Source organism: Chiloscyllium plagiosum, unplaced genomic scaffold, assembly GCF_037043375.1.
Source record: "Chiloscyllium plagiosum isolate Xiang-an unplaced genomic scaffold, Cpla_swu_hap1 HiC_scaffold_14, whole genome shotgun sequence".
Lineage (NCBI taxonomy): Eukaryota > Metazoa > Chordata > Chondrichthyes > Orectolobiformes > Hemiscylliidae > Chiloscyllium > Chiloscyllium plagiosum.
In genome coordinates, this window is record NW_028270152.1 from 60646959 (window position 1) to 60791137 (window position 144179).

The 144179-nt window shown below is 41.5% G+C and overlaps 2 long non-coding RNA genes across 3 annotated transcripts; both read right to left on the minus strand.

Annotated features, from left to right (window-relative positions):
- Positions 1-32426: 32426 nt before the first annotated feature.
- LOC122559216 (uncharacterized) lies at positions 32427-100305 on the minus strand. 2 transcript variants are annotated; one of them, XR_015759275.1, is made up of 5 exons: positions 99978-100305; positions 53546-53671; positions 49542-49684; positions 48267-48378; positions 32427-36893 (listed from the first exon to the last, which is right to left on the minus strand). It is a non-coding gene; the product is annotated as an uncharacterized LOC122559216 (long non-coding RNA). The 2 variants fall into 2 exon arrangements; XR_015759274.1 differs by having other exon boundaries at positions 53546-53754.
- Positions 100306-130696: 30391 nt separating this feature from the next.
- On the minus strand, positions 130697-135708 carry LOC148147973 (uncharacterized). The gene is made up of 3 exons (XR_015759276.1): positions 135479-135708; positions 134999-135374; positions 130697-131315 (listed from the first exon to the last, which is right to left on the minus strand). It is a non-coding gene; the product is annotated as an uncharacterized LOC148147973 (long non-coding RNA).
- Between the last annotated feature and the right edge of the window lie 8471 nt (positions 135709-144179).

Here is a 144179-nt window from a genome sequence, read left to right on the forward strand (position 1 = left end):
GTGCAACTTTTCGGAAGAGAAACTAGCAGAGTTTCATTAAGTTAGCTATGGCCACTAAACTAATTAAAGTCTTCAGAAATGATCTTCTGGGCCAGAAAAAGTGTCACACATGAATCATTATTTGAAGATGAACAGAAGTATATAGCTATTTTGACAGACCAACAATAATTATATGCCATAGATGCAGCCAATGTTATTGTTCTGGTTAGAGCTGAAAATGTGTTGCTGGAAAAGTGCAGCAGGTCAGGCAGCATCCAAGGAACAGGAGAATCGACGTTTCGGGCATGAGCCCTTCTTCAGGCATAATTATATGCCATAGGTGCAGCCAATGTTATTGTTCTGGTTAGCCAAGTGCACCAAGCCAAGAACACCATTATAACACAGATGTTACAGAGACCCAAACACCATCCAGCTTTTTGCAATATACACAAACAATACGGCACCAAGGGACATTGGGCAAAGAAATCTGATTCTAAAGGCCACATTAAATCCTAGAACAAGACACAGGTGATGAGCAGCACCAATATACTGGCAGCAAGGCAGTGTTAAGAAGGGACACAAGCACAAACACATTAATGTAGCTCAGAGTCAGTCAAATGAAAGAGAAATTTCAGAAGATAACCAGGCTTTGCAAAATATTAACCTCAAAATTCATAAGAAGAATGTAATGCGATCAGAAGCTTTTAGTGCCATATATTCTGAAGTATATTCCTCTTCTCAAAGTTCGGCCTGAGCCACTGTGCTGTGATCTCCCTCATGGGCATGGTGAAGAAGCAGGTACAAAATCCACCTCAGCTGGTACAGGGCTCAAACCTCATGATGTTGGCACCAGTCCGGGTCACGTCAATTTTCCAGTGAATCACTTTAATAACCATCAATTGTGCAACTTTTCTTTACTGACAGGACTTCCTCAAGACTGGAAGTTTCAAACTGGCTGCCCATTTTTCTTTGTTCAGTGAAACAAAAAAGTTAACCATCAAAGTCATGGATAAAACAGACGTGGAGCGGATGCTTCCTCTTGTGGGGCATTCTAGGATGAGAGGTCATAGTCTTAGGAAGAGGGTGTAGCAAATTTAAAACAGAGTTGAGGAGAAACTACTTCTCCCAATAGGGATGTGAATCTGTGGAATTCACTACCCCAACACACAGTGGGTGCTGGGACACTGAGTAAATTTAAGGAGGAGTTAGACAGATTTTTAATGGGTTGAAGGATTATGGGGAGAAGGCAGGAAAACGGGGGTGAGGAGCATATCAGCCATGATCAAATGGTGGAGCAGACCCGATGGGCCAAATGGTCAAAGTCTGCTCCTCTATCTTATGACCTATGAACTTATAAGAATGGCTCCTGTTGTATAACGAAATGAAATTGTGAATTTATTGTTGACTTCAAGAAAATTATTTTGCAAATTTAATGCATAACAACATCTGCTGATTGTAATAACTCATACCTAATGACATTACTAGCCTCAGGACAGCAAACACTTTACAATCTGGGAACAGCAGGAATGAGAGGACAGACAGCTATTGCTAATGGAACTCTGCTGGGCTGAGATTATTACCAATGATCACTGCATTACGTTATTGCTGTGTTGGGTATTTAAATTGGGGTTTAGGAGTACTGTTACATTTGTTTTGTATGTCAGATTGACCTGACATTTGGCAGCTGTATTAGTACAGCAGAAGTCTCCTAAGGCTAAGCAGCCTGCTGATCTGTGGAATCAGCCTTGCAGTGTGTAATCTTCTTATTTACTAAGGCAAATATTTACTACAACTTCAAGTTTTCAATCAAAAATATTTCTAGTCCAATATTGCTGATGACTTTTATTTAATAAAATACAAACACATTTAAGATGCAAGAGATATTGCTGCTTTGCAATATTGGGATTTGCTACTTTAATTTTAAAGTATTTGTGCTGATGACTCCAAAGTCTTTGTATATGCCACTGCTTGGAGCTAACAATATTCTAAAAAATACACTGGGGGAATTGCTAGGATTCTCAAGCTGGGGAACTAAAATATATGACAATTTGGCTGGAGCAGTACGTTCAAAACTGATGAAATGCATTGAACATCAAGTAACATCTTCAACTTTAGAATTTGACAAGTCAGCAATGTTATTAAAATGTTGCATTGTACGAACTTTGTGCACATTTACCTATTCGCAAGTTCTGTGCTTGTATTTTTTTAAAATCAACCAATTCAGACATATCATTACACAACTGCTGGAGCAGGTAAGAGAAACCCCTATCCCAGCCCAGAGATCGGCACACTTCCACTGTTGCACAAGAGGCTTGTTCTGTGCCTCTGTCCTGGACAACAACCATTGAATAAGGATCACAAGCGAGATTACTGATTGCTGTTTGTGGGACCTTGCTGTGAGTAGATTAGCTGCTATGTTACAACATTACCACAATGAGTACATTTCAAAAGTCTGACTGTAAATGTTTTGGAATGTACTGAAATTGTGCTATCTGAATGAAAGTCTTTATTTCTTTAGAGGCTATAGGATGACATGGTTGCTGTAAATTATATACTGGACTGCAATAAATATTGTCCAGAGTGACTGGATCTCCCCAATTAAATAGGAATGTTAAACAAACCTAACAAATAATGTACAAAATAATAGTTCTGAGTGAAATTTCGATCTCTAATATCTAAAATTGGGAATGTGAATGAGGTCTAATAGACCTATTTTCACCTTGACACTGATTACCTCACAGAAACCATCTGTAAACATCTGCATTTCTAAACACTGCAATCCTTAACACTTTGGAATTGGCATGTCAATCTCAGATGTCATGAAAGAAAAAATGTGCGGAGCAGGTTGACAATTTTGCCCATGACAGGTTTATCGTACTCACACACATACTTTCTCCACCTCTCTCTTTCACACACACATACACAGACACACATACAGACAGACAGATAGATACACACGCACACACACACACTCTCTCACACAAACAACCGCACACACACACCCCTTTGATTTTGCTCTGTCTGCCTAGATGGATCACAACAGAAGCAAAGGGATCTTGTGTCTGTTGTTTATTAACAGCCTTGTGATGCCAGCTCACATGCTAAGCTGTTCCCCATTTCTTTTCCTGATGTAGCTATGAGCATCTGTCTCAAAATTGGAAAACAGAATGGTTCTAGTTACTCTCTAGTTATGTATCAGATCCCTTGCTTTCATTAAGTATCCAAAATGTAATGATGCAGTCTTAAAGCCAATTCAGTTAGTTTATCAGTCACTTTACCATGACTCTCTGATGCAATCATGTTATCTTCCATTTGTATTCTCAAACCTGTTTGCTCATTGTTAAATCAAGTCATTTCAATGGCAAAATGAAAACAGCTAAAGTCACTCCTGGCCACCAGGTTCTTCTTGCTGCAGCTGACCTATAAACCTAAGGCATGCGTTCAATGTGCTACATGACCCTTCCACCACCCCATGTCCTGCCAATTGGCAAGGGTCAAATATACTTTCCCAGAGAAGGTTCTCAGTTCAGCAGACCTCTGCTTCAACTGGAAGATCTAGGTGATCACATTCATAAAGCTTTCTCCTTATTCAGTCAGGTCCATGAGTTTTCCACAGTGGTTGCAGTTCAGTTATCTCAGTTCCAGGTCATTTCTGCAGAAAATTCTTGTGGTCGTGTCCTAGGCCCAATCATATTCAACTACTTCATCAATTAGTTTCGTTTAATCATAAGGTCAGACGTGAGGACATTTGCTGATTATTGCACAATGCTCAGCACCATTCCCGACTCGTCCTGAAACAATCTATGTCTAATCTGCTCAACATCCAGAATTGGCCTGGTAAGTGGCTACATAGGTGTCAGGAAATGATTATTTCAAGCAAGAGAAAATCTAACCATTGTCCATTGACAATTAATGACATTAGCACCACTGAAAGCGTGCTATCAACGTCTTTAGATTAACGTTGACTAGAAACTGAATGTGACTTGATCAGCCATACAAAATACTGAAGTTACAAGAGTTAGTGAGGGGATAGGAATTCTGCAATGACAACTTACCTCCTCAGTCCCAAAGCCTGTCCAATACACGGCACAAATCATGACTGTAATGGAGTACTCTCAATTTGCCTGGATGACTGCAGCTTCAACAACACTCAAAACCATCAAGATAAAGCTGCCCACTTGATTGGCATCTGATATACGACCTTAACTATTCACTTATTCCATTAGCTACATACGATGGCAGCAGTATATACAAATTGCACTGGAGCCATGTGAGAAACTTCCTTTAATTTCCAAAGAAATAACATCTCCTTTAAATCCCCCTACAAGCTACATACCATCCTGACTTGTAGCTATGTTGCTTTACCTTCACTGCTGCTGGATCAAAATCTTGGAATTCTCTCACTAACAACATCGCGAGTGTATCTGTTGGATTTCAGTGGCTCAAGAAAGTAGCTCACCATCACCTTCTTAAGGGCAACAAATGTTGGGCTCACCAGCAATATCTACATTGCATGACAGAATGAAACAAATACCAAAAAGGCGGAAAATAAAGGGTTTGCATCTATATATGAACTTAGGACTTCTCAAACAGTTCACAGCCCTTGAAATACATTTGAAGGGAAGTCAGTGCATTAGTATAGGGAATAAAATTCATAAAAAGAGAAAACATATCTGCCTTACAGATATGGCTCGTTGGAAAAATACACCAATGGGAATTGTTTGTGGAATTTTGTATCTACAGAACAAATCAGAAAATAGGCACAGCACAAAAGGATGTAATTTATTTCATCATGTCCATGATGCCTGTCATGTGGAGAACCCAGTTTATCCAATTCCTCTACCCTTTTCCTCATAACCCTTTTAGCTTTTTTAATTAGGCCATTTCCTATTGAAAGCTAAATTCAATCTGCCTGCAGTTCTGAACCATTCGCTGGGTAAATATTTCTCCTTGTGCCACCTCTAGACTTTTTGCCAGTTTAGACATTTTAGAATCACCTTTAGTCATTGTCCTCTGGTTCCTGACCCTTCCACCAACAGGAAATGTTTATTTTTCTCTACTCAAACCTTCTTTCATCCCTCTCTTCTCCAAGGCATCTCCCTCATCCTTGGATCACTTTCTGCAGCTTTTCTGTACTCTGCACAATGTCCGTTTGGACACAACATCCAGCAACACATACATCCCACGCATGAATAAATAAAACTATCCTCCTCACAATTCTCAAAACTTTCAAGGCTTGAGTTATCAACATTTCACTTGACAAAGCTTGTGATTGTAAATAAACCTGTTGGACTATAAGCTGGTGTTGCATGACGTCTGAATAATTTTCTGGACCTACTTTCTGCTTCCTGTCACTGAGCCAACTTTGTATCCAAGTTACCAATTTTACATTAATTCCAGAGGAGTATGTTTATCCATTGCCTCCACTGGAGAATGTTCAATCTCTTGCTTCACAGAGAGGGTCGATATTCATTTTTGCTGGTGCTCAGTTAGAAAATAGTGCCTATTTGTGGGATGGTATTGATGATGAGAGGCGTTATGATTAGGCAACATTTATAGAAACCAAGAAACTCAGTTATAAAACTTGTGGAAGCCAGAATCTTATTTGTGGACATTCAACAACATCAACACCACCCAAAGCACGACAGCAACCCACCAGCCCACTTCAAATACTTCATGGCTTTTGAATAGCTTGAATATCTATCCATATGAGAACATCGTGATACTTAAGATATGTACCATTTGACAAACTAGAATAAAAAATCAACATTGACAGAAGATTGCAATGAAAACATGCAACAGATATCTTGAAGGTTAGGAAGGGAGATTACAACCATTTGAAACTGTGGATATTTTCTGACTACTCAGTTACATAGTAATAGAAACCAACTGTCTTCACTGAAAGTCTTTAGATGAGAAAGAAACTTGTGATCTTGAAATCAACAAGGGTGCAATTGAACAAGCTGAGGGGGAGCCATTGTAAGGAGTATGAAGTTTGATCTCTGGTATTTGCGTTGGGATGCATTGGGATGTTTTCAGTTTAAATCTTATTGATATGCTTCTATTCAGGATGTGGTTTCTTATGTTGAATGTTTGACTGCAAAACAAACAACATTTTTGAGTTTCTCCTTGTTTTTAGGAGGTTTTCATGATTCAGGTGGAATGTCACACAGACATTCCTGATGAAGAGCTTAGGTTCGAAATGTTGACTCACCTGCTCCTCGGATGCTGCCTGACCAGCTATGCTTTTCCAGTACCACCCTTTTGACTCTGATCTCCAGCATCTGTAGTCCTCACTTTCTCCATACATGCTTTAGGGAAGGGAATGGCTCAGACAGTAGTAAGTCATGAAGCTGCTGTCTCAGTGAGATTCCTTGCAAGCCTACCTGCAGCATTTCATCATGACATACTCGTGGATGAAACAAGTTGGTTGGCCCATCCAAATTCATCCATCCAGAAAAACCGTCAATCTCATTTGGTCATTCTGGCTGCAATGGGACTCAGCAAGAAGCTGAAAGTCATGTAAAGCACAGTTAGACATGCAGAAAGGGTCAGCAAAGAGGGAAAATAAAGGAGTTACATTTAACTCAGCGCTTTTCAAGGCCTCAGGACAAAACATTTTATAGCTACTTAAAAGTGTGGATATCGGTAACATGGAGAAAATGCAACAAGCAGTTTGTGCGCAGCAAAGTCATACAAGATAAATAGGATAGTGAAGAAGGCGTTTGGTATGCTTTCCTTTATTGGTCAGAGTATTGAGTACAGGAGTTGGGAGGTTATGTTGCAGCTGTACAGGACTTTGGTTAGGCCACTGTTGGAATATTGCGTGCAATTCTGGTCTCCTTCCTATTGGAAAGATATTGTGAAACCTGAAAGGGTTAAGAAAAGATTTACAAGCATGTTGCCAGGGTTGGAGGATTTGAGCTAAAGGAAGAGGTTAAATAGGCTGGGGCTATTTTCCCTGGAGCATCGAAGGCTGAGGGGTGACTTTATAGAGGTTTATAAAATCATGAGGGGCAAGGATAGGATAAATAGACAAAGTCTTTTCCCTGGGGTGTGGGAGCCCAGAACTAGAGCGCATAGGTTTAGGGTGAGAGGGGAAAGATATTAAAGAGTCCTAATGGGCAACATTTTCACACAGAGGGTGGTACATGTATATAATGAACTGCCAGAGGAAGTGGTGGAGGCTAGTTCAATTGCAATATTTAAAAGGCTGGGATGGGTATATGAATAGGAAGGGTTTGGAAGGATATGGGCCATTAGATCAGTGAAGCAAGATATTTCGCAGGAAATCAAACTATGGAAACAACCTGGATGAGGACAACAGACAGTGAAGCACATATTAGAGACAAACTGGAAAAGGGCACCAGTTGAGACATAGTGCTGGTAGAGATAATAGGAGGGAGGATGGAGGCTGTATGGATTCTCAAGTTGATTCAGTAGAGCACAAGGATCCCGTGAAGGTTGGTGCCAGATGGGGCAGCGAATGAGCTGCACTCTGTGTGTAATGGTTGCTTGCCTTGTGAAATTGGATGAATTGGGGTTTCTACTTGGATGTTGCTCAGGTGACCAGCAAGGCAATCCTGGGAGATGCTGGATGATAGAGTGATACAGCACAAAAGAGGCCCTTCAGCCCATTAAGTCTGTGCTGACCTATCTCCATTAACTCCACTTTCTATCGCTTGAACCATAGGCTTGAATATAAATGATAGTTTAATTGCTCACTCACACACATTTTAATGGTTGTGAGGTTTCCCACTGCAACTGCTTTCCCAGGCAGTGCATTCTAGATACCCACCTCCCTCTAGGTGAAACAAAAAATTCCTCAAATACCCTCTAAATCTCTTGGCCTTCACCTTAAAACTATGCCCTCTCTGTGCTTGACCCTTCAGCTTCTTATCCCTCTGTGCATGCCCCTCATAATCTTACACACCTCAATCAGGTTTTCACCCCTCAGCCTCTGATCCAGCCTCTTCACAGGCAAAATGCTGTACCCCAGGCAACATCCTGATGAATCACCTCTGCACCACCTCCAGTGGAATCTCACCGTTCCTATAATGGGGTAACCAGAACTGCACAAAGTACTCTAAATGTGGCTGAACCAAAGTTTATACAGCTTCAACATAAGCTCCCAGCTCCTACAATATATGCCATGACTGATAAAGGCAAGGGTACTGTATGGCATCATATCTACCCTATTAACCACCTTTAGGAACCTGTAGACAAGCACCCCAAGATCCTTTTCTTCCTCTGAGGTTTCTATTATCCTGCTATTCTTTGAGTAGTCCCTTGTCTTGTTATCTCTTGCAAAGTACATCACCTCACATTATTCAGGTCTAAGTTCCATCTGCCACTGATCTGCCCATCTGAACAACCAATCTCTAATTTCCCTGTAACCTATGAGCTTATTCCTCACTATTACCCACCCAGCCAATCTTCATGTCATCCGCATACATACTTATCAATCCCCCACATTCTCGTCTACATCATTTATATATATCACAAACAGTAAAGGGCCCAGCATGATCACTGTGGTATACCACTGCACACCAAGCTCCAGTCACAAAAATAGTCTTTTACCATCACTCTCTGTTTCCCTACCACTAAGCCAAACTCAGATCCAACTTGCCAAGTTACCCTGGATCCCATGTGCTTTCGCCTTCCTTATGAGTTTCCCATGTTGGGCCTTGTCAAAACCTTTGCTTAAATCCATATTAAATGCATCAACTGCACTTACTGAATATCTTGGGATTTTCCCTAAACCCACCAATGTTTTTCCATAACTTCTCTTTGCTCTACTAATTGTTTTCTGCAGATTTCCCCTGTACGTTCTATACACCATTTAGGCTTCAGCTGTTTTGCTCCCTTTATACCTACTGAAAAGCATTCTCTTCTTTCTTATGGAAACTTATATAGGATCTGATAGAAACATATAAAAGGATGAAGGGAATAGATGAGATAGACGCAGGGAGGTTGTTTCCACTGGTGAGTAAAACTAGAACAAGAGGGCACAGCCTCAAAATTAGAGGGGAGCAGATTTAGGAATAAATTGATAAGGAGCTTCTTCACCCACAGGGTTGTAAATCTATGGAATTCCCTGCCCAGTGAAGTAGTTGACACTAATTTGGTTAGTCTAATTTCTGATAAAACTGGTCCTTTTTTTCCAAAAGAATGTCTGTTGGTTTGTTTGAGTTGGCTTGGATAATGTTCTACCAGAATAATGTAATTTGGGTTTTGGCCACAGGATGATACCAAAGTTTGTTTTGTTGTACAAAGCTTGAGATCAGTAACTTGCCTCAAAATTTGCAGCAATTTTATATTAAAATAGAGCAGGCTTGTTCTATCCAGCACTATCTATGAACAAATGGCAAAGCAGCTTCAAGTTGAGGGGGAGACGCACAGTTAAACTCAAAACTCTGCTGGTTACTTTCTGATCTGTGCGGCTCCTGTCATTAATTTCAAGAATACAGTACCTTACAGTCTGACATTGCATTGAATAATTTGAAGTTACTATATTTGCATGATAGATTAAAAGTAATCTCACCACAGAAACCTGTTATTGTCTCTTATGGTCTAAATACCCTTTTAAAGATGTGCGAAATATACTTTCTAGCATTGAAAACAACATTTGTAAGTGTGGATTCACATCACTTCAGGTGTTAATTGTTGGCCAATTATTTAAAAAATTATGCATCTTTCTTCTTTCTCTTAAATCCAATCTTCCATTCTCTCTACAATTCCCATACTACACTTGCTTTGACATTGAATTCATCCACTCTAACATGTCCTTCTGAAACCTTGTGTGCTCATCTCAGGATCCCTTACCTGATGTACTGAAACCAGAAAGTGGTGGAGAAACACAACAGGTCTGGCAACACATAAGGAGCCAACTTCAGTACGTCTCTTTTGAACAGATTTGCTGAGGAACTACACGGTCGCTTGCCCTGTTCAAACAGAACCTAAGTATATTGTTTCCCTCACTGTATCACTATAACATGATCTCCACAGAATCTTGACACACAAAGAATTTAAAATCAAAACAGGCAAGATTAAATGCATTCTGTCCTTCGCATGAAGTCATCATGATTTTGGTCCATGATGGATTAATGCGTATCCTAAAGGGAAGATAAGCACATGACAGAAATGTAATATGTTGCCCACTAGCTCAACCCTGCTGATAGGTAAGTGTTGAAGCCTTGCAATAATTATATGAATCTGTTTTATCAATATTTTATCTGGAGTCCTGCCTCTTCAGACAGACAGGGCTGCTCAGCTAATGAAACACATGATTCTGTGGAACATGCACTCATTCAGGAAGTTTTCCTCATCCTGTGTCTAAATTGATAAGTGCCTGAGAAGGAAACATTTAGTTCTGAATTTCTCAGCGGGATATCAGCAGGGAACACTGCGGGTTAGACAAAGATGGAAAGCTATGACAGTGCTTACCTGGGAACATGAATAGAAGTCTGAAAGAACTGCATGGAATATACAATGACTTCCAGTTAATAACACAGACTGTATATTTTAAAATATACAGAGACGGATTTTACCAGCCTTTGGAAGTCTGAGATGCAGGCTGGATGTGTGAAAAAGTACATTGTAAAGGTATCAGGGAGTAGTGTGCCTCATACCTTCCCACTGGCATTCCATTTTGCTCACAGTCAAACAGGGCTGTGAAAACACTTCTCTGGTTAACTCATGGGATTGAGATTTTAGGTGGAACCAGATATGAAACCATGAGTTACACTATTGGAATCAGCAGAAATAGTGAAAATGCCATGGAGATTCAGAGGTTCAGACTCAGATTAGTGAGACATGCTTAGACAGAAGTCTATGTCGCAGGGAAGGTAAAAATTCCAGCTAACACGCCATCCACAGCGACAATAAAGCAGCCTGAAACAGAAGATTCAGTCCCAATTTTCCAAAGGAATAACAAATTCATTACTAGCTACAGTGATGAAGCTAAGAGCACGATATGCAGCTCAGAAAGTAGAACAGTGTGCACCAAAATCAGACAACTTTATCTAGACAACTTTCCTCATTCCTGAAGAAGGGCTCATGCCCGAAATGTCGATTCTCCTGCTCCTTGGATGCTGCCTGACCTGCTGCACTTTTCCAGCAACACATTTTCAACTTTATCTAGATGGTTGGTTCTGATACTATCCAAAGACTGGGTTCTAAGAAAACATCATGGGCAGAAATAGGATTTATCAGTAGGTAGATAACCTACTTGCATTTGGATGGATTGCTCTTCAGACTCAATGATCCAAATGGCCTCTTTCTGCACAGTAGAGATTCTATGATTCTAACAGATTTGGAGTTAGCGTTATTAAGTCAGAAGTCTTCAGCTTTAAGTAATGGACATTCACTGGAGAAGTTACTCATGCATAGTGTCATGACTACGCTGAAAATCCAGCCCATTATTTCTGAATTTGCTACAAGTGGGAAGATTTAATGAAACTGCCATACTGCCGCTGGCTGATTGACTAGGGTAAAAACAAACCACACCAGGTCTCCTTGCTAACAGTAAATGCTTATTCTACCACTCTTTTTTTTTAAATAGATATTTTTATTGAAAATTTAACATATTTTTACAAGTTTACAAATAAAAAACCCTAGTATATACAATTAAATCTTAAATAAATAATAACCAAAATCTATCAAACAGAAAAAAGAGATACCGAGAGAAAAAAACAAAACTCAACTAACTACTAATCTAACCTACAACTAACCAGAGTGTATAATTAAATCTCTTACATTATTTAGGAAAAAAAATGATGGATAACACAGAAATTGAATAGTGAAATACATGTTCGGAATTTGTTAACATCAAATCGTAACAAAACCCGTATTCGTGCGGGATTCCTCTCCCAAAGGAACCCCAGACCAGCCAGGTTCGCCATCTCAATTAAATAAAAACCCTTGTTAGAATAGCCCAAATATCTGTATTTGTGTAATTCAAGAGGGCTTCCATATTTTATGGAGTAACTCAGTTTTTTGGTGCACCATATTTGTAAGGAAGTCAAGGGGAATATATTCCATGATTATTCTGTGTCTATTCGAAAGTCCAGGGGGGCCCTCAGCCACCCAGTTTACCAAAATATTTTTTCCTTGCACAGAAAGAGAGAATGGAAAATAATCTCTTCCTTGTGCATATCCAAGGAGGGTAAGTTTGAAAAGCCCAAAAGGAGAGATACTGGATCCACTCTAATTTCCATTGCTGAGATTTCTGTCAGAGCACTTGCTACTTTACTCCAATATCTACGGATCTTATGACAGGTCCATAAGCAATGTACAAGAGCGCCCACCTCTATTTTACATTTGGGACACATTGGAGATACTCCTGCCTTAAATTTTGCCAATCGGTCCGGTGCTATATGGGCCCTATGAAGTATCTTCAACTGAATGGCCTGAGTTCTGTTGCAGATGGAGATTTTTCTGGCATTTTCCCAAATGTCATTCCACATTTCTATAGAGATTTCTAGTCCCAAATCCTGATCCCATGTTTTCAGCAGATTGTCCATATCTCCCGATACTTCATCATTTAGTAAATGATAAATTGTGCAGACGAAAGATACCCTCATTGGCCATAACACACTACATTCGCTGTCTGATTTATAAAGACTATCTAATAGCGTAGTCTTCTTCTGTATCTAATCTCGAATTTGGAAGTATCGAAAGAGATCACCATTAGGTTATCCAAATTTCTGGTGCAGCTGTTCAAAAGACATCAGAACCCCTTCTTTAAACAGATCCCCTAAACAGGAGATGCTCCTGGGTCTCCAGAGTTTGAAAGTGGCATCTGTAAGCCCCGGTTGAAATCCCCATGATCCCACTATCGGAGTATAGGGGGATGTTTTATGCGAGTTGCCTTCATTTTGTCGCATTATATTCCAAGCTTTAATTGTCTTTAGTATTATAGGGTTTTTACAGTGATCCATAATGATTTTTCTCTTGTCTAAAAATAAAAGGTTAATAAGTGGGCATTTTACTTGAGAAGCCTCGATGTCCAGCCAGATTGATTGTGGATCAGACAAGACCCAATCAGCTATGTAGCTTAATAGGGAACTTAACTGATATTTCCTAAAATCTGGAAAATCCAGTCCTCCCCTTGCCTGTGGCAGCTGTAGCTTCTTCAGCTTAATGAGGGGCCATCCATGATTCCAGATGAAGGAACCCAACCAGCCATATAATTTATGTAGTGCCAGCCTCGGCAGCATCACCGGAAGCATTCTCATAGGGTATAGGAGACGGGGCAGGACATTCATTTTAATTAGTGCTATTCTACCTAGCCAGGAAATTGGAAGGTCTCCCCATTGCAGGAGGTCCTGCCTTATCCTCTCCAGTGAATGCACAAAGTTAGCCTTGTATACCTGACCAAATGCTGGAGTAATAAAAATGCCTAAATATAAGAAACCCTCCAGGGACCACCGAAAGGGAAAGTGGGATCCATCCAATAGGTGGGATATACTAGCAAGGCCACCCATTGGCATAGCTTCCAATTTTGAAAAATTAATTTTATAGCCTGAAAATACACTGAATATATTAATAACTTGGATTAAGCGAGGCAGGGACATCAGGGGATTACTGAGAAATAGGAGAACATCATCTGCATAAAGGGTAGTTTTATGTTTACCTGTACCAATGCTTGGGGCCGTTATATTAGGGTCAGCCCGTATCGCTACTGCTAGCGGCTCAATTATTAGCGTAAATAGCAATGGCGAGAGAGGACATCCCTGTCGGCAGCCCCTATCCACACTGAAGCTATCCGAGCCTAATCCATTGGTAATCACAACTGCTTTGGGATCACTATACAATGTTGAGACCCATTTGGTAAACACCTTTCCAACGCCAAACCTTTCCAATGTGTAAAACAGGTATGACCATTCAACCCTGTCGAATGCCTTTTCTGGTATCTTTCCCTGATGGCAGGGTTTGAATCACATTCAAAACCCTTCTAACATTATTGGATGATCTACGGCCCTTAATAAACCCCGTCTGATCCTCCTTTATGATGTATGGCAATACCCTTTCTAGACTCAATGCTAACGTTTTAAAGAGGATTTTAAAATCTACATTTAGCAAGAATATTGGTCTGTATGATGCGCAATCTTCTGGGTCCTTTCTTTTTTAAGGATAAGAGAGATATTCGCCTCTTTCAGCGAAGGCGGGAGATAGCCCTGACTGTATGAGTAGTTATACATGTCCATAAGTGGGCCAGCCAATATTCCTGTAAATTCTTTATAGAATTCATCTTGAAAGCCATCTGGGCCAGGCGCCATACCACTCTGAAGTTGCCTGATTGCATCAAGTATTTCTTGGATTGTTAGGGGAATATTCAGGACCGATACCCATTCCAGAGTTAGGTCCAGAAAGGTCAAATCTTTAAAAAATGACTGCATCCTCCTAGTCCTGTCTTCACAATCCTGCAATTTATATAAATCAGAATAAAATTTTCCAAAGATTGTATTAATCCTTTTATGATCATGAGTCAGAGTACCCGCACTTTCCTTGATAGACGTGACCGTTTGAGGGGCCTTTTTTCCCTTTGCGAGAAGTGCTAAGTATCTACCGGGTATATCGCCAAATTCATATAACCTTTGTTTTGCAAATAATATTTCCCTCTTAGCCGTTTGGGTAAGCGTAGTGTTCAGAGCTGTCCTAAGGGTCGTAATCCTTTGCAATTTGATAATAAAAGGTCTGTCAGCGTATGTTGTTTCAGATGCTTTTAAGCGAGCCTCGAGCTGATGCTGTTGTTCTCCCTTTAATTTTTTCTGGGTCGCTGAGTATGAGATGATCAAACCTCGCGCATAAGCTTTGAGGGTCTCCCACATCATTGACGGGTTGCTAGCTGTACCTGAATTAATTTCTAAAAAAGTTTTAAATTCTTGAGAGAAGTACTTTACAAATTTACTATCTTTCATCAGGAAGGAATCTATACACCAATGCCAGGGGGATGTCCTCGCCTTGATTTCCATATATACAGCAGCGTGATCAGAAATTGCTATACTGCCTATTTTACAGGATGATATGGAATTTTAAAAAATCGAGGGGGCAAAAAGCATATCAGTTCTGGTGTGACATTTATATGGATTGGAGCAAAAAGAAAAACCTCTGCCCTGTGGATGAAGGCATCTCCATACATCTACTAGTCCTAATTCTTTGTCTGGATCTGGGAGATACTCCTGCAGTACTCTTGGGAATCCTATCTATTTCCAGATCCACAATACAATTAAAGTCTCCCCCTATAATTGTATGACGAGCACCGAGAGCCATCAATCTTGAGAAGGCTTCTGTTATAAATTTAAAAGGATGTGTCAGGGGACAATACAAATTTAAGATCCCACATTCCCTCCATTTATAAGGGCTTTAATCAGAATATATCATCCAGATTCGTCTTTTATCTGATTTAGGATTTTGAAAGGGAGATACTTCCGAATAAGGATAACAACCCCACTGCTTTTTGAGCTGAAGGAAGAAAAGAAGGCCTGATCAAATCCACCCTGTCATAATTTCAAGTGTTCTTTATCCAATAAGTGTGTCTCCTGTAGGAGAGCTATATCAACCCTTTCTTTCTTGAAGTTTGATAATATTTTCTTCCTTTTGATTGGTGAATTACTCCCCTTGACATTCCAGGTGCACCATTTAACCGACTGATTAACCATAATCGTCCGAGCAAATCCGAGACCCCTCGGGAGAAGAAACCCTAACCAAAACATCCCGAGCATAGAGCATATAAAATTCACAAAAATAAAGGCTCTTTAATACACTCACATTAATATATAAAAAACTATTTCTAAATAAAAAAAATAATGTATTTAAATGGAGATTTTCCCCCTTGCTCCCAGGGGGCATCACTTCCTTTCCAAAAGCCCATCACATCCTCTCCCAATCAGTGCCCCATCCTTGACCCAGGCACCCCACGATAGGATAAAGAAAATTCAAATATACTACAGAGCTCGAGTTAACAGTGAGTATCCTACCCCTCTCCCCCACCTACACCAACACCTGGATATAGTTGGCATTGTTAATACCATGTATGAACATATATAACTATAAAATTACAGTCTCAACAAATAATAATTAAATATAGTAATACAAAAAACAGGGGAAAACAAACCTGCTTCTAAAGACAAAGATAAAATAGGATAAGGTAACCACATCCCCCCACCTACATTAACTAGACCCCCCCGGCCTCTATATATATAAAAAGGGGGAGAGAAAATCGCTAAGTGATGAACAAATAAATAAACCGCTCTCCCCACCCCCCGGAGATAATATTAAACAGTAAGGTTATGAAAGGGAAAAAAAAGGGGGTAAACCGGGGTGGGGGGAGGGCAAAACAACATCAATTAACTCTTACAATTTATCTAAGAGAGTCCAAAAACTCCTTGGCCTTCTCCGGCGATCTGAAATTGTACACGGACCCTTCATGGGTAAAGCGTAGCGTTGCTGGGTAGCGCCAAGAGTACTGAATGTTTAAGTTCCTTAAACGCTTCTTCGCTTTGTCAAATGCCTTCCTCTTTCAGACCAAAGCTGGGGAAAAGTCCTGGAATAACATAATCTTGGATCCATTATAAATCATGGCTTGGGGATCTTTCCCAAGATTTCTAGAAGCTTCTAAGAGCATCTGCCTCTCCTTGTAGCTCTGCAGCTGGAACAGAACCGGGCGGGAGCGCTGGTTCGAGCCGGGTCCACGTATTGCAACCCGATTGGCCCATTCCACCCTTACCTGGCCTGATCCAGCCTCCAGATTTAAAAGCTGCAGAAGCCACTGTTCAAGGAACACTGTAAGCTGGCCTTCCTCTTCCTGTTCGGGAAGGCCCAGGAAACGAATATTTTGTCGACGACCTTGAGGTCATCGATGTGATTCTCTAAAGTCCGGACTCGCTGTTCGAGAGTCCGGACCCGATCCAAGGCCGATTCTGCTGTAGCCTTGGAGGTCGCGGCCTTTCGCTCCGCTCCTCCGACTCGGCGCTCGATTTCCTCGATCATACTTTTGTAGCGCGGCCGAGAGTGAATTCCATCTGCTCCAGGACTCTTCAATGAAGGCATCGATCTTCGCATCAAGTTTGGAAATTATTTCCACAAGGCTCGCTACCGTAGGTAAGTCCCCCGGGGTGGCTGCGGACACCTCTGCTGCAGCTGGGGAGGGTGGGGGTGGGGCTCCTGCCTGCTGAGAGCTTCGGGCTCCCTTCCCTTTAGTCATTTTTACAGGAGACTGGACTGTTTAAATTCAGTACTGAGCAACTAATTACATTAAGTAAAAACTATTTGAAATGATTTGGTGAGTGTGGTGGAGGCGGGTGGCCCACTTTGCCCAAGTTTTGGGAGGAGCACTATAGACTCAGACTTGCTGGGTCGCCACCATTTTGGATCCCCATTCTACCACTCTTAAATGTAACAATAGCAAAACAAAGACAGAATTTCTTATTGATATACCTTTAAATTTACCCCTTTAAAATATTCTACATATATATGGGGGGGGGGAAGGAAAGCAAATCTTATGAATGAAAGGCAAAACAAAAGTAAAAAACAATCCCACAAAACCCAACGGGCTGGATCCATAATCCCTTTGATTTTCTCATGAAACCTCAATGTTTTCTGCAGTGTCATGATCAGTCTGCATTTCAGTAGTTGCTTGGAAGAATCTGGAGTCTTTCTTGCTGACTTTGGGTCAAATGCAGTTTTCCTGCTCTTTTGGCAAAAATTGCAGGGTGAAACTTCACAGTGAAAGACGAAAGAGAGAGTTTGATGCATTAGGTGCTGGAGTTTGTGTTGCTTCAGTCTGTTCCAATCCCCTCATAGGATTTCTGTTAAACTGTAACCTGACCAATCAGCTGAGCTGTCCTGAACTCATGCAAGTGGTACCAATGGCTGTCTCCAAAAACTAGCATTGTTTCACATACATCAGTTAGTTTCACTTGTTTTTCCAAAATGCAAACCACTTCTTACACATTTGTACACATTCTCCCTGTGAGAAACAAAGCTCACTCACTTCAATAATTTCAGTCCGAGACAAAAATCTGAATCAGTAGTGTCATTTATTTTACACTTGCAAGTGGGTGTGATGTCACAAGGCAGGGACAAAACACACACCGAATTCGACAAACGCTCGATATTTATATAATTTGGCTTTTTTTGTTTTACATTGCTCTTCCCCATCTACATCCTCCAGTTCCCTAAGACTGGCCCCATTATTCCTGTTTATCCGGTCTTGTCTGTGACAAAATGCTTAGTTTGACCTCACAAGGCCGTTTGACCTCATCCCATCCTTTGCTTACCATTATCTACTCCCTTCATCTGCGCTGCCCCTCACAGCATCTTATCACTAAGCCCTTTTAATTGGGGTTTGTTCCTGTGTCTCTGTACAAGTGGGAAACCTACTGTTTATACAGGCCTCTCTTCACAGCATTTTATCTTGGGCCTGTATTTCTACCATTGTTTTGCAATCACGTTTCATGCTGGCATACCATTTTAACTGATTATATATTTCCTCCACATAGTTTCCATTCTTGTTGACTCAGCTCTTAGCTGAAACAATTACACACTGATGTGAGTTCATTTACTCTGTATCAAAACTTATAATTGCAGAAATAACATTAATTTATCTATATCCTACATCCCCTTTGAAATTCTTTTCACATTTTCAATCCACAGTTCAAATTAAAAGTGGTATCCGACAGCAGAAGATTAAACAGAAATTTGTTTATCAAAATCTCAGATCATATATAATTTCTCATGAAGAAGTCATAAGATTGAAAAAGCAATATGCAACAGAACTGGTGAAACTCCAGGACTTCAGAAGAATGGCTGATACTTAAGGCAGAAAGTTCAGATAAGGCTGAGAGGTGCACAACAGAACAATCACAGTCACACATCAGAGGGACCGCACATAACGACTAAGTTTGATTTCTAAAGAAAATGGAGCACAGACAAAGAATGACTTTACAGAGTGATGCATGAGTTCCAGAAGTGGCAATCATTTGAACAAGGTCTGAGCAAGCAAAAGAGTTTCACAAAGTCTTGCCTCTGACATTCAGATTTTGAGGAGTGTGGGTAGGGTAATGTAAATAGTTACAGCCAATTGTTGAAATTATGTGAATAAAGAAATTCGGTCTGTTCTTCTATAATGTGATAGCTGCGTTCTTGTGCGACTGCATGTTATAGAAAATTGCGCAGTGGAAATAACGAGGCCTATGGGAAAAACCAGGTTAGGGTGGACCACTAAAAATATCAGGAACAATTGAAACAAAAAAACAGTAAGTGGCACAGTGGTTAGCACTGCTGCTTCACAGCGCCAGAGACCCTGGTTCAATTCCCGACTCAGGCGACTGACTGTGTGGAGTTTGCACATTCTCCCCGTGTCTGCGTGGGTTTCCTCCGGGTACTTCGGTTTCCTCACACAGTCCAAAGATGTGCACGTCAGGTGAATTGGCCATGCTAAATTGCCCGTAGTGTTAGGAAAAGGGGTAAATGTAGGGGAATGGGTGGGTTACGCTTCGGCGGGTCAGTGTGGACTTGTTAAGGGCAGCACGGTGGCACAGTGGTTAGCACTGCTGCCTCACAGCACCAGAGACCCGGGTTCAATTCCCACCTCAGGCGACTGACTGTGTGGAGTTTGCACGTTCTCCCCGTGTCTGCGTGGGTTTCCTCCGGGTGCTCCGGTTTCCTCCCACAGTCCAAAGATGTGCAGGTCAGGTGAAATGGCCATGCTAAATTGTCCGTAGTGTTCGGTAAGGGGTAAATGTAGGGGTATGGGTGGTTTGCGCTTCGGTGGGTCGGTGTGGACTTGTTGGGCTGAAGGGCCTGTTTCCACAGTATAAAGTAATCTAATAGTTCTAGTTCTGAAGTTGAAGCGAATGTTAAAATCAGATAGTTTAATGAAATAATACAATAAATTTAAACTTTAACGTGAAAAACTGAAAAGTAACTTGAAGGGGTTTCTGAATTTGCTGAGTAACAGAAATGTACAATACTGAGTTACATTCTTGCAACTTTGTCCTTCCAAATTCATGGGAAACACAGTGTGATTTGCAAATAACAGGAACGAAAATGACTGCGTACAGCACTGTACCTTTTGGGAAGCACTTCACCACAAAGCACGTGAGCCGACTGGCCATGTGATGTCAACGCGAGTCCTGTCCTCAGTGCGCCGTGATACCTCATGCCGGGGATGGAATTGTGTAATAGCCAATGGGAGTTCACATTTTAAAAAAATCATTCCCCAATTCACCAATCACGTTACAGCCAAATTGCATTGACGAAATATGCATTATAGGAGAATGACATGTACAGATAAACTCAGGGGAGCTGAAGAATAATGGGGCATGAAAACGTTAATGATGATGGACCAGATGATATCAACTCTGACCTCAACAGTTACATGTTATTGAGATTCTAAGACAAGATTGGAAGCACTGTAATAGAGAGCTGTGACAATATTGTATATATAGGGACGTAAATAAAGCATTTACAGGACTTCTGAGTTTGAGGAAAATCTTTTTCATAGACATGTATGGAACCTAGTTAGGTAGAGGCAACTGAAGAGTCCAACACTGGCATCCAATTCCCAGACCCCAGGGTGGGCAGTATCTAAGAGATGTAATAACAGACTTGAGTCTACGGAAATAGCACAGCCTATAGATACAGTACTTTCAACACAACTACCATTAGTATAGGTGGAACTGCTAAATGTCAGAAAACATATATTAAAATCATTGCAATAAGAATACACTGTGTAATGAAATCCAACTGACAACAGATGGTGCTGCATACTAAGGCAATTCTATCAAGGACAGTAAGAACTCGCATTTCTAAAGTACCTTATCATATTTCCCAGAATATCCATCGGGATTCACTGCAGTAAATTAATTTGAAATACAGTCACTGTAATGTAAATAAACTTGGAGTACAGTTGCCTCACAACATAAACAGCAATGAGATAAATGACCAGTCAATCTGCTCTCACTGATGTGAGTTGAATGAGCAATCCTGGAGCAGAGTTCTCCAAGCACTTCAGGATGTCAACTTGGAATTAATTAAACCTATGTTGAGATTCGTTTTGGATCCTGGTTTAACACCTCATCCCAAAGTAGAGCACATCTGACAGCACAGCACCTTCTTGGGGATACTGCATGAAGTATTACCTATGGGTTGTATGAATGAATTTTCCCACTTTGAGTTAAGGTGTCTCTTCGAGTGAGATTCAAGGAGCCTGTTCTGCAATGGCATTTTGCACAAAACCTTCCTCTCTTCACCTCTTCAATTTTGCATCCAAACTCCACAGAGAGGGAGAAGTACTCGCAGCCGACGGTCCTTCCCTTTGTCTTACTGCGGGGGAGATTGCCTCACAACTAATGTGGGAGGGTCAAGACCAACAGGGGGTGAGGTTGGGTATGGAGTTGGTGGAGGTACACATCAGACTCCTCACACAATCTGAGGAGAAAACACATGAACTGGCTGGAGAGGATAGCAACTGTTCACGTGGGGACACATGAAGCCTCAAAGCTTCATTGTGCTGATCCCCCATTATCATCAACCCAAATTCAATCTCAACCTCCAGAAACATTCATTCCTTCACTTCTCTAATCAGATATTGTCAGCGCCCACACAACCTCGGCCCTGAAGATGCCAGAACCAATGACCCTTCAGCTCCATCTCCAACTCTAGAAAGGAAGGCACTGAACCTTCAAAGGTTTCACTAGTAAGGATTTCCCCTTAACTCTTGACCAGACTTTCAGCTCAGTGGGTTCTCTACCCATACTGAACCCGAGAGCACAATCTGGAGAGCACATCGCTGGCACACCTCCACATCTCCAGGTCACTGACACACAGAAGGTACTTGCTCAGCCTCAGGCAAAAGACAATCAGGTTTATCAGAGGCAGTCAGGAATCTGATATCAGTGCCGTGCTGCATCTGGCATGCATGTTTTTAGCTATCTCCACAGAAGGTTGACAACTGTCAAAGAGACCCAAGTATGGCACAGCCATTACTGTAACCATAGGTGCTCCGCATGACAGAGCTCACTCTCTGGACTGCTTCCTTTCAGGGAGACAGAGTGATGCCAGAGGAACCCATAGGGCGAACTCCAAGGCAAGAAGGATAAGCCTGTCTCTGTGAAGTTCACTCTCCCCAGGCCTGGGGCCTCCAAGCCCAAACACACATGGGAAGACTGCCTGAGTTTTCTAGGCCAACGGGACCAGCTACAGAGTAGGCCCCCTCCAGCCTAGCTTTGGAAGTCAGGACTGCACTTAGACATAGTGTAAAGGAGAGGAAGAAAAAAGGTAGGTGGCAATGAGTTTCAACATCATTGTAAAAACTGTATTGCATGTTGGTAAACATATTGTCACAATTGTGGCAGGAGAAATGGGGTGATAATCAAGACCTACTCCTCCACTGTCCACACCATTCACATAAACGTGTTGATTCAATGACCAGTTGCTTCTTTCGTTGTACAGCTCACCAGAATAATAGATGTTCACCAAGCAGGTTTGATGACCACAAAGCATTCTATTTATTAAAAACAAAACTTATAATTAAAATAAGCAGCAAATACTGGCTGATATGTACATTAAGTGAATCTATATCTCCTTGATCCCAAACACAGAGTGTGACTCTTACACAATGCAAAAAGGCAACGTCTCTACTGAGACAATAATCAATGGGAAAAAAAAATGCCCCATGCGGGCCAAGGATCTGAAAACAAAGGAGAGAATGCAATAAATTCTCACGGTCCTTTAGGTTTGCTGCTGATGAAAATCGAACTGCTGCCAGCCAAAGACTGGAGGTAGAACTTCAATTCTGAATGCAATCAACTTGGATTGAGTCTTAGGAAAGTGATCACAGTCCAGCTCTTCAGGTATTACAAGGCAGTCAGGATTAATGGCATTTGAAAACCATACCAGCTTCTTGACTGAGAAAAGAACTTCAAGAGAGAAACTTGCAGTTTCTGGACTGTCCTGCTCACTAATTACTTAGGCTTTTGAATAGAAAATAAAACCCATAAAAGGTGTTTGGTGACCAACAGTGTAGAGACACCCCTTAGTCTTTCTAAAACTGGATTTTCCAGTAACTAAGGGACATAAACCCTATCTCATTCCTTTCTTCACATTTTCTCAAGGTCACTTGATTTTTTTTCTGGAAATAGCCATGGTTTCCAGCACACTTTAAAATTTAATTTCTTGCTAAAACCAATCTAGCCAATCATTGTACGTATTCTGATTTATTCCACATAGACTTTAAAATATATATTCCCTGTGTGATGATGCTGCTCCTTTAACTAGGTTATTTTGCCCTTGAATTTTGAGAGGGATCGTAAAGGCAGAGGTTCTGATATGTCTGGAAATAACTATGTGTAAAGGTTTTAAAGTTTTTTTTAAAAACACATACTTGTACATTGAAAGGGGAATTGCCAGTTCTCCCAGTTCAGGGTTTATTTATCTGGTTTGGTTTTGAGCAAGCAGTCTGAAGCTGCTGGTCAAGTTTTAACTGGGGACCCAAAGACACAGCTCCATGCTGGCTGCAGCACAAAGTGCTGCACTTTAATGCGGAAACAGAGAGGCTAACATAATGTGCAAGGATTGTACCAGGTCCTCAACTTCCACACTACACTCACCGTGTGAGTGTGAGTAATCAGTGATAACTCCATATACCTCTGGAGGGAAACATTTGTCCTATCAGCTTTTCAAGTGAATATACTTCCATACGAGACTGGGACAAGTACAGTGGGCATCTCCACTGTCCCTCAGAGTACAGTGATCTGTTGAATAAAGCTGCACAAAGTGCTGCCTCTCTCAGGGTAATCATTCTCCGACAGGGTGTTCAGTCTATGTGTATGCTAAATTAGGAAAGGTTAATCAATGATGGAATGGTGGAAAAGGAGATTCCTCAGAATTCCTCTCAGCTACTGCTTATCACATGCTGACTGAAGTGTGAAGAGCTTCTAAACCATAGTACCATGTGATGTTGATGCATTGTCTGACTGACTGTTGTTTTTTTCCCATGAAGGCCATTTGGATACATAATGTGAACATGCTCAGAAGTAGGGGTACACAAAGATATAAAGCACACTATCAGATGGATAAAAACTCATTTATTCAGTGACAGAAAAGATTAAGGACTGGAAAAACACCCAGGACAACATGTCCTTTGCACTAAGCAGGTGATGTTTGCCATTTTACTGACACAAAGTTAAACAAGTAAAGAGAGTGCAAACATAGCCCATTCATTCTGAAAGCAGGTTTAAAGCAGGTTCTTATCCGATAACAGAGCGTGGTGTTGGTAAGCCTGGTCAGCCTTAATCTGTTAGGAGAAAGTGAGGACTGCAGATGCTGGAGATCAGAGCTGAAAATGTGTTGCTGGAAAAGTGCAGCAGGTCAGGCAGCATCCAAGGAGCAGGAGAATCGACGTTTCGGGCATGAGCCCTTCTTCAGGAATGAGTCATTCCTGAAGAAGGGCTCATGCCCGAAACGTCGATTCTCCTGCTCCTTGGATGCTGCCTGACCTGCTGCGCTTTTCCAGCAACACATTTTCAGCCTTAATCTGTGCCTGCAGAGTGTTTCTGAGACCTGGAAAAGACCAGCAAAGCCATAAGACGATGAGATTTGGAGCATAAGGAGGCTATTCAGCCCATGGAGGTGTGTTTTCACTTTCAATAATGTCATGGGCTTATTTGACAATCCACAACTCCACCTTCCTTATTTATTCCAATTCCCTTTGATTCCCTTAGTGATCAAAAATCTATCCCAGCCTTCAAAAAACATGACAACTCAGCCTTGACAGCCCTCAGTGGTAAAGAATTCTACTTATTTGCTACTGTCAGAGAGAAATAAATCTTCCTCATCTCTGACTTAAGTGAGTGATCCCATCCTCTGAGATTATGCCCTCTGGTTCAAACATCTCCCACAAGGGGAAACAGCGTCTCTGCAACTACCCTGCCATGCTGTCACAGATTGTCACGTTTCAGTAAAGTCTCGTCTCATTCTTCTAAACTCCAATGTGTATAAGCCCAACTGACTTAACCTCTCCTTATAAGACAATCCCTCCCTACCTAGAATCAGTCAATTGAATCATCTCTGGACTGTCTCCAATGCCATTATAACTTTCCTTAGGTAAGGTGACCAAAACTGTCCTCCACCATGAAGACAGATACAAATTCCTGAGTCCCCATTATTATTTCCTAAGACTCATTCTTAAAAGGCCCTGTTCATTATTCTTCTCTCCTTTTTTATATATTTAAAGATACTTTTTAAAAATCTTGCTTGCTTATCTTCACAGTTTATTTTCTCCCTTTATTATTCTTGTTTATCTTTTGTTGGTTATTAAAGCTCTCTCAATTCTTTCTTTTCACACATTTCTTTTTCATTCAATTTGACACCATTAGAATCCCTACAGTGTGGAAACAGGCCCTTCGGCCCAACAAGTCCACACTGACCCTCCAATGAGTAACTGACCTAGACCCATTCCCCCTACCATATATTTACCCCGGCATATGCACCTAACCTACATATCGCTAAACACAATAGGCAATTTAGCATGGCCAATTCACCCAACCTGAATAGATTTGGACTGAGGGAGGAAACCGGAGCACCCATAGGAAACCCACGCAGACACAGGAAGAATGTGCAAACTCCACACAGACAGTCACCCAGGGCTGGGGTCGAATCCAGGCCCCTGGTGCTGTGAGGCAGCAGTGCTAACCACTGAGCCACTGTGCCAACCAATTCTTAACTTGCTTGTTTAACCATGTGTATAGGATGGGCTGAAGGGCTGAAATTGTTGATGATATTCCATTGTTACATGATCTTGAATGACTCCTGTGAATATTCCTGTACACGCTGAAGATGGCACAATTACATCGTTTTCCTATACTTGATGTTTGTTACACTCTATAAGAGAGAGAGTTTCGTCGCTGGGCTTCACCTCAGTTCGGGATCATGAATGGTGCCAGAAACGAACGTAAGCCTCCAGATCGAGGGGGTCCCCAACAGCCAGAAGGGTGTGAGGTTAATTGATTCTTTTCCTTCTGTTTTTTTGTCTTTTTTCTCCACTTAATAAATATTCATAGTTTAGTTATTTATCCTTTCTTTTCCATTGTTTTATTATTACTTAATAAACATTTATATTTAAGTAAATTTATGTTATCGAGTCTTCTCTTAACTTCACTTAACCGAATCCGAAATAACCACTTGAATACATCCTGTGATCCAAGACACCATGGTTTGCTTAGATCTTCTTAGAATCCTCCTTCCTCACTGGGAAATATTTTTGCTATGAGTCATAAATTATTTTCATAAACTCATTTACCTGTCCACTCTTGACAACTCCTCCCCATCCCTATGTTATTACCTTTATTTAAGTTTCCACAGTGTTCACGCTCATGTTTCTCACTCTCAAATTGAATGCTCAGTTCCACCATATTATGGTCACTGCTCCCTGGAGGATCTTTTACTATTGAAATAATTGTATGAGACATGTCGTATTACACATTACCAAATCCAAAACAGCCTTGTTGCTGGTGGGATCCACAACAGATCGTTGCAGGAAACTATTCCCCTGCCTTTTTAGTCAGTTCACCTCAATACCTGCTCATGCTCTAGATTCCACATCTGTAATGACATGTATTTGTAGTCACTTCACGTTATTATTCTCCACACAAAGGTACAACTGCCTTGACCCCTTCTTTATAGTCATAGAGATGTACAGCATGGAAACAGACCCTTCAGTCCAACTCGTCCAAGCCCACTAGATATCCTATATAAATGTTGTCCCATTTCCCAGCATTTGGCCCATATCCCTCTAAACCCTTCCTATTCATAAATCCATCCAGATGCATTTTAAATGCTGTAATTGTACCAACCTCCATCACTTCCCAAAGCAGCTCATTCCATACACGCATTACCCTTTGCATTAAAGAGTTGCCCTTTAGATCCCTTTTAAATCTTTCCCCTCTCACCTTAAACCTATGCCATCTAAATCTGGGAAAAAGATCTTGTCTTTTTACCTTATCCATGCCCCTCATGATTTTGTAAATCTCTATAAGGTCACACCTCAGCCTCTGACGCTCCAGGGAAAACAGCCCCAGTCTATTCAGCCTCTCTCTGTAGCTCAAATCCTCCAATGCTGGAAACATCTTTGCAAATCTTTTCTAAACCCTTTCAAGTTTCACAGCATCCTTCCGATAAGAAGGAGACCAGAATTGCACACAATATTCCAAAAGTGGCCTAACCAATGTCCTGTACAGTTACAACATGACCTCCCAACTCCTGTACTCAATACTCTGATCAATAAAGGAAAGCATACTTTCCTAGCTTCCCACAGAGTTCCTAGGGATTTATCCACCTTTATGCGTTGTGACATCCAGCAACTCCTCCTCTGTAATACGGACGTTTTCAAGATATGGCTATTATTTCCCCATGTTCTATATCTTCCATGTCCTTCTCCACAGTAAACACTGATGCAAGATACTCATTTAGTGTCTCCCCCATCTCCTGAGGTTCCAGACATAGGTATCTTTAAACTCATGCTTCCAAACCAATTGAAAGTCCTCCTGTTTCCTTACCACCACAGAACCAGAATGAGCCTGGTTTCTGATTGTCTTTGGTCTCTTGACTTCCCAACAGTGTGGAGCAGGCCATTCAGCCCACATCGAACACCCACCACCACCCCCCACCCCTGCCGAAAAGCATCTCACCCAGATCCATCCCCCTATCCTTTCCCTGTAACCCTACATTTCCCAATGGCTAACACACCCAACCTATACATCCCTGAACTCTTTTGGGAAAGTAAATGGCCATTTCACCTAACCTGCATATCTTTGGAGTATTGGAGGAAACCGAAGCACTCAACAGAAACCCATGCAGATACAGGGAGAACATGTATACTCCACATAGACAGTTGCCCAAGGGTGGAATTGAACTTGGGTCCCTGGAGCTGTGAGGCAGCAGTGCTAACCACTAACTCATTGTGCTGCCCTTAGAAGGTGCAGGAGTTTAACAACCTGCTCCAGACAGTCCAAGCAATGCGAAACCAGACTCTGAATAGCTTACATCCAATGGGATACGCATATCGAGTATGTGTGGGTGTCCTTCCCTCCTTTTCTCAACTGCATGGATTTTGGGATTCTTTCAAACCCGCTCTCCATTTATGAATCATGACAAAGAGAAACATGGAAGGAGCTGGAGATAGTGATAACGGCAGAATAAGATTTAAGATCTATCATGTTTTAAAGAGATAATGTTACAACCAACTTGCAAAATGGCAGATTCCTCAGCCCCACTACACCTGGGATTGCCATTGAAGTTAATTATTTACACAAGTGCCCTCATATACTTCCTTCCATGTTTCACTTCTATTGTTTTCAGAAAGGAATCCTATTAAATCTGCATTTCATTCTCTCCTTCTCAGTTAGTTGTTTGCAAACCCTTTAATTATCATAGCTTCTTTTCTTGTCTCATAAATTTGATGAGAATTTCTCCTTGCAGTCCCATTCCATAGCTTGGTGATCTGTATTCTCCAATATTGAGGCCAATTCCTTATCATTATTTAGCCCAATTCAGATCAATTCAGTTTTGATATTGTTGTTAGTTATGACCTTTTTTTGCTTAACACTTTCTTTCCTTCCTCATCTTTACTTGATAACAGTTAAGTTTAAACTACTTTCTAGTCTTTTCCTGCAGAATTTGATCACAGTCTAATGTGGCTTTGAAGAGATAACAAGTAGGTTAGAGCAGGGAAACCCAGTGGATGTCATCTATCTATGCTTCCAAAAGGCCTTTGATAAGGTGCCTCACGGGAGGCTGCTGAGTAAGGTGAGGGCCCATGGTGTTTGAGGTGAGCTACTGGCATGGATTGGGGATTGGCTGTCTGACAGAAGGCAGAGAGTTGGGATAAAAGGTTCTTTTTTGGAATGGTAGCTGGTGACAAGTGGGGTGCTGCAGGGTTCAGTGTTGGGGCTGCAGCTGTTCACTGTATATATTAATGATTTGGATGAAGGGACAGGGAGCATTTTGGTGAAGTTCGCCAATGATACAAAGTTAGGCAGACAGGCAGGTGGTGCTGAGGAGGTGGGGAGGCTGCAAAAAGTTTTAGACAGTTTAGGAGAGTGGTCCAGGAAATGGCTGATGAAATTCAATGTGAGCAAGTTCAAAGTCTTGCACTTTAGAAAAAAGAATATAGGCATGGACTATTTTTTAAACGGTGAGAAAATTCATAAAGCCGAAGTCCAAATGGATCTGGGAGTGTTAGTCCAGGATTCTCTAAAGGTTGATTTGCAGGTTGAGTCCGTGGTTAAGAAAGCAAATGTAATGTTGTCATTTATCTCAAGAGGGTGGAATATAAAAGCAGTGATGTGCTTCTGAGACTTTATAAAGCTCTAGCTAGGCCCCATTTAAAATACTGTGTCCAATTTTGGGCCCCACACCTCAGGAAGAACATACTGGCACGGGAGGGTGTCCAGCGGAGATTCACACGCATGATCCCTGGAATGGTAGGCCTAACATATGATGATCGACTGAGGATCCTGGGATTGTATTCATTAGAGTTTAAAAGGTTGAGGGGCAGATCTAATAGAAACTACAAGATAATGCATGGCTTAGAAAGGGTGGACGCTGGGAATTTGTTTCCGTTAGGTGAGGAGACTAGGACCCGTGGGCACAACTTAGAATTAGAGGGGGTCAATTTAGAATGGAAAAAAGGAGACATTTCTTCAACCAGAGAGTGATGGGCCTGCAGAAGTCATTGCCACGAAGCGCAGGAGGCCAGGACGTTGGGTGTCTTCAAAGCAGACATTGATAAATTCTTGATCTCGCAAGGAATTAAGAGCTATGGGGAGAGTGCGGGTAAGTGGAATTGAAATAGCCATCAGGCATAATTAAATGGCGGAGTGGACTCAATGGGCCGAATGGCCTTGCTTCCACTCCTATGTCTTATGGTCTTATGGCTTCAATGTTTCCCAGTAATACAACTCCTACTTGTGTCAGTAATGATACTATTTTGCTGTAAAGTGGAACACTTCCTTCCCATGGTACACTTCAGTCATATAATAACACATTCCTAATTATCCTTATGTTGATTGGTATACATGGCTTAGATAGCAATCCAAAGATTAAACCTCAGTGGTCCTGCTTTTTAGTTTAACTTGTAGATTCAGCCCTCAGTTTAGGACGTCTTGACTTCTTTTCCTGTGTCTTTATTCTAACAACATGGTAATTAGTATCCCCCAACCTTTTCCAGTCTCTTAAAAGCATCCCTTACCCTGACTTTTCTGCTTCTAACTCTCTCCAAAGATTCCAATTCTTCAATTATGCTCTCTTCTTAAACTGTCTGTTGCTTTGACAGTGCCATAGTTTGCATTCAGGACATTCTCCACAAACATGCTTCGTATTTGATAATGTAGTGAGAACATCGTGTGTATTAGACAGGACCAGATACTGTGCAGTGTCTTTCTCTGTCCTCACTTAGTTTCCCCACTCTGCTGATTATCAGTTAAAAGCCCCTCTTTCCGTGCATGGAGTTCTCTCTTTGGTGTGACTGTGCGTCAGGGGAAACTATCCAACTGCTCTTGAGCTGTTGGAGAGTCTCTAACTTAAATTGCAGCTCAATGATAAAACCGAAACAACATGTCTCCTGATTGTGGTCATTTATGACAGTCTCACCATGTCAAATTGAAACAACATTGAGTTCTATGCACACTCTGTAGTAGAATAATGCATTTTATATATTTTATATATATTATATATATATCAGTACACAGTTGTTAATTTATCATTTTTGTGCTGATTCATCTTTTTAGACTTTTCACTTTGTTTCGCTGCTTTGATTGTTCTATTTAGCTAATTTACCCCATTCATAATTGTCACATCTCACAACTAGCGTGTAATATGCCTTTAAGAGATATGCTAATGATATCATCACAATACCATGGTATGTAATCTGTATCTACAATAGTGTCATTTCCCATACGACTGGGGCCACTTACAGCATGACAAACCAAGGGAAGCATACTAGTATTTATCAATATGGGCGGCACGGTGGCACAGTGCCTCACAGCACCAGAGACCTGGGTTCAATTTCGTCTTAGGCGACTCTCTGTGTGGAGTTTGCACATTCTCCCCGTGTCTGTGTGGGTTTCCTCTGGGTGCTCCGGTTTCCTCCCACAATCCAAAAATGAGCAGGTTAGGTGAATTGGCCAGGCTAAATTACCCGTAGTGTTAGATGAAGGGGTAAATGGAGGGGAATGGATCTGGGTGGATTACGCTTCGGCGGGTCGGTGTGGACTTGTTGGGCCGAAGGGCCTGTTTTCACACTGTTAATAATCTAATTGCTCAGTATCATTTCAGATACAGCATATATGTAAAAATCAGGAGTTGCAATAAACATTTATTCAATTTTTTTTCAGTACTGTATAAATCATGTCTCGTTGTGCTGTGGGAGCTAACATAAGTATCATGTCATCAGGTATGAACACCATGCTCAAGGTAAAAGCCTATCACCACACCTACAGCAGATTGTGAGGTTAGAACATGTAGAATTAACTGCAGCATCAGTTTACATAGAAATATTACATGTCTGTAGATCCTTCAAGGCAGCAGTACATGTAGATAAGCTGGTTAAGATACTTGTCTTTAATAGTTAAGGCACTGAACTCAAAAGCAAAGGGGTTATGATGGAACTAATATGGAGCAAGTGTTTTCAAGAGGAATTGAGGAAAACTGTTTTCACCCAGAGAGTTGTAGGTATTTCAAACAAACTGCCCCTTAAGATATTTAAGAAGTAGTTAGATGAGCACTTGAAATGTCATCGCAAGCAAGGCTACAGGCTAGATGTTGGAAAATGGGATTAGAATAGATGGATGTTTGATGACTAGTGCAGACACGATGGACCCAAGGATCTCTTTTCCATGTTGTAAAAACTCTATGACCCCCACATCATATTGCATCAGTTATCAACTTTATAAAGGCATTTATAGCTTCCATGTTATACCAGGATGAGGTTCTGACCTCATATTGGTACCAGCACCGCCTACTTGCGGAGCGTTTCAGAGAACACCTCTGGGACACCCGGATCAACCAACCCAACCACTCTGTAGCTCAACATTTCAATTCCCCCTCCCACTCCACCAAGGATATGCAGGTCTTTGGACTCCTCCATCGTCAGACCACAGCGAAACGACGGTTGGAGGAAGAACGCCTCATCTTCCGGCTAGGAACCCTCCAACCACAAGGGATGAACTCGGATTTCACCAGTTTCCTCATTTCCCCTCCCCCCAGCCTGTCTCAGTCAAATCCATCAAATTCAGCACCGCCTTCCTAACCTGCAATCTTCTTCCCGACCTCTCCGCCCCCACCCCAGTCTGACCTATCACCCTCACCTTGACCTCTTTCCACCTATCACATTTCCGACGCCCCTCCCCCAAGTCCCTCCTCCCTATCTTTTATCTTGCCTGCTGGACCAACTTTCCTCATTCCTGAAGAAGGGCTAATGCCCGAAACGTCGATTCTCCTGTTCCCTAGATGCTGCCTGACCTGCTGCGCTTTTCCAGCAACACATTTCCACCAGCACCTATTCCCAACTTCATAACATTACACAACTTTATAACATTACACAACTTTATCTGCCTTTCTCAGCTGCTGCTGAAATCTCCATTCTCCACTCAAGACTTAATGGTTCAAACCATTGGCCACTCTTCCACATTTATTCTATCCTCCATCTGAGGTCAGCCAGAACTCAGCGGTCAATTCCTTAACTTGCAGCAAGCCCTGTGCTCAATGATTTACATTTCTTCTGGTCAAAAATTATTTTGACTTTAAGATTATTATCCTTGTTTTCAAATTCCCCCATAGCCAATCCCCTCCTGTTTCAGTTGCAAATTTGCAGTACCGACTGCTTCCAGCAATGGTTTAGGTATAGTGTTGCCGTCAATTTTCCTTTTTACTATTTTAAAACACATTAATCTTAGCAATAGGATTTAAGCTATTTCCTGCTAGCAATGGGTACAAGTTACATTGGTTAGTCAGACAGAATTATGAAGACAATCTAGAGCCACACATAACATGTCTGATTTCATCTTGATTTCGCGCTAACCACCTTAATTCTTTACCAAAGACTCTGTGACTTCATCTTTGAGTCTGTGACTTTGAGCTTAATGCAGTTTTCAAACTGAACCTTTTCAGAACCATTGCCTGTAGCATCTAACCACAACCGTCTTAGGTATCTGCTTTAATTCTGGTCTGATGTGCTTTCTCCATTACAGTTTCTCTTCCATTGATGCCTCAGTCCCAGGCCCTGGTATTCCAGCCCTTCACCTCTCCTTTCTTCCTTTAAGACACTCCTTAAAACCTGCCCCAATGTCCAGCTTTTGGTCAGCTAGCCAACCAGCTGCTTACGGGGCTCAGCGTGATACTCTGTTCTTTAATGGTCCTGTGAAGTGCCTTGGAACATCTCAGTTTTCTGAAGACACTGTATGAATAAATAGTCGTAGTTGCAGTGATATTAAACTTGAAACATTAACTTTTTATTGTTTCTGCAGATGCTGCCAGACCTGTTGACTTTCTCCAGCACTTTGTCTTTATGCTTTATGAATATCAATTGTTTATATGTTGTAGTTGGACATCATTGCCTCTTCATCATTAAGCCCTACATTATTTCAAAATAACTTTATAATCTACTATAGTATAAAATGTTGCAAAGAAAAACTAATTAAAGAATTGGCCATTTTATTCATCAGTCTCTATGACTCCTCACTTCACTACTGATAGTCATCCTTTTGCTTCATCTTTTACTATTCCAATTTTGCACTATGATTCAAATCTCATCCATTCATTCCTGTGGTGTTTGTGCTGATGTGAATGAGTCGCTATATTTAATGCAGATGAAGTAAGTATTTAACTTGAATTTGAAAAAAGAGCAAGGCTATATAGGTTATATTGTGGGTTTTGCTCTGGTGATACAGAGAGATGTGATCAGTTCTCGATTATTGCCATTAGATCATGCGTTGCTGTGACAGGATACCTAATATTACCTATCATTAGTCACAGCCACCTTAGATGTTCAGATTTTCTAATATTTTGAACTGCTGGAAGTATGAGCTGATGATTACACAATGAGGGAAACCAAGCATCTTTGACTTGAATGAACAGGGAATGAAGCTGTTCATCTCTTTAAGCAATCAGATTGAAAGATTGGAAAGTTAACAATGCAAGGACTGAGAAGCAGGTGCAAAAGGCAGTGAGTGAATTCTAAATCACATCACGTACACAAAAGAAGAAACGACACGAAGGAAAAGTTCAAAATTATTTCAGATTTTACAATCTTGTTTCTTCTGAAATTTCTGATGAAATCTGAAATGTATCAAATGTAACAGATTTTTGCTGGAGCTGATGGGAAGTGAAAACCTTTGTTAATTTCTCAGATCTTCCAAACCCCGGCAAATTGGGAGACTGGATAGACAACTCAAAATACCCTTGGAATCCTGCGAAATTACTGACCTCTGTGGATATTGCTTGTGCAAAAGACTCCAGTTCTGATCTATATTCGGAGACTTCAAGCAGTTCTTTACTACTTATCTGAGGTCATTCAGGAATTGTTCAACAGATTAAAATGTTGTCTACTTCCTGGGTAATTCAAGAACTGAATCCACAATCATGCACACTAACCCATTCCATTCCCCCACCCCACCCACCAATCTCTCAACCACTTCCCTGACCCATGATCATTACCTTGCTCCAGATTCAACTTGACTCAACCACTCTTCAAACCACATGAACTCCTGGCCACCCAACGAACTCCTGTATTCAACACGACTAACCTCTGACTTTCCCTGACTATGCCGCCCTGACCATACCTGACTACTCACACCACCCAACTTCTCCCTCCCACTCTGACCTGTCTTATCCTCCTGATCCAACCCAACTGAAACCTCTGACCCACTTACCCAATGCCCCTACCTGCTCCACTTACCAATGCCTCACATCCACTCATCCACCTTATCCATTCATTCATTCATCTGCAGCCACATTCATTCATTCACTAGCATTCATTCTAGAATATTAAACTGATTTTGCAGTAGCTAATGCTGTTAAAATGTGGGTGCGTCTTGTTTGCCCTCTAACATAGTAGTGCTGTGATCAGCCTTTCAATGGACCTTGCACTCATATTTCTGGAGAAACCGGGCTACATGACCTCACTGGTCCTTTGGTATCTGAAAATTTCTAGCAGGCAGCAATGATTGCTAACACAGCAGAAGATTCAGACCAAAGCTAACGACCCAGATTCTGTCATCACTTCAGCTCTCAGACTTCTTGTCTTTTAAGGAGTGACTTGCTGTCAATGGGCAAGTGGCAGTATTAGTGAGGCTCTTCAACTGGTCAATGAGGCCAGCCAAGACCAATTTCAAAATATGGTGGGTTCTGAGGTCCTCAGAAATATGAAGGAGATTTAAGCCTTTGTACAGAGAGTGAAATAAAGAGAGTGAAAGGAAGAGAGTGAAAGAAAGGTGGGGTAAAAAAAAAGATAAAGAGCCAGAAAGGTGCAAAACATTTGTTAAAAATTTCAAACAACACTTACATTTTGGAAGAGTAAAGCTCTGCGCCAGAAAACCAAATTTTCAGTAACATAGGTGTTCATAAGCAATTATAATTCATCATGTCATTAAAATTCATTTATAATTGAGTGCACCAGCCGAATATTTCTGTATGTTCTCCCTCACTCAAACTCTTCTCCCTCCTGCCATCTGGCAGAAGATACCAAAGCATTCGGTCTCTCATGGCAACAGTTTCTTCCCCCAAGCCTTAACATTGCATGATCGGAATCTTTTCCCTCTGAAATTCTTTGTAAGACTTTGAATTACTGCTGGAACAATGTCTATTAAATATCATTCTTTTATTACACTGTAATTTGTGGGTTCTGCAGTTCTTGCATACTTTATGCTGCCTTTTGTATGATCGTGTAGTTTGCGCTGTCCATGTAGCACCTCGGTACTGGAGGAACACTGTTTCATTTCTTTACTGTATCCGTTGTATACGGTAGAAATGACAAATAAAATCTACTCTATTCTCTACTCTAGTCATTGGTTACTCATAGATAAGGACAACAACTTCATGCACTTGCATGGATTTCCATGATGGTTCTATTGGTGAGGGACTGGTATAGCACCAATTATGGAAAAATTGGGACAGCAGAACCAAGATAGCAAATTCTTGCCTTCAATTATGCAGGTGGTGATGTCTGACATCCACAAGTTGATATGTGATTCACTCTGTAATTTTGAGTACAGATTGCCTCACTGTTATTCTCAACACAAAATATCAATATTCAATGCTTACACTTTAAGCTATTCCTCCTTCTACACTTTCTGCAGAGGTCTGTATGGCACCTGACTTCAGATGTCAAGTGTAATGCATTGTTATTAACTTTATTTGGATTGACTTCTTCATTGGAGCTGATGGTGTAATATGAACCATTCCTCTCATTAAAACAAGTGAACTGAAATTGATCATTTCTGTCCAGGTTTTGCATTTGTCAATCATGTGGTTGCATTTATTCAGATACTGTATCTTTCATTTCTTGCAGCTTTTTTTGAAGGCGTAAACTTATTACTTCCTTCAGGGATACCAAGTGTCTTTTCCTGAGCCAGGTCTAATTGCCAGTCCGCATATGGCTGCAGAGATGCTTGAATGTTTCTGTAAAATGTCAAGCAATATTCTTTGCTCCTCTGCCAATATCATTTGAATCTTCTGCCAGTGGTTTGCCAAGTGAATCCGCTGTTCCCTCTGCTCTTCAGTAATGATCATTCTTAGAGGTTTCGCCAGTGAGTGTCAACAAATTATGAACGGCCTGAATGGTCCACAACTTGTTCCTTGGTCCTGGGTGTGCCTGATCTCATGACCATCAGATTCTTATTTCCTGCATGTTACTGAAAAGAAAGACATGTTGCTACGATTTTCCATCTTTCACACATCAGGACAAACACAGGAATGCCAAATTGCAAACAATTTATACGGCAGGCAAAAAGTGTGCTTATTGGTGGCAAACTGAGTCTGATTGCCATAGAAACGGCAATTGGGAAGTCCAGGCTTCCCAAGCTCCCAGGTGTTTTGAACGAGGAACAATGCTTTAACTATTTCTTTTACTTGCAGAGAATGTGTCTCTGATTGTGAATGTATGTCACTTATAGAGTGATAGAGTCATACAGCACGGAAACAGCTCGTCCATGCTGACCAAGTTTCTCAATCTAAACTTGTCCATTTGCCTGCATTTCAGCCACATCCCTTGAGTCCTTTCCTATTCATGGACCTGTGCAAATGTCTTTTAAATATTGTAGCTCTTGTAATGTCATTCCAATCACTACTTCCGGCTCATATTCCTACACTGCTTTGTTCCATTGCACAACTTTTAACTCTACGTCATAACTTTCCCTCCTGTGTCTTTCTGGATTCTTGTTACAGGATCAGACTCTTGTTACTCTTTCAGGACTCTTGATACATGATACAGCATTTGATCATTTCCAAGTGTACGAGTCCTTCCCGACTAAAATCAGTGCCCTTTCTTGCTTTCCACCAAAGCATGTCATTTTGTCAGTCCATAGATCTGTCAGTTTGTTCATCACCTTCTAGCAAATGTAAGTTACAAACACAACTGATAGTGCATAAAGTGTTGTTTGAGGGTTTATATTTGCATTTGAAGCAATTCAGAAGAAGGTTATGTGACTGTTTCTTCAAATGAAGAGCTTATCTTAAGAGGCAAAATTGAACTGGTTGAGTCATTGCAGTTTAGAAGAATCAGAGGTGAATCATATAAAATATTCAGAGAGCCCGAAAGGCTAGATACTGGGAAGATGCTTCTTCTAGTGTGGAATCTAGAGGTAAGGGGCACAGTTTAAAAATAAAAGGTCTCCCATTGAAGGTGGAGGTGAGAAGGAATTTCTTCCCTGAGCCTTATTAATCTTTCGAATTCTGTTCCCTAGACAGCAGTTGTCACTAAATTGTTGAATGTAATGTTACTCTGTTGAGTAGAATTTTGATTGACAAGACAGTTAAGGGTTATAGCAGAGATAGGCAGGAAAGTAAATGTTACAATAGAATCAGCAATGATGATAACAAATGTAGAATGGGCTGGATGGATTAAATGAACTACTGATATTATTTTTCAGGATTTTGAACCTTATTCCTCTAGTTGGAAAAACATCTTTTTTGATACTTTCCAAATTTCTGTTCATTTTTCTCTTAAAGACTCGACTGTAAAATAAAAGATCAGTTTGCAGAGTTACACATCCAATACAGAGACTGATCTGTTGAGAACACAATATGGGTGTGAAGTCTCTCGCAGTTTTCTGTTGCATTTTCACTTTAATTCACTGTCTGTATTTCAAGAGAGTGTTGAGTGACCTCAGGCAACTTGAATACAGGGACTGAGGATATATCGCAGATTACTCTGTTCCTCATCTAACAGATATATCAACACAAATTGTAGTAAGAGCTCCTTGGCAGCATTGAGCAAAGGAACCTAAGTTGTTTTACTTCTCTAGCTAGTTTGAGACCAATTATATTTCCCTCACTGATATTTAGATTGAGATGAGCTAATACAGTACAGACTATTAGCAACCAGGGGATCTTTCCAATGCTAAGTCAATCAGCTCCACACTGTGCAGTGCAATCACCAAATGACCCATCAGAGATGTGGAAACTAATTGGTAAAGGCCTTATGCTGAGATAGAACAGGCTATATAGGTCATTTCATAGTTCGCTGCATTAGATTGTGCTTATAAAAATAGTTCTCATCTCGTATGTAAACTTCCAAATGCACCAATTGCCTTGGGATCACCATCAAGCCACTTGTCTGCAGAATTTATATTTGCTTCAGGAAGTCATCTGTAAACAGAGCTATAAAAACTGTTTCAGATGTACTATCTGTAGCTTGTTTAGGACTGTTGTTCAATGATTTACACGTGCTGCTTGTAAATCAAAATACCTTATGAACAAATAATGTTTGTTAGTTGAAATAGTGACAGCAGGTTACAAAGTTTGACGAAGACAACAACTCTATAAGCTGGCAGACCATTCACCTGTTGCTTTACCATCAAAGGTCACAACTCTTTTCTCAACATTGGCTTCCTCCACTCCCACCACTTGACCAGAAGTCATCTCTCCTGTAAATATGGAGACCTTGAGTTCCAGGCCACTTCCTTGATAATGAAAATCCAGCAGCCATAGTGATACTGTAAGTGACAGGGATGATCTGTCATTCCTGTATTTAAATACTACTGAAGGTTGCAGGAACAAATGAGAGCCATGTGAAAGTTCCTTGTAGACTGTTAATCAACAGGCCTCATTAACTGATGCCGGTTTGCAGATACTGGGGAAATTGTGTCCTTGGCAGACAGGGTTTTGTTATTTCTTATCACTTCATTCCTTTGTTTCACTGCCTTTCAATCCATCTCTTCCCTCACATGAGACACTGGCACATACTGCAGACAGTTATACAGATGGCATGGAAATCTTACATTTCTACGTCAGTATGTAGGGACCTCAATGGGCCAATGCACAGGGTGTTTATTATAAAAGAACACCATCTATCCTTTCATAGCAATATTTGTTTGCCCCTGCACTGATGTCCTTGGACAGCAGTGAAGAGTTACATCCTGGATTTTACTTTTTGCTTCCTCAACACACAACAAATTTCACTTGAAACCAGGAACTTCCAGGTTCGCACCTGATGAGGGTTGATGGCTGAAGGGACATGTTCTGAGCATGAGGCAAACCTGTAAGGTGTCACTTCCACAAATGAGTAAAGGCTGGCATAGTGGTTGTGATGGTATCAGGTCCTCAATCATCCTTACAGTGACTGAAAAGTGGGCATAAGCAGCTGAGAGCTCAACACTAGCATAACTGATTCCATTCATATTCACGATCAGCCAGCAGCTCTTTTCACAGTTAAACGTCAAGGTATCGCCTTACTGTTACTATTGCTGTACTATTGCTGTGTGCTGGAAGTCACTGTTACATTGTGCCCTTTGCTGGATTGCTCACACTGTATTTCGTGGCTTTCATCCCTATGTGAAGCATACGTCCAATCACATAGGAATAAAAAGCCATAGAACACAATGGAGATAAGTGACTGTGTTCATGACAATGCTGAATCTGCAGAAACCTTGTTGACTTGCCACAATTATCGCAGGGGCCATTGTAGAAATAGCTTAACATTAGCTTTACATGTCACAGTATGATGAATCAGAGCCTACTGCCTGTAAGCCTGAATCTTGATGAATCCAGTTGTCAAGCATTGTTATCCACAGTAATAATAACTAGTTATGGTAATACAGGGCCTTTAACATAAAAAAAAACAAGGCACTTTACTGGACCATGATGAAACAAAAAATGAATCCAAAACACTTAAGGAGATATAAGCACAGATGAGGAAAACATTAGTCTTGGTTAATGGGTTTTAAGTCATGTCTTGAAGGTAGAAATCAAGATGGAGAGGCAGGGAGGTGTTGGGATGGAATTTCGGTGCTCAGGACTGAGGCAGTTGAAGGCACAATCACAAATAGAGGAACATTTAAAACTGGGAAGACATAAGAGGCTAGAATTAAGGATATTAGGGTAATAGATTTGTGTGACTGGAGAATATTATAGGGAAAAGGAAGGAGACGATCCAGGAGGCAATTGAAAACTGGGATAACAAATTTTGAAATTAAGTCATTGCATGATTGGGAATAACATTGGTTAGTAAGTGAAGGGATGATAATGGAATGGGAGGTGGTGCAGTTTACAATGTGAAGACATAGACTGCAGACTTTCGGATGACCTCAAGAATGTGGAAGAGCTGCCACGAGTGGACTGAAGTAGTTGAGTCTAAAAGTAACAAAGGCAGAGAGGTCGTTTGGGCAGCAGTTGAGGCTAGGAGGGGTAAAGTCAACCAATGTGGCAGAGGTGGAAATAAAAGGCTGTAATAATGGAGCATAGATGAGGTCAGAAGTTCAACTCAGCATTAAATGATGCCAAGATTGGAATCACCTCAGACTGTTGTCATATAAATGAGAAAGAGGATAGAATTCTGAGGGATGCCAGAAATAATAGTGCTACAGCAGGAAGATAAGCCCTTGCAAGTGATGCTCTGGCTACAAGTAGCGAGATGAGAACCAAATCAGGTGAGAGCAGTTCTATATAGTTGGATGACAGTGGAGAATTGTTGGAGAGAATGTTGTGATGAATAATGCCAAAGTTGCAGGCAGGTTATGAAGAATGTGGAGAAAAAAATGTAGCATTGTCGTAGACATTTGGAATACCATTTGTGTCTTTAATAAGAGCTCTTCCAATTCTGTGGCAGAGCTGGAAACCTAATCTGAGGGACTCAAATGTAGAGTTCCTGTGTTGATTTGGGAGACAACAACACAGTACAGATTTTGGGGAAGGAAAGGAGATTGAGCGGGTGAGGTATTGGGATTAAGGAGAGGACAGGATGATGACAGCACATTTGCACATTTAAAGGAGACAGGGTCAATATTTAAAGAGAGACAACTATTTACAACATCGGCTAATATACGGACTCGGTGGAGGTGTTGGATGAACCACAGTCTAGGGGTATTAGGATCGAGGAAGAGGAATTGGATCTCATGGACACAATGACCTACAGGAGGGCATGAAGGGAGCTCAGAGAGAAAATAGAGGGAATTCAAGTTCATTGTTAGGGCAGGGGACAGAGTTACAGAATGTTTGGCTAAGTATACTAATGGAAGGAAGGGGTGAGGTAAAAGCAGCTTATCCCGTGGACTTGATCCTCATTACAAATATGCCCGTGAATTCCTTGCACTTACTTTTGGAATTGAAGATGGAGTGAATTGAGGAAAGTTGCTTAAGAGGATGGTTTTTCAGGAAAGAAAAGAACGTAGGGCTAATCTTTGCATTTCAGGATGATGTTAGAATAGTGAGCATTAAATATTAAACTTGCAAACATTTTGTTTGTAAAAGCACTGTTTAACCAGATATTCAGATCAGAACTGAAATGAATATTGCCAGGGTTTGATTTGTAACCTTGATTCAAACAAGAATCTATGAAAAATGATTACTTGTCTACAACAAACCTGCAACGTGACTGATAATTGCTCAGGAAATGAGGTAAAGAGACTCTTAAAACTAATGTTTACTGCAATTATGGAAGATGCTTGGAAATTTCTCATCCATTTTCCATCATAGAAGTGCTGGACTTCTATGGACATTCACTGTCAATGGAAAAATAAAATATTAGCTATGAGATGGATCTTTATTTCTGTGTTTAAAAACTAACCGGATTATTTACTTTGATTGGTCTCTTCCCTTCATGGAGCCAGAAGCAAGTGCTATCCTGCTGTTCGCTCCTTTGCATTTGTGAGCCACTTGGGAGTGATCTTCATACAGTGTCTTCTCTATGAGGAAAAAGCAATGCATTCCACTTCATGCGTACCTACTGCATGATGTGCGAATGGCTAGAGTGAAGCCAGAGAATTAATGGTCCTGAATTTTATCTTGTACTGGTCTTTAAAGCAGTATGATTCATTAAATCCATTCAGCTGTTTTGTACCTAATAGGATACGAATCAAATGTGGTAATATCAAACTGTTTGACTCAGACTGGAGCTTTGGAAATATGCTGAAAATTTAGCTTGCATAACGAATTAAGTTTAACACATTTCTATCAGCTGTATGAATGAAAAGTCCATTCAATAAAAATTATGGTTCAGGTATTTGTTCGCTATCGTAAGTAATTTACCACGAATAGTGTGGACTGGTGATCACTTCTTAGTCTTCATTGACAAATGCTAACACTAGCCTGAGCAGGAAGATGACCTAATGCGGCTCTCCTTTTGACCCTCCCCCTTCTGGCTCTCTGACTGAAAGCTCCTGATGCACCAGTCTAACATTTGAGGTCAGGTTCAAAAATGAGATTTGGATCCCATGCTGAAATTGTGACCTTCCATCTTTATGCAGAGATGTATACTAGGGATGTTTTTTAATCATCTAAACTAAATTTGAGTGCATAAGTAAAGGAAGCTAACTGCCAGAGATTGCATTCATAGGAAAAGTTTCTACAAAGCAACAATGGGAGACTTAGGGATCATATACACTGAAGAGGGCTTCCTGTGGAATGACAGCTGTATCAGTTGCCAGGTAACCATGCTACTGTTGTTACAATGATTTTGGATGAAAACATTCTATCAATGACAGCAGAGCTGAACCCAGCAAAAAGGAGGACAAGCAGTGAAAGAGACTAACTACTGTAGACTGCTGTGCTGAAGCATTCAAGTTTTTCAGTGTTTATGAAGATAAAATGCCAGGACCAACTTGGAGAAGAGGAGGGCAGCCCCAGTTATTCACTGGGCAATTCAATCATTTACCACTGCTACCTGAAGCCCTCTCATAACCTTCTGCACATCAACCTGATTGAGCAGTAAACAGGGGCATCGATGAGGGAAATCTAGGGTTTGACCCACTTAAGAGTTATCAAGTCATAGAGTTGCACAACATGGAAACAGACCCTTCTGTCCAACCAGCCTATGCTGAACATAATCCCAAACTAAACTAGTCCCACCTGCCTACTCCCAGCCCATATCCCTCTCAACCTTTCCAAATGCCTTTTAAACGTTGTGATTGTACCCAGTTCCTCTGGCAGCTCATTTCATACTCGCACCACCCTCTCCATGAGAAAGTTGCCCCTTCAGTCCCTTTTAAATCTTTTCCCTCTCACCCTAAACCTATGCCCTCTAGCTTTGGAATCTCCTCCCCCAGGCAAAAGACCATATCTATTTACCTTGTTCATGCACCTCATCATTTTATATACCTCTATCAAGTCACCCCTCAACGTCCATGCTCCAGTGAAAATAGCCCTCGTTTATTCAGCCTCTCCCTGTAGCTCAAACCCTCCAATCCTTGTAAATCTTTTATGAATCCTTTCAAGTTTTAAAACGTCCTTCCTATTGCTGAGAGACGAGAATTGCACATGGTATTCCAATAGTGGCTTAACCAATGTTCTGTACAGCCACAACATGACCCCCAACTCCTCTACCTTTATGCAATGCTGGGGGAAGAGTGACCATGGCAGTGTGATGACAATAGTCTACACTACTGAAAATCTCTCCAGCATTCCATGTAATAATGGGGTGGCTGAGTGACTGAGTAAAAACAGAAAGAACAGGACGGGATAAGTAAGCAAGAGATCAACTTCCTCCAAGGCAAACTGTGATTCCAACAACTCTGGTAACTTGTGGGCTGACAACAAGTAAGAACAGTGAAGGCTGCCAGAGTTTAAAATTCCTCAACTGGTTTATTCGAGTCCCTGCAGTGCCTCCTTGATCATGTTAATGTTCTCTGTAATAACCTGGAAAACTGGTCAGTCATCAAGGCTTGTCAATGAAAGCTACCTTGCCAACAGTGCCCTCGTAACAGGCAGATTGTTTTCACAGAAGAGCGAGGTGAACAACCCGGCCTAACAGCTCATCAAGTGCCATGCGATATTTTTCGAATTGTCCAAGGAATGTTATGAATGTAGGAATTGGTGTTGAATTCCACTGGTAAGGTGAGGTACAAAATTGACAACTGGAACTGAGTTACTGCAACAGTTCATTTTGCTGCTAATGAACTCTGTGTGCCTGATTCTCACTGGTGCACCTGGACAATGGCTTATCTAATGGCTTTGCAAGCAGCTCGCACATTTCCCAGCTGTGCTCACTAACAGGGCAACAGCCCTCGTCTGACAGTCTCAGTGATTGTTGCATTAATTTATTCCAGGCCATCCCTGAACTTTACAGCGAGCCAGCATGTCCTGCCTTTTTAGCAGATGGAACAGCCACTGGGAAGAAAAAGAAGATAGTTTAATAGTAACAGGCAAACCTGATGTGAGAGTTTAGAACGTGCTGTGGAGTTATGATGCTTTCTCAGATCATTATCTGCACTTAGCATCTTACTTACCTTTTTCAATCCAAGTCGAGAATGGTTTTCGGCCATTGCAAGATGCATGCTTTTCCCACCCTTTTTGATTCGAATTTGGATGTTCAAAAGACATGATGCTTCTCTATCTTCTGAGCTATGATGTTCTAATTCCAGAATGCCCATCATTTCCAGCAAGCCAGGAATGAATAGATGGGTCAGGTGTTTTATATAAGGAAAACCTCAAGTCAGACAGACAGGACCGTGTTTGTGAATCGGGGTCAGATCATTCATGTACAAACAAAGGGAGGTCCTGCCAAGTGCAGGATGTGTGCTGACCCCAGGTCTGTGCATCAATGTTGCCAGCAAAGATTGGGAAAGATTTTCTGCACATTGACGGTGCGACCTCTTACCAGTTGTTTGGCACAACTAATCCACACTAGCAGTTGCCTTTCACACAAGCAAATAGTCTTAATATATTTAACCACACTGCTCCCATATTCTTTTAAGTCCATAAATCTAATTTGATACCATGTTCAGCACAACACTGTGAGCCAAAGGGCCCGTTCCTGTGTTGTACTGTTCTATGTTCATTTCCTTCAGTAGATTACTCAAGTTAGTCTTGAACATTGTTCTAAGTGGGAATTCTAACCAAGAGTAGGATTCTGGTGAGGGGCATAGTGACAAATCGAGGCAAGGTGATCGCCAAACCACCCACCAACATGACCACCATCCTCACTACCTACCCCTGCTACTTGGCTTACATTCTTTTAACCGGGCCTCGTCCTCAAGAGAAAGTGAGGACTGCAGATGCTGGAGATCAGAGTCGAGAGTAGGGTGCTGGAAAAGCACAGCAGGTCAGGCAGCATCTGAGGAGCAGGCGAATCGATGTTTTGGGCATAAGCCCGTCATCAGGAATGAGGCTTGTGGGTCAGGGCTGAGATAGATAGGAGGGGGGTAGAAGTAGGGGGAAGGTAGCTGAGAAGGCGATAGGTAGATGAAGGTGAGGGGGAAGGTGATAGGTCAGGAGGGGGTGGAGCAGATAGATGGGAAAGGTGATGGACAAGTCTGGAGGGCGGTGCCGAGTTGGAGGCTTAGGACTGGGATAATTTGGGGAAGAGGAAATGAGGAAACTGTTGAAATTCACATTGATCCCATGTAGATGCAGGGTCCAAAGGCGGAATATGATGCATTCTTCCTCCAGGTGACAGGTGGTAACAGTTTAGTGGTGGAGAAGGCGCAGGACCTACATGTCCTTAATGGAGTGGGAGGGGGAGTTGAAGTGTTCAGCCACAGGGCAGTTGGGTTGGTGGGTGTGGGTGTCCCAGAGATGTTCTCTGAAATGATCGCAAGAAGGTGTTGAGTCTCTCCGATGTAGAGGAGACCACACCGGGTGCAATGGATACAGTAGATGACATTGGTCAAGATACAAGCAAATTTCTGTCCAACGTAGAAGGATCCTTTGGGGCCTTGGATGGAGGTGAGGGGAGCGGTTTGGGCACAGGTTTTGCAATTCCTGCGGTGGCAGGGGAAGGTGCCAGGAGTGGGGTGTGGGCTAGTGGACGTGGACCTGACGTGGGAGTTGTGAAGGGAATAGTCTCTCCGGAATGTTGATAGGGGTGGGAAGGGAAATATATCAGTGCTGGTGCTGGCAGTGGCGGAAGTGGTGGAGGATGATACGATGTATGTCGAGGTTTGTGGGGTGGAAGGTGAAGACTTTGGGTTTCTGTCGTGGTTGCGTTGGGAGGGGTGGAGTTCAAGGGCGGTGGTGCAGGAAGTGGAGGATATGCGCTGGAGGGAAGAAGGAAGCCATCTGGGATTTTCTAAGGTGGAATTGGTCATCTTGGGAACAGAAGTGGCGGAGGCGGAGGAATTGGGAAAAAGGGATGGTGTTTTTTACAGGAGGTAGGGTGGGAGGAGGTGTAGTCTAGGTAGCTGTGGGAGTCGGTGGGCTAGTGGTAGATGTCCATGGTTGGTTGGTCACCAGAGATGGTGATGGAGAGGTCCAGGAAGGGGAGGGTGGTGTCTGAGATGGTCCAGGTGAATTTGAGGTCAGGGTGGAAGGGGTTGATAAAGTTGGTGAACTGTTCAACCTCCTCATGGGAGCACGAGGTGGTGCCAATACAGTCACTGATGTAGCGAAGGAACCGGTGGGGGGCGGTGCCAGTGTAACTGCGAAGATGGACTGTTCCACGTACCCTAGAAAGAGGCAGGCATAGCTGGGTCCCATGTGGGTGCCAATGGCTAACCCTGTAGTTTGGAGGAAGTGGGAGAATTGGAAGGAGAAGTAGTTGAGGGTGAGGACCAGTTCAGCCCAGGCGGATGAGGGTGTCGGTGGAAGGGTATTGGTCGGGACAGTGTGAGAAGAAGAAATGGAGGGCTTGGAGACTGTTGTGATGGCGAATGGGTATATATAGGGACTGGATGCCCATGGTGAGGATGAGGCATGGGGGGGTGCCAGGGAAACAAAAATCTTGGAGAAGATGAAGGGCATGGGTGGTGTCCCAAATGTAGGTGAGGAGTTCCTGGACTAAGGGAGACTGGATGATGTCAAGATATGCAGAGATAAGTTCAGTGGGACAGGTGCAGGCTGAGACCTGGGGCAGTCAGGTTTGTGAATCTTCGGTGGGAGGTAAAATTGAGTGGTGCGGGTTTCAAGGACAATGAGGAGGCTATGGATGGGAGATCCCCAGAGGTGATGAGGTTGTGGGTGGTCTGGGAGATGATGGTTTGGTGATGGGAGATGAGATCGTGGTCAAGGAGGCAATAGGAGGAGGTGTCTGTGGGTTTTCGCCTGGCTTCAGTCCTGGTCCTGGGTCTCCTCCAATGCCAAACCGTTACCATCCAATGCCTGGAGGAAGGACACCTCATATTCCTCCATGGGACCCTGCAACCACACAAGACTCAATGTGGATTTCAACAGTTTCCTCATTTCCTCTCCCCCTATATTATCCCTGTCCCAAGACCAAGACTCCAACTCAGCACCGCCTTCCTGACCTGTCCATCACCTTTCCCATCTATCTGCTCCACCCCACCGACCTAGCACCTTCGCCCCCACCTTCATCTACCTATCGCTTTCCCAGCTTCCTTCCCCCAAACCCCACACCCCCCTCCTGTTTATCTCTCAGCTTCCCCACCCACAAGCCTCATTCCTGATGAAAGACATGCCTGACTGGCTGTGCTTTTCCAGCACCACACTTTCGACTCGTCCTCAAGATAAATAAAATAACCCTCCACAAAATAAAAGTCCTTGTACGTAATTTCAGATAAGAGAGCTCACAAGAGCCTTGTGAGAGAGAACAGGGGCAGCCAAGGGCAGGGGAGAAACCTAACCATTCCTTATGGATCACAGAACTATACCCCAACTTCTCCAGACTCCAGTGACCTTACCCGCTATGACCTCTTCGGCATTGCTGATCTTTGCAGCTCAAATCTTCCACTTGGCAGAATTCTCGTTCAAAACACAGTTCAAATCGCAGTCCAGGTCCAGAGATGCCATGATCTACATGTATAAAGAAAGAACTAATCAGATGCAAGCAAGTGCATTTCCCATGTACTCTGAAGAGAACACCAGAGACCCAGACATTTTGGGACAATCATCAAGTTGTCTTTAACTGTCTGAGTTGTGCTTGCTTCTGAAAAATAACATGACAATTTTTAAAATTGTCTTTTTTTTGCATTTTGTGATTGATTGAAAAAAAAACTGCAGTTTCTCCAGACTGGCCAAAATAAACAATCTTTTGATACTGAAGCCCTCAGATTTTTTTTTAGAGTGAACAGAGCCCCTGATGAGCCCTCAGATTTTATTGAGAACTGAGTGAAACTCCATTGGCTGTTCTCCGTTAAGTCAATTCAAATGCAGACATCTTTACAGCAACATCATTAAAAATGTATCGCACCAATTCTCCCTTGAATAGTCTTCAGCGCCTTCCTAAATAGTTTTTCAGTCTTTAATGTCTGAAACTGACAACAGCCCTTAGAATGTTCAAAGTCCTTTCAGCAGCCATTTTTCCCTTGAGGCTCTCAGTATCTACATTAAACTGTTTCTTCTGTTGAATCGCTTTCAGGTTCTGACAGGGATTGAGCAATTTTTAATGAGAATCTTACACTTTGAACTAAGAGTTCACAAGAATCCAATTTGTTCAAGTTTGTATTTCAGTTATTGTTTATTCTACATGATTAAATTGCTCTCTCGCTATTGTGAATTATCAAGAGAGGAATGTCGGTAACGCGGAAAGGAATAATTATATTCAAGACAACGTTCAGAGTCCTTTTTGCACCCAGTATTATTACAGCAACTTACACAGGGTGATCATTCCAACAGAAACTTAACTAAATTAGCCACATAAAATACCGTGACTACCAAGACAAGTCAGAGGTTGGGAATTCTGCAGCGAGCAAATCTCCTTATTCCCCAAAGTCTGTACTCCATCCACAAGGCATCAGTCAGGAGTGTCACTTGCTGCACTTGTCTGCATGACACTCAAGAGGATTGACACCATCCAAAGTACCCCATGACACCCAGGACCGACATACAGCAGCAACAGTGTGTACCATTAATGGGATATCTTGCAGCAACTCTCCTTCCGCAACACATTCCAAAGCTACAACCTCTATCAAGGTCAGCAGATTCACCACCTGCAAGTTCCACTCCAAGCCACTCACCATGCAGACTTGGAATGATAGCGCTGTTCCTTCACTGTCGATACCGCAGAGACTGGAACAGCTGAACAGCAGCTCACCATCATCTTCTCAAAGGGGATTCGGGATGAGCAACAAATGCCAGTGCTCCCAGATATGCTCACATCCTGTGAAAGAATTTTGAAAAACACTAATCCTCATTTATAACATATTTATGGTTGGACTTAGCAGCTGATGCTCTCAGAAGCAATAGTTCCAGTAGCAAATTTATCATAATCGTGGGATGAGTGATTTGGGAGAAATGTAAAGCCTCATCAGAACATGGGACAGCACGGTGGCTCAGTGGTTAGTGCTGCTGCCTCACAGTGCCAGGGACCCAGGTTCGATTCCAGCCTCGGGTGACTGTCTCTGTGGAGTTTGCACATTCTCCCCGTGTCTGCGTGGGTTTCCTCCGGGTGCTCGAGTTTCCTCCCACAGTCCAAAGATGTGCAGGTTAGGTGAATTGGCCATGCTAAATTGCCCATAGTGTTAGGTGCATTAGTCAGGGGTGAATGTAGGGGAATGGGTCTGGGTAGGTTTCTCTTCGGAGGTTCGGTGTGGACTTGTTGGGCCGAAGGGCCTGTTTCTACATTGTAGGGAATCTAATAAAAAAAAACTCAAGATTGTTGGGTGAATGAGGTGGACCAGGGACTTGACATAACTCTTGGAAGTGGTTTTTAGCTGCCAGCCTGTAGGTCAACTGATATTGCTGAACCCAATGTACAGAGCGCACAAGGAAGGATTATATCTCATCAGTCTGGGTTAGACATATGACTGGTGGAATGCCTACGTCTATCCAACTGAACTACACACATACCTCCTCCAATGCTCTTTTATGGCCTGATGCTCACTCTGCTATTAATAAAGGTTCCAAATCTATCTCTGGTGTGTGGTCGGGTAGGAGAACAGAGTTTAGACATAAATAGGGCAATATGATTAGGTTCAGTCTCCTCAAAGGGCTGAAATTGGCCAACTCCTGATTGCTATCCTGATTAAACTGTGTACCAGTGAAAGATGGTGCAAGATCAAGTCAATTAAATTTGATTCACCTCATTTCTGGAATAGGAACAAAAAGTTGCATTCATCAGATGAAGTTCAGAAGGCCAAGAGAGAATGAAAGATGGGAAGATAAATGAGCTCCTTGTTGTTGTCACTGTCTATTTATTTTTAACTCATTCTCAGAATGTAGGTGTTGCTGACCAGGATAGCATTTACTGCACATCCCTAATTAACATTGCAAGGTGGACGTGAGCTTCCTTTTTCACCACTTGCTGGGTAGGGATATCAACAGTGTCATGAGGAGGGGAATTCCAAGATTTTCACCCAATGTCAGGGAAGGAATGGCATATAGTTCCAAGTTGGGGTGGTGTCAGGAGGTGTTAGAATTCCCATGTGTCTGCCACTGCTTTGATCATCTAGGTGATGAAGGTCGTTGGGCTTGGAAAATGCAGTTGAAGGAGCACACTGCATTGTTCTGATATATCTTGTAGGTGTTACACACTGCTGTCACTGTGTCAGTGGTGGACGGAGTGCAAGGTGAAGGTGTTAGTTGGTGTGAAAATCAAGCAGTTTGTTCTGGATGGAGTCAAGCTTCCTGAGTGTTATTAGAGCTGCATTCATTCAAGGCTACTCCACCATGCTCCTGGCTTGTTCCTCGTACAGGTTCTGAGGAACCAGCAAGTTAAGGTAGTTGTTGCAGAGTTCCTAGCCTCTGACCTGCTCTTGTAGCTATATAATTGATATGATTGATCCAGTACAAGTCTGATCAATAGTATCCTCCACCAGCCAATGCTAGTGGAGGATTCAGTGATGGCAGTACATTGAATGGTAAGGGGCGATAATTAGATTCTCTCTCATTGGAGTCGGCCATTACCTGGCACCTGTGACTCAAAATTTACTTGCCACTTATCAGTCCAAACCTGGATTTTGAAACTAACTGATTCAGGAAGTGAGAATTGTGAATGATGTTGAAAATTGAACAATAATCACTTATCATCCCCTCACTGACATTATAATGGAGGGAAGGTTATTGGTGAAGAAAAATGAAGGTGATTGGACCTTGCACACCGCACTGAGGAACTCCAGCAGAGAAACCGTCTGGCTAAGATGATAACTCCCCACAACCACAATCGTCCTTTATTTTAATGGTTTGTATAACTTCATATCAGTGTGAGCTACTCTTTATTCAGAGCTGGGCTTAGGGTTCGTCTGAATCTGTTCTCCAAGTGCTTATTTGGACCTTCTCAATAATTAATCATGTGGAAGTGAATATTTCTGTGGCACGACACACGCTTTCTGCTGCCTGCGTTGTCTTAAAAACAAGACCAGAAACAGAGTCACTGGCATTTTACAACCCTTAACATCTCCCCAGGTGCAACTGCCCACAGTTGTTATCATTGAGACTGTGATGCTGCAGAATCACTGGAAGATGTCTGTACTTTCAAGCCCGAATAAAAGACGGCAAGTGATGAGAAAAACAAAATATTTGTTTTTGTTGTCGTGGGGATCAGTAGAGGAGGGAGAAAACAGCTTGAATAAACAGGCAATTTACATAGCAGAATAATCTATTTCACTCTAAATCACGACGTGGAGCAGCCAGTGTTGGACTGGGGTGGATTAAGCTACTCCTCAACCACCTGATGAAGGAGCGGTGCTCCGAAAGCTAGTGCTTCCAAATAAACCTGTTGGACTATAACCTGGTGTTGTGTGATTTTTAACTTAATCCAAATAACAGCATTGTGCAACATTCCTATTTAAATGGAAACTTCTGCATTTACAAGAAGACAGCATTATTGTAAATGGATTCCTGGGACATTCCTCCATTCAAACCTTTTCCTTCTTGCAACAGACTGCCAACTTTATTTGTAGAATCAACAAATTAAAATAAACTCCATTGTTGGTTCTGCCTGTCTTTCTGAATTTAAGTCAAATGTATTTGCACAGGGACAATATCCTCTCTGAAGCTGGGAGTGGCAGCAGCTAATCTGCGGGACTCTTCCTTGAGCTAGAAATTACTGCTGTCAATCTGTGGAAATTTCTTGGGAACTGGAGCGCTTCTGCTGGCAGTCAGTGGGAACGAGCCGAATTAAAACTTGCCAATGTTCAGATGAAAATATCAAACGAATGAGGATTAAAAATGATCTTCTGTAGATCAAGCAACAGCTGTCAGGAGTCAGAACACAGGGATTAATAAAAGATAATAGCTTCTCACTTTAACCTCATTTTACTGATGTGACCAACAAAGCTAATAAAAACAACAATTTTGTGGAGAATAGTTTGCTTTTCAACAACTGGCAAACTGATTTTGTTTCACCCACAGCACTGCCGAGTAAAAGGAAAGGTGCAGAGAAATACGGCCCGAAGTTATTCGACGGAAATTAAACATATTCTGGTTATTTTAATCAGTTTCAAGTGCCAACCGAGGCAGCAGAGGAAGGGAATTCAGACTGACACTAGTATGTCACATTGAACTTCAGAGCAAGTGTGATTTAATCAAAGTGCAATCTGACAGTCTCAGGAGGCTTTCGACAATAGCTGCAGTATTCATCTGCACCACTATTTTCCTTCCATACTTTTGATTTTTTTTGAGTGCTAAATTATTGACAAGTGGGCATATTATATATAGATAGCTAGCGTCAACTATCCATTTGATGGAGGGGCACCGGACCTGAGCTTGAATCCATCCTCATTTAAAATCGACACACGTTCGCTCTTAGTTTGGGAATCATTGGATAGCAATCGACAGCAGGAACGCTGACTGCTTCTCCCCTCCCGTAAGCCGGAGGCATCTTTGACACAGCTTCAACTGAGATCAGATAACTCAACATAGACCAGGGATCAAATCTGGCACTGTACAGTCCGAGCCGGCTTGGCTGCTCACTCAACGATTGTGCTGAACAACCAGAAGGATCCAGTGTTTTAAGTGTAAAGCATGACTGATCCCAGATCAAGACATGGTTATAAATATACATTGAAAACAGTTCACTTACTTTGAAGATTTTTTTTTAGGAGTCGTTTGGGTTCTTCAGTCATTTCACAGACTCAAACTGCGGAACTCATTTTTCGGAGCCATTGACAGTTAAACACCGGGTCAGGCATGATGTACAGGCATCCAGCTGAAAGGAAATTGAGGGCATCCTCTGCATCACTGATATTTGCAAAAGCAAAAGTAATCCCTCTGCCAATCCAATCAGCTGCCCTTTAAAGTGAATATTTTAAAAACATGAGAATAAATAAGGATGCGTCAGAGTTCAATTCGACACATTCACTCTTTCAACTTGCAGAATGAAGGGCACATGAAAGAAGCATTGTATGTTTTATCTTTGCACCAAGGGACACCCACATTATGTACATATAATGAAGATCAGTGATGCCTGCCATCCATGGCAAAGTCAGCAGGCCACGAACAATATAATTACTGAAATAGAACTATTTGATGATACACAATATCTGACAGACTTGCAGTTACTGTCACCCAGAGATAAAGATAGAGCATGCATTTTATTTCCAATACTGTCCCACACTGATATTCAAAGAACCATTAATCGCTTCAGAGATTGTGACTTGGAGACTATAAACCTGTTCACAATAAAAAGTGCAACTTTCCCCTTGAGACTGCTGACTCTGTTTTAACTTGCTGCTTTCCACAAACCCTGCAAAAGTAAATGATGATTATTGCCATTTTTTTTTAAAAAGAGTAAATCTCTGTTTGGGAAGGGGAATGATGTTTTTGGAAAAATTGTGGTTTGAGAGGGAAAAATTGGCTCTGTCATTGACAGGCAGTCAGAGCCGAATAGCAGAAATGGTCAGAAAGTTCCGGAGCTTTCTGCGATTGCCTTGAGCATTACAGTGAACTTGATGGTGCAAATAACATCTTTCATTTCATACTTACTTATAACAGATGAACAAATTTAGTACCAGAGCAACAATTTAGGATTAACCTTTTTTGTTAACTTCCATATGTTCATTGATTTTTCTTCACATTGTCGACTTGAAAGCTCATTTGAAGTAATGAGGAACAAGATTGTCCTGAATTCTTAACATGTTGTGCTGTAGTGTGGGTGAGATGCAAGTTGACACCTATTAATTTCTCACTGTGCTATCTACATTAACCAGATCGTAAGGAGAAGGTCAATATTTCACCACAGAAAAGAAAGAAAAGGGTGGAGATCCATCATTCACAGGTGCTCTCTCCAAATCATCCAAGAAACAGAGAATGAGGTTTCTCACTGTTTTAATGAAAAACTGGATTTAATCATCTTTAGAAATCTTCCCATTCACATCTGACATCTGGGTTTTAAACCAGTTCAGATTACAATCAACATTTTTGGCGAAAGAGAATCTGGAGCAGAAGGCGACCATTTTATTCATCAGTCTCACTCTTTCCGGAAAAGGCATTTAATTATTCAATGTCACTTCTTAATTATAACTTTAACGATTAATATATTGCATCCACCATCTCTTCTGACCAGTATCACTCAGTGCAATTATTATCTCAGCCACCAACCCACCTCTCAACAAATGCTGGTAAACATCCCTTTGGAAGTAATGATTAAACTCCAATCATTTACTTATCCCACTGTGTAGGAATAAAACTACCTGTACTTCTAATTTCTTACCTTGCTCAAACTTCTGAGGCGTGTGGTTGGATCTCCACACCAATCAACCACACCGCCCTGTGGCCCAACATTTCAACTCCCCCTCCCACTCTGCCGAGGACATGGAGGTCCTGTGCCTCCTTCACCGCCGCTTCCTCACCACCAGACGCCTGGAGGAAGAACGCCTCTTCTTCCGCCTCAGAACACTTCCCCCAGGGCATCAATGTGGACTTCAACAGTTTAATCATTTCACCTTCTCCCACATCACCCCAGTTCCAAACTTCCAGCTCAGCACTGTCCCCATGACTTGTCCTACCTGCCTATCTTCTTTTCCACCTGTCCACTCCACCCTCCCCCTGTCCCTGATGTATCACCTTCATCCCCTCCCCCACTCACCTACTGTACTCCAAGCTACTTTCTCCCCACTCCCATCCTCCTCTCATTTATCTCTCCACCCTTCAGGCTCTCTGCCTGTATTCCTAATGAAGGGCTTTTGCCCGAGTTGTCGATTTTACTGCTCCTCGGATGCTGCCTGAACTGCTTTTCCAGCACCACTCTAATCTAGAATCTTCCATCTTTTGCCAAGTACTGATGCTAAATAGCAAACTTGTATCCAGATTAACATCCTATTTACATTTGAGACTTTAACAAACCATCACTACAGAAAAATGCATGGGAGACAGAAAGTAAAGAATGAAGTAAGCAATGGAAGCTTCTAAGACTGTCTCGAATGCAACATTGTCATGCGATTATACGTTTTGCTGACAATGCACTACAGATGCTCACACTCCAAAGGAGTACATGGTATTTTTTGCATGGGCTACACTTAGCAGATAAGCTCTCATTAATTCCATCAGCAGATGTGCAAACATAAATACACTTGTGTAGCACAAATTCAGAAAGAAGCGAATCATAGAATTCACACAGTGCAAAAAGAGGCAATTCGTCCCATCAAGTCTGCACTGACCCTCTGAAGAGTAACCCACCCTAACCTACACTCCCACCTTATCCCTGAACCCTTCATTGACCACAGCCAATCCACTTAGCCTGTACATCCCTGGACACTATGGGCAATTTAGCCTGACCAATCCACTTAACCTGCACATCTTCGGACTGTGGGAGGAAAACAAAGAAACCCATGCAGACACAGGGAGAATGTACAAATTGCACAGAGATAGCCATCCAAAGCTGGAATCCAACCCGGTACCTGGCACTGTGAGGCAGCAGGCCCAACAATTGACAGAAGAAAGCTGGAGCTGTAGACAAAAGCAATAACTAAATATTGCTCCAAATGTTTTATAGTTTGCACAACTTTTTGAAAAAGTTAAAATTTGGCCTGAGTTACAGATTTTGTCTTTCAGAATTATTCTGGCAAAAGCAGTTTGTATTTCAGAGGTATATTGATGGTAACACTGATGTCACTGCTGATGGAAGCACTTGAAGGTTGGCACATGTGAAAAAGATCACGCATTCATAAGGAGTGGGTGGTTTAAGTGCACCATTTCTTGCAGTTTATTGTTAGCTGTACATGTAATTTATCTAGTTACAATGCTGTTTGCTGGACTGAAAGAAAAAGACTGGTCCATGGAAACAGGAATCCTGACAAAATTCTCTCCCCCTAAGCCTTAGGCTGAGACCAGTCATAGTATACCTTTTCATGTTGCAAATCATTTCAGCTAATTCAGGACAGCAACTGGACAGTATGCTTCAATTGCATGAGCTTGTCCACTGAGTGAATTTTGAAATTATATTTATAATCGTCGGATATCGAGTAGCAATAATGCTGTTACATGTGTGTGTTCCATTACTCAATCTTTATGGATGCAGACCCATTATGTGATTGTGTAAATTCTACAGGCTGCATTCAATAATCCTGTGAACACTGTGGGGAAACTGCACCAGATGGGATCATGTTTTGGCAATGGAGTCACAGCTATTCCATTCTCTAGGCCATGTGAAAGTACTGAGTTTGACCTAATAGCTGGAGAGCAGGCAGTGGGTCCTGCTTTTTGGACCCGGTTCAGCTCTATTGCTATTGTTGCCAGCTGAACACAGGCATTTGTGCTGAGTTTCAGTCAAGTGGAAAATGTAAGCAAGGGAAACAAAATGCATCATAATGATCTTCCACACTGACATGTAGCATCAGGAGAATCAGTGAGTAAACACTTGAAAAAAGTAACGCCATCATTGGAAAATAAAAGCTGCAACAATTGTCACAGAACAAATGGCATAATAAAACTTGCATTTTAAAAATTCCAGATGATAATTTTTGCAAAGGCTTTATTAAATGGATATTTGATGATAAAACATCATTGAGCTTTAATTACGCAGAATGAAATTATTATCGCAGTTTGATAGCATTAACATTTGTGGGAATTATGTATTGTACATGTCTGACCTGCAGCATTTCTCAGAAATGATATCAATAGTAAACAGCTGTTAATTAAGGGAATATCACAATGCTCTTCTTTCCTTCTTTTTCATTTCAAGTTTTCTTTTGTCACCAATTATAATCTTTTCCCACTTATGAAGTCTGAGACCTGCACTAATGGTTCACAGCAACCATTCCTCACACATAAACACCCTCATGTGAATAATGCCTGGAATACCTAGGTAAACTGCAGCCCTGTCAATCCTACTGCATCATCTGATGTTAGCTAGCTCACCACAGGTTGGGCAACCAATCTTAAATGTATTGTTATTGATATTGTCTAGCCCATTAACACTAAATCAGTACGCATTCCTGATATTTGCCTGACTTCCTTAACAGTTATTTTATGAAATTCACCCCAGGGTGAGGACAATCTTGCAGTTATCACTTGTATAATTTCACCACTTGCTGTCAGGTTTATAGTGACAATTGAAAGGGCAGGGTGAAAGATAGGGTCAGTCCCTGTTTTGCTGGACCGTTATTCATTTTTGGGTATTGCTGAAATAAAATGATGTGGTGATGTTATAAACTTCACCTTTCCCATCTAATTTCCACTAACACAATGTCTAAAGGAGGTGTCGGTATCTCTCTCTATTCACTGCAATGCTGCACTTTGCTGTCAGTTGTTCCCTCCTCCCAATTTCTGCTGTTGTCCACCATTCAGTCCTTCTCTAAACTGGCCTGTTGTTTTCCCACATTCTATTCTTGTTCTCAGCATCAATCTCTCATTGCGTTGCATTGGGATTTTGCAAGTTGTTTTTTCAAGATACAAGTTGGATAACCTTCATATTGAAATGAGCTGACGAGCGGAGAATAGGAAGTGGCTTCGCTTGTCTTGGTTTTATTAGTGATATTCCTTGATCCCAGAAATTGAAATTGATTTATGTTACCAATGGTTGTGGACTGACTCAACACACCCCTTTCATCGTGTCATTGAGTATCTGTGATGCTGATATTCAACACAAAATGAAGAGTTGACTTTTGCAGCTCATTAGCCCTCAAGGAAAGTTCTTATTTGTTTTAGGCTGTTAGGGTAATGTCATCAACGTATTGGATGCTACAGATGTTGCAGCAACCAATACTGGCCCCACGATGTTGTGGGAGACCAGAAATGACTTCTTCCAAGGTCTTTTCTCCTCTGGCATTGAAAAGTAGTGAGGAAGTAGACACCCTTATCTGACTTCTTGCTAAAAATATGAATGGCTCTGTCTAGTCTCCCTGTACAGATAGCATGACTTTTGTCTGTTTGCTGGCATTGCTGTGCAAAGGGCAAAATGAAATATAGTCTAGGAGATTGATCAAATAAAGGAACAGTAATATAATGCGTAATATAAAGGAACAGTAATATAATATAATATAATTCTAAGGATCGGATCCCAACACAGCAAGTAGACAGCAGATAGGATTTTGTAAGGCCAATGGGCATTTCACATTCCAGTCCAAGAACTGGTGGGAAAGGTCTGTTGGGTGTGTGTGTGTTGATGAACAAGCCAGCATTGGGTCTTTCCTGCAATTCAGGTCCCTGTCAGAAATCTCATCCACAGTGAGCTGCTGGCCAACCACAGAATGGCAGCTCATCATGCCAATCACCAGGTAGCATGGCACTCACACAAGGCCTAGGATTGCAGAGGTAACCCAGGCCAAAGAAAAGAGTTACAGCCTGGTTCTGGGAGAGTGAAATGGAAGGCCAAAGGCTGGAGGTGGCTTTAAGTATCTGTAACATAATAGAGAAGTATGTCAAAGATATGACGAGCATTCTTAGTACATGATATAAATGCCTTTGACTGATTTACCATGCACAGCCTAAACTCTGAATGGCTGTGGAGTACATCATTAAAGTATTGTTCAGACATTTTACCAACAGACCCTGAGTCACATTGGTATATAATGAAATTTAGGAGTTTTCATTTTCCCTTCAATACAAAGGAATGCTCAAAGGGTAAAGCTGTTGCTACCATGATAACTTAATGTTACCTTTTTGCTTAGTTATCTATAGTCGAGCTACTTATCTCATTCAGGCAAGGCACTATGGCCTTCCCATTAGAAATCTGTTAGTTCTTTCAGAAGCAACAGAACTGGTTGGAGGACAGTCTAGTGAAGTTGCACTGCAGGTGTATGGCACCTATTGTCTGACGTTTTTACAGACAAACATTACAAAGTACTGTTATCTGCATTCAACAAAGTTGGAACTTGTTTATAAAATGCCTGCTGCAGTTACACCACGTGCTGGAAACAAATCTCTAGCCCATCTCAACTGTAAGATTATTGTGCTGTTAAATTCATCACTATCCTTAGCTTCAATGTCACACAATTCATTCCAGGTCAACCTTAGAAGCAACTGTAGTGTATACCAAGTAATAAGCCAGATTCATCACATTCTTTGCTACCACTAGTCACTTCACTAGGATCCTCATACCCTTTCAGTGCCAACAAGGAAAAACAAGCTGTGTTTACCGACTGTTAGGATTTACCATGATCCAAGTCACTGATGACATCCACTTGGCCACAACTGTTCTCTGCATCAATGATCAAATGTACAGAAGCAAATGCGATTGTCTGAATTATTGCTGTCCGGTGGGATACTACAATGCAAATGAACACCTGCACACTGGAAACTAGCATAAAGTCTTTACTTAAATATATTTGACTCTTTAACAGGGCAACACAGTGGTTGTGAAGCTCTTTGAGGTAGTGTTTATCCTCTATAACCAAACCAGTGGAACCAGCATGATTTATCTGTGGCCCAATCTTACAGATTCATCCATCAAAAGTATCAGTGAACATATACATGTTGAAGATGGAATTCAGTTACTTGAAACTCTGAGGCTGTCTTGAAATATCCATTAGAACTTCGGTGCTGGGATGGACATTAAATACTTACTTGAGGCCCTGGAGGATGAAGATCTCTATTAGGACCACCAAAGGAGCAAGAAGTGGAGGAGAATCTGCTCATAGCTGGAAGAAATAATCATAGTAACGTCATATGGGAGACCTTCCCTTCACCGCCAAATCGAACTTTAATGTCAACAATCCTCTATATTTGATCCACACAGGTCTGAATGAACGTGCCATCATCTTTCATTTCCTCAAGTATATGTCAAACCACACAGCTGCCATTCTGACTGTCCTTTGCTGCAAATAAAGTTGGCATTCACAAGGCTTTGCTGCAACCATATCAATTTCTTCTTTCCACGTTAAACAAAAAAATATACAGCACACTTCAACTCATCTGCGCCGACCAGATATGCAAAACTGACCTAGGCCCATTTACTAGCACTTGGCCCATATCCCTCTAAACCCTTCCTATTCATATACCCATTCAGATGCCTTTTAAATGATGTAATTGTACCAGCCTCCACCATACACTCTGGCAGCTCATTCCATACATGCACCACCCTCTGTGTTAAAAAGGTGTTCCTCAGGTCCCTTACCCCTCTCACCCTAAACTAACGCCTTCTAGTTTTGGACTCCCCCACCTGGGAAAAATACCTTGTCTATTTATCCTATCCATGCCCCTCATGATTTTATAAACCTTTGTGAGTTCACCCCTCAGCCTCCAATGCTCCAGGGAAAACAGCCCCAGCCTGTTCAGCCTCTCCCTATAGCTCAAACCCTCCAACCCTGAAAACTTGCATGTAAGTCTTCTCTGAACCTTGTCAAGTTTAACAACATCCTTTCTTGAAGGGTGACCAGAATTATACATAGTATTCTAAAAGGAGCTTTACCAATGTCCTGTCCAGCCACAACATGACATCCCAATTCCTATACTTAATGCACTGCCCAATGAAGGCAAGCATACCAAACACCTTCTTCACCACCCCTGTGCGACTCTACTTTCAAGGAACCATGCACCTGCACCATTAGGTCTCTTTTCAGCAACATTCTTCAGGACCCTACCATTAAGTTTATAAATCCTGCCCTGATTTGCCTGACCAAATGCAACACCTCACATTTACCTAAATTAAACCCCATCTGCCACTCCTCGGCCCATTGGCCCATTTGATCACGGTCCCATTATACCCTGAGATAAATGTGTTCCACTTGTTCTGGGCTTCGAAGATGGTATCAGTGTGGATTATTTGAATTCTTGAAACCTGTTGATAAACTTCTGCTAATGTCAGGATTGTGTGAGTTTTACACTGAAGCTGTCTGATGTGTGGTCAGGTGGTGCTATTTGGCACTAAGGTCACAATTATCTTCCTGGCAGCCAAATCCTGAGAAGGACTTGCTGTGGCTTCACCTGTTATGGCCAACCTCTCACAGTTCCCTTTTCTGTTACATCTGCCAATGTCGAAAGAGACTAGTGGGGGAACACATATGTTCCATTAATCTGAAAGTCAACAACCTTGGCTTCATAACCTCCTGCTATGCCAATATCACTGGACACCGGAATCATCGAACAAATCATAGGATATTGACAATGCACTTCGGATATCTGGAGCCAGCATGTGAATGAAATTAGTGAAGCCCCATGTGCCACTTGTGCTATAATTAGTTGCTAAAACCCTTTGAGAGCAGAAGATGTAGCAATCATCTGTCTGGCAGCCAAAAGCACCTATAGCAGCAGTCTGAACATCCATGTAAAAACTGAACCAATATTGTGTCTGTCCACACAACCTCTATTTAGATATTCCTACAGTGACTACACACTCCACAATGGATTGCAATGCTGAGAGGTGGCTTTCCAATGTGCTGATCATTCAGTTAGTGGCTTCTGCACAGCACTACCTGACACAGTTCCCAATGCCTGCATTGAGGTGGTACTGGTATCATTACTTTAAACTTAGGAACAAGTATTGAGGTCTTTGGATCAAAAGACAACATCTGATCCTTCAGCCATAGAATGTCTTCCTTCAAAAATGGAACTGCTCTTGCTCACTGGATATATGGGCCATAACCTACTGTTCTCATCCATCCATGGTTTGGGGAGGATGGGATGAGCACTGGGCTGTGCTGTAGAGTGGTGAAATCAGTGAGACGCTTGTATCTTGCTCATGGTACAGCAGAACTAAAGAGAGGAAACAGGGAAGCAAGTTAGAATAGCTTCCCAAGAAGGAGGGTTAATATGCAACTTTTAGTCAAAGAAACAACACAAAGTATTCATCACATTGATTACACAAGCATCAATGGAAGGTAGAATGGGAAGAGACATACAGTGTTCTGACAAGCCCTCAATGGGCACATGCATCCAGCTCCACTTCAATGATTCTCAATAGCCTATTTTCCCATGATTTACAAAACATTGGTGTAAATTAGTGGCTTGAGGCTATGATAGCTACCATTGTGGGTGAATACTCATCATTGTAGGGGTTATGAAGCTCTGAGAAACAATACCAACACAGGCAAATTACCTCTTATTTGCACAACATGGAGCAATGCTATGAATGTGCAATGCAGTGACATGGAGCCACAAACATACACAAATTAAAATACATGTGGAACAAACAAGTTCAAAGGCATGTGCACACTTTCTCTCACACAAATAGAAACACGCACACTCTGTGCTGTTTTACATTTCATTGTACAGTTGGGATTTTGGGTGAAATTCAGCAGTGCCGAGAGTCAATGAAAACAAACTGAGTTACCAGAACATCACGTACATCTGCCTGCAATCAGAAAAGTCTGAAGAGATGCCCCCCCAGCATGTTTCTGTTCAGGTTCACCTTGAGAGGTCCTTTACCTAATACAGGATTCAGAAACCTTATCTAATTTTCCAGATAATTGGTTAGACGGCAAACTTCCCTAGAAAATGAGCTGCCTCAGGGCATCGTTAGTTAACCTGAAGATCGCACAGCAACACCGTACAACATTACTTTGAACAAACGCTCAATGCATGTCATTATGAACGTAGACTGGAAATGGAACAGTTCATGTCAAACTCAAATACTCTCTTATTTTACTGGGATCACATCCTGCGATTCAGAAATGTCACACTGCAAGGAAATGCAGCAGATACCACCACTGACATTGGAGAGTAGCAGACCATGCACATCTGTTTAAGAGTGTGGATTGAAGATTTCCTTTAGTCTAACTTTTCAAATTCCAGCTGACTGAATGTAAAAGTGATCTGCTGATCTATGGTGTGGAAAGTTTTCTGGTTTGATCCAGTGGGTGACCAACCAGAGACTGATCTTTGAAAAGAAATTTCCCATGAATCATGAAACAACTGTGATTATGCAAGCACAAATAGTACACGGCCACTAACTGGGTCTCTTCTGCAGTCTGATCGCCTTCTGATTGTTCTCCTGCAGGTGACAGTGATCCTCCTCCTACTTGCCATCATAATTCCTGGTCATGTATAATGGTAGATGGGAGAAAACTTTAGCTAGGCTGTAATTCCCTTCAGTCTAATTGCACTGACATTTCCATGGCTAAGAGTTAAAATCTAATCACATGTATCTGCAAACTGAATTGAAATAAGTACTGTTGTTTTTAAACTTCTGACCGATCAAGAGAAGCAACCACGTGGTTAGAGGGTTGGGAGGGGGTGGAGAAAATACATTTGAGCTGCAGAATGGGGTGGTGTCATCGTTGTCTCACAACCCACCAACTCCAAACTTCAGTCCCAAACTCCACTTTGGGAAGCTCTGCTCAACAGCATTATTCTTCATTCCAAAATGTTTCATATTGTCCTATAGAGAAGGAATTCTTCCACTGTGCTCAGTCTGGCTATTACACAACTTGTAACATGCTGACATGCATCTTATGGCTATTTGTTTATACAGCAATTGCAGCTAGGAATACGCATAACTCGGCTGAAGAAGTAACTGGAAACCTGTAAGGACTGTTGGTATCAGTGTCTGCAAGAGAGGAGGGATGAAAACTGCACGAATAGTTGATTAAACACAAAGATGCAATGCTTCATTTGAATGGGCAATGGAATAAGATTGGTGATCTTCTACTCAAATGCAGAATGTGAAGTATGAGATGTAGCACGAATTTCACATTTTTTAATAGGCCTGCTTTGATAGCAGATCCCAAACTTATTGGCATCAGTTGTCAATGTATTAGTGCAGAAAATAACAGATTTCTAGTGTATGGCCATATCAACATTGAATTTTGGACAAGTTTCAATTCTGGCATTCTTAGAAATATATTACCAGATGAAGCGTATTGAGCATGGTTTCAAAGCTTTACACACACACAACATCTCTCGGGGGTGAACAACAGATTAAGATCAGATTAAGACTGAGGTTCTGTTTCTCAAGTTTATGTTGAACTTAGTTGGAATGCTGCAGGAAGCTGAAAAGAATTAAAATGGAACAGCAGCTGGGTATGGGTGGTGGGGGGGAGAGCAGGCTTGCGGATTGAACTGCTTTTGATGAAAGTATTAGCCTTATTTTTCACTTTCATGTGGCAGCTGTTTGTCCCTTTTCCATTCATTCCTCATCTCGATTGGTCTCATTATCGCTCACTTTGGCTTTGTCCCAGCGATTCTTTTGTCATTTAATATCTCTCACCTTCCACCACATTATTGACCTTCCCTTTTGTTCTTTTTCCACTCTTCCCTATTTGACCTATTCACAAGCTGCTACAATTTTGACTGTTCATGGTTTGAAGAAAGATATCGACTTCCAACACTAATTCTGTTTCTCTCTCTACAGACACTGCCAGCACTGCGGCATGTATCTCACATTTTCAGATTTATTTCAGAATTCCAGCAGCTTTAATGTAGTTTTTGGTAAAAGTCTTTGTTACCTACTGGTTATGACAGCCATCCAAGCCTTGCAAGAAATGGTCAAGTCATCACATTAATGCAATACAGCACACTTTCCTGAGAGTGGCATTACTTTGGACAGAATGCAGAAAACAATACATCTGATTTGCTGCCAAAAGCAAGTGCTTGCAATGCAAAGGGTTCCATTCTCCCAGTGTTCATTACTTGGATGTGTATAGTATATTTGTTGTAATGAAAATCAGTAAATCAGGGTGACTAATGATGCAAGAGTTCCAACTTGAAGATGAGTTTGATCTGTTTGATAAAACCAATCATCTATCAATCGATGAATTAATTTATAAATCTTAGGACTGCAATTAGCAGCAAATGGATCAATACAGTCAAGATGTGATTAAGTGGCACTCAATGACTTACATTACAATTTCACTTTGGTGTTGTGCTGAGGTGGAAACCTGAAAATAATAGCAGGTAGTTTTGTAAACCAAATGATACTTTGATTAGATCATTGGCATGAATAAGCTGTGTAGTTAAAAAAAAAAGGTATCAACATTCCAATTAAACTGCACTTGGAGAAAGAATTTTCGTTTGACAGAAATAAGAAAGAAACCTCAATTGCTGGTGATCACAACTAAATATCTGGAAATTTATAAGTGACACACAGCATTGTGTGGGGGATGTTATGCCTCACTAACTTGATATAGTTTTTTGAGGAGTTGACAAAGATGATTAATGAGGAAAACACGGTTGATGTTTTCGACATGGCCTTCAGTAAAGCCTTTGACAAGGTCCCTCATGGCAGATTGGTACAAAAGGTGAAGTCACATGGTATCAGGAGTGAGCTGGCAAGATGGATACAGAACGGGCTTAGTCATAGGAAATAAAGGGTGGTGATGGAAGGATGTTTTTTTGGAATGGAGGGTTGTGTGTAGTGGTGTTCCACAGGGATCACTGCTGGGACCTCTGCTGTTCATGATTTACAGAAATGATTTGAAGGAAAATGTAGCTGGTCTAATTAGTAAGTTTTCAGATAACACAAAGATTGGTAGAGTTATGGATCATGAGGCAGATTGTCAGGGGATACAGCAGGATGTATATCAGTTGGTGGCACAGGCAGAAAAATGGCAGATGGAGTTTAATCTGGACAAATGGAAGGTGATGCATTTTGTAAAGTCAACTACAGGTGGAAATTACACAGTGCATGGCTGAATCCTTTGGACTATTGATATGCAGAGTGATCTGGGTGTGCAAGTCCTCAGATCACTGAAGGTGGCAGTGCAGACAGATTAAGGCCTATGGCATGCTTGCCTTCATTGGAAGGGGCATTGAGTATAAGGACAGAAAGTTATGCTGCAGGTTTATAGAACTTTAGTTAGACCACACTTGGAATACTGCATAAAATTCTGGTCACCAGACCACCAGCAGGATGTGGATTCTTTGGAGAGGTTACAGAAAAGGTTTAATAGAATGCTGCCTGGTTTGGGGGAATTTAGCTATGAAGAAAGGTTGGATACACTGGGCTTGCTTTCACTGGAATGCAGGAAAATGAAGGGTGACTTAATAGAAATGTATAAAGTTGTGAATGGCATGGCACGAGGCTTTTCCCAGGGTGGAGGGTCAATTACTTGGGGACACAGGTTCAAGGTGTGAGGGGGAAGTTTAAAAAAAAATGCGCAAGGCAGGTTTTCCACACAAAGGCTGGTGAATGCCTGTAACGCATTGCCAATGGAGGTGGTGGAAGCAACACAACAGCAGCATTCAGGAAATACCTGAATGAATACATGAATAGCAATGGAATAGACAGATCAGACCCTAGAAGTGAAGACAGTGTTCGTATGGAAGAGGAAAATGTGGCAGCACAGGCTAAGAGGGATAAAGGACCTGTTCCTGTGCTATGATGTTCTTTATTCTTGTTTGCTCAAGAAAAAGTCTGCATCTAAAAGTAAAAGGCACGTTAATATTTTGAGAGTTGTGTTTAGCCAAACCTTCTTATTTTATATTTTGATCTTTGTGATATGTGGACCTGATTGGAATTACTGATATGCAGGAGGAAATCCAAAGGTTGGACCATCAAAGTACGATTGGTTTTAGCAGGATGTCATCCGACCATGTTGGTTAGCTAGTTTCCAAGGGCTTTGTTTAAAAGCTGACCAGTTGAATAACTCAATTATACATCTCTCTATTTTTCTACCCATCAAGGAAACCAAAATAATTAATATCATTTACCAAGCCATTGAGAAAAATAAAGATGTTAACTTGAGTAGATAACAAACAGGGATATCCTATGACTGGATATTTGTATGCTATGACATTTCTTCATTTTCTGCAATGTATGAGCTGCATGTTAATCTGATTGACAAGACTAATTTCTTGAGTTTACTTTAACTAATTCATCCAAATGTTAAGTGGTTATCATGCGGCCAACAGTAACCATCTTTTCTTTTCTATTTATCGCTCAGAAGCTTTCAATCTTGAAAACTCAGCTCCAGTGGGAAAAGTGCTACTTTCTCATTATCTAGAACAGTAGGTTTTTATTTGTTTGATCCTTCAACTTTCCCTTCCATGTCCCCTCCCACCCTGACCTCCAAAACTGGCAACTTCTACAACCCAATGGCAGCTGTTTTCACTTTACACATTAACGATCTAGATGAAGGAACTGAGGGCATTCTGGCTAAGTTTGCAGATGATACAAAATGAGGTAGATGGACAGGTAGCACTGAGGAGCTGGGGAGGCTGCAGAAGGATTTGGACAGGTTAGGAGAATAGGCAAAGAAGTGGCAGATGGAGTACAAAGGAAAGTATAAGGTCATGACCTTGATAGGAGGTATAGAGGCATGGACTATTTTCTAAATGAGGAGAAAATTCAGAAATTTGAAGTGCAAGGAGACTTGGGAGTTCTAGTTCAGGATTCTCTCAGGGTAAACTTGCAGGTTGAATCAGTAGTTAGGAAAGGAAATGCAATGTTGGCATTTATTTTGAGAGGACTTGAATATAAAAGCAAGGATGTATTTCTGAGGCTCTACAAGGCTTTGGTCAGACCACATTTGGAGTATTGTGCACAGTTTTAGGCCCCATATCTCAGGAAGGATGTACTGGCCCTGGGACAGTTTCAGAAAATGGTCCCAGGAATGAAAAGCTTAACATATGAGGAATGGTCGAGGACTCTGGGTCTACATTCAATGGAGTTTCGAAGGATGAGAGGGGATCTAATTGAAACATACAGAATACTGAGTGGCCTGGACAGATGTTGGGAAGATGTTTCCATTGGTAGGAGAGACTATGACCTGAGGGTGCAGCCTTAGAGTAAAGAGAAGACCCTTTAGAACAGAGATAAAGAGAAATGTCTTCACGCAGAATTTTGTGGAATGTGTTGCCACAGAAGGCCGGGTCATGAAGTATATTTAAAAGGAGATAGATAGGTTCTTGATAGGTAGGTCAAAGGGATCAAAGGGAGAAAGCAGGAGAATGGGGTCATGACTGAATGGTGGAGCAGACTCCATGGGTTGAATGGCCTAATTTCTGCTCCTATGTCTTATGGTCTTGTGGTCTGTTTGGTATCAGACCCAAAAAAGATCTTTGTGCAAGTGAATACCAGGAGATTTAGGAGTTGAGTTCCCATGGGATGGTGGTGGGGACTAGGGAGGAGGTAGAGGGGATAGTTCTGATGTGCTGAGGAGGGTGGTTTTCCTGTATTGTGTTTCCCTTGGATTTTTGTGAATCTCAGCTCAAGATTGGGCCAATGTCCACTGACGTTCATCCCTCAAGTATCACCAAACTCTTTGAATCCAAATGTATCGTCACTTGCATACTCATTTTCTACCTGAATAGCTGAAGTATGAACACAGACATCCTCTCACCTGAAAAAACTGAGTCTAGCAACACTAGTGCAGGTCTGTGTTGGCTGTGATCAGCAAACTATAGCATAGAGCAAGAACCGAAATTATAGACAGCCATGGTTACCGTGGCGTATCACTGTGCTCAAGCACTGATGAGAGACTAAAATACTTAGTCAAATTAATTTACTTGCAAATTATTTTAACTATTTCTGTTTATTTTTAATTATTCTGGCTTCAGAGGGAAAAAGTGGATCCTTGACAGAAAACCTGTCACCATTCAATGAAAATCGATGCATTTTATCTGCAGAGGGAGCTCTGACGCTTATAAATATTCAATGTAATTATAAATTCATTATCACGCTCCTTTGTGGCATTAAGAATATTGGTTTTCACAGAATATCATGTTTGAAGGTGATGCATAATGCAAAAGCCCTTCAGAATATCAGCACTCAAACAGCAAAGAACCACATCACCAACTAAACAAAGCGTTAATCCGCGTTAAATAGAAAAACAATTTTAATTCCTTTTATTCCTGCACTCCCTGCATACATGATCATCCCATGCCAGCCTATTTAAATAACAAATTCTTTTTTGAAATCACCCTTTGTAAGACAGGGTCTAATTATTTTCTTGCAAATAGGTCACAGATGGACAAACTATTTAGAAATGTAAATTCATCAGGCTAACGGGTGTGTTGCCAGTTACACCACAAGTCCTCAAGTTCAGCCCTATGTTTGTATCTGCTCTCAACCTTGGCATCACCAAGAAGTCTCTGGAGTAAGGAAGGTTAAAACTCTGCCAGGATTTCAGTGCCGCCAAGAATCGACTATGGTTCAGTGACAGAAGGCTGTAAATTCAAATCCAACTCAGTTTACACCCAGCATAAAGCTGTGGTGTGCTGCACTGTCAAAGGTGCCATCTTTTGGATACAATGTTAAATCAAGAGTCATGTGCCCTTTTTTTTACTACATTCACAGGATGAGGTCATTACTGGCTAGGAGAAAGTGAGGACTGCAGATGCTGGAGATCAGAACTGAAAAATGTGTTGCTGGAAAAGCGCAGCAGGTCAGGCAGCATCCAAAGAGCAGGGGAATCGACGTTACGGGCATAAGCCCTTCTTCAGGAATGAGGAGGGTGTGCCAAGCAGGCTAAGATAAAAGGTAGGGAGGAGGGACTTGGGAGAGGGGAGTTGGGAATGCGATAGGTGGAAGGAGGTTAAGGTGAGGGTGATAGGCCGGAGAGGGGGTGGGGGCGGAGAGGTCGGGAAGAAGATTGCAGGTCAAGAAGGCGATGCCGAATCCGAGCGTTGGGACTGAGATAAGGTGGGGGGAGGGGAAATGAGAAAGCTGGAGAAATCTGCATTCATCTCTTGTGGTTGGAGGGTTCCTAGGCAGAAGATGAGGCACACTTCCTCGAGGCGTCGTGTTGCCATGGTCTGGCGATGAAGGAGGCCAAGGACCTGCATGTCCTTGGCGGAGTGGGAGGGGGAGTTAAAGTGTTCAGCCACGGGGCGGTTGGGTTGGTTGGTGCTGGTGTCCCAGAGGTGTTCTCTGAAACATTCTGCAAATAGGCGGCCTGTCTCCCCAATGTAGAGGAGGCCACATTGGGTGCAGCAGATGCAGTAAATGATGTGTGTGGAGGTGCAGGTGAATTTGTGACGGATATGGAAGGATCCCTTGTGGCCTTGGAGGGAAGTGAGGGGGGAGGTGTGGGCACAAGTTTTGCATTCTCCAAGTGCCACCAGGACAGAACCCCACTGGTCCTCACCTACCACCCCACCAACCTCCAGATACATCGTATCATCCTTTTTCATTTCCGCCACCTCCAAACAGACCCCACCACCAAGGATATATATTTCCCTCCCCTATCAGCATTCCGGAAAGACCACTCCCTCTGCGATTCCCTCGTCAGGTCCACATCCCCCACCAACCCAACCTCCACTCCCGGCACCTTCCCCTGCAACCGCAAGAAATGCAAAACTTGCGCCCACCCCTCACTTCCCTCCAAGGCCCCAAGGGATCCTTCCATATCCGTCACAAATTCACGTGCACCTCCACACACATCATTTACTGCATCCGCTGCACCCGATGTGGCCTCCTCTACATTGGGGAGTCAGGCCGCCTACTTGCAGAACATTTCAGAGAACACCTCTGGGACACCTGCACCAACCAACCCAACTCCCCCTCCAACTCCACCAAGGACATGCAGGTCTTTGGCCTCTTCCATCGCCAGACCATGGCAACATGACGCCTGGAGGAAGAGCGCCTCATCTTCCGCCTAGGAACCCTCCAACCACAAGGGATGAATGCAGATTTCTCCAGCTTTCTCATTTCCCCTTCCCTCACCTTATCTCAGTCCCAATGCTCGGACTCAGCACCGCCTTCTTGACCTGCAATCTTCTTCCCGACCTCTCCGCCCCCACCCCCTCTCCGGCCTATCACCCTCACCTTAACCTCATTCCACCTATCGCATTCCTAACGCCCTTCCCCCAAGTCCCTCCTCCCTACCTTTTATCTTAGACTGCTTAGCACACCCTCCTCATTCCTGAAGAAGGGCTTATGCCCGAAACGTCGATCCTCCTGATCCTTGGATGCTGCCTGACCTGCTGCGCTTTTCCAGCAACACATTTTTCATCACTGGCTAGGCCAGCATTTGTAGTTACAGAGTATTTATAGCCTATTCCTAATTAGATGAAAATGAGGACTGCAGATGCTGGAGATTAGAGTCAAGATTGGAGTGGTGCTGGAAAAGCACAGCAGATCAGGCAGCATCCATGGAGCAGAAAGGGCTTTTGCCCGAAATGCTGATTTTCCTGCTCCTCGGATGCTGTCTGACCTGCTGTGCTTTTCCAGCACCACTCCAATCTTGACTCTGATCTCCAGTATCTGCAGTCCTCACTTTCATCTAATTAGGAATAGGCTATAAATACTCTGTAACTCTACTCTTGACTCTATTCCTAATTGTCCAGAAGGCAATTAAGAGTCAACCACATCGCTGTTGGTCTGGAGTCACATGTCGGCCAGACCAGGTAAGGATGGCAGTTTCTTTCAACATGGAATTATAGTCATAATTAGACTCTTAACTCTGGAGTTAAGAGTGTAATTCCATGGCAAGATTTGAACCCGGTTCCCCACTACATTACTTATTGCTGGATTAACAATCTAGTGATAACACCAGTCGGCCATTGCGGCCCCATAAATGTATGTTTAAAAAAAAAATCAAGTGGTATTGTTTGGATATATGATAGAGATTTCTCCAATGCCCTGATCTATAATTATCCTTCAAATGACGTCAAAGGTTACCTGGGTAGGTGGGAATGTAGAGTTGCGACCATATTCAGATCAGACATGATTGGATTGACTGGCAGAACAGGCTAGAGGGGCCAAGTCACTTAATCCCTCCCCCAATTTGCATGTCTGTAGGTTTGTAAACACCATTATTGAACGTTGTATTTGACATTTTGCATTACTGCAAACAATCTGCTATGTTTCTTACATTCCAACTGTGACTGCACTTCAAAAGTACTTCATTGGTTGCAAAGGGCTGTGATGTACTCAAGTTCGTGAAAATCACAATATGAATGCAAAAGTTCTTTCTGCTTTGTTGCTATCTAATGACTGCTTTGAAAAATGAAGGTCAGAATTGAAGTTTACTTTTTTGTTATATCCCTCCTCCATCAACCCCTGCGGTGTTTGAAAACCCCTGTTTTCAACACCAAAGTTTTCCACGAATTAATGGTTGCATTGATTCAAGAGACCAGCAACTCCAGTTGGAGTCTGAAGAGAAATGAATTTAATTTGGAGATGGGGCAGGATGGGAGAGACGACCTCAGACATCAACTCTGTGCAAATCTCAGCAATGTAACAAATGCTGCAACGATATCTGATTAAGGCTGCCTCTGCTGAAGGCCTTGAAACTGGAATAGGTTTTTAATAGACCCTGAAGAACCATTCTATTATTTCTATGGATGCTCTTTCCCATCAGAATAGCAAAATAATAATGATTTCTGCATAAATGGGATTATATTACAACATTAATTAAATTCACATTAGCCTCCCAAATGCAAAAAAAAAGATTAATGTGCTTATATTAAAGGGACGTTCGAATGGGAAATAAATAGCTTCAGTCCTGATGCTATTAATGAAAAGTACTTTTATTTAATCTGTCTTCGGTACATTATGACTAGTCCCATTTTGAACATTAACCTGATTGTTGAATGGATATTAAGGGCAAACAGACTGCTTTCCATAGAGGCAACAATGCAGACTTAACTGCTTTCTTTAATTTTAGAAACAGAACAATGGGTAGCATGCATTTGTTCTCGATTGCCGTTATATTATACTGTTTCTCCTGATTGCATTTATCCCAAATTAGGTAACTGGGTATCATAGACCACTTGATGTAGTTGTCATTGTCTTTCCATGGTTTTGTGAATTTCTGCCCACCCAATACCTCACTTAACTTGTCTTTGGTTTGCTGTGTTCCAGGCATTAGGTTACATGATTATGGGAGAGATATCCAGGTCAGGTCTTGCCCTGTCTTTACCCAACATTTTGAAAATGGGTCTCTATTTCTAGCACATGCTAATTCAAGGTGTCCCCAAACCTCCAGCCAACTTGTGCTGAATTGGATCCTGGTTATTAACAGGAGAAGTAATACGGGTGGGTTAACAAGACCCAGACTATCTGAGGTCGATCTGATATCAGAGAAGGTGTATTCAACTGCCCTAGCATCAAATGTCACTAATGGAACATTGTTTATGTTCATCACTGCCAGCATATTCTGTTTGAGGCATCAGGTGAAATTCATTTTGCTCGGGCGGTTTGCACACCTCTTATAGTCAGGCAGGTTTTCACTGTACAGCTCGGCAGATCCTCTAAAATCTATCTTCTACTGAACAAAATAAGTCCTGTAAGTGTAAGGCAAATTTATACAAGTTGATAGGGAATTAATGAACGATTGATAACGGAGACTGAAAGAGTTAGAGATACAATGCTTTTCACACACTTAGGACAACACAGGACACTAAACAAAAGATAGAACTCGAATGTATATAGCATCTTCCACATCTGTTGGATGTCTCAAATGCCAAAGAGCCAATGAAGTCCACTTTTGACATATGTGGGAAATTCACACACAGCAAGCTCCCACAAACTGCATTGTGATAGTGCCATCTGCTTCAGCCATTGGTTAAGTAGTGGCCCAAGGTAAACATCCTTAGCTCTACTTTGAAAGCTCTTTTCACAGCTGGTTAAGTGCATTTGAACTGGAGGTGCCAGTACAATGTATGAAATCGCAGTAAACAATGTACACCCAGCAAGAATCCAGAAAGAGTAATGTGATACAAGGCCTGAAAATCCATTTATTTTAATTGATGCTCGTCAAGTTGCAAATATTGACTAGAAGACTGGCCCTATACAGATACCTTATATCCACTGAAGAGAGTCGGCAAAACCTCAGACTTAATGTTGCGTCCAATAGTCCTACACAACCCAGCATAGCATGCAAATGTCAGCCTAGATTAATGTGCTCAATTCTCAAGTAGTATTAACTCAACACCTTCTGATTCAGAAACAAGAGCACTATCACTGAACCCAAACTGTCATCTGACAGTCGTAGAGAATGAACAAGTAATTTCCAAATAATTCAATCTACTCCTGAGCTGTGGCTGGGTGATGTATATTCCATTACACCCAACATTCCAGAGCTGAGCTGTGATATCTTCCTGTACAATCAAGAAACAAATAGATCCTTCATTATCAGATTAGGTGATTCTTGCCCATCAGTCAAACTCCTTTACTTGCTCTGTGGAATTTCTTTTAGAATTGGTACATACAAATGTTCAAAGAAAAAGTATTTAAAATCAGCGTATTTTTACTGCTGTAATAATTTTTCTCTTATGTCCTGGACATTCCTCTTTGATTCCTGGAGACTCTGGGACAAACAGGGACGATTAGCAATCTTATCATCGGAAAATATTCAACAGCTCAATTTCAAGCATGTGTTTGTAACATGCAAGGTGGCAGTTTTAAACTTAGACCTTCAGTTTTATGGCATCACTCAGAAGTTGTTATGTTTGTTATTATACCAGCCCGCTTAAAAATTCATGCCTCTGCCCAGTGTAAACAGTTCAAACCAAACATGATTTTATCAACCACTTATCACATTACCACCTTGCATCAACATCATTCCATTTATCCTTTAAATCTTTCTGTCTTCCACTCCATCACAACCCTTGCCTTTTAATTTTTCCTTTCATTTCCCATTTACCTCTGTACTCGCTTAAAATTTGTTACATCTGTAACATCTTCCAGTTCTGACAAAAGATTACCGGCCCAAACTCTGCTTGTCTCTCCACAAATATGTTGGAGCTGTTAAGTATTTCCAGCATTTTCTGCTTTTATTTCTGATTTTCCAGAATTTTCTTCGATGATTTTTTGGAAATAGTTCTTATTTTTGTTACAGTAGCTGATGCCTGTTGTCATCAATTGGTTAATAGTTCCAAATTGTTTGCTGTACGATAATTCAATTATCTCCATTGTAATAGCCTTACAATCAGTACAAATTTCTCGAAAAGCATTTTAATATAGTATATGAATGATTTTTTTGAACAGCATCCACTACATTGGAAACTGTATATTGCACATATAAACTATGTGGGTGTACCCCATTTTTCTTCCTCTGTCACCCAGTTACAAGGCTTGTAAATTGCCACAATCCCTTGGTAAGATGTGTGAGAGCTGATGCACAGCTATATTCACTTGGTCAGAGCTCGCAACCCTGAAATTTCTACTGAAACCCTTACTTGGAGTCCCAATCCGCAACTTTCGAAAGTCTTGCACCATGCACAGCACGTAACTACTGCATATGTTTGTTATCTTATGAAATTTTATATATGGTACACATATATGCACTATATTGTACATAACATACTGCACAACTCAACCACTTAGTCCCATTGCATAATTATTGCCTTGAACGAGATGGAAATTTTCACTTAGGTCAATCACTCTCCTGACTAGATTAGACTGGGAATTCACATATGAAGGAAACTGTTTCAGAATTTCAATGTTTTTCTATTCTAACCTGCTCTGCCATGGTACTGCTAATGTTTTGATTGTAAACTGTGGAATTAGTTTGGTCACGCAGCTCCCAGTTCAATCTGTTTATGGTCAAAGTTGGACCTGAAAGTGTACATAAATTTACACAAAATCACTAAAAAGCTACTGGGGCTTTGTACAGCTTTTTTGTTTCAGTCACCACAAACTCAATGGGCTACAGAAACCTGAAAACACTGCTTTACGCAACGTGCTTGTTTATATCAAGCAGAGGTATCCATTCAAATCTAGAGCAATGACTGAGCTGAGGAACTGCGATTGAGTTGGTCAGTGACATCAACTGTACAAGCAAAGGTGACTCCATGTGAATTGACCCCTTGAGTGGTAAACACAGAAAGTATGGACAGCAATAAAGAAAAGATGGAAGTGAGTCAAGTCTTTTATTTTTCAAAAGGATATGATTACTGCTCAGTTGTCTCCACAAAGGATATGCAATAATGAGTTCACATTGATCTTTGGATACAAGTTTCACAATCTATACCATGACACATGTAGAGGTTGTTCTGCTATAACATATGTTTCAATAATGCAAATTCGCTGTAATGCCATTGTCAAATTGGGGACACTGTTTCTAAATCATGAACATTTAAAATGTGTTGGTTGTAATGTGATTTGTTGTGGCTAAAGCACATATCTTCTGTAACATGGGGTTGCACAAGAGTGCAACTATTGCATTATAGAAGAACTGTCTGTACTTGGGTTGGCAGCTATTTGATAAGGGATTAGACCATCCAGTATCTAACTAGTGGAGACCCCAGAGATCTGAGGAGTTCTGACATGTTGATTCCATAAGAACTGCCCAGGAAGTTTAAACTTTGAATAAACAATTCCTTGGCTTCTGACTGCATTAGAATTGGACACTTGGGAGAAATGCAAATTATTCACCTGGAACCTTACCCAGGATATGTTAAACAAATGTAAAATGCTTCTAACTTCTAGGCAACTTAGCAATCAGCGCTGATGCCTCCACCCCATTTTATCCTTGACATGTCTAATTCCTGCCTGACACACCTGAGACTCTCACCATGTCTGAACCCTGTGACCCTCGGCCCTCCTTAAATGCTGGCACTCTGATCTCCCCACTCACCCAAAAACCTCCTACTTCCCTGACAGCCCTCCAAGCCACCTAAATCTCCAAAACTCCCCACTGACTCTCCAAACCCAGTCTTTTTGGGGCCCCAACCCTCTTATCTTGGCTCCCACTGATCCTCTCAAATGCCATCCACTGGGCCTTTTGATCATTTGATCTTCCAAAGAACCGCAATGACTATCTGAATCTTATGCTCACTTACCCTCCCCGTTACCCCACTGATCCTCTCATCTCCACACCACAGACCCATATAAAGTCCCCATTAGCTGTCCGATGCCCATCGCCTGTCCAAACCCTATGCTATGGGCCCTCCCAAAGTCCCCAAAACTCTCACCCTCCGATCCTCCCTGATCTTCCAAAACCACACATTCCCTACCCCTGTAACACCCCTATTCCTCTTCCAAACCAAGCCCTCACTGACCCTCCAAAACTCCAACTGCTGATGTTCCAAAACACGTCCCCATCTCAATCCCCTACTGATCACACCATGACTCCTCTGAATTCCCCACTACCCCTACATATCCCGCACAAACCACCCACCCTTCACTCCCATCAATGACCCTTCCAAACTCTCCGAATCTACTCAATGCCCCATTCCATTCCTGGAAGAATGTCACCAATGTGTCTGCCATAATTCAGCAGGTGGTCCTTTCGACCTGGATTCAGATGGTTGTGGACTCGAGTTTCGCTCCATGGACATAAGCTCTCTAGCCTGATTCTCCCCTGAGCCAATGCTGCAATGCTAGAGGTGCTACCTTCTGAATAAGGTGTTAAACCAAGCTCTATGTGCTCTTAGTGTAATAGATCATCTGGCAATATCTAAAGAAAGGGAAATTGTCCCCCACCCATCCACACACACACACACACCGATGCCCCCCTCCCCCACAACCCCTCCCTACCCTTGTGTCCTGGCCAATATTTGTCTCTAACACCACAGGAACAGCTTATCTGGTCATGAACACATTGTTGTTGTGAGACCTTGCTGTGCATAGATTCCCTATATTATGACAATGACAACACTTTCAAAGTCATGAATGGTTGTGCAACAGTTTGAGATGACCCGACATGAGGGAAAATGTTATATAAACGCAAAATTATTTATTTATTTGTCAGGATCAATGCCACCCAGAATGACTTTGACCTCAACCAACTCCCACACACGTATGTTTCCCTGGAGAGGTGACAGGTTAATGATCATTAGTGTGAATACTGACTGATTTCCCCCCCACCCCACCTCCTCCTCCTTCACCATACAATAGGGTCATATAGTAGGGTTGATTGTGGCACTCCCTCTGCTGCTTTAGCTAATGTCATTTAAAGCTACAGACACCAGTGTTCAATCCCATGACCTTTATCTAACTTGCACCTCACCAGGCTGACCCACTGACCAGGAAAGGCGAACACGTAATCAGAATTCAGAGTTCAAATTACAAGAAGATTCAATGTTGGATATTTTGTGTGGAAGGTGCCATGTTGTTACAAATTCAGAATTAGGAAATATAAAGAAACAAATCAAGATTACTTCCAAGTGAAAACCATCTTATTGTTGAATTACCAAGAAATTAATTATTCAGAGTCTCTCTATTTAACTCTTTTTTTCTCACTGATTTCCCAATATCCCCCACACCACTTCCACCTAACTCATGTTTCTATCGCAAAGTACAAAGAGCTCAGGCATTTTGAATGTCTTTAGGCTCCTGAAGTGAGAGTTGAAGAGGGGTTATTGCCAAGGTCCCAACACAAGGACACATCTTGGTTAAATTGCCTCACCATCAACCTCAATCATTGCAATTACTGTACTTAGCACTCACTATCAGTCCTGCACAGCTTCATGTATCGACCTGAATCCAGCTGCTAGTTTATTTGGACAGTGAATCTGTCAGTTTCACTCTCAGCTATGCCTTAAGTCTCTATTAGAAAATGTTTCAATCACCTGTAAGTAGGCCAGTTCCAATGTGAAAATGTATTTGGGCTCTCTCAATCCAATTTATAGAGGCAGGACTCAATAAATAGAACTCCTAATTCAACACGAAATGTTTATGTCACTCAGAGAGGCGATTGGATTGCCTGGTGAATGACATAAGGACATTGGTCAGAAGGAGAATATGCTTTCAGGCACCACACTGAGCCACATTGATGTAGAAGAGGAAAAGAAACATTACAGTGGAACTTGTGGAAGAATTAAAGAATGCTTCACTTTGCATCCATTGTAGCTGATATAGCAGAATCTGTGTGACAAAAATGAAGAAACTTTGAGATGGAGCATTAAATTGGCTTGCTTAATTTGGTCACGGGACATCAAGGGACAAGATTTGCTTTCCTGTCATAAAAAATACTCACTCATTTTGTCAGCAATTTTAGCTACTTTACTCAGATTTCTCGCCAACGCAAGAAATATTCAACAGAAAAGACTTGTGGTTGAAAGAATAAGAACTCTGAGGGAGAGTCCGAAACTGATACAATAATTTGTTGGGCCCTTAATCTGTTCTGTATAGCCAGCACATTCTGTTTCATTTATACTCATGATGAATCTGTTCAAATATGTGTTTGGCAAACTGTTTTTAACACTAACAGGCTTATTTAAATTAGATTAGTCCTGATCCCTTTCAATGCATTGCTCAGTCTACCTTGTTCAAATTTAGGAGTTTGTCTTTCAGCCCCAGATAAAGGTAATCATGTTGGATGTTATTAGTGAATGGTGAGAAAAGTTTTACTAGATCACAATGCTGTACATATTGTGATTAGTTTATCAAACCTACTTACTTGATGAGATAACTGCTGTGACATCTGCAGTCCATCATTGCTGCAGTTCACTTGCTTTCTTACTGTTTAATTAATCTGTTCGACAACTGAATTTTAAGTCACAGCGTAGTGTGCTGTATAAGGGCTTTTGGACCTGAAGCAACTTTGTGATGATGTAACAGAGCTGCTCCCCACTGGGCATAAATAGTACAGTGTGGGTGGAAATAATTGATTCAATCAACAGTTAGATGAAATAGAAAATAGGTTTGAAGAGAGTAGCACATGCAAAGAAGAGACTTTCAACGATATTATTGTAAGATCAGAGCCTGGCATATCTAAGAAAACCATTTGTAATTGTATTTGTTATTGATATACAATAAACATAAAGAATTCTAAGTCTAAAAAAAGCCAAAGTCTTAAAATAATTCTTTACCTTGTCTTCTCCTCAGTCTATCTTGAACTCTTAAACATAGGCATAAAATCACACAACTAAAGATAGTGTCATATCTTTTGACATTTTCTGAAGCAAACAGCCAATGACAATAACACTATATAGTAATAATAATAATCTGAAGTGAACAGGGTTCTTTCTGATTTCTGGACATGCTGCCAATGCACCTTGATACCTGGAACACAGAAAGTGAAGGTTCCCTTATGGGACTGGTTTGTGATTCTGAATTTTTAAGAAATTAGATTCAGAATAATAAAGTAAGGTATTTGGAAAACATTGGACTTGTCACCGTCTCCAATCTGGGATAATATTCTAAAAGGTGATGAGACCTTCAAGGATCTAATTTCAGGGGGAGAGATTTGGAAATATAAACGGGGTCTTTAGGAAGGATCTGGAGTCAGCTAATTTGGGGAGATGGCAATGACACATTTCAAAGAACACATTAACTGGGTGATCCATTAAAAATATCAGCAAGCATAAGGGAGTCAGGAAAGCAAGTGAGGGAGAGAAGTGCAAAGTACTGGGGAATGAAGGTCAGCTGAGGGAAAAGTTTCAAGGTGGTGTGTAGAACATATGGTGTTTAAACAGGTATTCACACAGCACCCGAGACAGCAGCATTGGTTCTTAATATGTAAAAGAAGTAAAGCCATGAAACCCTCACAAAGCAGCTTGCAGGAAATGCTTTGCCCTGGAGATAAATATTGTGGGTGTGTTCTTGCATTATACAATAGTGATCAAATAATGGGAGAGTGAGATTGGGTGCTTGGGTTAGCCCAATCTGGGTTACACCCATTTCCAGAGGTCAGAGGTGAAAGATTGGTTTCTATTTCTATATTGATAATACAAAACCATGACTGACAAATAAAACTCGGACCGGCTTCTAATGATTTTCACCTGAATATTCTCAATGTGCTGTACTGTAACTAGCAGACAGCGTGATATGTCTTTGACAATTCATCTCAAACACATTAACATCTTCTTGTTAAACAGCAGATTTGTCACTCCTAACAGTCCTATGTTTGGTGAGGTTTTAATTTGATTTAATTGCTGATCTGAATATCGAAACGAGCTGAGGTGCAAACATTGCTGCAGTTTTCCAATAAAAATACATAAACTCCACAGAAAGTCGGTTTCAAGCAATAATCCCAAACCAGCAGCATCACAGAAAATTCTTGGCAAAACAACCTTGAACTTATCAGAGCACAGCACTGATCGGACTGTTTAAATGAAACCAATAATTTTCTTTTTGGCCACTGGCCTTCCATCTTTCCTCATCTCTTGCTGACATTTGCTGGGTTACAGTCCCAAAGGTGCCACGCTATTTTCCCTTGGCTTGCTGTCCTTTATGCCTGGGCCTAGATAGTGAGCACCAGCAGATCTTTTCGATTGTAGTGTGGGTTCCATCCAAATTCACAGTCTTCCCCTCCCCACCCTCACCGATCTGCACATCACAGGCATGTTCCAACTGAAGGTCATTGGATCCTCAGTCATTTTGTTTTAAGTAACACCTAAACAAACCAGAAGCATAAGGAAACATATACCATGTGAATACTTAAACAGTTTGAAGGCCTGCAAAGACAGATGGGAGTGACTGACAGTCTATCGGCTGTATTTCAAATTACAACAGCAAATGTTGACAAAGCACAACAAGAATATTAAGTTTACCAGTAAGAAGACTGAGTCAGCAACAAATGCATCTTGTTCCTTCTCTCTGACAATGTTATGTTGCCGCTCCTTGACCAAATTAGTGACATCACTTGGATTTGCTGAGTGTCAACCTCTCCAACCAGCACTTAAAATAGGTGGCCATTTCAGCCCCACTCTTGTCTATCCCCACATCGAATCATCCAAATGCTCTGTCATCTGAAAAATGTATTTTTTCCAGACGTCAACCCTTTTCTAATTGCTCTGTCACCTTTTTCCAGTCTTCTGCACAGTCACTGTTTGATAGACAATTCCCTTCAATATGAAATGATTTGACCCCAACTGCCCCAGTTGGATCAGTTGGTGAGTGCTCGGGTCTGATATTTACTGGAATTATTCTCCTAATTCTGATTTCAACCTCGAGGATAAAGTTGCACGGCCCTTCTCTGCACTGTCCATAGTACTGAAATGTCTTGTTCTTTGGTAACCAGACTAGACATTCTATTAAGCTGTAGCTTGACTACAGCAGGGTGCACTTTGACTGTTAATTCATCAGGCTAACATTTTGCTGTTTGGCCCAGGCAGTTAAGCACCCAATTGGCTTCAAAGCTCAGCATTAGTTGTACAGCATTAGTGTCACATCTGTTAAATATGATTTAGTCAGGGTAGCAGAAAGGCTACCACAATCAGTATCGTGTCCCCTCATCTAAGCAGAGGAACAAATATCAGCCTGAATGCTTTTCAGATATCCCAAGGTCGATAACACTGACAGGGTTTAAGCTTGAGGAATGGTCACTTTGGTGAGATCGCCTGCCCATTGTTTGAGAATTAACTGTAAGAATAAGAAAGCTCATTGATAAACTAACCACATAATTGCCTGCTTTAGGTGTCTATCTTTGTGTGCTCCACCTAAGTCACATTAATCAATTACTCACTGTTCTTCATAACCTTGTTAGAAGATATACTTTGTTTACACTGATAAAGGTATGAGCATTCAAGCTCACACTGTGGGGTAAGGTTACGTGGTTTGATGCTAAAACATGACAATAGGTTAACTTTCAAATTTGTTCACACCTTCTTTATAAGTGCCATACCTTCTTAAGGCCCGTTAGCAAGACCTGGATGTGATGTAACCTCGTCCCAATTCAACAACACTTCATCAAGCCTCTTCAACTTCTACCTACAGCATTCTGAATCAGAGGATGGTCCGATCCCCATTTTTGCTTCTAGGTGGAACCTGACAAGCTTCATAATCATCTTTTCTTCAATTTCCACATTTGTTCAGTCTCTAAAGCTGCACCTTCCCCTCTCTCTAATATAGACTTACCTCTGTGCTAGCTCATCCCAGGAGTCAATGAAGTTTTTATTAATGTCACATTCACCTCAGGGATGCATTGTCATCCATTTTCCTGAGGTCTACCTTACAGAAGCTCATTCATCCAGAATGATGCAACTCATAATCTGTCCCATGCTAAGTTCTGAAATCTATTGCATTATCCTCACAATCCTCCGTTGGTTTCTAATTGTAATTTGTTTTCAACTTCCCTGCAGTCTCATTGCACTTTGCACAATCAGCTCAATCCAGGGCTCCAGGTCACGACAAAACTTAAAGCCACTCAAAGGCAACACTGAGGAAGCATAACAATGTTGCAAGTGCTGTGTTTTAGGTAAGATGTTAAACTGAAGCCCTGTCTACCCTCACACAAGAATGTAAAAGAAAACACATTACATGGCTTTGAAGAAAATCTGGGAATGGAGGATTTGAGATTAAAAATAAACTTGCAAGTCTGGGACATTTTTTTAATATAAGAGTGTAGGAGGTTGAGGGGTGACCTTGTTGAGGTTTATAAAAGCATGACAGGTGTGGATAAGGTGAATGACAAGGGTTTTTTTTTAAAAGAGTGGAGGATTTCATAACTAGGGGCATATTTTTAAGATGAGAGGAGAAAGATTTAAAAAGGACATGTGGGGTAACTTTTTACACAGAGTGTGGTTCGTGTGTGGAATGCACTTCTACAGGTAGTGGTGGATGCAGGTACAGTTACAACCTTTAACAAACATTTGGATAACTTTGTGAATAGAAAACATTTGGAGGGATATGGACAAGTGCAGGCAGATGGGACTAATTTACTTTGGGAACATGGTCGGTGTGGACTGGTTGGACCAAAGGGTCTGTTTCCATGCTGAACAATTCTATGACTCTAAGTGTTCTGGCCAGTATTTTTCCATAAAAGAACATCACTTTTAAAAAAAAGATGATCTGGTTCTTATTGTTGTATGTGGAAGCTTGCTGTATACAAACTGGCAGCCACATTTTCTACAAAACCATGCTGAATACACTTTGAAAGCACTTCTTTTGCTATAAAGCACTGAAAGATGTCTGACAATCAAGAAAGATACTGAATAAATGAAACATTTTCCCTCAAGAAGGTCAGCTTGCATTCAGTAGCATTCTTCAATGGAGAAAAAAGATGCGTTTATGAAGATGCAAGTTAAGATATGGATTGTGACCCCATATTTAATACACATCTTCTGCTTATCACTCTGGTATGTTTGTGTAGTCACCATGAACCTGCTTATCATACTCTCTTTCTCTGTTAGCTGTCACAACTTTGTTGCTTTAATCCCTACCTTCAAAACTTACTTGTTCAACCATATCTTTCATCAGTAATTCCTTCTACACTTCTTGCTCAGTGTCAACCATCTTTGAATTTTCTGAATATTAATGTGAAAGGTATTATACGCGTGAATGTTATTGTATAAAGCGGGATTTAATTTGCTTTACGATTATATTCACTCAACTCAGTCATGGCACCCTTTGGCTTCTGAATTCTGAAGCCTGTGTGTTCCATCCTAATTGAGCAGCAGAGTCCATCATGTACTCAATGCTCCTCCATTGTTGGAGGTGGTGCCTTTTAGATTAAAGGTTAAATCAAGGTCCCATTTGTCTGTTCAGATGGATGTAAAAGATTCCATGATACCCCTTGAGCAAGGGTTCCCAAACTGTGGTGGTGGCCACCAATGGCATCAGGGGACAAGCAACTGGGGTCACATGAAGGCAGTGGCAGCATTGTATCAGATAGTCAGATTTGACAGTGCTGGGATTGGCTGCGAGCCCCCTTTCAATGTAGATTAATTTATTTTTGGTTATGAACATGGCCTAATCCAGTGCATTCTGAGGCCCACTTGCTGACATCAACAGATCCTGCAAAATGGTAGGTGTCTTGTGCCTGTGTCCCTGGTGTTTGAGTGCCCACCTCAATAACTGTCTCCGACTCCCACCCTCTATTTTCGTTCCGGAGTTATTTCAAGTGTGAGGCTTTCAAAATGGGGCCACAGCAGAGGAAAATAGGTTGGGGAGCACTGTATTAAAGAAAGAACAGAGGAAGTCTGCCAGTGTCCGACCGACTTTCATCCATTAATCAGCATACTCCAGTGGTCATTCTATGTATGTGAACGGAGGTAGTAAGAGTCAATAAGATGTCCATCTGAGGGGGAACCACAGTTGTGTGGCTAAACCAGGTAATATTCCTGCTAGTTCAGGTCACCAATCTTCACACTCAACCTTGGTCTCAGTACCATTCTGGGAGACACCTGCAATACACTTATAACACTTCTATCCGGACAAAGTGGAGGATGTCATAAAGAATGGCTGAAAGATGCAGCAATGTAGGCCAGTATAGATATTTTTTTAACCTGCTTCAGTACTTACATCACTTGTAGCTATCTGTTGGATGTGCAGCAGATAGTGCAATATTCATGTTTTATTCATTGGCCTTTAAGCATTCACTGTTTTTTGGAGTGAAACAGTTTAATCGTGCTGCTAATCAGTAGGAAGCAAACTCTACTTTTACAGGCAGGATATAAAGGAAACTGAGTAAGTTCCAGGGAACTCAAACCCATTCCTATATTCTTGTGATTGTTATATGTCTTAAAAACCACAAATGTTACAATGAAGAAGTCATGGTCATTTCCTGATATTTTTACTGAATTCAAAGGCTTCTACAAAGGGCGCCCAAGTTACCGTGGAATAATAACCTTGAACATAATCTCAGGATTTGTTCAGGTTCTAATAAATCAGGATGCTCACTTGCAAAAACTGAATTTTGTATTCACAAAGCAACAGCACAAGTTACACCTTACCTGCCAGAAAACTGTTTTGTGTGACATAGTACAAGGTCTCTAATATTATAATCGAAATAGTCATTGTTAAGCAGTGTGACAGGACATCCATTAAAATAGTATTTCACTAATTATCTCTGATTACCCTTTTTTTTAAAAGAATCAGGACGTGGGTAACACTGGCAAGGCCCATTAACCTGCCCTTAAGATGACAGGGGACCTCATTTTTAACTAGTGCAGTTATTATGTTTATGTCGTTATGCCTCCTAGAAGGCCGACTCAGTGTTGATGAAGTAATGATGATAAAAAATGGAAACAATATGGCACACTTCACGAACCTTAGTGACAGCCTAATAAAACTGACATAAAGCTGGTGTGCTGTATGTGTTGCTCATGCATCTCAGAATTGGCAAAAATAGGAGCAACACACATACACATACAAACTGCAGGTGATGCGGTAACTCTTTGAATTGGCTGAGTTTCACCAAAACAAGGCCTTTGTGCTCTTCTCAAGACCTGGGATGCCATGCCCCTCCCTCAGCATAGCCCAGTCAACTGTGATGAGTGTCAATCAGCAATGCAATGTTGAGAGTACTCTGATACAATGCATGATTGATCCAAAGTAGAATGAGGGCGCTGCATCGCTGAATTCAGTTGACAGGAAGGAGCTACTGAGCCTGGGCTGCTTTGGGACCGGTAAGGGTCAGGGTGTGGATGGATTATTTTGCCCACTTCTGAGCTGCAGTGGTAAATGACAGATACCCAAGAGCAGGGTCTGGAGCGATCCTTTTAATCAAATGACAGAATGTTTATGGGTGCACAGGACACAAAGCAAAGCTAACCAAAGAATACAAGGATAATTCCTGATAAAAAAAAAATCAACCTTCTTTGCATCTAGAAAGTTGTAAACATTTGGAATAATGTCAGGCTAAAAAATTAACTGAAACATCAGAAAATAAGTGAGTGAGGCTAGTGCACTAAATGGATGAATTTAGATGGGCCAAATGGATCAACTTCTTTTATGTTCTCATCGACTTAAGCTTTCCTAAGCACAACCACCATCCTTGCTCGACTGAAAGATAATTTGTCTTTAGTAGCTGTTCCCAATGCCCAGAAGCAAGACTGCACGGATCAACAATCGAAGAGCAAGAGTAATTTAAAATATGTCTGTAGCACCATGAAGACAAGACACTGCGATTCTAATTATCATGTTTATTCTAGGTGAATAAGGTCTCAGAACTTTAATAAAAAAATAGCTTGACTCTGAACTGTGTCATCAATTCAACAACCCAGTAATTAACAAATTCTGAAATCTTTGAGATATGAAAGCAATATAAAAGGTTTTATGCCTATTTACTCAAGGTTGCTCAGTTTGACCTTTGGAGTAGTCAATCTAGAATGTGCCTTACAGCAACAGCAAATAAAATATCATTCCTTCTGCTTATAGCCATGACTATAATTTTGTACACAGATTCTAATGTTGATTATCAGAAATGAAGACTACAAATAGATGGATAGAAAACATTTCTATTGCAAATAATTAATGATACAGAGAACGGACACTCAGTTCTGATTTCAAACATACATTTAACACTATTGCCCTTTGATGTCACTGCTTTGATCTTTCAAACTGAATGAGAGCTGTCAATATCCTTTCATGAAAATTATACTATGCATGAAGCTTTGTCAGATTTTCCATATTGCCATCTTGAACAGCGTCCAAAATAGTATTACTTCCATTTCGAAAACTAACACCAAAAGATTTTCTTTAAGCTGAAGCAAGAAAAAAAACACCCTATCTCTATGGGCCACATATTAAACGTATAGTTAGTAAGTTTGCTGATGATACCAAAATTGCAAGTGTAATGGACAGCAAAAAAAGGTTATCTCAGAGTACAACAGGATCTTGATCAGATGGGCCAATGGGTTGAGGAGTGGCAGGTGGAGTTTAATTTAGATAAATGTGAGGTGTTGCATTTGGAAAGGCAAATCAGAGGAGGACTTATACACTTAATGGTAAGGTCCTGGGGTGTGTTGCTGAACAAAGAGACCTTGGAGTGCAGGTTCATAGCTCCTTGAAAGTGGAGTCGCAGGTAGATAGGATAGTGAAGAAGGTGTTTGGTATGCTTTTCATTATTGGTCAGAGCATTGAGTACAGGAGTTGGGAGGTCATGTTGCGGCTGTACAGGACATTGGTTAGGCCACTTTTAGAATATTTTGTACAGTTCCCTTCTTCCTCTTATAAGAAGGATGTTGTGAAACTTGAAATGGTTAAGAAAAGGTTTACCAGTATGTTGCAAGGTTTGGACGGTTTCAGCTAGAAAGAGGGACTGAATAGGCTGGGGCTGTTTTCCCTGGAGCGTCGGAGGCTGAGGGGTGACTTTATAGAAGTTTATAAAATGATGAGGGGCATGATAGGGTAAATACACGAGGTCTTTTCCCTGGGTTGGGGGAGTCCAAAACTAGACAGCAGAGGTTTAGGATGAGAGGGGAAAGCTATAAATGGGACCTAAGGGGCAACTTTTTCATGCAAAGGGTGGTGCGTATGGAATGAGTTGCCAGAGGAAGTGATGGACGCTGGTACAATTACAGCATTTATCTGGATAGGTGTATGAATAGGAAAGGTTTAGAGGGATAGGGGTCAAGTGCTGGAAAATGGGACCAGATTAATTTAGGATACCTGGTCAGCATGGACAAGTTGGATCAAAGGGCCTGTTTCTGTGCTGTATATCTCTATGACTCTTAAGTTGGGTTATTACAGCCAATATTAAAAGACAAGTCTCGGTGTCCCAATTATTCTCTCAGCTGCATAAAAACTTGCATTTACGTGGCACTTTTACAGTGAAGAACACCCAACGTAGTTCACAACTAAGATTGAATATATCCATGAAAGACAAGAATTTGGAGGAGCAACCAAAAATATGATTAAGAAGATGGATGGAGATATACGGTAAGTAAAGAAGCAATTAACCATTGTATATAAAGGAAACTAGGTGGAAATAAAGGTGTCTTTCTCCATTCAAGAAACACAATTGGTTATATATGTGCGCTCAATATTTGCTGGCTCTCTTCGATGATGCCATGATTCTGGACTTCTGCTTACCTCATGAGTTTTGGATTCTGCTGCCACACATTGAAGTACCATCAGTAGGTGGCATCATGAGGCTATGTCACATGGATAATGAGCCTCGTTCTTTATTGTAAACATGCCATCATTGACACTATCCAACTGTTACAGCATGAGCATCAATATTGAACTTCCATAACCTATGGTACTGTCAATGTTACTGAATGTATGGATTACTGGACACTCAGTGGAGACAGCACTACACATAGAATAGTGGCAAGATCTTTTCTCGCCTCATCGGAAATGCTTCCTTTCCCTTACCCACTATCAAAAGATGTGGATTTTTTTTAAAGTGGTGTCATCTTTTCCCGGTATGGAGAAAGGTTTTCACTTTCATACCTAATTTCCTCATTATTTTGACCAGTTCCACCAGTTGGGGCGCTCTGCCTCATACACCATCTTAGGCCAGAATGTCAGGCTGAGCAACTGCTTCTCTAAGTGCTCAGTACAAAGACCCAGCAATTGAATTAATTCATTGCTTCAACTGACCACTGCTCACACCATTGGAGAGGAGAAAACAAAATGAAAAAAGTGGAGAAACCAATAAAGAGGAAAATCAGTGATGGTGGAGGAGATCAACAGAAATTAGGGATAAAATGAATCAACACATGTGTGGGAAACCGATGAGCATGTGGAGTTTGAGTAATGAACACAAGGTTGCAGGAAATAGGAGCAAGAGCAGACCATATAGCTGCTTTTCAATTTGACAATAAAATCATTATAAATCCTCAATCACAATATCACACTCCTCTCTGTACGCTTTGATTCCTTTAGGGTCCAATAGGTACTGATCTCAGCCTTGAATATGCTCAAAGACTGAACGTCTATACACCCCCTCGTCCCCGAGTTCTAAAATATTCACAGCCCTCAGAGTGAAAAAAATTTCTCCTCTCCTCACCCAAGTTCAAAATAACTGCCCCCTTAGCCAGAGACCTTCAGCAAGGGGAAAGAACCCAGTCCAGGCTTGTAGACATCGTATTTTCAATGAGGTCACCTCTCATTTTCCAAAGGACCATGGAATATGAACTACTCTACTCACTCACTCTGGGTAGGACATCTTTATCACGAGAGTTAATGCAATAAAATTAATTTGGATCCCTCAAAAGGCAAATATCCTGTTTCTTGAGCAGGAAAATTAAATCTATATACTGTACTGCAGGTCTGACCCCACTAAAATTCAATATAATTGCAGCAAGATTTATTTTCTCTTGCCCTCATTACAAGTAAGATTACTAAATTTTGTAGAAAACTTGGTGAGAACAGGAGAAAGTTAGCAAGAGGCAATACGAGAGAGTGGAGGAATATCAATGAATTATGGGGAAAGTCAGCCAGAGAAAGAAAATAAAATCACTGCCAGAGAGACATTGACATGAAAAATGGACATCAATGAAAGAGATAGAGATCACTACCAGAGATGGTTCACTGGGAGAAATGGATATCAATGACAGAGATGGATATCAATGACAGAGATGGACATCAGCAAGATAAATGTCATCTGCAACAGAGATTGATATCAGCAAACTAGATGGATATCAGCAAAAGAAATGTCACCTGCGAGAGAGATGGATATGCATGACAGAGATGGACATCAGAGGAGAGGTTAGCTGTAAGCTGGACCCTGGTTCAGTATGTAGCTTGTCTGGAAACATCCCTTTAAATGACTGCGTGTCTGAGTTTTTGCAAAGGTTTAATCTCTTAGCGTAACAAAGCCCAGCAGAACAGGTACTTCAGGAAACGGAGAAATTGACAAAATGAAATTGCAAATCGCATTAGCGCAAATCCCAAACCCAACAAAAAGAACACATTCATTCTTACTATAAAATTGCCTTCATCTTGATGCTGACAATCATGACAAAAGGCATTACATTCAAATACAGTATTATGCACTGTTTCTGTACTCACACATTCCCAATTGGAGGAGGATACGTTCTCACACATGCTCTGTATTTTAATTTATCCTGTTATGAAACATAATGTCCCTTTCCTTTGCTTGGTGTGTCAATACCTTCTCAATGAAAAGAAAATTACAGCTTGACTTCAGTCCTGGTAATACTATCAATTGCCTTCTGACGAGGCAACTGATATGTTCTCTTTTTTCTTCCTACCCAACCCTGTAGTGGGAAGTAAACATTTTCTCCTTTTTCAATTTCAGATTGTGGGTGTTGCAAGAAATGGCAGTAATCACTACCCAATCCCAGTTGGGCAGATAATACTTTAGTACTAATATCACTGGACACGTAATCTGGAAGGCCAGCTAATGTTCTGGGTTTGAATGTCACTGTGGCAGCTGGTGAAATTTTGATTCATTTAATAAGAAGTCTAGAACATCCAGCTGGTTTCAATAATGGTGACTGTGAAACAGTAATCAATTGTTGTGAAAATCCTTTCAGGAAGCAAATCTGTAATCTTTACCTGGTCAGGCCTACATGTGACTCCAGACTTACAGGTGTAGTTGACTTCTAACTGCCCTTGCAAGTCACTCACATCAGAAGCACTTAGAGGTGGATGACAAATGCTGGTCTCACCAGCAATACCCACATTACATGAAGGAAGAAAGAGAAAAGAAAATTAGCCATGAGAAGGTGACTTCTTCCTGAAACTCTGCAGGCTACCTGTGCTGATTTTAAGTAGGGGGTTCCAGGATTTTTACCCAGCAGCATTAAAGGATAGGCAATATGTGTTCAAATCATGGAGGTTGAAGAGCTGGAAGTGATGTCATTAACATGCATTTGATATCTATGCCCATCTGAGATCACCTATTTGGGGCATGATTTCATTTCGTTCTTAGCACTCTACTAGTTAACCAGTCTACAGGTAACCTCCTGGTCAATTAAAAAGCCATGTGAAATACTTTGAAAGTTATGAAATCAATTGAAATGTAGAAAACCTTTTGATTCCGATCAAACAATAGCAACAACTTTCACTTATATTGTTCTTTTAATGCTGCAATATATTCTAAGCAACTCCAAGACAAAATGGAAGGAATTATAAAGAGCAAAATGTAGGTGGAGTTTATGTGAAGCTGGCTGGCCTTGGATAAGTGATCTGTGATAGGGAGCTGTTCACACACTCAGTGGGCAGTGGACAGTTCCACAAGAGAGCCCATCAGTTTTTAAATATCTTATTTACAAAGTCTTTTAAGAAAAAAGGAATACTTTCAGATCTTGTCCAACACAGCTTGCACCTCTCTGTGGAATGTTGTACCTAATAATGATTGGTCTATCATTTTTCCTGGTCTCTCCTGATAGTGATGACTTCCCCTGATGCACAGATCCTCAGCAATCAGCAGATTCTTTGACAGTGCAGACTGGGGCCATGAGAACTGATCTCGGCTTTAACAAATGTCTCCATCATTGCTTTTAGATACAGCCACTGAAAAACAGCCAGGAACAGGGAATCTGGCTGACTTTCTCTCTCCCACACTTAGAATCATTAATTACATACTTCGACCAGGATCTAACTGAGATCAAAGATCAAACCTCTATACAGCTCAGTACAACAATTGAAATTCCACTCAGGCACAAAGACATTGAGTAAGGTTCTGCAATATATATCCTTTTTCAATACCTTGTTGGCCATCCAACTGTTATATTTTAGCAGTTACAAGCATAACATCCCTCCAAAATTTAATCAACTGCTAAAGTACACAGATGCACTGACTCATTTGCATAGTGGGAATGTTGAAATATTTCAGTACGGTACTGAGGGAGATCTATCTTTCTGATGAAACTTTGAAACAATGTCAACTCTGTCTCTCATGTGAATGAAAGATTCTGTAACACACTTAGAAGAAGAGCAACAAGTTCTTCCAGAGCTCTGAGTAATAATTATCTTCCAACTAATATTATTAGGATAGATTGTGGCCATTATTTAATTGCTGTTTGTGGGTCATTTCTGAATACGAGTTAGACTTCCTTGTATTACAAAATAAGAAACCGTACAAGAACATCAATAGTTGTGAATCACTTTGGACATTCTTTGGTCACGGAAGAGGTTATATAAGTAATTCCTCTTCAAAATTATTCTGATACAGCAACAAAAGTTGAAGATAAACAATCAAAATGAAGGCTTTATTAGTCCATGAGAGCTGTTTTCCAAAACATAATAATGAAATGAAAGGTCTTCTGCAGCACCAACTTTAGAGATTATTCATTGTTTGAAAACAAGTCAATATCCAATTCAAAAATAAAATGATTAATTGTCTCACAGCTTAATGCTGAGATCCAGTGTGCTGGTGACTCAGACAAAGTAGAAAGAAGGTACTTTGTTTCCATATGTTTCACCTGGGGAAAAGCCAGAGATCATTCTCCTTGCTGAAAGCAGCACCTGAACTAATTTGGTTTTCCTAGCTAATTAGAAGCCGAATTAGATTGGACAGCCCAAAGAACCAGTGATTACCACCTAGAGCCCAGACACAGGGTCTAGCCTGTACATGTAATTCTCCTCCATCAGTATCATGAGTGGAACATATGAAAAGGCTTTTCTCAGCACTGTCACTTCATTGATGAATGAATGGTAAGTTGGAACTTTAAGAACTGGAGACATCTATAACCTGAGATAATTGTCTATTAAATAGAAATATTATTCGCTGTCCTGAAGCAGCATACTTCTGCAGCCCGATCATGAAGACATAAACTCTTGCCTTATATAAGCCTTGGGTCATTCTCCCATAGATAATATAAAAGTTGGAACCATTCTTCAATTAGCTGTATTATGCAAGGCATGTGAGAAATTAAAGCATTCCATTAATAAGACATCTTTCGCAACCTCAGAATACCCCAAGGATTTTATAGTCAATTAATCACTTTTGTGTTGCAGTCATAATCGCAGCATAGTTGTGCACAGCAAAATCCCAAACAGAACATTATGAAGGTCTCTCTTACTGCTGGTTCATGGATATGTATTGATCTGGCTACCAGGGAGAAATCCCCTTTCGTCATTGCTACAGTGGATCTATTATGACAACCTGAGGGAGCTGATATTGCTATTTAATATCTGAAAACACCACCACTACCCCCCCCTCCCCCGCCACTCCAACAGTGAAGCACTCCTTCATTACTGTACTGTTGCTCAGTACTGTGGTCCTTGCACAAATCTCCTATGAGAAGAATTTAAAGCAACAACCCACTGTCTCAGAGGTAAATGTGCTGCTCATTGACCCACGTGAATACTTGCAGACCTGACGCTGCAGAACCTTACCCAGTAATGGCACAAAGGTGAGAGGAAATAAAATGCAACTCGAGAAACAGGATTTATTAACATTGTATGGTGATCTGCTGCTGGAGAGGAGTTAAAGTTCAAAACTGATGGAAATGTGCATCAAATTCCTCTTTACAGCTGTCCAATTTCAGGGAAGTACCAAGCGTATATCAGGAAAAGGAAAATCTGTGCGAGCGTCATTAAGAGACAGTCTCACACTCCATGTTAAGAGAACAGTTTTGACAGAGGCTTCAGTCTAGGATGATGCAAGAGAGTAACTAACCAAGAAGAGATGAAATGATAAATTCAACATGTCAAGTTTAACAATTAATGAGGGTGGAATTTACCTCTGAATACAGAAATTTAAAAAATACTTTCTGCTGCCAGAATGTATGCAAATTAAAGGTTTTGCATCCAAAACCAATGGTTAGCTAATAATAGCAGGAATAAAACATTCTAGTGTGTTTTATGCTGGAATACAAGACTGAAAATCAAGTCAGGCTTTGCTTCAACTTTCAGCCCCATATCATTACATAGTGAGAAAGAGAGAGAGAGAGTGAAAGAGGTGGGGGAGAGGGCAAAAACAGCAAAGGAAAGAAATAAACAGAACATAACTGGATTGGACAAATGAGACAACAAGTAAGAGAATGTGTGAGAGAGAGAAAGCAATAGTTTAGTTTCATTAGGAAATGAAGGCAATAAAACATTATTCAGACAAGGAAACTCCTTTGATGCAAATTCTTATCTTATTCAGATAATGAATGAATGAATGAATGAATAAATAAATGATTTTGTTGTTACATGTATTTGGGAAAATATGGTGAAGTGTTCTGTAGCAACAATCAGGCGCCATTTTGGATTACAAAAAGAATAAAAAGAATTTACTTAAGTAGAGCTTCATCTTCAGCTCGATTGACATAAAGATATAATGGCAGAAAAATAAGAAATAGCATTCAAGTTCACAGTCCTCTCGTCAAGCACAGCTGCAGGTTCTCTTAACGTACTGGGGTTTTTGTAAGGTGTTCTGGTTTCTGGGCTGCAATGAATCCCTGTTCCGGGTCCAGCCAATGCCCCAGGAGTCCCCGGTCTCCACTGCCTCCTGGCATGGTTAGGAGTCTCCACTCCGGGCCTGCAGCAACCAAGAGCCACCATTGCAGCGCCACCTTCGGCAAGAGTCCCAGTCCAACCTCCTCTGCAATGCCACCTCCATCTCCGCCGCCGACAAGGAGATGAAAAAAAGATGAAAAGGAAAGGAAAAGAAGGATGCGGCTGACCTGAACCTGACAGGCTCAGAAGCCCAAACCTACCTACCTTGCAGGTGCAGCCATCTTGGGTAAAAGCAATTTAATCCCATCAGGACCTGTGAAACACAAGTACACCTCACTACTGTTTTCAGCAGAAATATTGTGCAGGCTGAATATAATAAAATACTCAACCATAGTACGAAATGACTCATTACCAATCTCAGTACGCATCTTCTTTCACCTGATAAGGTAACCTGTAGCAAAAAGGTCTAAAAGCTGAAAGGAAAACAAACTACATGGATGTTGACAGGACAGCCAGTATCTATTGTTTTTCACTTCTGAGTTACAAATGTGTAAACTGTACACACTTCTCTTCTAAGCAAAGTGCGACTCTTGCACAATAATTCTCACCAATACCAGCTATTACAGACTGCTCCCTGAAATCAGCTATTTACTTCAGGCTGTGTCATACTCAACTGCCAATAATCACACATTTAGCACAGCCCTAAACAGACAAAAGACACAAAAACATATTGTCCCTGCAGAATTGTTACAGATCGCCAACTCAAAGGTTGCCCGTAGAACCATGGTCACTCCCCTTAGAAGCGTGCATGTTTCCCATGCAAATATGCACATCTTCAACACTCACACATTTGACATGCACACACTTGCTCTCAACAAAATGTGTTCCCCTTGCGCTTATCAAGAGTTTTATTTTTACAGTGTAACAATCAGAAAATGGATACAGATTGGTTTCTGTAGCTTATCATTACTGGGCTGCCAGTCTGGAAATGAACAAGTTGGCACCTTACCCAGCTGCATTGTTCAGTTTCTCTATTTGAAAACCATGCTCATAAAAGAAACACAAATTCAAAGCACCAAAGGGCAGATTTCAAACTGATGCCAGATGTTTCTTCACACAAAGGGTATTCAGTACATAGAATGGACTCCAGATTACACTAAGAGAAAAAGATCTCTTGGGTTATTTGAGAGGCACTGGATGCTAAAATAATGAGGAGATTAGAACTGTACGTTTGGTTAAAGGCATTAATTAGCCTTCTCATCTGTAAGTGTTTTGTAATTTTCTGAATTTTTTTTCCAATTTCTCCAAGTTAGAATTAAGAATTATAAATTGTTCATCTGTCCACGTTATCAGCTGTTTTCAGATCCATATCAACTGCAGTTTGAAGTGGAGGTAAATGAGCAGGAAAGACAAATTTTCTCCTCTGTGTTCTCATTTAAATCCAATACAGATTTGGACTGTTTCAAGGTACGGAATGAAGTCAATGAATGCTACAGCATAAATTCTCAACAATTGGATCAATTGCTGAGTTAATGAAAATCTGAGGAGTTCACAAGATTTTTTTTTGATTCCACAAATTCAAAGTTTGTAACAAGTCAGTTGGGTGATTGCTTAAGAACATTAAGAATAGAATCCCAATTAATATTCAATTCAAAATGTCACACCTGACTCCAGGTTTAAAGGTGACCCAGTAGTACGGTAGCTATGAGTTAATGCCGTCTCAAGATGAAATAAAGATAACAAATACCCACAAATCTCCCTGGCAGTCCAGTAAAGAAAGAGGCTGCCCATTCGAACAGCAATCATTGAAGATCAAAAGGTTCCAGGTTCAATTCAAAGTTGAAAATGAATTGGGTGACACACTGATGTGACATTAGGTCAGTTGACCTTGCTACCATCATAGAAAGGAAAATGCAAAGCCAGCCAGCTTCTGACAATTATAGGCTATCTGTTGACCCCGACTAGCAACATGCACATAGTTTTACAACATGGTAAGAAGCCAGTCTGTCTACACCACCATTCTAACAGAGGTATTCAATTCATTCTGTTCTTCTAATTATTCCCTTTTTACTTCAAATATTTGTCAATTCCCTTCAGACGCACTCACAGTTTACTTCCAGTACACTCTCTGGTAAGGCCAGTTGAAAGTATAATGGGGCTCCCTGGCTGTGCCTTCCACAGATGAGTAGCCTGTTCGAAGACCAGGAGAGGGAGAGAAGGGGATGAGAGAAGAGAGGAAGATGGAAAGAACGAGAGAGAAAAAAGAGGGTGAGGGAGAGCTAGTGAGGGTGAGAACAATAGAAAGAGAGAAGAGGAAAGAATGGGGGGAGGGAGAATTCAAGAAAGAAAGATAGAAAATGAAAGAAAGGAAGAAAGCAAGAGATTAAAAAAGCATGAAAGCAAGCACAAAAGAAACAGGCACAAGTAGTTAGATAAATAGATATCTAGATAGACAAACAGATAGATAGACAAACACATAGATAGATAGATAGACATATAGACAGACAGATAGATAGACAGATAGATAGATAGACATATAGATAGACATATAGACAGATAGATAGATAGATAGACACAGACAGATAGATAGATAGACACATAGACAGATAGATAGACATATAGACAGATAGATAGATAAATAGATAGACAGAGAAAGTAGTGAGAAGAGAGAACAAAACTAGTTTCAGAAAAAGATTATCAATACTGCAACAGCTGAGAAATGGATGGTTTAACAGGGGAAAGCGAGGCACACCATCGATCTAAATTATGGACATTTAATGCATTGTTCAAACCATGTTTTGTGGTTAACAATCAGAACACTGATTTGTTCTTCAACAGTAAAACACGATTCTTACCCATCACAACCTCATTATCTACCATTATAAACTGAAAAGGAAAATCCCATAAACCTGCAACCTGCCACTGTATCTAGCTTTTCATAAGGTTTACCAAGCTAATAATTATATGACAAGAATTAGCACTAATCCAAGTTTTCAGAACAGTCTGCTCCAGTCATACTTAAAGCTGGTTGCACATTATTCATTAAATTTGTTTTTAAAATGCTGGTGCACGAATGTTCAAAATGTCAGAGTGCTGCTGTTCTTTGTGTCGGTCCTTTTTTTTGAACAGAATTTATTGACGAACACAAAAGGTGAAACATTTGCACCTCACTGAAAACACTCTGAACAGTAAGTTTGTAATGGGGATGCTGAAACAAAAGTGCTTCGAGCATCATTTGGAAGGGGAGGTGCAAAGTACTGGACCACACAACATTTCAGAAGTCAGAAACTTTATAGAATCATAAACAATGACCAAAAGCAGCAAAATTTGAGACAGTCCTTGTTTAAAATTGGAACTATGGCGTCGGGAAGAAGGTAAACTATTTAGTTGGATGTATCCACCAGTTACAATGCACACAAACACATTCTAACCAATCCTGAAGAATTACTGATAAGACCAGTGCTAATTCCTTTCTCCCAGTTTGTGACTCGCAAGATCTTGGATCCGCTTTAATATGAATAAAGTGCTCTCAATTGGAATCCATTCGGTAGCAGATGGAAGCCTTTTAATGATCATTTTGACACAAGGGGTACAAAACTAGAAATCCCAAACCTAAACTCGAATCTCGCCAACAACATTGTGGCGAGCTGCCGACCCTACTCTATATAATCCCAACGCCGAAAAAAGGTGCGCATTTCACCTGAGTTTTAAGACTCGCAACATCACTATTACTGAGAACAAACCTGATGGGGAGGGAGTCCAGCGAGCCAGAGCAGTCAAAAACTGCTGGAAATCCTAAATTAAAACAGTGAAGCCTGATCATTCATTTCCGTGCTCCTGAAAAGGAAATCTTTTAAGTTTAAGAAAACGTTCAGTCTGAATTGACAAAGAGCCACAAACTGGGAAGGTTCCTTTATTGCTGGGTTGCTGCTCAGTGTCAGTAATGGGGGTTGGGAAGAGTCGGGTTTTTTTTGTCAGAAACACAGCCCCTTCAAAAATAAATAGCAAACAACTGGCAGCACAAAACAAAACAAAGCCGACTTTACAACAATACCAGCAGTTTGCAAAGATCTGCCACTGGGTTCCGGAGAGCTGGAGGCAACAGAGCACTGGGGCTTGCAACAAAGAGCATTACAGTTTGACAAAATAAAAGCAGATAAAGAGTTGGATTCATCCAGGGGACTTGCAGCCGGTGACTTTGCCTCATTTCGGTGAGTGAGTGAGCCCTCTTCCCTCCACGGCGTGCACTCCTTTTGTGGGGCTCGTTTCGATTTAACATAAAACCTTGGGACTTGGAATAGAGATCACAGCAGCAGAGAGAAAGTTAAACAGATGTGCCTACCTGACGATTCCGTGCAACTCGAGTTAGGTGCTGTCCGCTCAGTGGAAGTTGGGATGTGGGGCTCGGATGGTGTCGGTTCCAGGTGAAACCTGCACACACACACACACACTCTCTCTCTCTCTCTCTGCCTTTCTCCTCCCTCTGGGTTTGGTGCTGCAATTTCTGCCTGGCGCCCACCTCCGCTGTCGGGGCGGAGCGAGGCTCCCCGCACTGATAGATACATGCTTCCCCCATCAGCTTGCATCAGCAGTCCGCCGCGCTCTCCCTCTAATCCCCACCCTCCTTTTCTCTTTCACCCGGAGCTTTAGTGGATGCAGAGAGAGAGAAAAAAAACATTCCCTTCAGCCTCACAGGAAGAACAAAGGCACCGCTGGCATGCCAGTGGCAGAGCCAATGAACAAGCAGCATGGAAATAAAAGGGAGCTTTACCTGGGCTACGACCCCTTTCTACAGGGTTTAGAGATTTTTTTTGCAAGCAGAGAGGGGGGAGGGAGGAAGACAGAGAGGGGGGGGGGAATGCAATCAGCACTGTCTGAATAGATCAGTTAATAGAGCAAACAAGGAATCACTTCTCTTTCTCTGGACAGGGAGCAGCGATGAAACGCCAGCTCTTGTTTTTGTTGTTGTGTGTGGTAAACTGCTTTCATTGGACAGAATTGATATGGTAATCCAGCAAGCCGGCCATACTGGCTCATTGCCGTGGCAACCCGGGGATGGCGAGGTTCAGAGAACAAAGGGCAGCAGGCTCCAAAAACAAAGATGAGCCAGAAAAAAAGGAGGCACTTCGAACGAATTGCGCGCACACACACATACACACACAATCCCGAAGCCCTTTCGAAAATATCTGCACTCCCTTTAAGTTTCCTCTGCTCCTTCCAACCTCCCCACCACCACTACCACAATATTAGCAAAAAGTGGCCTTGTATGCCTGAGGTAAATGGAAATCTGTCTAAGCTGGAAGGTGGTTCTTTTGGTGGGGAGAGGATGCGATGTAAGGATGGGAAAATATCAAAACAAAACGCCCGTTTCCTCCCTCCCACCCTTATTATTATTTGGGTAGCCCTTTTTTTTCCTTAAATAAAAGCTATTGCTAATGCAGGCTGAAGGAGGACTCTTGTGAAACAAGTTCACTGTTGCTGGTCAATGATACACCTACAGTATTGCAGGGATGCTGTGTCAGCCTGAGGAAGCTCAAGATTTTTGGGGGGTGGGGGGAGGGGAGATCTGGGTGTTGGTGAGCTGCCCTTCTCCCTCTGCAACCCTCCTCATCTCTATAGGGGGCTGGGGGTACGTGAGTGAGTATTTTACTACCCCCTTTCGAATTGTCAGGCTCCATCCTGCCCTGCCTTGTCCAGGGATTTCTGATGAAGGGCTCCTGCCCGAAACATCGATTTTCCAGCTCCTCGGATGCTGCCTGACCTGCTGTGCATTTCCAGCACCACTCTAATCTTGTCCATGGGTAGTCAGGCGTAACCTGGGATGCAGTGGGCTCAGGCCTTCCTCTCCTCTCACGGGGACAGGGTATTTCATGCATCTACCTCCATTCCACACCCTCCCACCCCCACCCCGACCACACTTCAAAGCCATATGAGCCCTGTGCACAATTCCCACTTCTTCCCAGTGTTACATTTTGGAAGATTTGTGTGTGTGTGAGGCAGACTAAAATACCTCTCCAGTTTCGCTAAGCTGTACCAGACTGGGCTAGTGGACTCTGGATACAGGCTAACAACGCTGTGTTTTATCAGCAAGCCACACACAACAATCAGGCACCCACTGCAGCTCACAGTGCCCCCAAGGTCTGCCACATTACCCATCTCTCAGCCCTGCATTGTTAACTGCAGCAGTTACCATTTGCTTGGCATGAGCAAAGTGATACCCCTGTCTTTCCCGTGAAATGATAACCACCGCAGAAGTCAGCTCTGGAAACCTGAAGGAGTTTACCTCTTCATGAATGTTTGTTTTCGTCGTGTTTGGTGTTCACCATGCTAAGCAATGTTTGTGCTGGGAACAGAGCACAGTTTATCTATCTCCCTGTGTCAAGCATCCCCGCGATTTACATAGGTCACTGCAAGTAGGATAAATCTCCCTTGAATCCGTAACTTTGTTCAGTGTCATCCTACATTCCCCAATTCAGCTGTTCTGTAGCTTTAAGTTACTGTATGGTCCTGTATTATGTGTATTATACACTTGGGAGGCCATAGCTGCGAGCTTTATTCAAGGGAGTTGATGAAATAGACTGACTCTTTAATAGTGTTGTGCTGTCAGAGGTACTGTGCTTCATGTATCATGATCTATTAATCAACATGCGAACTGGTGAATTTTGAGCTTTTTTTTAGGCTTTGCTGGGTGTTATTATGCTGGCCTACAATATCGCAACTTAAACCTTCCCAGGTGCCTGAATATTTCTAACACAAACCTGTTGAACAGCCCATTTGCTCATTTGTGCCCTGACTTCAGTTGCCCATTTCCTATCTCTATAGCTTCTTCCTAACATCTCTCTGCCTTTCTCCTCACTTTGCTATGTTAAGTCACCTCTTAAAACCTACCCTTTAGCCAAGTTTTTGATCATTAATCTTTTCATTTGTTTTTATTTTAATGCTTCTATGAAGTGCCTTTTGAATCTGTTCTTATGGAAAAAGATGCTGTCAATTCCAAATTGTTGTTTGTACAATAAATATACTGTTGGCTACAATTCCAAGCTTAGTAATACAATTGACTCCTAATTGTCTGTGAAATGGCTTAGCAAATCTACAACTACTCCATCTCGAAGGACAAGGGCAGTAGATACATGGAACATAACCACTTGCATGATCAGCCCCAAGCCACGCATTAATTTTAACTGAGAAATATATCACCAAAACCTTCATTAACACTGATTCGATATCCTGGAATTTCTACCTTAATGGCACTGTGGGTGTCCCTACTGCAACAGTGCAAGAAGGCAGCTCACTACAACTTTCTCAATGGCTAGTATAGACCAGCTTAGCCAGCAACATCCACATCTCATGAGTGAATCAAAAAAGTTACCATCAAGCCGGGGAGAAACTCTGATTCGAGAAGAAGTGACAGCAGATATATCTAAAAATGAGGTGTCCATCTCGTGACGTGGGACTTCACATGTGCTATAAACAGCAGGAGGAGCATATGATAGGTGGGTTAAGCAATCAACCGTTGGATAAGATAAAACACATATGAGTAGAGGCATGGAACCAGAACCTTCGGTCCAACTCGTCCATGCTGACCAGATAACTTAAATTAATCTAGTTTAATTTGCCAGTACTTGGCCCATATGCCTCTCAACCTTTCCTATTTATATGCCCATTCAGATGTTCTTTAAATGTTGTAATTGTACCATCCTCCACCACTTCATCTGGCAACTCATTCCATATACGCACCGCCCTCTGCATGAAAAGGTTGCCCCTTCGGTCCCTTTTAAATCTTTCCCCTCTCATCTTAAACCTATGCCCTCTAGTATTGAACGCCCCCACCTGAGGAAAAAGACCTTGTCTATTCACCCTATCCATGCCCCTTATGAATTTATAAATCTCTGTAATGTCACCTCTCAGCCTCTGATGCTCCAGGGAAATTAGCCCCAGCTTATTTAGTCTTTCCCATGAATTTAAACCCTCCAACCTTGGCAACATCCTTGTAAATATTTTCTGAACCCTTTCAAGCTTCACCACAACCTTCCTATAGCAGGGAGACCAGAATTGTACACAGTATTCCAAAAGTGGCCTAACCAATATTCTGTACAGCCAACTAATAAAAGGAGAAGCATCATGACCACCCCAGCTTTAGTCAAATCATGGTTAAATATGTGAATACAAAGAATAAGCTATTGCAACCGTCTGTCACCAAAGTTGCTGAACAAGTGATGCACATTGGACACCCTGAGGCTACCCAATGAGCTGAATCACTTCAAGCCTTATTAGGTCTGTTGTTTGAATGTGACGTATCACTCCCTCTGCTGTGTTCCACTACTGTCCTATGACTTCACCCCAGGTTCTCAAGCCTGCCCTCCTACGTTCTTTCTCCGATCCTCTCCCACATCATTTGAGAACAATTTTATCTTATGGGACTGCATCATTGTGAACTGGGCTAAATGTTCTTCAAACAATTTTATTTTGGACCCTAAGAAACAAAATGAGAAGTTTTTCTTTTCCCCCATCTTTCAATGCCAGTTAACAAAGTGAAAGAAACAGGGTTGACCTATGGTTTTGTCAAATCTCTTAATTGTGCTCATTTTTATTTCAGAGTTCCTCAGACTATAAGCCATTCCACATTTATTTCAGCATGAGTTAGTGTGTGGGCTTAATGGACTGGAATCTTGATCCCAATTTTGGACTGATTTTGGGGGGGCATGGGGAGTCCCACAACACCTCATGAATGGTTTAGTCAACTGGACTACTTAGTTTTTTGCCTGCTGCTGTGATGATACTGGAGAGGAGGTTGTCTCTTAACTGCTGTGTACTCGTGATCATATAGAATAGAGTGAAGGAGAGTTAGGTAAGGATGAGAGAGGAGGGGAAATTGCCAAACTTCATGTTGTCCCTTTTCACTTTCAACAACTATACAAAAGCAACACAGTTACCTCAACATTTGAGGGGTGAGGTTTATGATTAACAAGCTCCACTTAGTAAGGTTGCAAGACTAACAATTCCTCTATTCCAAAAGGTACAATGGCTTATCATAGTATTGAAATATTTCAGTGTTTTAGCTTCACTGTCCAAGCAGACATCTAGCGTACATGCTGAATACTCTTTGTGAGAAAAATGAATTCCATATTCTAATCCTGAATTTGTCTTTCACTAGCTTGACTACCCTGCAATCATGTACCATTTCATAACTTAATTAGCAATTGTAGCTTTCTTTATTGTACTTTCTTATTGTAGTTACTGTTCAAAATCTGGAGGATTGCTTTTAAAACTGTCATAAATTGTCTCCCCTTTTAAGAAACTGTAAGACTGTCTGGGCACTGGTAGAGTTGTGATCAGGAATCTCAAAGTCTTTCCACAATTTATTGATGAAAATTGCTAATTTTATCTTTATACAGTGTTAAATCTTTATTGATGTTTAGCACCATGTTAGTAACGTTTCCTCACATTTTGTATGTGTCTAGGTATCCTGGCATTATTTATGTACAATCTGACCAAGTCTGCTAGCTCCATAATTCAAATCAACAGGGACACTTAGCAAGCAAATCAATCTTTTGTCATTTTCTTCAATCACATTCTCTGCTTTTTTTTTGCTGTAATTGTATAAAGATTTCAGATAGACAAGTAATTAAACTAATTAATTACATTCTCCAGTAGTCTGAACTTGATCCTCCTAAATTGCAAGTATGCTGTCCTTTATGTTCTTTTTTTTTCACAATATCTCCAATTTTCCCTCTCCCAACGATTCAATAAGCAGGAGTAGGCCATTCAGCACCCCCTCCCACCAGGCCTGCTCATGATTTAATAAGTTCATGATCTGATTGTAGCTTAAAACGACATTCCAACCTATCCCTGATAACTTTTTCACCTTCTTGCTTAAAAAGTATATCTATATCTGCCATAAAAATATCCAAGCACTCTGTCTCCATGACGTTTTCAGGATGAGAGCCACAAAGACTCATAACCCTGTGAGAGAAAAGGAAGCCTCATCTCTCTTTTAAATGGATGAGCCCTGGTTTTTAAATGTAAATCATCATGATAGAACCCCCTACAGTACGAAAGCAGGCCATTTGACCCATGAAGTCCACACCGACTCTCCAGACAGCATTCAACCCAGACCCAGCCCATCCCTGTATTTCCCATGGCTGATTCATCTAGCCTGTATATCCCTGAATCCAATGGGCAACTTAGCCCAGTCAATCCATCTAACCTGTATATCTCTGGACTGTGGGAGGAAACCATAGCACCAGGCAGAAGCCTACATAGACACAGAGAGAACGTGCAAACTCCATCCAGATAGTCGGCTGAGGGTGGGATTGAACCCAGTTCCTGAACATGGTGAGATAGCAGTGCTATTCACAGAGCTATCCTGATACCCAGTGACTCTTAATTCTAGATTCTTCCATAACAAGAAAATAGCCTCTTCATACGTACCATATGAAGACCCTTCAGATCTTATATGTTGCGATCAAGTCACCTCTTATTTTTCTAAGCTCGAGCAATATACAAGAAAAACTTGTTCAACCTTTTGTCATTAGACAACTTGTCCATTCCAGATATCTGGTAAATCGTCTTTGAGCTGTTTCATTTACATTCTCCCCTAAGTAAGGAGACTGATTCTGTAAAACATACCCGAGATATGGTCTCATCTTGTATAACAGAAGCATAACATTGCAATGGCTTTTATAATTACTTCATGTGACTATATAGCTTTGAGCCCTTCTATCTCTCTCCCAACCTATTCCCCTCACACATCTTGACATTTTAAAGCTCAAACTTGTTGTCATCTATATACCGCTTTCTGATTGATTTTATCGATTCTTTGCAATGTCGGTAGTTTTCTGCAGTAGCAAACATGACTCTTCATTCAATTTCTTTGATAGAAAGATTCTGGAAACTCTGATCATTCTGTTTTTCTTACAAGGGATGTTGCTGATGAAGAGGGAATTTAGAACTTGGAATACTTTAACTCTAAACTTTCAAAACTCTGCGAATTATTTCACACAAGGCAGTAGCTGGTGCATTTACCTCACAGGAGATCATCTACAAGCTCTGTAGTCAGAGCTTTTGTAATGCAGTTAGGAAAATTCACAGTGAACTGCAATGGCATCAATTAATTTCCAATCACATCATTACTGCATTTCTCTCTGTTGGTCAAAGTATCCTCACAGGCACAGTGATTGGATGAGTTAGCTCAATAGGTTAGACAGCTCACTCCTGAGGCAGAATGGGGTGGGTTCAATCCCTCCGGTTGCTCATACTAACTTACATCCTGGTGTTCTCCTTGAAATATGTATTACCAAATATCCCTCTTTCTAAGGGTCACAAGCTGGGAACCATAGAATGAAAACAGAAACCAGTCTGTACTGGAGAGAGATGTCCTTTATGTTTTGTGGATTCAGGAGTAAAAGGACGAGGGGAAGTGAGAAGACCACGAATAGCTTCCAGGGATACATGCTCAACCTGGGAGGGATGCTCTTTGCCATCTAATTCATGAGCACTTTTATGAGTTATCCTCTACCATAAGACTTCAGAGTTCAGCTGTTGTATCTTCCACAATTGAGAATCCATCAGGTAGTTAGCAGGGAGACAATGGTCTAGTGTTATGATTGCTGGACTGTTAATCCAGAAACCCAGGTAATGTTCTGGGGATACAGATTTGAGTCCCACCATGGCAGAGATAAAATTTAAATTCAATAAATATCAGGAATTAAGAGTCTAATGTTGACCATGAATCCATTGTTGATTGTCGGAAAAGCCCATCTGGCTCACTAATGCTCTTCCAGGAAGGAAACTGCCATCCTTACCTGGCCTGGCCTACATGTGACTCCAGACCCACAACAATGTGGTTGACTCTTAACTGTCCTCTGCACAATTAGGGATGGGCAATAAATGCTGGCCTAGCCAGTGATGCCTTCATCCCATGAATGAATAAAAAAAAAGTCAACCATAACCAGCACTCAATTCTTTCACTCCCTTCCCCATGAAGGACACATTAAAAAATCACATTAACTCCACCAATACTCAATAACTATAATTGTTATTTATTTACTTTGAAAATAAGGAGTGGCACAGTGGTTAACACTGCTGCCTCACAGCACATTGGACTCGGTGTCAATTCCAGCCCCGGACGACTGTCTGTGTGGAGTTTGCATGTTCTCCCCATGTCTGCATGGGTTTCCTCTGGGTGCTCCGGTTTCCTCCCACAATCCAAAGATGTGCAGGTCAGGTGGATTGCCCGTGCTAAATTGCCCATAGTGCTAGGTGCATTAGTCAAAGGAAAATGGATCTGGGTGGGTTACTCTTCAGAGGGTCGGTGGGGACTCGTTGGGCTGAAAGGTCTGTTTCCACACCACAGGGAACTTAATCTTTAAAAGATAAGCTACATAATATGACACAACCAACAGCACTTACAAATGTTTAACTATTCACCCTAATACCTATCTTTTGAGGCTATCCTATAAGGGGTCTTGCGTAATCCAGTACATCTATGAAGTGGCAATGGAAGGAGATCTAAATGCTGCAGTGAATCTGAAAAAAGGCAGTTCATATATTCTTCTGAGACACACTGGAGAGGATGTAGACTGTGAAGATTACAGTTACACAGTAGATGGTCAGGGTCTACAGTTTACTACCTGAGACCATAGTGATGCAGAACCAATCAAGTCCCTCAAAAAGAATTGGATTAGCACACAAACTGGGCTACAGGCAAAGGACAGAAGGGTGGCACTAACTGAAATGCTCTTGCAGAGAGCTGGCACAAAAACAACAGGTCAGCGAATTTCCTTCCACAACTCACCTTAGATTTTATTATTTCAACAGCCTGGCTAATTAGCAATGGCAGAGGTAGCGGTGCAACAGCAAGTGAAGAACCAGGCATGTTACAATCCAAAGAAAGGCCAATGGGCTCTTGTTTCATGATTCCATACCACTGCCTCAGGCGTCTGCAAGCGTATGCTATCAGTCCAGTAATGGAGTCAAAATGCCTTGCCCGAAGAACGCATATCATCAAGACTGAGCTGCCATGAAAACCTCCTGAACTTGGAGTGCAAGAGTTTGTTATTTCATGCAAACTGTAATGATTGCAGTAGATGGTACAACCTCAGTCATCAGATGCTGCATGAGATTAGGTTCCAACCAATTGCTGCATGCTGGCAAGAATGAATTTCTGGCTCTGGCTCCAGTCATAGATCAACCTGGAAGTGGACATTCTACTAGACATTATCCATTGGTTTTCAGACAGAGTATCCATTGCACCAAACGTTTGATAGTTGGCCTGCAAAGTTCTCGTTTGCTTCTTTTCAAGCCTTGTCCCCTGATTAACTTAATATGTATGAGTGCCAGGTCGATCCCACTAGGGGATCCTATTTCTAAACCAATCTCTAAGGTGTACATTTTCTTTAATATCTGTTCATGGGATGTGGGCGTCACTGGCTAAGCCAGCATTTATTATCCATTGTTGAGAGTCTGGAGTCACATATAAGCCAGACCAGTGTATAGATAGCACTTTCCTTCCCTGAAGTGGATTAGTGAACAAGATGGGTTTTTCCTAACAATTGGCAATGATTTAATCATCATCGATAGACTCCTAATTAAAGATTTGTATTGAATTCAAACTTCACCATCTGCCAGGGTGGGATTCAAACCCATGTCCCAAGAACATTGCCTTGGTCTTGGCCAATGGCTCCCGAATGATGTTGTTCTCTGAGCTGATGTCTGTGACTCTGGTAACTATTGATGCAGTGCATTTATTTTTGCTCTCCTCTTCTTGCTCTTACTGTATTGGTAAGATGGAGTTTAGGTCAGTAAGGATGACTGGATGATTAGGATTCAGAAATATTTGTGCATCAATAAGGAAGCCACAGGGACTGGCATACCTCCAGATGAAAGACTTTTCCAGCACCACTCTAATCGATACCTCTAGGTGAGATACCTTCCCTATCCCTGGCCACATCATCTCCCCTTCCCCTTCCAATCACAGCTAACACTTGCCTATCAAGGGGAATTGTAGCATGAAATTGTGTTTCAGAGATTTGTTCGCCTATGCAAATTGCTTCCTCTGGATCACTGAGTATATTTGAGGTTTAGTTAGATAGAGTTTTGATTGACAAGGAATCAAGTGTTATCGGGAGATGGATGCAGTCAGACAGGGGGAGTTGAGGCCACATTCAGATCAGTCCTGATCTTATCAATCGGCAGAATAGCCTTCAGGAGCTAAATAACCTTCTAACTTGTCTATTTGTATATTTGTATGTTCCCCTCCTATGGTCAGGTCCTGTTGCCACTTGTTATATGCTGTCTTGTTCCAAAGGAAAAAAGTGATGATTTTGAGTGTACCAACAGGAGTGATATTGCTGCCTCACATAGTTGACAAGCTGAAAGATGTATCTGAATAATTTGTACTGCATGTGAAGACTGCAGTAGTGTGAGGTATGTGAATAAGACAGCCTGTTATGGTTGTGATGCTGACCACCCTGGTACAATTATTAAAAAGTGTGCTTGTTGATGAAATCTTGTTCTAACCATTTGTGGCAAATCTTTAATTTCTTGCAGAGGTGAGCTGACCTGATCCAACCTGCTGGGATCACAAGATTGAGGAGTTTACCTTTATAAGGAAGCATATCGTTAAGTGGCAGAATCTTATTCTGTCAGTTCCAGAGTGTGCACAAAGTAAATGTTTACAATTGCATTGAACTAAATGCTACTTTTGCGTCCTTTCAGTTAGTGCTAAAAGAAAAAGTCTTCCCTAGGGCTAACCAGTATGATTAAGTAAGCTTTCTGCAGCAATGGTTACCGATGGAAGACAGCAGTCTCCCTTTGCTAGTTGATCAATTTGAACACAGCTATAAGTGCAGACCACAAAGGTATGGCTCTGTACCTTCAATCAACATGGGCTGGAACAGCTGAGGAGAAACATCAAACTTGACCACTTCTTAACCAATATTGGGCATGATTCAAAGGGTCAACTCAACTTAATTTAGCCTTTGGATGATGTGGTAAACAGGGTCCTAGCTTGATCTGGATACCTGTTCCAAGTACCCGGATTCCAAACTAAGAGGGAGTCTGTTCTCACCACCACCCACCCTCCAACCTGCTATTCTGATCCTAGTTTGAGACCGACAACCTAATCTGTCTATGCATAGAATTATACAGTATGGAAGAGGCCCTTCAGCCCAATGCATCTGCATCACCAAAACTACACTAAATCCACACTAGGCCCACTTTCCTGCACCAGGCCCATTGCTTTGAATGTCTTGACATTTCAGATATTTGTCCAAGTACTTTCTAAAGGTTGCGAGGTTACCCGCCTCAAGTACCCTCCCAGATCACGCATTTCAGACCCTTACAACCCTCTGGGTGATCCTCAAGTCCCCACCAAACCTCCACTGCCTTTCACCTTAAAATTATTCAATTATGAGGCCCTAAATAGTAGATCTACAGTTGGCTATTATTTCCATAGTGACAAATGGGGATGTCTTCGCTAGGTCTTACTGTCACTAATGCTGGTTCACATTCTTTACAGTGGAGCAGTCGTTAAAGTAACTTCTCGTTTCTGAGCAGCTGTAAAATCCACACTGAGCCCTCAGATGCTGGAACACAGATTAACAGTTCTGTCATCAGGATTTTCTCCTGCACACAAAGCAAGACTGCTCTGGTAGAATGCCAGACCCCAGGAGACCTTATTATTCTGCACTTTTCACACAGATCCTTTGGGTCTCACATAATGAGAAAGTTACTGCAGAGCTACAACATTTCTTCTGATAAAATACTTCATTAAATTTAAACAGTGTTCAAGAGAATCTCTCCCTTCTGTCTCCAAATCTGATGAACCACTGTAAACAATCACTTGCAAATATATGCAATCTCTTGCCTCCATTCCTACAGAGCATTGATTTTAACACTGATATCAAAAAACTTTTTCCGAACAGAACTGATTGTCACTAAAAGAAACATTGCTCCTTGAATTGAGTTGATATTTTCTCCCTTTTGCTGTCTTTCCCCATTTCTTCCAAGAGTCCTTGGTACAGAGCCATAGTTCAGAAAGAACCATAAGCATCCAGGAGATGATTGGTTATCTATACCTTGGTGATAACTATTCCACCAGTGTAAGGTGAAGTGGGGAGGTAGGCTTCCATGAACTAACACAGCCACTATGGGAATTGCATAAAGTCACAGTTAATTGTATCTGCACAACGCTCTAGTTCATCTAGCCAACTGAACAAACCATCCACCCAACATCTTGGCCCCTGTTTGGTGTGCATCATCATACCGTAGTATATTATAAATGCAGAGTATTAGACCTGCACTCAATCCTGTGCTCACCTGATCTACACATATTGCAATGACTTGTATTTATATAGCACTTCTAATGTGGACAAGCTTTGCAAGGTATTCCACACAGCATGAGGAAGACAAATAAACTTTCTTACAATATGTACATATAATTTTCCATGACTCCAGAGTGTCTCAAGGTACCTCACCAGTCAATTAGGTATGACTAAAATGTACTTCTTCTTGTCATGATTTATTATACATCGCAAGGCTCCACAAATACTACTGAGTTAATGGTGAGGTAATGTGTCTTAGAATTGTTGGTTGAGGGATAAGTATCTTCTTCTTAATAGAGCCATGGGAACCCCATATCCATCTGAGAGAGTACTCAGGACTTGATCTAGTATTTCATACAAAATATGGCACACTGTCAGCATTGCACTGAGGTTCTGGATGTAGGTTTGCTCGCTGAGCTGGGAGGTTCATTTCCAGACATTTTGGCACCCTGCTTGGTAACATCTTCAGTAGGCCTCAGGCGAAGCAGTGTAAATGATTCCTGCCTTCTACTTATATGTTTGGGTTTTTTTGGGTTGGTGATGTCATTTCATATGGTTTGTTACAGTTCTTGCAAGGTATTTTGTAAATGACATTAGTTTTGCTTGTTGTCTGTATAGGGTCTTTCAAGTTCATTAGCTGCTGTTTTAGTGTGCTGTTGGGTTTATCTGGCAGTCATTTCCGAGATGACTGCCACACTACTCAGACTCCTTGACATCATGGTAGACCACAAACCCACAAACACTACATTGGACAAACAGGCAGAAAACTAGCCACCAGGATACATGAACACCACCTATCCACAAAACGACATGTCCCTCTCTCACTAGTATCCTTACATACAGATGAGGAAGGACACCACTTCGACTGGGACAACACATCCATCCTAGGACAAGCCAAACAGAGACATGCATGAGAATTCCTAGAAGCAAGGCATTCCAACCGGAACTCTATCAACAAACACATCGAGTTAGACCCCATCTACCATCCCCTGAAAATAAGAACAGGAAATGACATCACCACAGGAAATAACATCACCACAGGAAATTACATCACCAACCCAAAGAAACCCAAACATATAAATAGAAAGCAGGAATCATATACACTGCTTCGCCTGAGGCCCACGGAATATGTTACCTAGTAGGGTGATGAAACGACTGGAAATGAACCTCCCAGCTCAATGAGCAAACCTACATCCACAACCTCAACCTGAGCTACAAATCTTCTCAAAACTCACTAATTGCACTGCAGTGTTAGCTGGGCTTATGTGCTCATGGATCAGGAATAGGGCCAAAGGAGGACTAATTGGAAAATGTTTCATTCTATAGCACCTTGATAAGAGCAAAACATCCCAGAAGAAAATATAGAATGGAGTCAGCTCAAGGCTTCCTTTAAGATAACATTATGTGTTTATCCAGAAAGAGAAAGCAACAAACATTTGTGCGTCATTTATATGAGGAAGACATTATGCACCAGTCACAACAAATGCTGATATATTTGAATGCAAATTACATCATAATCATTGCAACCCTGATATAACTAGCAATATTTTACTCAAACATCATAATGATAGAGTGAGGGCTCCTTTAATAATATTTTCAGAAATTGGACCGTGCAATACTACAGGAGTGAACAGGTTGCAAGTGTTTCACAAATGACTGGAGCTTAGGGATTAAAATATATTCTATTTCTGTTTCTCCTTTTTATTTATTTGGACTTACTCCAGTTAACTCCTGGCTGTGAACTTATTCTGGTAATGAGATGGAAAGACATTAGAGCATGGTTATATTTGAGCTTTGCTTTAATTATAGAACTCTACAAAGAAACTGACACAGCCTTGCACCTGTTAAAACAGGCATCCAGCTAACAGCACTCTTCACACTTCCATGTGACAGCCTTTACATATGTGCACACATTTGTATGATAAAACGTGCAGATACATAAGCATACAAACTAATAATGAAATCCAATATATCTGGAGGGTCATTCTTCAGCTGTAATACTGGACTTTTTTCTCTTCACTACTATCTGCACCCTTAAACTCATCCAGTATCACCCCTAACAACAATATGAATAGCTCTTCATTACTGAGATAGGCACCAAGATGTGAGCATCTGTGCTTCCAAATCCACAGAAACCACTGTTTTCCATTGTTTTCATAACAAAAACCAAGCAAAGGCCTTCCATTCTCTCCCTGAAATCCCATCTTTATGTTTTCTCCCATCTCCTATCATCCCTTTTCTGGTCTCACACATCAGATTGGGATTCTGAGCTGCTGATTCCATTCCCATAATCTGCTAATAGCATAAATTCCTGCCCTCATCCAGAAATTATCTGACATCATAAATGGTTCCTGCATCTCAGGGCCCACTACTATTCATTTCAAAATGCCCATCATCATTCCTTTCTTAAGAGAAAACACCATGACTCTCTGTCCCAGCCAACTATCACTGATTCTCCAGAGTCTCTGAACAGGCCATTCGCCTTCTAAATACTGTTACCTGCAACTTCCTGTGATATCATCCTCAAACACTAGATCAGCTTTCACTATAATGACAATGGGCTTGATTTCTCCACTACTTCTCTCAGCCCCGCTACTGCTTAGGTATTGTTGGGTTGTCTGTGCTTTATTCAAATCTTTTAGTTCCTCCTAAATAGCATTGGGAAGACTGAATCCATTTTCTTTGGTCCTGACATATTTTTCATTCCCTTATCAATCCATTCCCTGTCTTCAGTTGAGTCAGAGTGCTTGTAGTATTGGTGACCCTGATTTGCATTTCCACATTGTCATAATCCCTCAGGCATTAATAAGTGCCTAACTTCAGCAATTTGGCATTCCTCTAGCCTGACCATAATCCATCTGCTGCTGAAATATTTGCCCATGGTTTTATCTCCAGACCTATTGCCTGGCTTCCATAATACGCTGCTGTCTTGTCCTATTACACACCAAATTCCTGTTGCCCGTCACTTTTGTCTTTGCTGACCTAGTTCTAAATACAAACTACAACATTTTCATATTTAATTTGTTTTATGACCTCTTCAGATAAAGAGAGCAGATTTCCTTCCCTAAAGGATATCAGTCAACCAGATGGTTTTCACAACAATACAAGTTCATAGTCACCATTTGGTAGCTTTTGTTTCATAGTTCAGATTTTTATTGAATTCAAATATCACAATCTGCCATGGTGGGATTCAAACCCATGCCGGAGACCATTATGAAGAGTCATGGGACTCAAAACATTGACTTTACATTCTTCTCATAGATGCTGTCAGACCTGCAGAGTTTCTCCAGCAATTTCTCTTTTTGTTCTGCCAGAGCATTCACCTGGGGTTCTGGATTACTTGTCCAGTTATATTATAAGTATGCCACCACTTTGCCACAAATATTTTTTCCATAGTTAACAGTTATATATGCATATTTTTTTTTACCACTGCCACATGGGCAGCACGGTGGGCAGCACGGTGGCACAGTGGTTAGCACTGCTGCCTCACAGCGCCATGAGACCTGGGTTCAATTCCCGACTCAGGCGACTGACTGTGTGGAGTTTGCACATTCTCCCCGTGTCTGCGTGGGTTTCCTCCGGGTGCTCCGGTTTCCTCCCACAGTCCAAAGATGTGCAGCTCAGGTGAATTGGCCATGCTAAATTGCCAGTAGTGTTAGGTAAGGGGTAAATGTCGGGGTATGGGTGGGTTTCGCTTCGGCGGGTCGGTGTGGACTTGTTGGGCCGAAGGGCCTGTTTCCACACTGTAAGTAATCTAATCTAATCACATCCATGCCTAAGTCTCTGACTTTTCAAACTCAGGCATTTTGAACATTTTGCAGTTCTTCCAAAATGCATCCTCTTCAGTCTTAGAAGACAGGTCAATCTTTGCCTTGAGGATGGTTAACCTTGATTCTGTTCTTTACCCTGAAAGGTCTGTAAACTGTTGTCATCATGACACTCCTTCTGGTCTCGATGAATAATTTGTGGATAATTGTTCTGTAAATTTCCCTGTAGTTCCTTTGTATAATTCTTTTAATTGTATGAACAATATACAATCACTGTTAGCCCACTTTCTCTTGAACAACTTTAGTTTTGCTGTTATGGTTTCATCTCCATTTTGTTGCCTTTAGGACCAGTGACCCAACTATGGTACACAGTGACATCATTATGGAGGGAAGCTTGTTGCTTCCAGTTAGGCTGTTCCTTCTCACAGATGTTATTAATGTCCTATGGAGTCAACCTTTTTGTCAGGATAAGAAGTTGCTTCTTCAATTCCCTGCCCACCAACAATTCTGATGGTGATAATCCATATGGGAGTAGGTTAGTTCAGTAATTTATCAATGCAGTATGAAACTCAACATTTTTCTTCCAAAGCCTTTACTGTCTGGATTCCATGCTTGTCTTCCCCATTCACATGTGTGTTTGCTCCAAGTTCAAATTCAAAGCTGTCTTTAAATCAACTGAAAGGCTAGTTAGCAAATTGTAGTTAATTATCTGATGTGACCACATGTAATAGTTCTGTTCTCACCCACTCCCATGGCCTGGTGCAGAAATGGCAGGTATCAATTACTCTTGCTCTTCTGGCCTGTGAATAGTGTAAGTCTCACCAGATGTGAGGACTCCAGTTTTCTTTGAAATCCCAAGCCAGCACACTGATGGCCAAGCCCCAGCTCCAGTTGTGATGATCCATGGATAATGTTGTCCGCAGTAAAGCCTGAATGGCCTGCTTTTCATCTAACAGTAATAAGTCATCCATAAAACCATAACAGCATAAGACATAGGAGCAGAAATTAGGCTATTCAGCCCATCAAGTCTCCTCTGCTATTCGATAATGGCTGATAAGTTTCTCAACTCCATTCTCCTGCTTTCTTCCTATAACCTTTGATCCCCTTGGCAATCAAGAACCTATCTATCTCCATCTTACTCAATGATCTGGCCTCCACAGCCTACTAGGGCCATGAATTCCACAGATTCACCACTGTCCGGCTGAAGAAGTTTCTCCTTATCTCCATTCTAAAAGGTCTTCCCTTTACTCTAAGGCTGTGCCCTCGGGTCCTAGTCTCTTCTACCAACAGAAACATTTTCTCAACATCCACTCTATGAACTGCTGTTGGTGTTTGAAATAGGTATTCATGGCCAATCCACTGGACCTTTGGTCTTGCCAACCTTTATCATAATACCAGCAAATGGTAACATCTTCTGTTTGTGTTATATTTGATTGAGCCTGTTCAGACTTGCTGACCACAGAAATACAATTGTGCAACTCCATTTCAGAAATAAATTTCTCACTATTTGTTGCTTTGGAGAGTGCAGCTTCCACTGCCTGTACTTGTTCTCATAGGCAAAGCTGATATTGTAAAGATGAAGAGCTGAGAGGGTCGCAGCAGAAAGAGCTGAAGACTACAGCGATGGGAACAGTACTGGCTACCAGGTCAGGTTCCAGAGGTTAGTATCACCTGTTTGTCAACTCATGGGAGTTGAAATAAGCAATGATCAGTGCTTGTGAATTGTTCATTAGAACAGAGTTGACTACTCAGCCTGTTGAGCCTGTCCTAATCAGACTCAAACAACTGAGTTTCTACAGGCCTCTGTGGAAAGTAATTCCAAAAATTCACAACTCTCTGAATAAAGAAATTTCATCAATTCTCAAACCTAAGTGTCATCCCTCTTATTTTCACATTACATTGATAAATTACTTAGAGGTTTAGATTCTCCAACCAGGAGAAACATCTGCATTTATTCTGTCAATGTCAATAAGTACTTGGTAAATTTCAATAGATAATCTCTCATTCTTCAAAGTCCTGGAAGATACAAGCCAATTTTTCAACCTCTGTTCATAGGACAGTCCTGCCATCCCATGATCAAGTCTGGTGAAGCTTTGTTTCACGTCTTCTGAGGTAATAATATCTTCCCTGAGATAAGGAGGCTAAAACTACACATGCTACTTAATTTAACCAAGGGCCTATACAATTGGATCAAGAGTCACTGCACCTCAATTTTAAATCCTTTTGTAATAAAGATTAACATTCCATTAGCCTTCCTAATAGCTTGCTGCGCCTGCACGTGATTTATTGACAAGGCTACCCCCAGGTCTCTTTGCATATTTGCACTTTCCAACCTACCAGAGTGAGAACCTCACATTTCTCCACATTATATTCTACCTGCCATACCGCTGTATACTCACTAAGGCTAGCCCAATCCTCTCGCAGCAGCTTCACATCTTCCTCACAATAAACCTTCCACTTAGTTTTGTATCATCCACAACTTTGAAAATATTACATTTGGTGCATACCCAATGATGTGTAACTGTCAGATGACTTGAGTCTATCTGTTGACCATTGCTTTGTGAGGCATATGTCAGAACAAGTAAAATAACGGACAAAATGAATACATAACAGCAGTAACACTAGAACATAGAACAGTTCAGCCCTTCAGCCCTCAATGTGCCGACTTTTTATCCTACTCTCAGATCAGACAAACCTTACATACCCTTCATTGTACTATCTTCCATGTACTTATCCATGTACTTACTTGCTTAAATGTCCCTCATGTATCTGACTCTACTACCACTGCTGGCAGTGCAGTCCACGCGTCCACCACTCTCTGTGTAAAGAACCTATCTCCGACATCTCCCTAAACCTTCCTCACCTTAAAATTATCACCCCTGGTGATAGCTGTTTCCCCCTGGGAAAAGGTCTTTGGCTATCCAATCTATCTTTGCCTCTCATCATCTTGTACACCTCTATCAAGTCACCTCTCATCCTTCTTTGCTCCAATGAGAAAAGCCCTAGCCCCCTCAACCTTTCTTCATAAGAAGGTGAGATGGTTTCCACTCCTCCTGTCACCATCTGTATTGATAGTTATTGATGTTTGTACACCAATAAATGGCCCATAAAAGAGAAAAACAAAGCTGCTTGTACATGTTCTGCACTCCTGGAATGAGCTTCCTGTTGGAACGTCACTATCCAGAATTGGGTTGATGTGCATCCACTTCTCAGTGTCCATCTTTATTGATAGCCAATATTGGGAAACATACGTTGATTGTGCACAGTGAGAAAGAATTCATATTGATAATGCACCCTTCACACAAACTGAAATCATGGCTGATCTGGTGATTCTGCATTCTCTCTCATTCATTCTTTCTTTACTTCTCTCTCTCCTTCTCTCCCTCTCCCTCTCTCTCTCTCTCTCTCACACACACATACACGCACACTCACACACATGCACACACAATCACACACTCTTTCTCTTTCTCCTCCCCATCATTAACTTTCACACTTATTCTTATCAAGAATCTATCAATCTCTACTTTAAATATCCAAAATCTGCCTTCCTCAGTAGAAGCAGATTTCCAAAGACACATGATCCTAGGGAAAAAAAGTAATCTTTGACTGTCTTAAATGGATGACTTGTTATTTTTAAACAGTAACTCCACGTTCTAGACTCTCTCAAACGAGGAAACATCCTTTGCACATCCATCCTGTCAAGACCCCTCAGGATCTTGTGTGTTTCAATCCAGTTGCTTCTTGATCATACCTAATGGTGTTCCAGACAACACCATCAGCATTCTTGAGTATATCCTGTCACATTGGCAGTATAGACCCAGTTGAAGTGTGGCGTAGTGAGATACAGTCAAGCAGGAATCATCCTGGAAGTCCTCAGCACGGACTCTGGAACCCATGAAAGTCTCATGGCACCAGGTCAAAACGGAGGGAGCACTCAGGGTGACAAGCACACAGGATATACTCTGGGTGAGGTCTTCACTCTTCATCCCCAAGAGTCGCTCAGCAGCACTGCTCCTTTCTGAGCTGGTCAAGTCCGAAAGGACATACCTCCTGGATCTGCTGCATCTGCAACAAGTGGGGAAGAAATCAACAAGAAAAACATATTTGACCCCATCCTATCAGAGATGTGTTTTTCCACGACAGTATCAGTAGGAGTGACCTTCACACAGACCTTTTGGGGGCAAAGTCCTTCATTGGGAATACATTTAACAATTCTAACTGCGTGGTACCATTGTCATGCTAAATTTAGTGTATCTGTCAACTCAAGGCTGGGCATCCATGAAGTGCTCTGAGCCATCAGCAGTAGCAGAATTGTACACTGCAACAATTTACAACCTCAAGTTCTGGCATATCTTCCTTTCTTCACACCATCAAATCAGGGGATCTGGTTCAGTGAAGAGTGCAGCATTGCATGCCAGGCTCAGCGCCAAGTATTTGCCTGGTGAAGCTACAACACATGATTAATTGCATGTCGAAGAGCATAAGTAGCCAAAGATAGCCAGGACTAAGCGATTCTACAGCCAATGGATCAGATCTAAGTTGTGCAGTCCTGCCACATCCAGTCATGAATAGTGATGGAAAATTAAAGACCTCATTGGTAGAGGAGGCTCTACAAATATCCCCAATATCAACAATGCAACAGCCCAACACGTGAATACATTCACAACAAACTTCAGCCAGAAGTGTCAAGTGTATGATCCATTTCGGTCCATTCCAGAACTCCACAACAACAAATGTAGGTTTTTGACCAATATAAGTCACTTCACATGTTAGTAAGAATGGCTACAAAAGCTATTGGCCCTGACAGCATTCCAGGGAAAGTACTGAAGACATGTGCTCTGCACTTGCACCCCTAGCCAACATGTACCAGTGTGGAACAACACTAGTATCCATGGAAAATTGACTAGATTTCGACTCTCAATCATCAGTAAAGTGTTGAAAAAAATAATCGGCACTGCTATCCAGCAGCCGTTGATCACAGTGTCTCAGCTTGTGATCTTATTACAGCTTTGATTCAAACATGGACAAAAGAGATGAACTCCATAGGTGAGGTGAGAATGACTGACCCTGATAGCAGTACCATGTCTGACTGAGTATAACATCAAGGATCCCTAGCATAAATGGAACTGAGGGAAAGTCTCTGCTGGTCATAGTCATACCAGTGTGAAAGAAGAATGGTTGTGGAAGTTGGAGCCAGTTGTTTCAGCTTCTGGACATCTCTGCAGGAGTTTATCAGGATAGTTTATTCATTCAGATGCTTCATAGTGACCTTCTCTCTGTTTTTACAGTCAAATGTGGGAGTGTTCACTGCTGATTGCATAATATTGAGCACCGTTTGTGGCTCCTCAGATATTGGAGCAATTCATGTCCAAGTGCAGTAAGAACTGAACAAATTCAGATTTAGGCCTACAAGTGCAGCACGGTGGCTCAGTGGTTAGCACTGCAGCCTCACAGTGCCAGGGATCTGGGTTCAATTCCCGCCTCGGGTGACTGCCTGTGTGGAGTTTGCACATTCTCCCCGTATCTGCATGGGTTTCCTCTGGGTGCTCTGGTTTCCTCCCACAATCCAAAAAAAAATGCAGGTCAGGAGAATTGGCCTACTAAATTGCCCATCATGTTAGGTGCATTAGTCAGGGGTAAATATAGGGTAGGGGAATATGGGTCTGGGTGTGTTGCTCTTCGGAGGGTTGATGTGGACTTGTTGGGCCAAAATGGCCTGTTTTCACACTGTAGGGAATCTAATCTAAAGTGACCACTAATATTCATCTCATACAAGTGCCAGACAAAGGCCATCTCCAGTAAGAGTAGCCATCATCTCTCTCCATGGATGCTGTCTGACCTGCCACAATCGCCAGCATTTGTTGCTTTCAGCACATCATCCCATAACGTCCAATGATATTGTCATCACTGAATCCCCATTATCAGCATCCTGAGAGTTACCATTGACCAGAAACAGAACTGGTTTAGCTATATGGATGCTGTGGTTATAAGAGAAGGTCCTGGCCTAGAAATCTTGCAGTGAGTAACTCATCACGTGAGTCCTGAACCCTACCCACCAACTGCAAGGCACAGGTCAGGATGGAATACTCACCATTTTGCAATGATGAGTATAGTTCCAACAACACATAAAAAGCTTGACTCATACAAAATAAAGTAGCCTGTATGATTGGTACCATATCCACAAACATTCACCCCTTTCACCAGCTTTCAGGAGCTGCAGTGCTACAACGTACAAGATGCACAATGGAAATCCACCAAGGCTCATTAGACAGCACCGTCCAAATCCATGATCACTGCTATCTGGACAGAGAAGAGCAGCAAATACATGGAGCACCTTCACTTACAAGATGTACTCAAAGCCACTCACCATCGAGACTTGGAATATATCAGCATTCCTTCACTGTTGCTGGTTCTGTGACTCCCTCCTTAACATATTGGCTGTAGCTATACAAAATGGACTGCTACAGTTGAAGAAGCTCATCACCAACCTCTCAAGAACAACTAGGGATAGGCAATACATGCTAGTCCAGCCAGCAATACCCTCATTCCATGGATTAATAAAAAAGGAAATCTCTGTATCTGTGAAGACATTTTTGCCAACTCTTTCACATTGAACAGGATGACCAATTGCTTATGGTCCATCACTATGATCACTTTCATGCCAAGGATGTAGTCTGAAAATCCCTTGAAAGCCCATGTAAACAAGAAAGCCTCTTTCTATATGAATATGATTCGGAGATGCCAGTGTTGGACTGGGGTGTACAAAGTTAAAAAATCACACAACACCAGGTTATAGTCCAACAGGTTTAATTGGAAGCACACTAGCTTTCAGAGCGACGCTCCTTCATCAGGTGATTGTCTGATGAAGGACCTGATGAAGGAGTGTCGCTCTGAAAGCTAGTATGCTTCCAATTAAACCTGTTGGACTATAACCTGGTGTTGTGTGATTTTTAACTTTATATGAATATGGATTGTGTCTCCATGTCTGACAATACACTGGAGGTTTCTGACATTCATCTGATTGCTTCTGAAAGTGCACTACCCAATGCTGAGATGTTGACAGTGGAAAGTATGGTGTATAGTGGATGAGGACATCAGTGAATGATAACACGTCCTTGATCTTCTGGACAACCTCCTTCTAATGTTAGTCCCAGCATTACATTTGAGGAGTTGCGTCAAAGGTTCAGTGTTAGTTGTAAAGTGAGGCAAGAACTTTGCAAACTGGTGTAACATCCTTAATAATCTTCAGAGATTGAGAACTCATTTTAGAGTCAGAAACTACTTAGCAGCCTTCATTTTCTGTCAGGTTGGCATTATTCCATCCTTGTTGACAAAAAGTCCCAAGAGGTAAATGGATTCCTTGGAAAATTCTTACTTGACATTGAACATGACTACCCAAATGGTAGTCTGTTGAAGGAAAATCTCCAAAATGAAGTTATAAGAATGGTAAGCAGTCCTGTGTGCTCACCTGATGGCACAGCCATTGACAATGGTGTATATAAAGATACAAACAAGTAACTGAAATAGGCCATTTGGTCCCTCAAAATGCACACCATTTAATAAAATGATAGCTGATCTGACTAACAGCAAACACACATTCCTGTGTACCCTGATAATCTTTCATCCTCTTGCTTACGTAGATTCTATCCACCTCTGCCTTAAAAAGATTCAAAAATTATTTTTCCACTGGCTGTTGGGGTAAAACTCCAATGGCTGATGACCTGTGAGATGAAACATCTTGCCTCATCTCTGTTGTAAATACGTGTCCCCTTAATTTTAAATAGTGACCCCTAGTTCCAGATTATTCCATAAAAAAGAAACATAGGTTTTAATAAATGTGGGGACTATCAGAATTTTATATAACTTTGGGTTGAAACCTTACTTTTAGACAAAGTGGCTAACCTCTCATCTAGATTCTTATTTTTTTTTTATTAGATTCCCTACAGTGTGGAAACAGGCCTTCAGCCCGACAAGCCCACACCAACCCTCCGAAGAGCAACCCACCCAGACCCATTTCCCTCTGACTAATGCACCTAACACTATGGGCAATTTAGCATGGCCAATTCACCTGACCTGCACATCTTTGGACTGTGGGAGGAAACCGAAGCACCCAGAGGAAACCCAAGCAGACACGGGGAGAATGTGCAAGCTCCACACAGACAGTTGTCCAAGGCTGGAATCAAACCCGGCTCCCTGGCGTGGTGAGGCAGCAGTGCTAACCACTGAGCCACCGTGCTGCCCCCATATAAAATTTAGATTAGATTCTCTACAGTGTGGAAACAGGCCTTTCGGCCCAACCAGTCCACACTGACCTTCCGAAGAGTAACCCACCCAGACCCACTTCCCTCTGATTAATGCACCTATCACTATGGGCAATTTAGCATGGCCAATTCACCTAACCTGCACATCTTTGGACTGTGGGAGGAAATCGGAGCCCCAAAGGAAACCCACGCAGACACGGGGAAAATGTGCAAACTCTACACAGTCGCCCAGGCTGGAATCAACCTGGGACCCTGGTGCTGTGAGGCAGCAGTGCTAACCACTGAGCCACCGTGTTGATTGTCTACTGTAGACATAGAGTGGATTTCCCTCATCCATGTTTAGGTCTTGATGGACCCATTGGACTTGAGTACAATACCCATGCCTGATCAACATTCCCTCAATCATCCCTAGGGAAATGACATATTCTGGTAATTTCCTCAAGTTGCATCTGAACTAATTTCATTAAGGGATGCAGAATTTTCCTGGCCATGTGGAGACATATAGTTTAGCACCTTTATTTAACATGATGCTGCATTCAGTACGAACCTTGTCCCATCCTGTAACAGGTTAGGATCGCCTGAACTTTTACTCCCGTGACATTCAGTTTCTGTGACCTTTCAAAGAAGGTTGAAGGTAAAACATTTATTCTTGCTTGTGAGTGAAGTTTCTTCATTATGATTGAAACACACACACACCCTTTGTGTGGCTGGTTTGCTTGCAGCGTATCTTTAATTTTAAAAGCTGTTCCACTTTAAGCATGTAGTTTCAACTCTGTAGGTGTGATTATCTTGCTTCACCATAGTAAACAGTCAGAGAAAAACTATCCAAAATTGAGCTTAAAATTAATGAGATACCCATTGACATAAACAAGTCTTGTTGACTCAGTTTGGCTGTGTCACAAATGTCCTTTAATAATAGGTATATTTTCTAATGCCAGTGTCTCTACTATTATCATCTTTGTATGAGAAGACTTTTGACTTTATACTGCTCTGTAACTTTTGTTCATGTATACTTTCTGGAAATGATCTGTGATTTTATGGATTTCGGATTCTTTTTTATTAATGCTTACATCTGAGTAGCCTCCTTTTCCAGAGCACTGACAGTAACTTGTAATACCTGCTACATGGCTGGCTCTTTGTGTTGGCTTGTCATAGGGTTTGTAGGCCTTACGAATTGAATGAATTCTGCTGCTTTCCTGTAATAAGTTTGTCCCTCTCCACTCAGGACCTCTCTGATTCTTTCTGCTTTCTGTTTTTGGGTAGAATGGTAAATTTTATCAGGTATTCAACTTCAATGATAAAGTACTTAAACCAGAGCCCATCTCCACCACATATCCATGTACCACTGCTGGATAGCAATCAGAAACCAGATTGCAACTAATTTTCTGCTGATGGTGAGGCCAAATGCAGTCCTCTTCCATTAATAGCATCCAAGTTAAGCCTCAATTCAGAGCAGTTATTGAATATGCAATCTTCCTTGTCTGCATCACCCTTTAACTTGGAAGGAATTAAAGACTAAACAGGTACCTGGCATGAAGAGTTAAACAATAATAAGACATGTAACACGTGAGGGTGTGCCTTCTGACACACAGCAGTATATCAATGTTGCCACTCCTCAGTTACATTTATCAACATTGGCATGACATATTAACAGATTATTCAGCTGTGAAGGACTTCATTGCTACATTTTATCATCACCGAATATCTAAAATTATCGAGGTACTACACTGTGAACAATGTGCATAACCCAAAATGAACGTAGGACATACAATTCAAATTAAATGCATTGCTCCATAATGTCCTAGCTGCAAGCAACTACATAAGCACAGAGTAAATAATTTAAGAATAGTTGCATTTTCAATAATTATTTAAAAATTTATGACTTAGAGGGAGGGAATAGCAGAGGGACAGAGGAAGACAAAGCTCCAAATCTAACAGAGACACCTTACTTTCTGCCTGACTTCAGATTGGAAGCCTGATCTGAAATTGACTGCTCACTTTGCCAAAAAAAATGAAATCTAAGAAGCTTTGTGAAAGTGAATGAATACTGTAATGTAATGAAGGGATTTTGTTGGCAAACAGTTGGAGGTTAGGTCCTTTTGTAACTGGATGCACAGGTCTTCGTACATTTGAGAGGTGCATTTCATTGCTCTTTATAGGTGAAACAATAGAGGATTAGGATTCAAATTCTCAACAAACACAGATAACAATAACTTCAGCGCAACAAAAGTACCATTCTATTCAGTAACATCAAAAGTAATTGAACAATTGGGATTCATTTGCACTCTAAACTGTATCTGAGTTGATTGTAAGTGTGCTTTATGTTGCAATATAGTCCCAGCACATCTTTGTTTCCTGCAGGAAGATGAAAGGCTATTTTGCTCTCTTATTTCCACATCTATAATTCTGCCAAAAGTCCCAGTGTGAGTGGAAAAGAATATGCTGTCAATGTAAGGTATATTTGCTTCAGCTAAATCATTAAAAATGTGTGTTGTCATTTTGGGCTGCAGTACAAGGGACCAGTGTGATTAGATTACTTACAGCGTGGAAACAGGCCCTTCGGCCCAACAAGTCCACACTGACCCACCAAAGAGGAGCCCACCCAGACCCATTCCCCTACATTTACCCCTTCACCTAACACTACAGGCAATTTAGCATGGCCAATTCACCTAACCTGCACATTTTTTGACTGTGGGAGGAAACCAGAGCAGCCGGAGGAAACCCACACAGACACAGGGAGAACGTGTATACTCCACACAGATAATTGCCTGAGGCAGGAATTGAACCTGGGTCTACTGGCACTGAGGCAGCAGGGCTAACCACAGTGCCACCGTGCCACCCATGTGTACAACAAATTCTATAAAGGCTTAAAAGATACACATAGCTTCCTCTACCATTAAAAAATTTTCCCTTCTGTTAAGATCTTTGTATAGCATTTGATCTATTCACTCCCCAAAACTTCTTGTAAGTTATGTGAGGGTCTCAGACATTGAACAACTTTCCATTGTTGCACATTTGTAAAGAAAAACCAAAATGGTTTGGTTTAGTTATTTAAGATGGTCACAACTACTGAACAAGCAGAAATTTTCTGAAATTAAATCTGAGCAACATTACTGTCTTCAGTCACCATTGTAATACTTGTTCCTAGCACATGACTCCATCCCCTCCTCTGACAACTATTAAAATTGTATATTTGATTAGATTCCCTACAGTATGGAAACAGGTCCTTCAGCCCAACAAGTCCACACCAACCCTCCAAAGAGTAGCCCACCCATTCTCCTACGTTTTCCCCTGACTAATGCACCTAACACAATGGGCAATTTAGCATGGTCAATTCACCTAACCTGCACATCTTCAGATTGTGGGAGGAAACTGGAGCACCCAGAAGAAACCCACGCTGACACGGGAGAGTGTGCAAATTCCACACAGACAGTCGCCTGAGGTGGGACTCAAACCCAGGTCCTTGGCGCTGTGAGGCAGCAGTGCTAACCACTGAGTCAACATGCTACCCATAATCTTGTAATCTTAGTGGCATATCTGACACTCAGGTGAATGTCAGAGCACATACCTAATCCATCGTTTATCTTACATTTGGGTCTAAAAGCTTTAGTACTTGATTGAATGCAATAAGCACCACCATAGAGTTGATACCATGAGATCTGATGGGAAAGTAAAGTTGCATTTCGTGAGAGACAGACGTAAGATTAGGAATCTCAACATCTGAACCCTGTTATTGTTTGCAAATAGTTGCGCAGATGCAGTATTCTATATTATGCTAACTCTACCAGACATTACTTGCTAGAAAAGAAGATGCCTACTCTTGCACACATTAGACCATGTAAACACCCTTAGAATATATGGATCATAGCACACACAAGATGAGATGAGAAATTTCTTCACCCAGAGAGTGGCTATGGAATTCTCTGTCACAGAAAGGGGTTGAAGCCAAAATGTTTTCAAGTAAAAGTTATCTATAGTTCTTAGCACTAAAGGATCAAAAGTATGGGGAGAAAACTGAGATGGATGGGTAAACATCATCATATTGAATAGTGGAGCAGGCACAAACAGCCAAATGGCCCCTCCTGCTCCAATTTTCTATGATTCTTGAGATGATTCTATGGCTTTAAGAGGTGTATTTTGTCCTGGTATTTTTTTATGAAGAGAGGTTGAAACAGAGGTGGCAAATGATATGCGCAAAACCAATAAACAGTTTGTGAGGTCTTGGGTTTTTTTAAAGTTGAAACAATAGAAGCCACCTGACTGGAGGAAGTTTAGATTAGATTTCCTCAGAGTGGAAACAAGCCCTTCGACCCAACCAATCCACACCAACCCTCTGAAGAGTCACCCACCCAGACCCATTTCCCCTCTGACTAATGCACCTAACACTATGGGCAATTTAGCATGGCCAATTCACCAGGCCTGCACATCTTTGGACTGTGGAAGGAAACCCACACAGACACAGGGAGAATGTGCAAACTCCATACAAACAGTCACCCAAGGCTAAAATCGAACCTGGTACCCTGGTGTTGTGAGACAGCAGTGCTAACCACTGAGCCACCGTGCCACCCCCCAGTTTGGGAAGAGCAATTTTTACTTTAGCTTTCAGTAGCAGCTGCTTGGGTCTTGAAGCTAGATATGGAAGCTCTTTTTCCTCTCTCCGTCATAGCTAAAAGCTAGGGTTCCCTTCCTGCTTTTCAAGTTGCATGAGAAACAATATATATTAGTGACTTTGCCTTTATCAAGGGTGTGCTTATGGGATGTTATGATACTGGAACAGCTAATGAGTAGTTTATTATTTGTTAAGCATTTCAATAGAGTTACTGTGAAGCAAATTATTTTCTTTTATTTCTTATTTTGTCTGTATTTTAACCATAGCGTATGAATAAAGTTTGTTTTAATTCAAGCCTTGTAGTTTGACCAATTGCATTGCAAACAGAATGCAATGCCTGGCACTTGCCTTTAAATAAGAAAATGCCAGAGTCTCAGCTATCGCCTTTCATGTTCTGACGGGGTTTGGTCTGGGCCATAACATTCTACCTATTTCCATTCCGAGAAATCTGCAATTCCATCCCTGCCACAAAAACCTCTGTTGCTAAAATCCTAACCATGGCTTTTGTCATGTTTTATCTTGATTGTTTCAATACACTCCTGACCACATTTCCAAATTCTACCCTCCAGAAAATAGAAATCAATCTAAATCCTTAATACCCATGTCCTAACTATTTCGCATTTGTTCATCACCACTGTGTTTGCTGTGACCTTCACACCTGGCAACACCTCAATTTTAAGTCTTATCCCCAACCTTCTCATCTATCTCCCCTCTTCTCTCCTGTAAGTCACTCCTGAAAATTTACTTCTTAGACTTGCTTTGGTGATCTACCGTAATACTAAAGTGGCTTGGTGTCAAATGTTTTGTCATAATGCTTCTGTGAACTATTGTGACACATTTTAATAAGTGAAGGCAGTGTACACAAATAATATTTTGCTGTAATTGCAGCCAAAGTAAAATCATGGATGTGAAATATTCTCTCCAGCATCTAAAGTATCTTGCTTGTTATCACTGGACAATACTTGTTGAACGAGTGCTCCAGAAGTTTTGTGAAGTCATTCTTTAGTTACCAGGTTTGCCTTTAGCTCTTTATTTTTATACTATGGGGAATTCTAATTTCCACCTCATTAACATCTTTTTCTGCTAACCATGCAAATCCATTGTCAGTGATATTCTGGCATAAGAACTAGAATGGACAATTCAACTCCTTGAGTCTGTTCCACCATTTAATTAAATCATGGCATATGTGTGCCTCAAAGCCATTTACCTACATTTGGTCTAGATCCAATGATAGCTCTACCTAAGAAATATCCACTGATGAGTCATCAGTGCTCCAATTCATTCAGCATTCACACACTCTTTGGGGAATTTCTGGATTTCCACTGCCCTTTGTGTGAAAATGTGTTTCCTAATTTCACTCCTAAATGACTAAGCTCTAATTTTAAAAGTACTAAACTTGTAATTTCTACACCAGAGGAATTTGTTTCATTGTATTTATCTGATCCAATCGCATCTTTATTATACCTTTATGAGATTGGATAACAAGTTTGGGTAATCAATATTCAAATTTAATTCTTTTAAGAGCTGGTCTTAAGTATCAGTGAGAAATGAATGTGCCTCTGCGGCAGAAAATTGTAGGGTGAACTGCCACTTCAAATATTTGAGTACAGCATCCAGGCAGGCAGTCCAGTGCAAAACTGAGATTGCTGCATTATGACAGATACCTTCTTTTGGGTGTGACCAAACCTGTCCTCTCAGGTGAATGTGAAACATCCCATTATACTATTACAAAATGCAGGCCCGTTCCCCGAAGACCACGCCAATTTTTAGTTTTCAATGAACACCTAAGGAAAGGTAATCTAGTCCTTACCATAATGCCATTTGTGAGGCCTTGCTGTATACAATGTATTGCTGTGACTCTTCCATCACAACAGTGACTATACTGCGAAAGCACTTTCTGTAATTGATTTGGAACTGTCTGAAGTTGTGAAAAACATAATATAAATGGATGTGTTTTTCTAACATTCTGGTGAATGTTTTATGTATCCAAGACCAAACTAATAAACATTTTCTAGCAATAAATGCTGCCAGAGAAATCACATCCCATCAATGAATTTTTAAAATGCAATGAAATTTACTTGTCGTTTGGCATGCCCTTTCCACATATTTAATTATGTATTCAATGTTTAAAAGTTATACTTCCATATGCATTATGGGAATGTTCAATCGTATTGTACAGAGTTTAGGAAAAAGTTTTGCATGATGTTCTGTCTGCATTTTACCTTTAAAATAATACTCTGGAAGACAAATCCAAGTAGATAACATTTTCATTCAAGATTAGCTACTCTTTAGCCTGCAAAAAATTTAAAAACACAGAGAATGACAGCTGACTTTGCTACTGGATACTGCAGAGGCTTTCAGGCAGGGCCCTTCCACATTATAATTTGGTTGAGGTGACATAAATATCACAACCAGGTTCTGAATGTTTCAGGCAGATGAGGCCTGGGAACCATACCAATGCAATCTAATGAACATTTATTAACTATTTATAATACTAACAGTGACATGGTTCAGCAGGACTCCATTAGAACCTTTATTTTCCCTCAGGTCCTGTTTTCATGTGATGTGAAGTCAACAGAAATCATGCTAGCTATTTTCATCCTACTTCCACATTCCCCTCCCCATCCAAGGTCTCTTTTGTCGAAGGTGTCAATCTCCAACATTGTTCTTGATCTGTTCTGAAGTATTCAGGGACATGTGTGCTTCATTATTTTCTCCCTGGAACACAAACACGTTGGCAGAGTCAGATACTAGGGTTGTAACACTGTTGATGACTTGAAAGCAAAATCATTGTGCAACAGAGAAAGGTGAATGTATTGGCGCGTGAAAATGAAGCACTTTCAGCTCCAGTTAAGAGCTCCACAGTTGTATCTTCTGCAGCTGCGGTGATGACAAAAGAACAATTCAGATCTTCATCCAACAAGAAATTAGGTAGATAATAAGTGGAATGAAGGAGGCAAAAGTGAGGACTGGAAACCAAAGTCTAGATTAGAGTGGTGCTGGAAAAGCACAACAGGATTTTCCTGCTTCTCGGATGCTGGTTGACCTACTGTGCTTTTCCAGCACTCTAATCTAGACAATAAGAGGAATGAAGACCACCTCAAAGACCATTCGAAGGATGAATGAATGATGATTACCTGCTCACTCCTGGGGCAAGAATTTCTCCTCTGGTAAGTAGTATCAACACTCCACACTCTCTTCAGCTTGAGATTACTCCTCTGCAAACAATTACATCTCGGGACCTCCAGCAGAAACTAAGATTTCACCATAATCACTAATAGAATATACGTGTAGATTCAAGGAAATTTGACTGCTCTGGACACTTACATCAAGATAAGGATTGGTAGCCACAGACCTGACTGAACATTCAAGATTAACATCAGGTGTTCCCTCCAAAAGGGTACACTGATGATCAGAGTGACATCTGGTTCTGGTACTTCTTCAGTTACTCACTCTGTGGCCAACATATTCTACTGATACCCTTATAATCTCTTTTAATGTGATATCATGTTTAAACCCTCTTCTACTGGCGTATGTTCAGATTATTCTTTTACCCCATTTCTCATGCATGAATCCTTCTCTATTATTTGATAGTGTTGTCTGACTATCATCTTCTCTGAAGCCAGTTTATCCTTGGACATGATACAGCCAAAGTTGAAAAGTGTGGCACTGGAAAAACACAGCAGATCAGGCAGCATCCGAGGAGCAGGAGAGTCAACGTTTCAGGCATACGTCCTTCATCAGGAAGGGCTACTGCCTGAAAGGTTGCCTCTCCTGCTCCTCGGATGCTGCCTGCCCTGCTGTGCTTTTCCAGCACCATACCTTTTGACTCTGACTCTCCAGCATGTGCAGTCCTCACTTTCTCCATGATACAGACAATCCTGCTGTGAAACAGAATGCTGAATTTCAGCAGCAATCCTTTTAGCTCCACTTCAACCTTTTGCTGCATAAACGGTTCCTCAGCGATTGCTTGAAAACCTACCCATTTTGGTTGAGAACAAGAGATATAGAATATCATTAGTTTGTCTGGTTGACCCGTACGACAAAATGGCACTCTGCAATTCTATATCTGCAGATTGCAATGTATTGTCAAATCTTCATCTGTTTGGTGATACTGGAATCTATTTATTCCTTTTTTAAATTCCTACCATTATGTTTCAGTTCTTTCTGCTGCAGCATTTTCACAGGATAGGTGTTGCACATGGCCGAAATACAGTCCTCTTCCGTGACAGTTTTTTCCAACCAAGTGTGCTTCTTTGATGTTCTTTTTCAGAACCTCAATAGTCTCCCTCATGTAATATACGGGTCCTGTGCAACAGGGATATCAGAGCTGTCATGGACATCATTTACACAGGCTTCATAGATCAAAGCAAGATTCCGAATCTCCTCCATCAATAGACCAGCAACAGCATTGGCATCTTTATTAGAGTCATAGAGATGTACAGCACGGAAATAGACCGTTCGGTCCAACTCATCAATCCCAACCAGATATCCTAAATTAATCTAGTCCCATTTGCCAGCACTTGGACTCTCACCCTCCAAACCTTTTTTATTCATACACCCACCCAGATTAAATTAGATTAGATTAGATTCCCTACAGTATGGAAACAGAGCCTTCGGGCCAACAAGGCCACACCGACCCTCCGAAGAGTAACCCACCCAGACCCATTCCCCTACCTTATATTTATTCCTGACTAATGCACCTATCATTATGGGCAATTTAGCATGACCAAGTCACCTGACCTGCACATCTTTGGATTGTGGGAGGAAACCGGAGCACTCGGAGGAAACCCACACAGACATGGACAGAACGTGCAAACTCCGTACAGACAGTCGCCCGAGGTTGGAATCGAACCCACGTCCCTGGCACTGAGCCACAATGGCACCGTTGTAAATGTTGTAATTGTACCAACGTCCACCACTTCTTCTGGCAGCTCATTCCATACACGCACCACCTTTTGTGTGAAAATGTTACCCCTTAGATCCCTTATAAATCTCTCACCCCAAACCTATGCCATCTAGTTCTGGACTCCCCCACCCTAGGAAAAAGACCTTTTTTATTTACCCTATCTATGCTCCTCATGATTTTATAAACCTCTATAAGATCACCCCTCAGCCTCTGATGTTCCAGGGAAAACAGCCTCCCCCTTTAGCTCAAACCCTCCAACCCTGGCAACATCCTTGTAAATCTTTTCTGAACCCTTTCAATTTTCACAAATCTTTCCTATAGGAGGGAGACCAGAATTGCACAAAACATTCCAAAAGTGAGGCCTAACCAATGTCTCTTATAGTTTTTCCTTAAAGAGCAAATTAAGGTCCAACTTGTCATCTTGAGGCTTCATCCTTGGTGCATCTATTTCCTGCTTCATCTACCTCTCCACAAAAAAAAAAGATCTATGATATCCTCCTGTGGTCCTATGAACATCATTTCTTCAACAATGTCTGATTACAGTGTATTGAATCAAATAGAATTTCTTCTGCTGCTGGTGACGAAAGAAGATTCAAAGCTACACAAGCTTATTGTTTAAGAAAGAACAATTCTGTTTATGAATGACACACAAACTATGGGTAATCTCTCTCCTAAATCAAAATGCAGCACATGCTAGCCCTTACTTCCTCAATGAAATACTGTGCCATTGAGTTGAATGGAAAATGGTTGGGGAAATTTAGGCTTCAGCCACATCCTCGTCTCAGAAAGAATGGAGACTCCTGTACCTTGGCCCAGTTTCAAATTCATAATACTGCCTTAACCAAAACATCTGCATACTAGAATTCTTTCGGGTCAATCACTTCCTGTAAGGAGAAATCATCTTGTTCTTCGGTACTTCTTGGACAGTTGTACAATAAAATGATCTGGTTTTAAAATTTTCTTCTGGAGACAGGAGCAAAGCATCCAAAAATGACCCCTTTTTGGTATGTTTGGCACTCAGCACAAACAACTTGACAATCTTGCACCACTGAGGTGATCTCCAACCACATTGTAAATGTAAAGCAATATAAAGCGATGACTATGCCCTCTTCCACCAGTTCTATATTCTTCCTTCACATTAGCAACTGTGTAAGTGATAATTTGGACGAAGTCAAAATTGACAATTTGCCCTGTGCTCTTGGATCAAAAGCTTGCTTTGCTTAAAGAAGTGCAGCCTATTTGGTGAACAGCACTGACATAACATCTTCCTTAAACTGCAAGCATTCCAATAAAGCTTAATCCAGTACTCCTACCGCAAGGTGGTCTCTTATAAGCTCATCACTCAGTTTACATATTGGCGATACTCAGCAAGGCTGTACAGTTTATTAATAAAGGAATTAATAGCCACCATGGCCTTTTATTGTGCTGTATGATCTATTTCTGATTTATTATAGAATGCACTGTAAACTAATATCAGGCCTTAAAGACTTACTCTCATTCAGCAGCTTCTTCTTCAATCACCTGCCAAATCATAATGGTGGCTGAACTGCTACTGATTGCATCCAACAGGACACCAGCCTGATTCTTGTTGGGCTTCTGAGCACATCCAGTCAAAGCGATGATGCCAACTGAATCATTGCCCAGCATGATCAGGGCCCTTCACGTGTTCCAGGAGCTCAGAAAGTTGGAAGGCTTTTTCCATCGCTCTGTTGATTTCCAGTCAGCCAACATGAGACTTTGGTAACAATCAGTGGCTTAGATTATCGCTGTGGGCACTTTCTTAAACGTGCTGTGCTGGACCAGTGGCCTTTCATTTTCCTGCCTCGATCAGCATGAGCTCGGATCCTTGATAAAGGCTTTGCAGACTGCTGCCACCATATAGAAATATCACAACTGAGTTATTTATGCTTTTGACAGATAAAGACTGGAAACCATACTGGATCAAATTAATACTTTTTTTTTGTCTACTTACACATTCGCAGAGACATAGTTGAATAGGACGACATTGGAACCTTCTTCCCTGAGGGTCTATTCTATATGATCTGCCATCACTGGTGTTACTCTCTAACACTAGCATTACAGCTATTAACCTCTTAAACTACAGAGTCTGCCTTACTGTATTCAATACCTAGAGACAGGAATCTCTGCCTGTATTCAAGTTGGTTTTGCTGCTACTGAAAAGCTAGAGCTGAAACAGTCTAGTGCAAAGGTAGCATGAGTGTGTAGGTCTGCGTTTACACACAGCTGTGGACAGACTAACTCCATGTCCAGCACCATGGAGACAATATGTCATCCCTGGCAGCAAATATCAGTACCAACACGTGATATCTGTTGCCAGCATTGTTCTTCTCTCCAGAACTGTATGGTTCTGACACATGAGCTGTTTATTTTTTATAAATGCCTGAATCTAAAGCAATGGATCTGAGGAGCAAAACCAGCTCATGAGGCGGCACTCTGTCTTTCTAGTCAAATGGCCAATGCCTGTTCCATAAAACATTACTGCCTTCGAAGGCAGCACACGAATACAAATGGGGAAATCAAACGTCCCGTATTTGTGCAGACAGTGATGTGCGGCTCAAAGGCAATTAGGTCCTCCCCCACCCTCTGTTAATGACAAAAGAAAGTGTATTTTGATTGCAGTTTGATGCGAGGAGAATGGCTGACACCACCCCCCTGCTGCGCCATTCATTTTCAGAAACACTGATGTAGGCCTCACACACACAGTAATCTATCCATAATTAGCAGCTGCTGTCTCCTGTCACATTATATAAATAAATAGTCGAGCTTCAGCCGATGGAGATGATGCTTGATGAATGAATCCTGTGGCGATCTCAGTTAGTACTGCAGGTGATAAAAAGGAAAACAGACAGCGCCTTAAATCATAATTTAGCACGATTTAATGCTCAGCAGTGGTGCGACAGTTCACACATTCAGAGAATGTTTCACCCTGATACAGCATGAGATGGGAGATGGATACGGAAGATTTTGTGGGGGTTGGTGTTGGCGGGGGGTAGCTGCAGAGAGGGAGGAAGGTTTTCCAGAATACAAATGATCAGAAAACTGGAACTGCTCACACATTAAGTCTCCAGCCTCGGTGAAGTTCGTCGTGGTTGAAACTGAAAGATCATTACTTTGTACCCTGTCTGGATAGAAGGTTTGGGAAGATTGTTTGTCTCGGTAAGGACTGGCTGTGGATCTGTTTAGCTGTCAGTTAGATTGGGCTTCAAGTGATTCAGCAACACCATTATTTCATGCTGCCCACCACCAGAGCCCATGTATTTGCCTGGTTAATTTATCAAGCAGCAGCTCCATTTGACGTTTTGGCTGTCCATCTAGTTATAAAGTCATAGAGTTATACAGCACAGAACCAGACCCTTCAGTCCAACTCATCCATGCTGACCAGACATCCTAAATTAATCTGGTCCCACTTGCCAACATTTGGCCCATATCCCCCTAAACCCTTCCTATTCATGTACCCATCCAGATGCCTTTAAAATGTTGTAATTATTCTTGCCTCCACCACTTCCAGCTCATTCCATACATGCACCACCTTTTAAGATCCTTTATAAATCTTTGCCCTCTTACCCCAAACCTATGCCCTCTAATTCTGGACTCCCCCACCCCAGGGAAAAGACTGTGTCTATTTACCGTTTATAAAATCATGCCCCTCATGATTTTATAAACTTCCACAAGGCCACCCCTCAGCCCCCAAAAATCCAGGGAAAACAGCCCCAGCCTGTTCAGCCTCTCCCTATAGCTCACCCCAAACCTGTGCCCTCAGGTTTTGGACTCCTGTATCCTGGGGAAAATATCTTGGCTATTGGAAAGAACAGAGTCAAAAGCGCTCTGTCTTATTCCTTATTTAAAAATCCTCGAGGTAACAAGGATTATTAAATTTTCCCTGTTATCTCTACTTCTGTGTCAGGAGGCCCGGGTTCAAATCCTACCTGCTCCAGAGGTGTGTAATAACATCTCTGAACAGGTTGATTAGAAAATATTTACTCACTAATGACTTACCCACCAGGCCACTGCAGATTGCTGCCCTTAGGAGTAGCCTTTCTTTTAAATCGATTTTATATTTATTGAAATGTCTTGCATAGTAACCATGACATAAAGCATTTTGAAATTGCCTCCATTTTGAATAACTTGCCCATGACCTGACAGGAAGAAAGCAGCCAAAATGGATGCCTTGTTCAGGTCGTGTCCCACAGAAGTCACTGGCCACTGTTAACCCTGCCACAGGTAAGAACTTGTACAAGAGACACGATAGAGCCTTTTAGCATAAAATTAAACTCTGCAGTTCACACAGTTCCAATCTACTCGAGAATCATACAAACAATGAGCAAACTATGATCAGCACATTTGAGCAGCACGAGGGCTTTCTTTCTAATACACAGAATCTGGCCTAGAAAGTCACAACCGTAAAATCAGCAGTTGGCTGTTTGTCCCTTACAATAATGAAATAAACAAATGAGTTTGCTAAATAAGTACACAGGATTCCCAGGGACAATAGCTGTTTGCCAGCTGACAGGCAGCTCCTGTCAGCACTAAAGCAACCTCTATAAAAGAGCATGGCTTCAGTCTGGGGAAAGTGCTAACTTGGCAAGCCAATTTAATTTTTGTTCTAATGGCAGGCTAGTGATTGTCCTGACACTACAGTTAATCACACTCAGATGACCCCAGAAATTGAACTTTCTAGACTCAAAAGGCATAGAGCTAGCAAAGTAAAAATAATTGAAAAATAAATACACTCAGCAGAATGCGCGCTTAAGGGTCATAGCCTTCGTCATGACTATTTCCAATAATGGGTTAGTGATAATGGACTTTCTAGTCATTTGAACTGGTTACCTAGATAGGGCTAAACAACATCAGGCTAGCTGGAGAAGCTGCACTAAATTAATTCTCGTCTGCTCTGCCTCTGTACATAGAGTGCTCAAGGTATAAGCAGGAGGGTTCTGCAGCTTTTTAAAAAATTTTGCCATTGTGGAAGTGCTACAACAAAACTCAATGATACTGGGCTAGATTGGGGATTGTTAAACCATATTTAGTGCTAAATGTGCTGTATCCACAATTCAGGATCCCCTGCAGGTTAACTGTACATTTATATCAACTGAGAACCTTATCAGACGCAATCCATTGGAATGCCAGTGTGCTATGGAAGCACAGAATCCTCTTCTTCAGAAGGTGGTCATTAGGAACATGGTGGCTGTGCTAAAGGAACTATCCAATTCATCTCACTGATCTGCTTTTTCCTTATGGCCCTGCAAAGTTTTTCTATTAAAGTATTTATTCAAATCACATTTTGAAAGATTATGGCCCTGATCTTCCTGTCTTTGAACATGCCCTGGAAGATTCACATTGGGATCATGTTGGAATCCTAATACAATGACCACACAGGAATTGCCCAGAGGTGGAGACTTCAGAAGGGCCTGATTGACTTATCTGAATGGCTGGACAGGAACTGTTATAGAGCGTATAAGCTTCTCTAACTCCTGGCTCGCTACTTCTGCTGCTGCCCATCCCAATCATTCATATTGACTACCACCTTGGACAAAATTGCCCATCCCTGCTTTCATCCTGGTCGAGACACAACTCAACTCTATACCCCACCCACCCTGCCTCAGACCAGAAACACAATCCACCCCTCTTTTCTGGCATCTGACTCGGCCCACCCAAACTCTTTGGCCCATCTGACCAGCACTCCAACTCCCCACTCCAGACTGAATTTGAAACCTCCTCCTTTCCCATCAATTCAGGGTCTGACCTTACCCCCCATTCTCTCCCTCCTCAACTTGGTCTGGTGCCAACCCTACTCTCTCCTTCCACTCTGACACACCTCTAACCCACACTCCCCACCCAACACCTACAGACAAGCAAACTCCCCACCCCTAACCTCGATCTGACGATCTCATTCTATGCTTTCATCATATTAGAGATTATTTATGTCGACCCAAGGCATTCACTTGCAAAATCAATTACTGGATTGCAGTCGGAAGTGGAAATTCCTACATGTTAACACCCCAAGCAACTAGGAGTTAACTGTAGCATTCCTACTTCTGCTGCTGAGATCAGCAATCAGCATAGACCAGGGATTAAAGCTATTCTATAGAATTGAATATAAAACTACAAAGTGTATTCACCAACTACAATATAAAGAGCTTTGTCATTTATTTTATGTAATAGGTGGTAAATCTGCAGTGGTCAGAAATTATTATGAGGGTCGCATTCCCGTTTTGCATTGTAATTAAGAGTTGTTTTGTGTTTTGTTTCCTCGCTGGTTAGTTTTCTTCCATCTCCTCTCCTGGAGGCAACAGTGTTTTACTGGGTGTCACTTAGAGAAGATATCAATCTTTCGGTGACCATTCTTTATGGCTGAGTCTAGCTTGGGAAGTCCAATCATTTCTCCACCATACATTCCTTGATGTCTCTGTCTGATGGTAATCCAGAGGAGAAACTGTGACTGATTTTCCACTCCCAAATCCAGGGATATTAGTATTCCTTCTGCCATTCCCTTCACTGAGCTCAACTAACTAAACAGCAGCTTTCTTAATTAGCTTGTCTCAGCTCTCTCTAGTATCCATTTTATCAAATTTGCAGTCAGAATGCATTGACAGTCTAAAATCCCTTGGGTTTTTCTCTACCAATAGGAAGCAAGTTTGAAGAGTTTGTCTTTTGAAACCTAAACATGATTCTGACAGTTAGGATTGAGTTCATTTGACCAGGCAACATGAGTGTGTACTGTTTCCCATTTAACTTGGGACAGGGATTAACAGTGTCACAGAGTCATAGAAATGTACAGCATGGAAACAGACTATTGGGTCCAACTCGCCCATGTCGACCAGATATCCTAAATACATCTAGTCCCATTGGCCAGCATTTTGGCCCATATCCCTTTAAACCATTCCTATTCATATACCCATCTAGATGCCTTTTAATGTTGTGACTGTTGGAGAGTCTCACAAAATGTTTCGGCACTAATGCCGTCCTGAGTCCTTTGAAATCTGGGGCCTGTACACTTTATTTGACTTCAGCAATAAAGAATATTTCTGTACATTGCTGGTAGGCATGGAGATTTTTCCCTCAAGTCCTCGCTGAATCTCTGACCCAAAAGCTGGCATTCCCAAATCCCAACATCCTCCTATTCCTACTCTCACTTTCACGCTCCCTTACTATTTGACTCCAACATTGAAATTAAAGCCATTGCAACAGTCAAATGTGTTTCATTTAAACTCAACACTAAACACAACCGAGTCCTGCTGACTTCTGGTTTTCCTCAGGTGCAATTCACACCCTGTCTCCTTTTTCCAACTAGCAAAATGGCAGCAGGACTCCCATACTCAGGTCCCACCCAACATTTTGAAAGGTCTTTGGAGTGTTCCTGACTCTGAAAACTTCCAATAGTAAACATGCTGCACATTTACCTTGTAAAAAAAAACTGCATATAGTCAGGAGTCTGGAGAAATATATATATATTGCTGTGATAAGCCCATATACTAATGGTTTGTATTTCTTCTGTAAACAATATCAGTTATTGGTTTAAGCTGGTGTCTTGATTCTGTAACCTTTTATATCCAGTCTGGCGAATGCATTATAAAAATAATTCATGTAGGCAGTATATGTTGCATTCAAGTTGCCACTGTCCAAATTCTCCTTATTGCCAATTTCAAATACTTTTATTTGCTTAGATATAGGCAGAGAAAATGTCAAATCTAAATCAGAGAAGAACTGTGGTTCTCTTGAAAATTGCTCAAGAAACTATATAATGTTATAAATGAAATAAAGAATGACATGCACCTTTTAGGCTAGTTGTTGAATTGCCAATACTTGGAGACCACTGGACTATGTAAGATTTGAACTGTCTGCCGACTTGTAACTGTGTATACTATCAGATTGGAAGCATTTGCAGTGATGTAACTAACCAGCATGTCATTGCCTGTATCATTGCTTGAAAAATGGTGATTGTCAATCTGTCTTTGGAATCTAACTGAATAATGGTTGGCAAATGTTAGGACAAGGTCACAGCATGAGTCTTGAGATTGAACTGTTGGATTGTGGTTTGCAAGTGATTTTGGCCATCACTGCTATTAATGCATCAGTTATGGGTGACAGTCAAGATATAGAAGCCATCATCACCAAATGATTGGAATAACCTTCACATGGTTCTGGCCTTGCATAATTTCTTTGCTCAATTACTTTTGGATCAACAAACTTTTTTTTTAACGTGACTGTATTACAGCAGCACTGACAGTGGAAACAGTTTGAGATTGGCAAATTCAACACAGGGTATAAAGATTGGCAATAGGACTACGTCGGGTAAATTGTATATCCCAGAGTTTGGAGTCTTAGCTATTAGGCAGCTAACCCTGATATGTATTTCCTATCACTTTAATCTTTGGACACCTTGTTTGTTCCTGTACTAGCTGACAGCTTGATCAATGCTATGCCTTAAACTGCAACTTTGCTGATAATCTCGTAAGACTGTGCCTGATTCATAGTGACTTTATCCACTTTTCTGCATTTGTACATGATGAGCTTCCCAGACATTTTTTTAGCTTCGCTAGCTAGACCTGCATTTATTGAACTTCCTTAATTGCCCTTGAGAAGATCGTGGTCAACTGATGACTTGAGTTGTTGCAGTCTATTTGGTGTCTGTACATGCACAACGCTGATAAAAAGAGAGTTCCACTGAAGGTACAGCAATATATTTCCAACTCCAGATGGTGAGTGGCTTGGAGAGAAACCTGTCGGTGGTGTTGTTTCCACGTATATGCTGCCCTGTCCTTCCAAATAATTTGGTTGTTGGTTTGGAAGATGCTAATTTAAGGTGCTTTGATGAATTTCTGCAGTGCCTCTTGTGGATAGTACATAGCTGTTACTTTCTGTCAATGATGGAGTGAGCAGATGCTTGTGGATGTGGTGCCGATCAAGTGGGTTGCTTTGTTCTGGATTGTGTTGAACTTCTTGAGTGTTATTGGAGCTTCACCCATCCAGACAAGTGGGGAGTCTTCCATCACACTGTTGACTTGCAATGGACAGGCAATGGGAAGTCAGGAGCTGGATTACCTAGAGTCATAGAGCCATAGAAATGTACAGCATGGAAACAGACCCTTCGGTCCAACCCGTCCATGCCGACCAGATATCCCAACCCAATCTAGTCCCACCTGCCAGCACCCAGCCCATATCCCTCCAAACCCTTCCTATTCATATACCAATCCAACTGCCTCTTAAATGTTGCATTTGTACCAACCTCCACAATATCCTCTGGCAGTTCATTCCATACACATACCACCCTCTGCATGAAAATGTTGCCCCTTAGGTCTCTTTTATATCTTTCCCCTCTCACCCTAAACCTATGCCCTCTAATTCTGGACTCCCCCACCCCAGGGAAAAGACTTTGCCTATTTATCCTATCCATGCCACTCATAATTTTATAAACCTCTATAAGATCACCCCTCAGCCTCTGACGCTCCAAGGAAAACAGCCCCAGCCTGTTCAGCCTCTCCCTATAGCTCAAATCCTCCAACCCTGGCAACATCCTTGTAAATCTTTTCTGAACCCTTTCAAGTTTCACAACATCTTTCCAATAGGAAGGAGACCAGAATTGCACACAATATTCCAACAGTGGCCTAACCAAAGTCCTAACCAAAATCTGAATTAAACTCCATCTGCCACTTCTCAGCCTATTGGCCGATCTGGTCAAGATCATGTTGTAATCTGAGGTAACCCTCTTCGCTGTCCACTACACCTCCAACTTTGGTGTCATCTGCAAACTTACTAACTGCACCTCTTATGCTCGCATCCAGATGTCCCAAAAATCTGAACCCCTCCCTCCTGCACCATCTCTCAAGCCACGCATTCATCCTGCTTATTCTATCATTCCTACTCTGACTCGCACATGGCACTGGTAGCAATCCTGAGATTACTACCTCTGAGGTCCTACAGTTTAACTTAGTTCCGAACTTCCTAAATTCTGCTTGTAGGACCTCATCCCGTTTTTTAACTTATATCATTGGTGCCTGTATGCACCACGACCACTGACTGTTCACTCTCCCCCTTGAGAATGATCTGTGACATTCCTGACCCGTGCACCTGGGAGGCAACATACCATTCAGGAGTCTCATTTTCGACCACAGAAATGCCTATCTACTCCGCTTACAGTTGAATCCCCTATGATTATAGCCCTTCCACTCTTTTTCCCACCCTTCTGTACAGCAGAACCAGCCACGGTGCCATGAGCCTGATTACTGCTGCCTTCCCCTAGTGAGTCATCACCCCCAACAGTATCTAAAACAGTATACCGAAAGGGAATGGGTGACCAAAAAGCAAAGAAAGAGCAGGAAGACAGTTCAGGTGTCCCCTGCAGTCATCTCCATCCAAAATGGTATACCTGTTTTGGAGGGGGATGACCGCAGTGGACACCTGCACTGCCTTCCTGTTCTTTCTCTGCCTTTTCCCTTTCTCCCTCAGCAATCCTAACCTGTGGTTTGACCAATTCACTAAACGTGCTATCCACAACCCCCTCACCATCGTGGGTGCTCCAAAGTGAGTCCATCTGCCGCTCCAGAGCTGTCATGCAGGGGTCTAACAACAGCTGCAACTGGACACACTTCCTGCACGTGAAGGAGCCAGGGACATCAGCTGTGTCCCTGAGCTGCCACAGTGAGCAAGAGGAG